At 40.9% G+C, this 144,179-nt stretch overlaps 1 protein-coding gene across 4 annotated transcripts; it reads right to left on the reverse strand.

The window, feature by feature from the left end:
- Positions 1-8,560: 8,560 nt before the first annotated feature.
- Positions 8,561-63,200, reverse strand: Wac (WW domain containing adaptor with coiled-coil). Of its 4 annotated transcripts, none has more exons than XM_055629191.1 (14): positions 62,932-63,200; positions 62,553-62,589; positions 60,839-61,034; positions 31,818-31,924; positions 27,584-27,699; positions 26,906-27,024; positions 22,307-22,615; positions 18,046-18,291; positions 16,952-17,074; positions 15,992-16,140; positions 14,143-14,261; positions 13,218-13,404; positions 12,776-12,903; positions 8,561-9,978 (listed from the first exon to the last, which is right to left on the reverse strand). In XM_055629191.1, the coding sequence occupies exons 1-14, from the start codon at positions 62,970-62,972 to the stop codon at positions 9,909-9,911; spliced, it is 1,947 nt and encodes a 648-aa protein (XP_055485166.1). In that variant the 5' UTR covers positions 62,973-63,200; the 3' UTR covers positions 8,561-9,908. The 4 variants fall into 4 exon arrangements, with proteins under 4 accessions (XP_055485166.1, XP_055485164.1, XP_055485165.1 ...); XM_055629189.1 differs by having other exon boundaries at positions 13,218-13,401; positions 62,932-63,044; XM_055629192.1 differs by lacking the exon at positions 62,932-63,200 and adding an exon at positions 62,685-62,704 and having other exon boundaries at positions 8,993-9,978.
- Positions 63,201-144,179: the final 80,979 nt, after the last annotated feature.

Here is a 144,179-nt window from a genome sequence, read left to right on the forward strand (position 1 = left end):
TGCAGGGCCCAGTGCAGACCACAAGGAATAAAAAGAAGCAAGCAAGTTTATCTCCTCCACCCTTACCAATTTCTAGTAATGGCCATTAATAAAACCACTTAGACATAATCCAGTAGAACATTTATAAATATGTTCAAAGCATTCAAAGAAAACCCAATGAAATGGCTCAGTTGGGAAAATCACATGACCTCCATATGACCATGCCTGCACTAGACACATACGCACCCACAAACACAGAGCGATGCATCATAGAGAAGAATGCACATGAATGATATGTAAAATAATAACAGAAAAGGAATTTAAAGAGAACATGACCTCTTGAATGTACTTATATAGGACAGAAGTAAACTTCTGAATGAATTCTTAGGGAATATAAAAACCAGCTTTAAAAAAAAAGTCAAGATACTATAATAAAATGATAGAAAAACCAAAGAAAAACTAAACTGAAACAGAAGTCAAACTGAACAATTCAATACATCAAGTAATTAGCTCAATGCAAAGGCTTACTGACAAAAAAAACTATGTTTCAGAGCTTCAACATACTGGATTTGTCAACAGAAAAGAAAACATTTCAATATGCATGAAGAGAATATGGATAAATCTATGAATTATGGGCACAGAACGAGAAGAACATACATGACAAAGGCATAGAAAATACTTTCAGTAAAATCATAGATGAAAAACTATCGAAACTGGGGACATTTGCCTGTCTGGATATCAGAGACATCTGTGACGCCAAACAGACATGATAACTAACTCCCCATGTTGTACTATGGTCAAACATTGAATATATAGAAAAAAAGAGAGCAAGGTGAAGGCTGCAGTGGAGAGGAACCGAGTCTCATACAGAGACAAGCCTATCAAATCAACACTTGAGTGTACAACAGAAACTCTAAAAGCAAGAAGGACTTAGAAAGATACAGTACAAGTTCTCAAGGTTTTATAAAAACAACATCAAAGCCCCAAACAGTAGACAGAAGTGACTGAATTCAGGGCATAAATCAATAAAATAAAAATGAAGAAAAACAAAGAATGAATCAAGAGTGCAGTCTTTGAAAACAAACAAACCAAAGAAGATAACCAAGACTGGCATATCCTTAGCCTAATTAACCAGAAGAGACAGAAAACCCAAATTTATTGGAGATGAAAGGAAGACAGCAGGTACCTGTGAAACCCACGTAATCATCCTAAAACCATCATTCTACCTAAAAGGAAATTCTGAGAACTGGGTGTATTTCCATGTGGATATGATCTATGAAGCTTAAGTTAAAACGAGGCAAACGATTTACACAGAGCTATAACACGCAGTGACACAGATGCAGTGCAATTCTCCCAAAGAAAAAGAATCCGGATACAGACGGTGTCATTGCAGAATTGTACCAATGAAAGAAGAACCAAAACCAACTTGAAAAATTATTCTGTCTACCAGAAGAGGAAGAAGGGCTTCTGATCTTTTCCTTCAAGGACAGCATCACACTGGCATCAGAATCAGGTAAGTAAAATGAGTGACAAATCACAGTGATGACCATAGATGTTAAAACTGTCAATAAAGGAATAACTCAAGAGCGCATCAAAAAGATCACTCACCATGATCATGCTGGTTTCATCCTAGTGATACTGAGATGGACCATCACATCTCAAAACAAATGAAATAAATCACAGAAATGGACTTAGTCAGCAATCACATGCATAACTCAGTACATCCAGAAAAGAACTTTGGGAGAAGCCAACAGCTTCCCTTCATCACGTTGGGTTGTTTGAGTCCATTTGGAAAGACCACAGACGTAGGCTCAGTTCGAATATAGATGGAATGAATTTATTCCGACTGCTAGCAGAGAAGCAGCAGCCTTTGAGCCAACAGCATACAATGCCTATGGGGCTAAAGGAAGTGTTTATACGGGCGGATGCCAAAGGAGGACAGCAGTTATGCATGGGATCCACATCCGGCCAAGAAAACTATTTTACTGCCCTCATTTGTTTCTCTTTCCCATTATACAGTAACGACAGACCCCTTCATCCCGGTTCCACACCAATAAGTTTCCTGTATGTGTACAACAGCAAAGAGCAGGCTGCTATTCCTCACAGCAGGAACATCATTATCCCGGTCTCCCATCACTTGCAGGCCACTAGGATCTCACAAGCATTCCAGGCAAAGGTCAACAGCACATAAGAGCTGACTGCTACCACACTGAGTTTCCTCAGCCATCACGGGGGAGTTATGTGTCACATGTTACAGGTCTGAGCAGGCTAGTGGAAGTGTCTCTAGACTGGGATAGAGCAGTTTATTACTGGGCAGGCAACACACAGGGCCCTCAGGTGAGGGCACCGTAATAAAAATCCTGAAGAGAATGGGAATGAAGAAAACATGCCTCGGCCTAATAAAGGTCATCTATGTGAGTGAGAGAGTATCTGTGTGCGCGTTTGTGTGGAAACATACGGGCAACATCATGTTAAGGGGGTTAAAATGAAAACAAATTCCCTTAATATGAAATAAGTGTCCCACTGTAACAGAAGGGAGTACGAGTGTTGCAAATAGGAAAGGAAGTCAAGGTATCCATACTGCAAATGAGGGATCCATAAAGGATGTCAGAACCCTGCTGCTAAGGGCCCAGTCCACCATTACCGGGAGGCTCTGAGTTTGATGCAAAGTGGAGGACTCCCTTTGTCAGAGAGGCTTCCTCCTCTCTGCCTATGGGAGCCGGGATGCCCACACCCTCCGCCTGAGGGGTGCCATGTAGTCCTTAGGGAAATTTCAGGTCCAGCTCCAATTAGAACCTGATCAGCAAGTACCCAAGACTCCTGGAATCTCTCTCCATGCTAATGAGGCCTCTCAGTAACTTAGCCCCTCACCCAATGATGTTCACACACCCTGGGAATCCCCCTACCCAAAGCTCTATATAACCCTCATTCATCCCAAATAAAATCAATGTCTCCCCGCAGCTGGTCCCGGAAGGTTATTATCATTTGTGCTCTGGAGCCACTGAATCCCCAGAGTGTGGCTTCTGCTACCTTGTTCCTGAGGACCTGTGGCCCATGGCCCCACGAAAGAGGGGGAGCCTCAAAAGGAGAGTCTAAATATTTCCAATAGAATAGAAAACTCCCTAGAACTGACAAATTCATCAAAGTAGGAAGATAAAAGTTAATATATAAAAGGCAGTAAAGATCCTTCACTCTCAAGGATTTATAAAATCAACAACAAACCCCCCCCAAAAAAACCGATAGAAATATTTGAGTTCAAGGCATTAATTAATAAAATAGAAATAAAAACACAGAGAATAAATAAAGATTTATTATTTGAAAAGAAATAAACGGTAACCAAATAGGCAAACTGTTAGTCTAATTAAACAGAAAGATGCAAAACCCAAATCACCTGCAGATAAAATGAAGACAACAGGTACCAGTGAATTTTGTATTTTGTCAGTGACAAACATGAGACAGAGGTTGTAGAGGTTGTGGAAAGGTACACGAAACTAAGGATGTGCAGAAAGATTAGAACTGTATAAAAAAAAAAACCTAATTTAAAAAGTTTTAACAGAGGTTTATACTGCGTTCGTCCTGTGGTTCCCTGAAACCATGCCTTTAAATGAAAACTCCACTTCAAAGGAAGGTACACCTCCTCTTGTCACTGAGCCTTGGGCTGCTTCTGAGACAGCACAGAATACTGCCTGGTCACTCCAGAAATGAGAATAATGAGTAGTTTCCTACTGCTGGAAACAGCACTCACTTTGGATGAAGGTTGTGGATCAATCAAGCTGGAACTGAGCTGGACGCTTTCTCCTTTATGCCTGGCATACATCATTGCTGGAAGGTGGTAGGCAGGTTGCTGGGGTTCAGGGGAGCCATGGAGTTCTTTCCTAACTGTACACAGACCTGGTGTTACCTAACTCAAACTGCACTGGTGCAATCATGGGAAAACTGTTTCGTGGTAAATCAACAATTCTGAATTGGAGGCCTGCTCCAGGGGAGGGAATACATTCCTCATACTATAAACGTGTCAAGCCAATAGTGCGGGAGGTCTGGAAGCTCTAGCTGAGCGGACATGTCAACTGTTCAGTACATATCTTTTAACCTACACATTGGTGTCAACTCACAACCTTTGAGACAGAATCTCTTACAGCAGTGAGGAATGGTCAACCAAAGACTCATAATTAATCAAGTGCTCGGAGAAAGGAACTGCTGAGTGCTCAGCCTTAACTAGGACACCCACTCCCATCCGGAGGCTCAGGGCAAGGGAGGGGAAAGACCAGACACAGAGGAGCACTTACGAGGTTGCCTTCTGGATACGGCATGCCAATCGCAATTACAAACAAGAGTTTTCACAAGGCTGGGACACACATGGATCAGGAAAGAGCTGGATTAGTTTGGAAAGGAAGGGGTCAATAGGTGTGGATTAGGAGTAAGAGAAGGCAAGGGGTGGGGGAGACTGTGATTACAACATATTGCACACATCCAGAAGGAAAGAGTGAAAGAGCACACGTCAAGATGGTTCAGCAGGTTCAGCACTGGCTGCCAATTCTGGCAACCTCAGTTGGATGGCTAGGACCCATCCACTCCCCTTATTTGTCCGCTGACCTCTACGTACATACACACATGAATGCAATGAAAATTTAGGATACAAAAATGCTATTAAGCTTAATTGGCAATAAATTGAAAAATATTCAAATTATATTTTTCCCCTCTGTACTGGCAGAGGTCACAGTTTGCAAGGCAGGTTATCTGACTATTGGCATAAAACGTGGAGGGTGAAAAAAAATGTGAGCAGAGGGTACAGGTGCTTGCACCACAAGCCTGATGACCTAAGTTCAAATCCTGATGCCCACACAAAGGGAGAATACAATGGTGTCCTCCACATGTGTGCCAGGGCACATGCATACCCATATGCAACTACTAGAGAATTAAAGGGGGTAACCAGCATGTTGAGACGGCTTAGCCATTCAGGCCAGGCCCACAACCAAACAAAAAGAGGGGAAGTAATGAAATAAGAGCTCTCTTGGTGTGGCTGGGTGGAAATGGGGTGAAATTCCTATGCAGAAGGAGGTAGTCTGGGAGAAAGGAAGAAATGGGCAGGCAAGTGGGGAAGAGCAGTGTTATGAAGTCCTCCTCTACAATGTTAAATCAGAAGCAAACCACCTTAAAACAAATCCCTTCCCTTCTGACGTCGTAGGAACTGTCCTAATGTATGGGGCGCCGTGTGGTGCTGCTTTGAAGAGAACCAGAGGAGAGACACAGACATACTATGATTAAGCAGCAAGATTTCTACTAGGAAGTGGACACGGCCTGCAGCATGTGAGAGAGACACTGAGGAGCTCTTCCCAGACTTAAGTGAAATCCAGATAAAGAGCTTCAGACTTCACTGAGCAAGTTCTATACATAGATGGGGTGTGGTTTGCCTCCCAAGCAGGCAAAGACACAGATTAATGGGCAGTTTCTGTATAGAAGCATAGAATAAGGAGCAACAGAAAGGATAGGGTGTGCCAGAATCATGACTGATGGCAGCTGAGTGGACTATTAGTACTGAGCAGCTTTGAAAGCATTTACATTTTTTTTTTAATTTATTGTAACTTTTTTCATTTTTTCCCAGCTGTGGCCCCCTCCCTCGTCCACTTCCAAACCTACCCTGCCTCCTCCTTCTCCTCCCATGTACCTTCCCCAGTCCACTGATAAGGGAGGTCCACCTCCCTTTCCGTATAATCTTAGCCTATTAGGTCTCATCAGGACTGTCTGCAATGTCCTCCTCCGTAACCTGGTAAGGCTGCTGGACCCCCTCAAGGTGATCAAAGAGCCAGCCACTGAGTTCATGTCAGAGACAGCCCATTCCCCTTAATAGGGCACCCACTTGAGCACTGAGCTGCCATGGGCTATATCTGTACAGGGTGTCTATGTCATCTCCGTACATTGTCCTGGGTTGGATTATCACTCTCAGAAGAGACCCTTGGGCCCAGATTTTGCTCAACAATGTTTGTAGCAGCTTTATTCGTAATAGCCAGAACCTGGAAACCAGCCAGATGTCTCTCAAGTGAAAAACGGATACAGGAATTGTGGTCCATTTACACAATGGAATACTACTCAGCAATTAAAAACAAAGAAATCATGAAATTTGCAGGTAAATGGTGGGAACTAGAAATGACCACTGAGTGAGATATCCCGAAGTAGAAAGACACACATGGTATATGCTCACTTATAAGTGGATATTAGGCACATAATATAGGATAAACATACTAAAATTTGTACACCTAAAGAAGCTATTCCAGAAGGAGGACCCTAGGTAAGATGGCCACTCCTCATTCAGAAAGGCAAAAAGAACAGACATCAGAATTGGGAGAAAACAGGCAACAGGACAGGAGCCTACCACAGAAGGCCTCTGAAAGACTCTGCCCAGCAGGGTGTGGAAGCAGATGCTGAGACTCCTAGCCAAACTTTGGGCAGAGTGCAGGGAATCTTATGAAAGAAGGGGGAGATAGAAAGACCTGGAGGGGACAGGAGGAGAGCAACAGAACCAAACTTTGAATGCATTTTGAAAGGAAAGCAGTGGGCTATGAATGGCAAGAAGCCAAAAATCAGATCTGAGTCTTGAGCAACTAAGAACCTACTCAAAGGACACTGTAGGTACTCACCTCATCAAGGCAAGTATCTACATCGACTGTTGTCAGGAACTCACAAACCCAGGTCAAAGGTCATCTGAGTGGAACTGATTTCTCCACTCAAGGCATAAACAATCCAGACAACCCAAAGCTGGGAGACCTGGAGCAGACAGCAAAGCACAACAGGACCTCTAAATAAAGTCTCCTTCTTGCCCTCCTTTGGGGTAAGCTAGATGTGGGTGGGACTCAAACTCTGGACTCACACACAGTAGGAGCACTGCACTGGGTGGGCCTGCATGCCTACAGCTCCAGAAATTTACAGACTGGATAAAGATCATTTAAACCCAACCACTAACATTCTTAAACTGCTGTCTAGCACACGTGTTTGCCATTTCCTTCAGGAAGACAGAATTTTTTCCCCTGAGGTCTGTTTTCACACAGTTCTGAAATAACTGCACAATAGAGTCAAAACATCTTTATTATTTTTAGGATCATTTTGTACACTTCTGTACAAATACAAGAATATAGCCAATATTCACAGGTATTGAAAAGAACTCTGGATATTTAAACCCAGCACCTAAAAACAGTAGCTTGAAGCAGGAACTTCAAGACTGGCAGGCAGAGTAAACATTCTTTCCTTTGAAGAATTCCCTTAAAGCTAAGGTGTTTATAAACAGAATATAAAATAGGAAAAGCAACCTCACTTGCATATTTTAAGCCCTTCCTCCACAAGATTATTTTACAAGGGTGCAACAAACATAATGCTGTTTATTTGGGGAACAAAAAGTAATTTAAAATATTGAAAAGTGCTCATTTGTTTTGTTTTTAATAGACCCAAGTTTTAAAATGAACTAAGGACGAATAGAGAAATAAAAATAAGCACAGATGCTGGTTCTTTGGGTGGGGAAGACTTTCTAGCAGATGTATCACCATCCCGTGTGGTAAGAGCAGCGAAAGTTTAAACAGACTCTGTTTTTAATAGGCAGAAGGGGGACTAAGGTTTTCTAAAGCTATCCAGAATTTTATTTTCAAATTTCTTTAACCGGGTTACATGTTCAAATTCTCAGCACCGAAGGATAACCTGGATTCTGCCCCTGCGCTATAGATATCTGCCTTAGCCACGTCAGCAGGCCAGGAGACAGACACCACATGTGGACTAAAGCACAGCGTTAAAGTTTTACTACTAAACTGGAATTAGAGCAAATATTACAAAACAGTTCTGCAAGAAACTGAAAATGAAGCATCTTTCTAAAATATTAAACTAACCTACTGAAGCTTGTAAACATTAAAGATGAATACCGTGACACAGAAATGGGGTACTGACGACAAACATGATAGCTGCACCTGACCAGGAAATGCTTGCCTCTTCAAATGACTCATCTGTAGTAATTGCCCAAAAAGACACTGTATAGGATGTAGCTTGACATAGCTTTTCAGGGCACCACTAACAGGTATGAGCACAGTTCAGCAAATGCTAGTAACTCCACGGGCATGAACATTTCATCATAAAACATGACATTTGTCTTTTCTTAACGTTTAAAAAGTACTGTGAGTAACAAGGGGAAGTCAGCTTCCAGGGTAAGGGTATCTATCCCTCCTCTCCATCACACCATCAAATCTGTGTTTCAGAAACACCAGTACTTTCAGATTTGTAGATTAAAGTTAGAGAAAGCATCAATACCACCTTCTGTAGCTTAAATATAATTAAGTATAGTCAAAGCAACGAAGTAACATTCAGATTTCAGTATTTCAGAAAGTTAGCGTTGATTTTTGTGTAAAACAATCAGCCTTTGGTGATGGTAGATCTGGAAGCCTACTTCTGCCCTAACAATGGCAACAAAAGGTGTATGTCAGATGTTACAATTTTCAGGTTAAAGACTTTACAAAACTCTCTATGATTGATTCGCTACAACACTGGCAGTGTCATGCTAAGGCCATGTGACTAATATTTTTCAGCAAATGGGAGGGGGGAAGCCAAGGTAGTTTTATAGTAGCAATAGCTTTTTATTTTAATATACTTTTGGAAACACTATACAAAGCTGAGCTTTCCCACAGCAGGAAACTCCATGACACAAACTGAGTATTCTGTGATGCTAAGAGTAGTCAGCACCAGACTTGAAGAGATAGCTACAACAGCCTTCAAAATGAAGTGTCACAATAGCAAAACAGGTAAACCAGTCTGAACAAATGACACCACTTGGGAAATGACTCCTAATTCTTGTTGGATTTCACATTCATTAAATATCTTTTACACAATTTATTGTTGATATGCTTTAAACAAAGCTTCCCTTTAAGGAATCATTGTAGTAAGACATAAATATTCAACAAGAACAGTTTTGATAAAGAATTCCCATGTTGTTCAAATTCTAGTATGCACTGCCCGAAAGAATAAAAAAAAGTAACAAAATTCGTTTGTTTAAACATGTTTATTACAACAGATACAATTCACATCTGACTAGCTTTGTTTCTCCTTTCCCCTCCCACAACCATGTTCATTGGGCCACTTCCTTATATTTGAGCAGTCAATGTACTTTCAGCACACTCGCCCAGCAGTATCTTTAAGTCCATCCTTAGAGGGTGCAAATGGATTTCAATAATTTATACAAACTGGGTTATGCTCGATCACGGCAACTTCCAGCTACTGTACACAGGAATGAGAAGGTTATAGAAAAGTGCCACAGCAACAGTGCCCTAAGAAAGGAAGGGGGCACCTTTAAAAAATGGATAAAATCAGGCCAAGGACTTCAGAGGGAATGGAACATACAGAAAACGAAAAAAATTTCTTTGCAAAACAAACGGAGCAGCACCGCTCTTGATCAGATGCAAGTGCTGGCCAGCTGTCTCATGATATTTTTACACTGCTCATAAGGTTCAAAATCGTATCCTCAGACACAGACTACCTGGTGCTTGCACTGGATTTTTGAAAATGCAAGATTTCTGAATGATAAATTAACCCCCCAATTTTTTTCTTTTTTTAAAAAAAGCTAATTTTGCAGACAGGTTTCCAGGTAAAAGGCTAGGTATTTAGCCACCTCAGCATTGATTAGTTTCAGATGTCTAAGCTCTGTTACACATGGCTTCCCATGGCTTCACTCTACAAAACATATTTACAACGTGAAGATACATCTACAAGAAATCTACATTTCAAGGGATTTACAAATCAATCTTGTGTCTTTCCCCTGAATTGACTCTCACAGACCCCCGTCCCTGTGTCATTCCATTGCCCAGCTTAACGGTCCACAGTCCACTTAAATGCAGCTCAACATGTTATGACCGGGCAACAGATTTACAGTTCCTGTATGAGATCATGTGCAATTATTCACATCTTCAAACCATGAAGGAATTCTGATTTTTTAGCTTTTCGAGTTCCTTAATTTGTTGTCTCAAAAACAGTATCCTGAAAAATAAAAGCAGAAATTAAGATTTGTATGTTACAAAAAACTATGTAAGTATTATATGAGTCACTAGTTAAACTGAATAATAAAACATCTTAGTTTAAAAATAAAAGCATGTAACAAGTCAAACATTAAAATACTGGAAACCTGAAATTTTTCTTAATTTTGTAGCAATTTTTCAATATTTACATACAGAATGATTTGAAATTTATGTGTAGCATAACCATTAAAAAGAGTTACGTGGTTGCATTGATTCTTGCTTACACTAGAGTTAAGATCGGAATTAAAGAGAGACAAGAGGCCAATGAACTATGAAGTAATCACTGTAGATGTGGATAACATGAAACTGTGCCAAATACAATGTGTTATTTCAAAATTGCGACTTTTGAAAGTGAAAACTAGGTTACTCATCACACACTGGAGACATGCAAAGAAATAGCACAGTGTAAACAGTAAATGCATACAGTTATATAACGTAAAAATAAAAATCAGCACTTTAAGGTGTGACTAATGGTATGGTGAATCCTCAGAATTACTCCTAAGGCATTCTCTCTTCTATACTTTTAAACTGTGGTAAGATATATTAAGAACAACTGAAAGTCAGGTGCCCGTCTATTACGTCGCAATACTGTCTGAGGGCCAGAGCTATTTCCTAACCAAGCCTGGGTGAAAGAATTCCAACAGATATTCGAAAGTAAGAAACATCACCAGATTAACAAAAATAGAAAAGATACCGGGATTCCAAGTTTCAGCTGTACAAATCACAACCATGTACTTATGGTTTGGGGATAAGAATGAACATTTTCTTGAAATTATGATGTATATAGATACGGTATAACACCACTAAAAAGTCTGCTTTCGTTGCATGTGTTTCAAATATACCTGTGCTATCTAATATCCTATCTATGTGAAATGCCAGATAAACAGAATAGGCACAGGGAAGAACACTAAGATTGCAGATGCACTACACCTGGATAGACAATACAGCACTGTCTTTGTTTCCCAGATATCTAAGAGTATAAACAGTAATATAAATTTAATCATGTAATCGTATACATAACTGGAAATCAAAAGGGGCATTTCTAATTCGGTGCCAGGAACATGTCATTTTTAAATGATGTGTCCTCGTGGAGCATGGCTGGCTATAAATCAAAGTGTACAGAGCCACAAACCTAAGCGGAAAAAGCCCAATAAAGCCAACACGGGAAACCAAGCCACCATAACACTCAGTAGGCAGGATAAAGTACAGAAATACTTCTACAGCCTATGAGTACTGATCATGAAGATCTGTTTTGACTCATCATTCCCACAACTGAACCAAAAGCAGGTGAACATCACCTTCCTGAAGTAGACACCCCTATGGTTCTTCCCATAATCTTCCTATTTGCAGGCTTATCTCATTTGAAGTTGCTGACTCATGAGCCGTCCTTTCTATAGGGTTAAAAACCAACAATAACACCCTAATCAAGCAACTGTCACATCAAATCACCCAGCCTTTTGTGTTAATTTTAACCTTACGAAGCTCAGAAAAGGAGCAATTCCAATACTGCAACTGCAGTGTTTTTAGCGAAGCGAGTCTCTTCATACCCCTTTCTTTTGCCCTGCCCGAGTATGAAGCATCATCTTGTACAGTAAAAACAAGCGGCACATGGTTCCCACTTACTGCTCATGTAGTCCCTTTCTTGAATATCAGATTGCCTTTACAAGTATTGAAACACTTGCATTCAAACCACACTTTTATTAAATGATAGCCCTAGCACAGGGACGCTGCTGGCAGTTCCATTACACGTAGAGATTCTGAACCCTTCAACAGAAACTGACCAGTCACAAACTACTTCCTTAAATGAATAAAAAAAATGAGGCTGATCAACTTAAACTAGATACTGTAATCACTAAGCTTTAGAAAGACTGGATTTTCTTCCTGGAAAATTAAGTAGCAGGTAAATAAGGGTCAATATAATTCTTCTGTTAGAACTCAAACAAACTGGAAAAGCTATTAAGTCAGTTAACATCCATCTGGGTAATGCTGAAGGAAGTAAATTAAGGGTTTGCCACTAGCCAATTACAGGTATCTCATGGGGGAATCTTAAAAGGTGCTTCTGACAGGTATGGGTAGGAAAAACACCATACATAATTGTAAAACAACAGAATGTTTCTGAGGCTAGAAGAATGTCAGCAAGGAGGCACTTGCTGCACAAATTAAGAGATCTGAGCTTGCATTCCCAGCATACATGTTAAAAAGGCAGATGGAAGAGCATGTGTCTGTGATCTCCGTAGCCTTGGAGAGGCAGAGACAGGAGGCTCTCTGGGGTTTGCTGGCCAAATCTAGACCCTTCCTCAAAACCACAAGGTGGCAAGCAACTGAGAAGATGCCACACACACAGGTAATACACGTTACATTCGTTGTCATGTGCTACTGAAGCTACCAGAACATTTATTTCATGTCTCCTGAGTCGTCCTTCTCATAAGACAGGCCAGTTCCCACTCATGTGACCAAGAAAATGATTAACAGTTTCAGAAATTCTAGGTGAGCATTCCCAGTACAGGTGATACTGTTTTTCCCATGGTGGGAATGGAAAGCAGGAGCTCACCCAGACTGTACACTGCTATGTCTGAAAAATCCGTCAGGAACTCATCACCTGGTTTGATCTTTTGTTATGATTTACCTGCTGTTCTTTCTTTTTTACTATTGCTTCTGATATGCTTATTAAACTCACCCATTCAAAACCCAAAACTATTAATATTATTATAATACACATATATATTATATGGAAACAATTAATACAGTGAAAAACTTACCTCTGTTCTCGCAAAGTTGCCTGAATTTCACATACTCGAACTAAAGATCTCAAATTTTTTAACTCAGTACATATTTCTGACATGTGAACACTTCCCATATTATGGGCTTCTTCTCGCAATCTTGATGCCTGTAGTTAAAGAATGAAGCTCACATAAAACATGAACATGTTTACATACACTATAAAGAATTTACACTAAAAGTACAGAATAAAACTTGGTTCATGTCTAAACACAAAAGATTCTTCAATGGTGAAGAGTGTTTCAATCAGCCCATACCTGTCATCCCAGCACTCTAGTGGAGGAAGTGGTAAGACGGTAAATTCCACACCAGCTTCACATTTACACAGCAAGTTTCAGATAAGCACCACACAAAAGAAAGAGAGAAGAGAAATAATAGAAAAGAGGGGAGAGGAAGGCAAGGCAGAAGAAGGGAGAGCCATACCTGTTTCTCTGCATGGTCTGCAGGCCACCCTTGCACATGTTTTATGAGGTTATCATTGAAGTGCGCTGCTAGAGTAGGTGTTAGTGAGCATGCAGGGCGAGCAGATGCATTCTGTGGTACCACAGCTGCAGCTGATGTATTACTACTACATGTATGATTTGGACCAGGTGACGGACTTCTCTGGCTGCTGCAAGAGAAACAAGTGAATGCACAGGAGGCTTCAAGGTAATTTCTAGATGGCAGGAGAAAAAATGTGCATTAATTTCAAAATATCTCAATTCTTAGCAAAACAGGGTTTTTCTAAAATTACCAAATAAAACCAGTGATCCAAAGTATATCATGTATTACTCAATGCACTTTTAAGAAGAGTCTTTGGAACATGGGGTTTCTATCAAATTTGAAACTGAAACTCCAAATGAGAGCAGAATGACCTCAGAGCAAAATCAATAGTCAGATATAAGGCACATGTGAATATTTTATAGACATCGAGTTAACAAGAAGTATGTGTTCAGTATCAAACTGTTCTTTAAATAGTGAAATACATTAAGGCAAAACAAAGGCATTTCACTGAGGAATTCTGAGTGAACACATTGATAACATGAGACCAAAAAAGCAACAGATTTTTTCTAAGATTCCTAGAAGCAGGGTTAAGAAGCCTTAAGTTGCTACCTCCTGTAGCCAGGCAGCCCTCCCAGTGGGTAGGAGTGGGGGCACCTTCCCACCCATTAAACTTTCGACCCAACATTTATCTTGCCTACAAAGAGTGTAGGAGTAAACTGTGTGACTTGTTCAGTAAAGTCACCCACAGACCTGTTACATACAACAATGACATTCTTCTGTGAAGTACTATCATGTATATCCTGCTCAAACAGCACAGGATGCCACATTAATAACAACTACATAGTCTCACCACACAGCAACTAACCTTAAGCGCTGAAGATTTCGAGGAGAGACAGGTTCATGCCCCTGCTGCTTGTCAGCAGTTACAGGCTGCTGTGTAGCAGAATGTGACACTGGTCCTTGCTTAACTACTGGAGTACTAACCTAAAACGTCAAAATCTGGTAAGATATCACACAGGCAAATTGCAAGAAAATTAGATAAACAAAAAAACTTGAATACTGATGACATTCTACAGGGACTAACATAATTGTCACAATTCATATACCCACACATTTAGTTAATAAACACAAAATTAGCAGTTTTCACAAAGTCAAATCAGAGTTGCTTTACTTGAGTGTTAGATCCCTTGGAGCTAGTTCTAGGTGTCTGTTGAGCCACCAAAATTGAGTGCTGGGATCCAAACTCCTATCTTGCTTCAGTAATTACTCTTAACAACTTAGCCTTCTCTCTGACCCAAAAAGTTAAAATTTGACCCATCAGCTCTTATAAAACACCCTATAGTGAAAATCATGAAAGCACATTACTAATACCAAAAATAAAAGCTATTATTCAGCAGTTTTCTAATACAGCATTTCTCTTTATGAATTCTGTAACATCAGATATACTGGAACACAGATACTCTTGATTTCAAGCACATATCAACATGAGTTTGCAAGTATGTATAGTATATATATAGTATATGTATTCAATTTGAGAAATCAACAAAAAAATTTTTTTTTGTTACCCTATAGATAAAACAAGAGAGGCCCATGGCTGAAAATGGAGGACAGACATCTGGACACACACACACACAAATCAGATGTCCTAGACAAAGATATATATATATGTACATATATACATATACACATATATATTCAGATGTCCTAGAATTACAATAATTCCTGCTTCCCTTTATCATAAACATAAAACTTTCTTCCCTTTATCATAAAACAAAAAAGGCCACAATTTTTATACAAACTAAGCTGCAAACCTCACTTTAAAAAAATTTTTATTTTTACTTTATGCACGTTGGTATTTTGTCTGCATGTGTGAGGGGGTGGGATCCCCAGGAGCAGGAGTTATAGATAGTTATGAGCTGCCATGTAGGTGCTGGGAATTGAACCCAGGTCCTCTGGGAGAGCAGCCAGTGCTCTAAACCACTAAGCCATTTCTCCAACCCTAAACCTCACTATTAAGAGGTAGAGTATCTTAATTAAAAAGAAAAAAGTGGGGAGATGACTCCATGGAGAACATATACTAGAGATGCCAACCCCAGGATCAAGACCCCCAGAACTTACATAAATGGTAGTCTAGGATGGTAGCCAACCAAACTACAGGAACAGGATTTTCAGACTGAATTAGCTAGCCTGATTAGACTTATTCATGATCTCTGGGTTCAACTGAAAGACACTGCCTCAATAAATAAGGTTGAGAAAAATTGAAGATCCCACACCCACGTACCCATGAGCCTAAACACATAAACATTAAAAAAAAAAAACCCAGTGAATTGTGATCAAGAATCAAATGTGATAGGTGCAAAGTTGATATAACTTAATTCTTAGCAGAGAAGCTGGTTCACTCTTAAAAATAAATTTGTAGAATAAAAAAAAAAAGGCTGTAGGGAAATTTGAAAAATACTAACTTTTCTACAGACTCTGTTTGTACAGAATTGCATGTCATAATCCTAAAAATAATGAGAAATGAATCACAAAGTGTACACAAAAAGGTTCAGATTCAAGCCTGCTGGAAGCTCATCCCTACTGCCTGTCTAGTATCAGTCACCTGGCATTCATTTTACCACTACCTCAAAGCACATTTCCCAAAAATACAGATTCTAAAATGTTAGAATTGCTGAAAGTTAGCCATTTTCACAGTTCTTACAAAAGTGACATACCTTTGGCTGTGCTGAAACAGGTGGAGTACTAATCAAAGGTTTAATAGGGACTGTGTTAGTCTGAGGTGTGCTTATTCTTGGAGACACATAGGATCTTGGGGATGAAGCATCAGATGTAAGAGACATTGGAGACTGATTAGATGGCTGGGCTGTAAAAGAATGATGTCATTAATTTCAAATGACCCCACATGCTTTGTGTATATAGTGAGGTCTGCTATGTCGCTCCACACATTCCAAAGATAAACAGCTGAATCTATCATAAGCTGATGTCCTTACTGAAGTAACAAAGCCCAGCAAGGGCAACTTTCCTTCCTTCTCACACTGGAAAGCTAAGCCGGAACTCATTCTCACACAGTAGCACCCTTACTATCCTTAGTTCGTATTTATTCTCCTCCTAGGTGCAGGAATTGTCCAGTTCCTTGCCACATGAGACTAAACAAAGGGCTATGGCCCTCTACCACTGAACCTCGATTCTGCAACACGCTATGTCTGCTTTGTCTGTGGACTTTCATACCCTTGTACTACTGCACCACCTCTTTTGCATAATGAGAATAGACACAAACTAATGAAGAGGCAAAAGTCACTTCTGCTTCCTCTAGTCAAAAACCATCCAACAATAATCCAAACAAACTTCCACCTCCTCAACTATATGAGTTATTTCAAAAAAGACTGAGAGTATATATATAGTTTGCTTTTTTGCGTTGAGGAAAAATTTATTTTCAGTAATTTATATTCTGATTAAAATATATGTAATAAATTAATGTATTATGAAATACATTAATAAGTCAGGCGAATACCAAAGTCTAAAGCAAAGGAAATAACATACCTGAGAGCATACGAATAGTAAAAGTCAAACAAAATCATTATAACAAATATCTTCTCAAACTGAAAACAAACTTTCCCTTAATTTCAAAGCAAAAGAGAAAGAGAATTTTATAAATAATCCAAGAGGAAGGGTACCTTGTGTAGAAAGCTGGGCAGCTTGAGAAATCAGAGAGGTGATGTTGAACGCAGATGGTCCAGCAGTAAGAAACTTGTGGATGATGGACTGCAGGGAAGCTTGTGTCACAGCTGCTGTAAGAACTTCAAACATCCAAACCCCAATCAAAACAAGCAAGTTCATCTTGCATCACTAACTTGAAATTCAGAGGTAACAATGACAATAGTAAAAAGACAAACTAGTTTTTTTAGAATTTTCAAACTGAAAGCACAGCATACGCAGTAAATTAATCGGCATAAAGACTTGAAATGGGGAGCTGGAGAGATGGCTCAGTGGTTTAAAACACTGTCTGCTCTTCTAAAGGACCTGGGTTCAATTCCCAGCACCCACGTGGCAGGTCACAACTGTCTGTAATGTCAATTCCAAGGGATCTGATAACCTTACACTAATGCACAAAAAAATAAAAATTAAATAAATTATTTTTTAAAGACTTGAAATAGTCAGAGGGAGAGAGCACGTTCACAGCAAAGGTAAACCAATTATCTCCTTGAGTCTGTTATTGGCAATCAATCAAAGAAAAAGCTGCTGTTTCACATTGCAGCTGTTTTCAACAACTTGACCAATAAAGCCCTGTACAGCAGCACTCACCATGGGTTCTAGAGGGATACCAAAACAGCTGGTACTTAGGAATATCATGTATTTTTGATGCCTAAGAATGCTTTTTATAGATGGGTTTAAATTATTACAGTTACCTTCCGGAATAAAATAAAACCACCAAAATGTAGAGAGTAAATAACAAAACCAACCAGTTTCAGAAGGCTCTACCTTTTAGATGAATAAAAATTACTTAACAGTACTATTACAAGGAAATGCATAGAGATGAAATAGAGAAAATGCATGGAGATGATCTTTGTAATAACAGATTTTAAAACTGCATGCAGACACTGCTAAAACATTTGTCTGATCAAGGACATCGGGGATATTAATTCTGAGGCAGGAAACCCCAACACAGATTTGAAAAGAAAACCAAGAATCATTCTAGAATGGAGAATTTTAGAAATAACTTTATACAGAGCAGAATATAATGCTCAAAACTGTAAGGATAGCCATTTACCTTCATTTATTTTGGATATGTCCACATTAGAATTATTAAGCTGTAGTGTGGCTTGCAAAGCAGGAAGCAACTGTCTAAGAAGGTTTGGGTCCTGAAGTAACGGAGGTATTGGTGATTGTGGAACAGGAGAAACAGGTACTGTTGAAGCAGATGTTGGAGGCGCAGACGTAGGGTTCAGGCCAGAGGCGGAAGATGTGGAAGGAGTTGTGCAAGAATGTGATACTGATTTGTCTCCTGAAGCAGATTCTAAATAAAAGGAAGATAAGGCTCAAAAAATGCCTAAACATCAGAAACTAAACCAACAATATCCCAACATTATCCCAGCAGCATAATCCACGTGCTACACACCTAACATAAACTCTATTTGATCCTCAGGAAATACATGTCTGGCTGTAATGCAATGAGGTAGATAATTATACACACCTATCTATCATTGAGAAACTGGAACATTAATCTAGTTGCTTTTAAATACCTGATAAATGATCATACACAATTTGAAAATCACAGTGCTATATGCTAAACACCAAGCACACAATGCAAAAAACTTGATGGAGGCTACAGGACTTTACTTATGTACTGTGATCACATAAGGTCAAAACTGCCTATAAGCCACAGCAATAACCAACAGACAACTGACAGTTATCAGGTAGGCACCATACCAGTCATGACCAAAATGAGCTACAAACATAATGAATGAGAAGACTATGGACAAATTTTGTGGTAGTTAAGTTGCAAAATTTTACAATGAACATTTATATCTATAAATAGGGTCTTTAAAAAAATAGTAAAAATAAAGGAGAATCCCATTTTCTAGTATTTGGGAATAAAAGATGGGTGGCCATGTATGGAAAGCCTTCATACTTTTTTTTAATTTAATTAAATTTATTTTTTATATTAGTTCATTCACTTTGTATCCTAAATGTAGCCCCCCCTTACTCCCTCCCAAACTTATGTGTACATGTGTCTACTTCCTATGTGTATATTCAATGCACCTGACCACAAAGTACCAATAGCTTAATCTTTATTGTATTTGACAAACTAGAATTATAAACCCTGAAGACATTAGCATTCTCTTAAGAAAGAGAGCACAGGTGCCAAGTCATATATCCTGGCAGATTAATAACAAACCAATTTAACTTGTGTGACTGTGTGTGTGTCTTTAAAAATATGAGTTAAGTGTGGCTACATTAGTGAGACCCTGTGTAATAGTAATAGGAAACCAGAATGTTTACAATTTTTTTCTAAAAACAACTAGATTTCAAGAAACTGAAGTGAACAAAAAAAAAATAATAAAAAACAGTAAAAAACAGATTAATCATATTGACAAAATTTATGCCTACCAATATACTAGCTTTTTATATAGTAACAGAAGCATTTACTGAACTTTTCTGAAGGAAACTAAACTCAACAACACTAAATGTAATCCATGCCATCTAGATAAGGTTTATCTGTGTGTATATGTGTACATGTATGTAACTATACATACACATTCAATAACAACTAAGCACTGTTATTTTAGCTCAAAACTGGTAGTAAGTCAAGCTTAGCAAGAATGCAACCTTAACCAAGGAAAGGGTTTTAGAAATATGGGCAGTGAGATAACAGAAGATTAGACAACTGAGAATGTTCAGTTTTCTTACAGTATTAACACTGTTTAGCAGTAACATTTGCTAAAAGCCTCCCTTTCTCTACACACCCATTTAAGAATTATGTGCATATTATGACTGTTAAGGCACAACATATGAAGCCAAGAGTCCCAAGTGTAAGACTCCAAAGTACCACATGGGAATTACATTGTTAACTAACGTAATCATAAACACCGTACTCAACTCTAAGAACTAATCCAGCAACCTTCACAAACATCTGTATTTAACTCTAAGAATTAAACCAGCAACCTTCATGGCCCTAGAGGAGGTGAGAATCACCTCAAACTTGCTGAGTCTTTTCACAATACCACTTCCATGGTCAAACAACTAGGAATAGCACCTTTCTAATGTATAAATCCCAAACCTATCTCAAGTACATTTAGTACTGAAGCATTTTTCAAACCCTGAGACCATCAGATTGCTTATCACCTACTTCCAGCTTTGCTGGTTTGGGTCCATAGACAAATGAAAGAAACATTACTGAAATGATAACAATTTCTCCTCATGAAAATCTGTTATCACCTACAGTGGTTTAACTTGAGTCTGTTATATTTATTTGTATTCATTATTATTTTTTGTACATAAAATTTGTGACTTTCTTTAGCTCTTATCTCTTTAAAGCATGTTTCTTTTACTTTCCTCAGAGACAAAGAAATTTTATTTTATTTATTCCATGAATCATTAATCACTACTTATATTCCTATGGCATCATCTTCTATCAGTGTTAAAACTGTCACCTAATAGGCAGGGTGAAGACAAAAAGATTTTGGTTTTGTTCTGATGCTGCTCAGTGTAATCAAGAACTGTAACAGTGAAATTTACCAGCTTGTAAGCAGTAAACATGCATCTCTGGTATAGTCCTTACTTGTGTTATGAGCAATTACTTTCTAATATTCTTTTTACAAGGCTGTTTCCAATACACCTTTAAAATGCCACAAAAAACATAGGAGAAAGAAGGTAAGCATTTTTTTAAACTTTAGAAACATTTTTTAAGTTGACCAAATGTGAACTACATGTAACATTTACTACATATAAATATATTTATTCAACAATTATTTGTCTCTCTCTTTCTAAATCAACCTCTCAATTTTATAAAAACATTTAGTATCCTTAAAGGTACTTTAAAACAATGAGCAGGTTGCTTTGAGGTTGATCCACTTTGGCCAGTTAATGTCCTTTTTATGTCAGCAACGAAAGGCCATTCCTGCGTAAAGACACAGTTAAGTCCAGGCTCACTCATACTTTACACCGTAAAACAGAATATGGGATTTGAGACTAAGGGACTGACTCACCAGCATATTTCTGAACTGGTCTGTTAACTTGTGCTAAGAGTTCACATGAGATCTATGAGCAGTTCTGCTTCTATAGCTGCTCTGCGTTAGAAAACTAACTTCAAACAAGCCATACCTTTAACTTACTAAATGAAAAACTTAACTTAAATTCACTGGACTCTTCTAACATGGGCTTACTTGACTGCAGTTAGGTAAGGACTCAAATCTACTGCTTGTTTTGTGAAGCTCAACTCTAGAAGGACTTTCAACTAGAAGAGACATGAGAGCAATTAGGAAAAGTCATCAGGTGCTACTTGATAAAGAAACACTTTTGTATTTCTGGTATATCTATATTTGTCTGTTACTTCCTGTTTGTATATTAAGACAGGCTAACCAATGTCCAATGCCAACTCAACAGGTACAAACAAAACAAAACAAAACAAAAAAACCCAAAAACAGCAAAAAACTCCAAGTTGAGTCCTTTGTTTCACCCCGACACCGACATTGTTTCTTAAAAAACTGATGAGGTTCACAGTTCCCCACACTTCTGTCCCTCAAGCAAACACAAACTGCTTTCTCTCAAATGCTACAGCAACATTAAATAGAACTACACCTACTGTGAGATCCTTTAATAACGCTTCTATTACAAGTAGACTTTAAAACAATGGTCAAGGCGGGCTTTTCTCCAACTCTAACACATTTATTACCATTATTCCAGGTGCCTGGTACCACCATGTACAAACAAACCACAAATGCCTTAGACTTTATCAAGGCCTGAGGACGGAGCATCACAGAAACACACAACCAAAGAAGTTACTCATATATCACTTAATTCAGCACTCTACCAGACGAGCAAATCAGCCTGATGTGAGTCACCATTCTCTAATATATATGTAACTGCTACTGTTTTCAGAGTCCCTTCTACTTCCCTGAGATTGAAAACCATTTCCTGAGCTTGAAGCTTGAATTGTGAAAGCCTTACGTGTAGGGACTTTTAATGCTGCTTATGTTGTCTACCACCCCAACCAGCTGTTGCCACGTTTTAATTTTTTGAGCATGCTAAGGTTGTATGAAGGGACTTTGTGTTGCAATGTTTACTCTCAGTTCACAGTCTCACTAGAAGTGAGGGCTGATTGGTTTCAGTGTCAAAACAAAAAAGAAAACAAAATGTTGAGTTCTGAGAATTATAAAATAAAAGAAACCTAAACTAATTTTAGTCTTGAATCTACTTAATAACACTCTAAAAGACTGAAACAGAATTTATAACTGAGTCTTATTTGAGCCAAAGAAAAGAGTATTTTACAACTATAGTTCAACGTGCAGCATCTAGTAGGACCGGCATACCTTTTCTTTCTGTTTTCTGTGCAGGGACAGAAGCTGTGGGTGTAGGCAGTTTTGATAAAGTAGATGCTCCATTAGCATCAAATGATTTCTTTGGCTGGTGATCAGACTGAAGCGTAAATGGACTAGAAGGAACAGTGCTTGGGGTAGCGGTCGGATGAACCACTGGTTTGATGGGGTGCTGGACTGGCGTAGAGCTACTGTGAGTCTCTGCTCTTGGCAGTCTGTAGTCTTTGTCATTGTGTCTGCTTGTTTGAGACAAAATATTCTGTGGGAGCAAACTACTGGCATCGCTGGAATGCTTGTCTTCCACTGTAGTTCACAGTTCGCAAAAGAGATGTTGGAATGACAGAAGGGGGGAGAAAAACAAACGCTGTTAGAATCCCGTGTCATGAACATCAGCTAATTGAGCAACATACCTGTACTTATTTTCCTTTTCATAAAACTGCAAACCCGTTAGTGGCTGCAATTTTAACACTGGCATAGAAATAGCAATACAGCATGAGTTTTAACAACTATAAATATTAATCTCTTCTCAGATTCAATAGGCCAATTTGTTTTAATGGATTCTTTGAAACTAAACTATATTTCAAAAACAAAACTTACTAAATAGTTCTAACATTTTACTTAAAAAAATGTTAAATAACACTCTAAAAATAAAAAGTCAAACATTTGATTCTTTTAAAATAATGATCACAGATTCAAATAATTATCCAGCGGTTCAATTACAAAGGAGCACCGGCTTCATTCATTTCAGTTTTTTTAAAGCTAAAGCAGCTAGCTAATATGGGTTCTAAGTGTTTTATTGTTGGTCTTTCAGTGATACAAGATGGTTTAACATACACTGAATTGTGTGTCACATACAAAACCAATAAAATATTTTAAATTATGCTGACAAAAGTAAAATAATATTTCATATGATATTCTGAAAAGAGAAGTCTAAGATATGTATATGGGCATAAGCATGAAAACATGCTTATCTCCAGCAATTACATCAGAAGCATTTAAACTCAACAACAAAAATAACTATAGAAAATAGCTGAAACTCTGGCAACAATTTAAATTTTGGTACTTGGCTTCTACAAAGTAGTACAAAAAAAGGAGGAAATTTTTAACAATTGTGCAGGCAAAGGTCATTAGTAAAAAAACCTAAAAGACAATATATTCCAAACATAATCTAATACATTCTAATATTCCGAAGTAACATCCAAGAAAATAAACACTCTTAAGAGAGTGTGACGTATCATGACAGTTTTGGAAAGGCTGGCCACTGGTAAGTATGTCTTTTCCTACTACACAGCTCTTCTAAATAAGATCAAGATGGTACAAAAGCAGACTTCTCAATCTGTCAGTTTTCAACTTGTCACTCGAAATCACCAGTGTCCTCAAGACAGTGGCTTACCACCCAAAAGCCCTCAACTGTATCAAAACAAACTCTCCAACTCTACCTAATATATAAATTCAGTATGGTACACACTGTGCCAGTAACAAAAGCAGATTCCACTGCGACCATCGTGTGTATTCAACATCCTGTACAGACACATTAATAAATTTCCACCTTGTGTGGACATAACACTATTATAATCTTTGCCTAGTTTCTTCGTACAAAGAAGATACTACTACAACCAAAACTTTGTAAGACAAGTGCATCAGAAATAACACCATGCCCAACCCTACCACTTAATTACCTCTAACTTGTATTTTCTTAACCTAGAAAATTTTCCTTTAGCTGTATATGATTTAAACGCAAAATGTTCAGATGAAATTATACTTCAAATACTTGTTAAATCCAAGACAGTAGATTGTGGGAACTGGGAAAGACGGAGCTTCAACTGCTTACTACTATCGCCAAACGGAAGGTGTTTAAAGAAAGGGTTTCTATTTGCACCCCTGCTTTCCAGACATTTCTAAATGCCACGGTGGTTGGTGTGTGACTAGCTAATCTAGCAGGTACAGTAACAAGTTATAATACAGGACAGTCAGGGGCTAAAGATGTCTCAATGTTTAAGAGCACTGTCTGCTCTTCCTAAGGACCCAGGTTCAATTCCCAACACCCACAAGACATCTCACAACTGTCTGCAACACCAATTCCAAGGGATCTGACATCTTCACACTAATGCACATGAAATAAAATTAAATAAATTATGAAAAAAAAACCAGTTCAGGACAGTCTCTCCAGTGAATGACTGCCTGATCCAAAACATCACTAGCACTATAAGAAACCCCAATCGAGGTTTCTCTAAGCTTAGAGGAGACAACACTAGTAAGGGGGGGGGGGGGGGGGGGAGGGATGCAGCTAATACCAAAATTTTATCCATACAATTCCGAGTTTCAGACTGTAGTAACATTTCCATTATCTCTTTGTAAGAATCTCCCCACTCCTTTCCTTCCTTGAAGGGGCCACACTCCAAGCATAATTCTACCCAAATGGCAATAAACACCTAACAGTTTTTGACAATATCAAATAATTAAATGGGGTACCAATTTTATTACTACAGCACCTTATAACTTAGTGGAGATATTCAACAGAAAAAAATAAAATCCAATATAGCAAAGTTCTCTCAATCATTACTTAAATATACAACCATGACTCTAGCCACAGACTGATTGACTCATCACTTGAACACAGGGGAATTTAGTTTCAGTAAAGGGACAAACATGAATCATTAAGAGTGTGAAATGGCCGAAAGCCACCCAATATTCAGACAGCAGACTATTTTGAATGCTATAATGAATCAGAATGGTACAGGCAATAATTTAACAGACGCAAAATCATAAACACAGAAGCAAATCCCTGAAACACTACTGAACAAGTGGGCTAAAACAATAAATAATCTCATTTTTGGTTGTAAATATAAACATGTCTGATTTCTACGCACACACATATAGTAAACAAAGCATGTACCTCAAAATGTTCCTGAGTCATAAGAGTGAAAGCTTCACATTCTAAGTTTTTTTATGCAGATCCACCTGTGCTTGCCTCCCTACTATAGTAACTAAAGAATTGTACCACCATATTAGGCTTATAAAATTATATACATGCCTTACTAAGTTGTCAACAGTTTAGACTTTGAAGATATGGCAACATACAAAAGCACACCCAGAAACCTTCCCTTCCTTGTTTACAATTAGATCTTAGCAGTTACCTTTATCAGAAGAATGACTTGAAAAAGATCAGAATAGAAAAACCTCAGAAATTAGAAAACAAAATATGTATAGAACCATGAATCCAGCTACAGGCCGATGGGCTCATTACTTGTACACATAGGAATTCAGTTAAGGGGCAGATATGAATCAGCTGAAATTTATCACCACCCAACACTCCTGGAAACCAGGAGACACAGACTGCCCTTTGGAAGTATTATACTAGCCTAATACTAATGACACCCTCCTGCTCCAATTCAGCACTGTCTAATTCTAGTACACAAGCGCAATAACTTCATTTTTGTTGACTTTAAAAGTTCTATTCATGTCCATGTCGCTTGTCCATGTTCCCTACCCACTAACTGTACTAGTAACAATAAACTGTATGTTATCTAATTGCTTCGAAATTAAAACCTCGGCTCCTTCAGCTCCTATTTGTTTGGTCAAAGGCAGCAGCTAGTTACCGGAGACAAAAGGCAACACAGAATTAAACTCCCACGTTTTATGTCTTAAAATACAGTGTTCTGTAATTCTCTAACTTAATACATTAAAAAAGTCACTAAAAATTAAGTATAATTTTATGCACAATTTGAGGATTTAATGTAGCTGGTCTAAAACTGCACTGTAGATAATTTTTCCCATTAAAGAGTCAACATTCCTTATTGAGCATCACTTGCATACAGCACTAGATAAATCTCACTAAAACACTATGGTATGGCCACAATTTGTCTCAGAGATCAAGGGTCAAGGATTGAAAAATAGTTTCTGAAAGATTTTAATGTTTCTGCAAAGCCTTGAACACAGCTTATACAGATCTCTAAACAGTGAAATAGATGTCTAAGTACAGAAAAATGGGGTTGGAGTCCAAACAATACTATTGTAAATACTATCAAAGATATGTTGAAAACACATTTACCACACAAAAGCTACTGCAAAGAAACAAGAGAAGAGCCTTAGTGTACATTATGTGAGCTTGACACAATCAGGCAAATGATCTACCATGAAATTTATTTTATGCTAATGTAAATATCTGATACGATTTTCTAACATCGTGAAAATGAAAAACAGAAGAGTTGTTTAAATTTTCCCACATCATTGTAATATCAAGCAAAATCCAATTTGCTTCTCATTAGCAAAGAAATGTCAGTAGTACAGTGGTGTCAATGTGTATGACTAGGACTCAGTTATTTCTTCCACCTTAAGATTATAACCTAATCCTCTTTTTAAGAACTTCAATATTTGTGTACCAATTCTGTATTACCACGAGTGCAGAGAACAGGTACACCACCATTCCACTCTGCACCCATTTCTCTGTCCAGGAAAGAAACACAGGGAGCCGAGATGATGTTCAGCATATAGAAATCCCGTATTTTTTCATGGCAATTTACACATGCAGATGGAACTTATGAATTGATAAATGAAAAAAACACTGTTTCAAAGACAACAAAAAACACTTACTTCCACTTCCACTGGTGAACCCACTAGTGGCTGCTGCCTGCATCACCTCTCTTCTGTAATCCCTGTCTTTTGGGAAACTATTAACTGCCAACTTATTTGCTTCTTTTTGTCTCTGTTCTCTAAAAGTAAAAGAGTGAAAAGAAACATTGCTTTATGAATAAAAATTACCTTAAGTACCTAGTCTCTGTAATAGCGGTTCTTGCCAAATGCTGCACAAGACAGTAAATGAAATAAAAGGAACATGATTCCAGTTGAAACTGGTTGGGAAGATGGGATTTGGGCAAACAAAAGACTAAGCCTGTTTTTCATTGAAGAGAAAAAAACTGCCAGCTATTCTCACTACTAAAACCCACAGCCTAAACTCCAAACAACAATTCTACAAATGGTAAAAGTTATCATTATTAAGACTACTATTTAAAAGTAAAATAAAGACTTGTATTGCAATGTCAAATAACAGTTAGTTAAGTATTTTATCAACTATACTGAATGCTCACAGGCCTCCCGCAGATGGTTGCCCTGATATCCAAGAAATACTTTACATGAAAGACAACAAAGAAGTTGGATTACAAAAAAGAAATAAAGGAGTTCACTGTACAGAACCTGAAGATAGTATTTAATGCCGTAGAATGCTGATATGCAGAAGTATGTAGGGAGTATTACTAGGTCTAAAGCAAATACCTTTCGAGCCATTCTTTTGGTTTCTCCCACTGTGAAACTTCTGTGCGACAATTGTAGTAGTACTTTTTCCCAGATGAGCTGATGTGCTCAGACCAGTCATCTGCAGAATCATAAGGCTTAAAAATACATTTAAAAAATTACAAAGTGTCATTTAATCATTTGACATAAAATATTAAAATTCTAATAATTTCTATACTAATCATACATGTATATATCAATTTTGGAGCACTGAGTCTTATGAAAACCTTTGTGTAAGAGTATCTGTGAAAGTTTATAGTATGACTTTATTAGGCATATGAACATGAAATTAAGATCTTGAATTTAAAAAGAATGGAGAAAACAAGTAGCTCCACAACTAATACTTTCTCTTCCAAACTTCTCAGTTGATCCCATGCAGATATGTGATAAAACATATGCATAAAAACATGATGAAATTAGAAAGTTTGAAACGTGGTTACGTGGAACTGGTGTCTAAGATTAAAAAAAAAAAAAAGACAGGTTAAAAAAGTAAGAACCTGTCCAGCAACCCTAAGGTCTCTGCAAGTTTTGAAGTGTTTTTGTTTTGGCTCCTTTACAAACACTCTGTGTCAGAACACTCAGGCCCCACTCTTCTTTTACCCTGAGACTCTGTGGGGAGTGCTGGAGGTGGTGAGCAAAACAAGCAAACAACCCCACCCACCACTGCTTACATTTAGGCAATCTCTGAAAAAACCTGAATGGTCAGAATATGTAATCCCCACAGGCTGTAGAGTAAAGCCATCCTCCCAGCACACAACATCTGTAGCTCTGAGGTATACTGCCACCAAATCTCAGCTTGGATAGTGCACTAGCTCCCTCTATAGAGTAAGCAAGCTGCAAGAAACTTTTCCTGACGGCAAACAAGTGAACTATCACCTCAACCCCATTTCTATTATGCAGTTAATTTAAAGAAGATCTTTCAAGGGCTGGAGAGATGGCTCAGCTGTTAAGAGCACTGACTGCTCTTCCAGAGGACCTGGGTTCAATTCCCAGCAACCACATGGCAGCTCACAACTGTGTAACTCCAAGATCTGACACCCTCACACAGACACATGTGTGAAGCAGGTACAACACCACTGTATATAAATAAAAATGATATTAAAAAAAATCTTTCAAGTAATGGTGTAATTTAATGCCAATATGCAATGGCAAGAGCCAACTTTTCTGACTTTACAAAAACAACGCCTTAACAATTCAAGTCCTACACACACATCACTTCCCTAAGTAAGCTTAACATGTAGCCACGTAAGTAAATCAGTTTTCAGGTATTATCACAAACACTTGAGGAAACCTGAATTTCTTTCACATGATTCAAATACTTCCAAACATTACTAAAATAAGTGTGGCCTTTTCCTCCTTCATCTATCATAAGAAAACAGGTATATACTCAGAAGCCATGCAGGACCTGTGATAACCTGTGAACACACACACACACACAGACACACAGACATATATAAAAATCTATGAAACTTCAACTAAACCATAAGTAGATTTTAATGCCTTTTTTTTTTTCCACTAGAAAGGTTACCTTTTATTAGTAGTTACACATACTAACACATGATGGGCTTGATTGGTGTTTTAAATTAATTAAATTTAAATTAATTAACCTAAGATAAAAACATTTTTATCTTCAATATGATACACAACAAATTCACATGAACTGTCTAAGAAAAGTACACAAGAATGCCTGACTTTGAAAAGGAACCTCTAAGAGGCAGGCAGCTCGCTAAGGCTCTGAGGCCACCACGTTCCAGGCCAGCCAGGGTGACACAGTGAAACCATCTCAAACCTCTCCACAAAAGGGACTTACACCAAAACACCTATCTATTCTCTCCTTAAACTCAAATTTAGATCTCTTACATGAATGTGGTTGTTTCTTCTCCAAAAATATCTCCATTAGTTGTTCACACTACCAACTTCCCTAAAACTACCAAAATGTGTTTAACACCAAAATTATTAACAGCTTATTAAATAATTAGCATGGCTGTCTGTTCAATATTTTCATGAAGTCTCAATAACTCTTAAATTTAATTTCTGTATATTAAGGAGAATGTCTCCAAGCAAAATTGGCTACAGAGGCAGGCAAGGCACCACACAATTTTAAACTCAGGAGGAGGCAAAGGAAAGTAGAACTCTTGAGTTCTAGTCCAGTCTGGTCAACATAATAAGTTGCAGGCCAGGTAGAGCTACACAGTGACCCAGGACACTCCAATGCTCCAAAATAAGAACGGCAACATAGCTGGTAACAAGAGGGCTATTAGAGAAATGCAAAGTCAAGACTGAGTTTATAGCACTTCCCAACCACACAAAATCAGGGTAGGATACATAGAGAGGCAGGGGGACTCAATCATAGTGTTGTGCTTTTGTCTTTCTTACATTTATGTGTACACATACAAGCTTGTGCATGATGGGCAGAGGCAGGAATGCCACGATAAGCATATAGAGGTCAGAGGACACTAGAGTCAATTCCCTTTTCAATTTTCCTTCTTTCCTTTGTGGAACTGAACTCAGATCTTCAGGCTTGCATAGAAAATGCCTTTAACTACTGAGCTATAGTGGCAGCCCTCTGTCATATTTCTAATTAGAATCCCCCTTCCATCTTTTTGGTTGTTAGCCTGGCCTTTAACTACTGAAGCATCTTTATAAGGCTCTACCCACTTTTTTTTTTTTTTTTTAAAGGAGCAAAGTCAGAGCCCTTGTTTAAAGTCCACATATATATGCAGTTAGTTCTTGGTTTAAAAATAACCAGCATGATTTCTTTCCTAACTTGCCCCAACACATTATCTAAAATTACTCCATATTTTATCTTATATTCAACTAGGTATTATTCCTGCTGTCCCAATTTTCTATAGAAATGTACATCCCACCCTACTTGACCAAAGAGGGGTAGAGGAGGATGTGGTTAAATGCCAACTAAAACATGATAATCACCCAGGTAAAATTTATTGAAATTTATTTGAAGTTCTCAAAGAATATTTTAAGATTCCTATTTTGTATGTTTTGTCTGCATGCAAAAATGTACAATATGTGCAGAGGAGTTTCCCAAAGAGCCAAAAGGCAGCATCAGGTTCCCTGGAATTGAGGGACTTGCCTGTTACAATTGCTTGTGAGCTGTCAAAGTGGTGCTGCTAGGATCTGAACCTGGGTAACTCCGGGAGAGAGCAGCAATTGTTCTTAACCTCTGAGCCACCTTTCCAGCTCTTCAAATGCTTTACTTTCTATACTGTTTCCTGTGGTTTCAACAGTCTACTTGTGATAACTTATAAATTTTCAAATCTATAGTTGCTTTATATTATACCCTTCATTGGTTGGTTCTTTACTTGCTTTTGTATGAAATTCACTCTCTTTAGTAACACAGACACTATTTTGTTATTCACATCTGGCTTTTTAACCTGTGGACAGTTCCTATCTTTCCTCCCCATTCCCAAAAATCCTTGTTATGCTTAAAAGAGAGAGAGAGGAAAAAAAAAAAGGGCAAGTTCTTACTAATTACCCCAGTTTTGTCTCCTGCCTCAGCCTCCCAAGTTCTCTGATTATTGTCATGCGCCATCATGTCCATGAATTTCACATATCTACTTTTAAAGTGCTGATTTAATTCTTATGACCAGTATCTTCACCCGGCTATGTTATACTCAACTTCTGAGAGATGGGAGGTCATCTTAAGAATCCCCCAAAATAAAATCCCCCAAAATTTAACTTATAAATTGCTAGCATTTGTCAGCACCACACCAACAAGTTCTACCAAAATGAGATACACTATTTTAGCTGTATGACAACTTAGCATATATATGACTAATGTATTTTTCTGCTAAATGAATGCTTGAGAACTCTCATTTGAAATGATAACACTAAAAAAGTCTCCAACTACGTCATTAATCTAAGCTTGTCTAAGTATTTAAAACTATGGTACTTTTTTTTCCCTGCCTTTGAGAACCAGGTTGTCATCCTCACTGGCTAGTAAAGTACAAAGTACAGAACAGAGAATAAATGAGCAATTTATTTATCACTAAAAGAAAAGAAACCCTACATAATTTTAAAAAGTTCTGGTCTGATATAATTTGTACCTCAGCTATAACAAAGGAAAACAAATGCATTAAGCTCAACTCTAATTCAAACATTTTAAAAATTAAAAGAAAAATTTAAGAACATTTGCAGTATGTTTTATTTTATTTTGACAGCTCCTTTACGAATTGAACGCCAGCATTTTAATACTTACTGCATCTGAAGTTTTGCTTGGATTATTGCTTGGATTAGAAGAATGTGAATTTGAACTATGAAGAGCACTGTGGTTGTGTGAATTTTCTTGTGGAGAGTAACTGGTCCCTTAAATAGAAAGAACAAAGAATAACAAGTTGTAATTCATCCTTTTTTTAAGCCATTCCACTATAAATATTTGAGTATCATAGCCTATGAATGTAACAAAAACATGTATCCCCCATTTAATCCAGACTGGCACTGAATCTGTATGGCTTCAGCAAAGACTGCTGAAATTGTAGGCGTACAATCCATAGGTGTGCACCGTAACAGGGAGCTCAACTCCCGCTTTTCATACTATACAAAATGTCTGATGCTACTACAGATAGACATGGCTTAAAAATAAAAATAAATAAAGACTGCACCTGGCTTTAATGGTGGCACAAGGCTTTACTCCCAGGACTTAGGGAGGTGGAGGCAGGGACAGAGGCAGGCAGATCACTATGAGTTCGAGGCCAGCCTCATCTTCAAAGTAAGTTCAGGACAGCCAAGGCTACATAGAGAAATACTGTCTGAAAAAACGGAGAGGTAGGTAGGTAGGTAAGTAAAAAAAAAAAAGGCTGCACAGTTGGGCATGATGGCACAGGTCTTTAATCCCAAAACTCTATGGGCAGAAGCAGTATGAGCTCTGTAAGTCTGAAGCCATTCTTATGTATGTAAGTAAATTCCAAGACAGCGAGACTTTCTTAAAATAAAACAAAAAGGAAGGAAGGAAGGAAAGGAGGGAACCATACTGTCAAGAAAATGAAAAAGGAGCACGAAAACTCAAATGGTAACGAACAAGAGAACAGAGAACTTGCTGTTTGCAGTATTTTTCAAATATTCTGATTTTTTACAAATACCTAACTTTTTTAATACTCTTGAAAATTTTTAAAGCTAAAATAATGTCAAGTTTTTAAGAGTTTAAAATCCAAGGAAGTAATCTCTTTTCCAGCTGGTAAAGAAGAAATCAGATGTTTCCTCTTGTCAGGGCCAACTCTACCTAGAAGTTCTTAAAAGTAGAGTCTTAGCAATAATCTACTCATTCCAACAAACATACATGAACAGCTTCCCTACTCTTCTTTTAGGAAAGGCCAATGTAGAGAGGTGAGAACGTTGCTGAGTACAGAGGGCTTGTCATTCACACCCAAGGCAACAAACAGATTTAAGTGCTACCACTAGAGAAACAAGAGGCCAAACCACACAAATCTAAATATGAAAAAAACTGATCAGAAGCAGCTGATCTATTCAAAACTAGAACTGAAAAACGGGAAGGAGTACACTGCCAATCTTTCACTGGAGAGCAGAAACAGATAAACTTGGCCTGGAAATTAATATACATACATTGGGCACTAACAAACAGTAGCCAGCAACAGCTATGGCCAAGATTAATTTTTGGATATGGATCCTTGAATAAGTGAGCTATGAAAAGCCTAAAATCTTCAAAAAAGCTACCGATGTCACAAAAGATAGAAATAAGGATTACTGAAGCACTGGTATGATTAACCAAATAAACAAAAAAATAAATTTGCCCACAGGACTCAAAGTAGAGATGCCTGGTGGCTTTTTCATCTACTTATTATATTACACTTACTATCTTAGATGCTGTCAAACCATAAATAAATAAATAAATAAATAAATAAATAAATAAATAAATAAATAAATAAATCCCTCCAACAATACAATAAAATCAGAAACCAATTAAAATTAAGGCCAGAGCCGGAGAGAAGTAGGCAAATCTCTAAATTTCAAGGCAGCTACATAAACAGTACAATCTTGTCTCAACAGAATGTATTCACCAGGGAACTACATTCCTGAAAATTTTCCTAACTCTATCTACTACCAGGTCCTCATCATATCTAAGCTGTGTGCACAAAATACAGCTTGTGGTGAACATCAATTTCCCACTAAAGAGTCTAAATTGTTTATGGGCTAGGCAACAGTACAGGTAAAACTACTCCAATCTAGTTTAACATTTAAATCTAACTTGAGCTTGCAAGAGACAGCATTCCACAACCTACTATCAAAATCTGATGCTGGAAGAATAAAGGGTATTTTTCATGGGTTACTAGGTAGAAGACACTGGGAAGCATAGCCCTGTATTCCTCCACACTGCATCCCATGGCTCTTTCTACTCTAGGAAATCAACATCATGGTTAAGGAGCACAAACTAGATCCTGAGTCTTCAAAACACATCTATTACAATGGGCTGATGTTAAGGGCCCTATAACACTGGTTCTCACCCTTCCTAATGCTGCAGACCCTTCAATATAGTTCTTCACATTGTGGTGACTGCCAACCATAAAATTGTTTTCATTGCTACTTCATAACTAATTTTGTTATTGTTCTGAATCTTTAGGTAAATATCTTGTGTCTTCCAATGGTCTTAGGCGGCCACCCCTGTGAAAGGACTGTTTGACCCCTCCCCAAATGAGTCATAAACCATAGGCTGGGAACCACTGTACTAAGAGATTATTACAATTTTTATTACTAATTAATACACCAAGTTCTTAAGAGACTCTTAGATATATGCTAACATTGGCAGATAAATTACGTATCAGTACATGCCATTGGAATGTCTTCCTGCACTATTCATCAAGTTGTTGCTCCCATGGATTTTCAGACAATAATGGCAAAAACGAAGAAAAAAAACACTGCTATTGTCTGAAATGAACACCAAGGTAGACTAGATGCTCTGACATGTAGATGTTAATTTTCTTAAACAAAAAGCTATGTTTAAATCTACAGAAGGATCAAGTAAGAGGTTTGCTAAAGACACAATGGTTTAAGTCTATGGACACAGTATTTTCCACGTGATGTCTTGTAAAAGTAAAGACCCAAGAATCCATATGCTTTAGTGATTACCAGTGAAAACTCAAATACTGGCAAATATTCCAGTAATTTATAAGCTTACTCACTTAAAATATGTAAGTATTTCATAACTGGCAAGAGATTATCAGTTAGCTTTTAGGTCAAGTAATACTGATCTTTAGATGGCATGTCAAAAATCAAACACCATAAGCATCAATAACACTACACTAAGGATAAACTTAACAAAAGTAACTAATGAAAGCCGAAACTTAGCAAGGCAGTTGGAAGAATCTTAAGATTTTTAAAATTATTATGTATACAATGTTTTGTCTGCATGTACACCTGCATGCCAGAAGAGAACACTAGATCTCATTATAGATGGTTGTGAGCTACCATGTGGTTGCTAGGAATTGAACTCAGGACCTCTAGAAGAGTAACCAGTGCTCTTAACCTCTGAGCCATCTCTCCAGCCCCTGGAAAAAGACTTTTATGTGAGCTTTTCCCTTCTGCATATTGGCCTTTCCAACTCAAGTGATACAATATGCAGAAGAGCAGACTCCGATTCGACTTGAGTCCTACCTGAAAATAGTGCTGAGCACAGTTTTTTTTTTTTTAAATAAAATTCTGTATCTAATGCCATAATTAACTTATAGATCTTCAGGGTGAGAAGGAAAAACATTTTTTTCTTATTGAAACAAAGAATCAAGTGTTTGGGGAAATAACATGACCAAAAGCAAAAACCATACACAAAAGTTCAACTCAATTACAGCCAGAAACCCAGGATCTTTCACATGAAGAATGAGAGATAACATTTATGTGCAGAGATAATTTCAACGTTTCATCCAATTCAGCAAATAGAAATCAAGCTATTTATATGGTCTAGTGCCCTCTCTATGCTTCTAGCATATTACTAATAAAATTTCAGCTTTAAAGAAATATCGCAGGGCTGGAGAGATGGCTGAGTTGAAGAGCACTGGTTGTTCTTCCAAAGGTCCTGAGTTTAATTCCCATCACATGGTGAGCCACAGGGTAGCTCGTAACCTTTTACAATGTGATCTGGTGCCCTCTTCTGGCCTGCAGGCACACATGCAGGCAAAACACTGTATAAATAATAATAATCTTTAAAAAACTAAATATCGCCTCTCCCACTCCACATCTTTAGTAGGTAAGACTGGGTTCTATGTGAATCATACTTAAGCCAATTTAAAAAAAAAAAAATCAAACTAAGAACAGTAAAGCACCTTAAAGATTTCTACACTCTATACAGGGTAATTTTGTGAGTGGAGGTACAACACTTGCTGTTTATAATTTGAGTGAGTTACAGGAAAAGCAAAGTTATACCCTCTTAAATATTTACTCCAAGAAGCATAACATGGATATAACATGAATCTATACTGTTGTCTTGACTGTTCAGCAGCGGATTGACAGCTTTTGCTTTCTGCTATTTAAATGTTATTTAAATACTGATGCTTCATGCTTCTGCCTTGAAAAATTTCGACGCATGAGCCAGACCAACTTTTGGTTACACGGAAATTTACAAAATACTAAGCAGCTAACTAGTACAAACTAGACGCCAAACTGACAATGGACCAGAGGATGTCTTTTAAATGAGAATGGATAGATTAGAAAACAAATGAAGGGCTTCATATCACATCTTCATTAGAAGGTGTCTCTTCAATGAGGAGAACAAACAGATTATTACAAGACAGATTTGATTACCTTTGGGTCACTGGTAACTTTAAGGTAGCCAGCCACCAGTTAGTGAACGCTTGAAACAAAGGTCATGAATTGAACTTTATCATATATATGTGATATATATGTGTATGTATATATGATATGTATATATACACATACATACATATATTTACACTAGAATCAATCAAAAATTGCAAAATATTACACTGTCATTTCTCATCGATATTTTAGATATACTTAACTAAATAACATATGATAAATATATTTTAATTGCATAGCATCTGAATTGTAGATTATACAGATTGAGTGTACAACACATGCAAAAACTATGCCGTTTTTCTAGAAGGGGCAAGGAAGTAACAGAGAATGCTGAAACCAGCTAAAAGTACTGGCTTAGTAAGTGTGGCCACACTCTACAGTTAGCAACTGCTTGTTTCTTTTACTAGTGCTTTCTTTTATACCAACTGACAAACTCTCCACTATAGAGCACATATTAATTTAACCCCAAATATGCTCATTATACAGTTTGTTCTATATTATTACATAGGCACACTTGATTCACTCTGCACACCCCAATTATTTAATCTTTGAACAATTACATGAAGTTTTTTTTTTTTTTTTTTTTTTCAAAACTGGGTTTCTCTGTGTAGCATTGGTTGTCCTGGACTCGGTTTTGTAGACCAGGCTGGCCTTGAAATCACAGAGATCACCCTGCCTCTGCCACCTAAGTGCTGGGATTACAGGCCACAGCGCCCAGTTCATGCTGAAGTTTTGTTTTTTCAAATGTGCACTAGTGTTTTGCCAGCATGTATGTCTGTGTTAGGATGTCAGATCCCCTGCAGGTGGAGTTCCAGACACTTGTGAGCTGCTATGTTGTTGCTGGGAATTGAACCAGAGGCCTGGGGAAGAACAGCCAAGTGCTCTCAACCTCTGAGCCATCTCTCCAGCAATGTTGAAGTTCTTATGACAAACAGAATAAAAGACATCAATCATTTGCACAGCTTTGTCTAATTTCACAACACATGAAGGGGGAGAATTTTTCTAATTCAAGTCTATTGATAATCTGAGGCATTTTTCACATCAGTTTTCAACTGCTTAGCTCATTCTGACAGCCAGCTTTGGGAACTACAGGTCTGCTGTAACTATGAACTATCCTGAGGACCTTTTGAAGTCCTCAAAAGATGCTCAAGGTAGACCAAAGTCTAGAATTGTATTTTATTCTTACTTTTAGGAATCTGCACAGCAATGGTCTAGGCATATACTTTGCTATAAATTCTGACACTGGATTGTCCTCCATTTTGCTTACATTTTATTGTAAAAATAAGTGCAGCAACAAAATGCACCTCTGAGAACAGTAGCTCAAGAGCCTCAGAAGTTAAAAATTTTAAACTGCCATTAATCTATATGCATATACTGTAATTGCTCTATAACACACAACATTATCCAAGAAGAGATTCAGAGCTTTTATAAGCAAAATGAGAAGCAAATGTGGTACACTCAATGTTATTCCACACTAGAAACAAATAATTCTGCTTTAATTAACACACAGTAATGAATTCCTTCCCTTGAAAAATGTTTAAGTATCTGCATAACCTGCAGAACAATCTGATCAGAGAACAAAAACAGCAAAATTATGTCATTAGTAATAATTAACATTTTGATGCTGATAACACTGAGGGTTTTTTGAACACATGCACACGATCAACAAAGACGCCAGTATACAAATATTACAGTGGTTAAATTGCTAATAGAGAAAACCCAGAAGCAATCCATATGGTTGTGTACTGTGAAACTGAATGACAGGTATACAGGAATGCAGAAAGTCTTTGGATGCCAGGCAAATCTACAGGTGCTTCATGCTTAACAGGACAGACAGGCAAGATCCTCAGATCCACATGTGAATTATCCTGACATTTTCACCTTATTATTACACATACACAATAAACGTGAGAAAAAGCAAAGGCTAAGAAGTTGTCTGATCCAAGTAATGGCAACTGAAACCAAGGCTAAAAATCTAGTTCAAGCCACCGGCTCCACATGTTTGAAGGAAACGAGATATGTGATACTTGACATCTGGCCTCACCAAGCTGCTTTTACTCATGGGGTTCTGTCACAGCCTACAGAAGCATGGCTAAGCTAGGAAGCTTTTCCTGCTTCAACTGCAGTTGCCCAGGTGCTGGGAAGACAGGTTTAGACATCTCACTTTAAATAAAAATCTGAGGCCATTGGGATGGCCAGCAGGTAAAGGCAATGATTACCTGACCTTGATCCTCTAAGTAAACAGAATGGAAAGAGAGAATCAAACCCCAACGGGTTGTGTTCTAACCACTACACGAAAGGAAAACCGATGCAATCCACAGACACAAAATAAATATATATATAAAAAAACTTTAACCTCTGCATTTTCCTTATTCCTAAATCCAATAGACTTTTCACTTATACACGGTATCATTAAACAGGGCAAATATGTTGACAGGCCTAAGTTATCAGCTTACACAAAGCTAGGAAATGATGGACATCATTAAAACAAGTTTTTTTTTAATACTTTATGAGAATCTTCACAGGGACTCAAGTACTTATTTTTCACTTAACACACATACACACAGGAAGGGGGGTATCAAAAAGCCAAAGTTCACTCATGCTCCTCTCACTGCAGAACACACACCACAAGCCTCTGAGTTTCCGGCTCTGACACAATCCACTCACTGGCATAGGCTGACCTGCCCACAGTTTTCAGAGTGCTTCCCTCACTGAGCCTCCAAGAGATAATCTTCCTATGCACTCTTCTTGTTCCACCAGTAATGCCTCACTTTCCTGGGCTAATTTCCTTGAACTTAAATTTGAGGGCAAAACCCTAGCCTTCACTTCTTTAGGTACAAATGGTATTGACAAACTCCTTAAATCTGGTCACACCCTTCCTACCCATGGTTGTTTTAAAGAATAAATTCCAGTTCCTCAGCCAGCAGTAGTTTCACAATGGTGTGAAAGCAATATAAATTCAGCCTAGGTTATACTTCAAATACTTTCCTTTCCCAGGGTATGAGTACATGGTAGGATCTCTCATCAATCTGTAGACCCTAGTTAGCTGTATCACAACCCAGTTAGATACACTAAATCCATTTGACTTACCATATTTTACAGGATGATATCGGCAAGACTTACAACAGTAAAATTTAGTATCTGACTTTTAAAAATTCTCTGCTAACCCCTACGTTGTCTAAGCATGTATTTTTGCTGGCACTGGAAATAAATTAAGTCATGGCCAATGGTTTATCTCTCAGTTATATCATGCACTTCCTCCTGTCAGAAAACAGCAAAGATTCCATGCATGCAGAGTCAGAACAAGGTGGTTAGCAGAGGAAATCCAGAAAATAGAACAGAGCACACTGCTACTGGACTGAAGCCTACAGACCAAGAACACCCAGCTCTAGAGTGAGCTATCCTACTTGCTTGGCCCTTGAGAGAACTAGAAAAATGTGGCAGGTGAACCGGGGCCAGTGAACTGTTGGAAGGACGGAAGAGAAACAGTGGGTAAATCAGGCTGAGGGACACTGAAGAAGGCATCTGCCACTGTAAACTGGAATGACCTGGGCTTGACTGATGATGACTGTAGGTATTCTTGAGTTCTGGGAGCTAGAGGGTGTACCCTAAAGGACTAGGAGATGGGGAATGACACAGATAACACAGTGACATAAAAGCCCTATCCAGAGTAGTTAAGAGTGAGTATAAGCTATATATCTGTTTTTTATTTGATTATATAACACATTTCCATGGAAGAACTATGTTTATTAGACAAAGACCATTTCAACTTGAATAATCTTTATACTCCAATCATCCTTTCACAAAAACATAAAATCTTCTAAAATTTGAATGCATCCATAAAACATACCAAACAAACATTTTAAGAAGAAAGCTCCAGTTATCACACTCAATTTTAAAACTATGTAACAAAACTACAGTAATCTAATCAGTATGGCTCTGTTGCTAAGACATGTACAAAACAAACACACAAAAAAATCATGGACAATGCTACTGAGAATACATTAAAAGGAATGAACAATAAACATGAAATCTAAATATACAGAAGCAGAGGAAAGGAAGAAACTTAAGGCATTTTACAACATATACAAATAGGTTAAATACTTAAATGAAACTCCAAACTATTTGACTCTTCTAAAACAAGGTATATGGATGAATCTCACTGGCGTTGGTGCTAATTTTGAGTATGAACTGAGAACACAACAAAAAAATAAAAAATAAGTAGGATCACAGCACAAAAAAGCCTCTGTGCAGAGGAGCAGCAGATGCTGCCCTGCAAAATGGGAAAAATGACTTTGAGCCAAGTACTTGATAAGGTCTAAATATCTAAATCATGTGACAAATGTATTGAGGCCAGTAATGCAGACCAGAAGAACAAACACTGAGTGTTCTGTTTGTGCACTGCACCCTGCAGTATTTATAAGCACATAACCTGACTAACTACTGAAACCAGGAAACCGAGAAGGCCCTGAGGTAGGAGTGGGGTAGTAGGAGCTCTAGAAAGGGGGACGAAAGGAGGGGTTAGGGCAGGAAAAATGACACTAAAGATATTCGAAAAGACATAGGGGAAACGTCCTAAAAAGACACGTTTATGTACATACACAGAAAAAAACTACCCCACTTGTGATAATAGAAAAACCATAGATAGTAATAAAAAACACAGTGCCAGGCAAAGAGAACCTCGCCTAAGTTGTTGGTCAAAGGGTTTGAAGAAACTAGCAAAACAATTTGCCTCTGCCCCTCACCCTTGGTTGCCTCTCAGAAATTGAAGGCAAAAGGCTTTTGCTGAAGACACCACATACTTGTGACACAGCTCTTAAGAGGAATCAAGCTGGGACTGACTGGGGAGCCTCCTATTTTGAGGCCTAGTTCTCACAGTATCCAAAGGTGCTATACATGCTGCCAAGGAGGAAAAGTAAATAGCCCTACCAGTAGTGATGCCTATGAACCACAATCATGACCAGAAAAGTAAGATATTCCAAGGTGCAAAAGCAGCAAGTGTATCTTGGGGCAACCAACAACTGCCTAAGTGAATTTAATTAAGGCTCTCTCCAAAGAAAAATATTTATGCCTGTAAGTCCAGGCTATTACCCAGTGCTCACTTTCCAGACTTCAAGAAATCTTAATACAGAGCCAGTTTCCAAACCACTATACTGTCTATATGCACTCTAAATAGTTTATTCATATACCCAGAGGTAAACATAGATCCCATCCCTCCTCAACCATGGACCACTGCAGAAGAGGGAACAGAAACAAATTTAATTAGCTAGAGCTCCAGGGTTCCACTACAACAAACATGTCTTCTATGTCTGACAGAAAAGCTGCACTCCTCAATAAGACCTGCACAACACTAGATGACACGTCGGTATGGTTGGGAGAAGTCTCGCAAAGACCAATCCTATCTGAAGAGCTCGAAGGAATTTACGGTTCCTGAAAGCCTTCTCCAGGGAGGAGGCCAACAGGCCACACAGGCTATCCAACTGCAAACGAGCAGCCCTAAGCACATCACATACAAACCCCAAATAGATGGAGCATATGTACATGTGTGTCTATATATGTAACAACAAAGAGGTCATGAATTTGAAAGGGAGTCCAAGACATGGGAGTGTTAGAAGGGGGAGAGAAGGGCTGGAAATGAACAGTACTCATGAATAAGTCTCAAAAAGTGAAAAAAAGATGTAAAAAAAAAAAAATGGGAGAGAATGAAATACCTGGGAGGTTCTGAATACCTACAATATCTAAGAACTATCCACTTATATTATGCACTAACATCTAAAGAAAACCAAGTCAAATTATCTACACCTCATGTTCACGGAGGCAAAACGTATGGCCCTAAGTAGTCACTAATAACATGGTGCACATATACAAAGGAGTATTATTCACCTACCCCACAAAGGGAGATCCTGCCATTTGTACCAACACAAATGAACCTGGGGAACATTTTGCTATGTAAAGTAAGATAGAAAAAAAAAAAACAAAACTGTCTGACATACCACTTCTATGTAGAAACTTTAATTGAACTCATAGAACAGAAAAAAATGGAGGTAGGGCCAGGTTGGCAAGAGGGTGGCCAAAGAACACCAACTTTCATTTTGAACATGGTAACAAGCTCTGAGGGTCTAATGTAAGAACACAGTAATGAGTATACAAATTTGTCAACTATACAATTATCATTTATCAAATCATCACACTGGATATTTTCAAAGCATTCCAATTAAATATTCCAATTAAAACTTGGCCAATTGAATATTTAAAAACCGAGAGCTTTACTATAAATCTCTAATCTTTTGAAAAAAGGTAGAAACATTACAAACTTAGGACGTTTCCCACACAAGTTTTAAAAACAAAAAAACCATTATTAATTTAGCAGTCTTTTAAGACCATAAACACAGATTTGCTACAATCGACATGTAGGCAAGAAACAGTGCTAATGGAAAGTAGTTCAAAATCACTGACAAATACACGAAAGCTCCCCGTGAAACCCAAGTACTCAAAAGAGTATTTTCCAGAGAGTGGAGTTTGTGACAATTTTACAATACCATATATATCTGTCATTTGAATCAAAGTGTAACTCCAAGGTTCTCTTATGATTCAAGAGACAAAATGTCACTAAGAATTAAAAGGTAAACGAGCAAAGAACTCCAAATAAGTCCTAATTATATCTCATTAGAATTGCTTACAACAAGGAAAAAGAGAAGGATACAATCAGATCTCGGCATCTAGCGGTTCCCTATCTGAGGAATCGGCCATCAACCAATCAGAGTGCTAAAATATTGGGGGTAAGAGGAGCCTGTAAGATGGCTCAGCAGGTAAAGCTGCTTACCACATAATGTAGGTGCCTGAAATACAAAGTGGAAGGAGCAATCAGTACCCTAAATGCTGTCCTGAATACCACACATATACACCATACCATACTCCAATCATGCACATAAAACAAACATCTTTAAAACTAGGGAGTTACACAGAATACACATGCGGACTCTTCTTGCTACCATTTCCTCAACAGTACAGCACAGCACAGTGACTGCTTGCAGCATATCATACGGGATACCAACATTCTGCAGGTGATATGTATATGGTATCCTAGATACACTTTCTATAAAAGATCCACAGCAAATGTCCACCTGAGAAGGATACAGAACCAAAATCCCCATGAATACTACTTCTCTGGACTTTAACTTAATGTCTATCTCAGATTTCCCACCAATAACCACCACAGGATTAAATTCCTAATTCCTGAACTCTGTAATTCCTAGTCATGTAAGAGTACTAAGTAGTTTGCAAATTTGTGTGGAACATCATCATTACTCTTGGAAGCATGGTAAACCTGCATACATCAAGCGCCTACTTGCTCACAATTCTCCACATGCTTGGTCTTTAAGTAGGGGCATTTCTAGATAGCTAAGCAATCATAAACCAAGCTTTGAAAAAGAACATCACAATGCTACTGGCCACGGCAAAAATTAAAATAGATAGATAGATAGATAGATAGATAGATAGATAGATAGATAGATAGATAGATAGATAGATAGATAAAGTACAGGGCTGTGTCAAAAACACACACTGCAAAACTGACAAACCTAGGTCTCTGACTATATACATTAAATCCTCTGTGGAAAGGGTGACCATTTTTAAGTGCCTTGCAGAGAAAGGCTCTAGGGAAAGCAAGCCCTTGACTGTTCTGTTCCTGTCACAAACACAGTATGTGGTTAACACACCAGCCACTACTTTTCCTGATTACTGCATTCTAACACTCCAACACAGAAGTCTGAAATGACAACATATATCCCAAGTATTTTTTAAGGAACATAAAACACCACTTTAAGGCCAGATTCTGACTTACACTTTCCAAGGTCTACAAGGAGAGTGTGCCTAAAACCCTGGAAGTGAAGAGTAAAACCCCACAGACAGGAGAATCTAACAGGAGAGGGTCAAACAAGCTAAGTCTTGGGTTAGCCATAATAACACCTGGCGGGGAATGGTCTGATCCTTGTGTTTTGATGCCAATTATTCGGCCTTCAAGATCTTTTTACCGCCTGGATACACCTATTCTTGTTGTGTAAACCTGCCTAAGATATTCTACCTGATAGGTGGATTTAAAGGCCTAAAACCTAGGCAGGGCAGAATAGGGTAGGCATGGCTAAGGATCCTGGGCTTTGGGAAGAGAAGAATCTCAGGAGGAAGACAGAGAGGGACACAGGAAGAGAGGAGGAAAGGGGGACCCCACTATGGGTTAGTGTGGAGAAGGAACCATGTGGATCAGTAGGAAGAACTCCAATAATGGTATGGAAAGGCCCAAGTGAAGAATACAAGCAAGTATTTATGAGATTATAGGTGGAAGGTAGCCCAGATAAGGATAAATAAGGCAGATGACACTGGATGGGGGCTGGAGGTGAATGGTGAATTACTGACATAGCGTAAATGGAAACATCTACCCAGCCCAAGGTAAATGGGCAATTATAAAATGTAATAGGTGTTTTTATGTTAGTATTTGTGACAGCAGTTTAAATAATATCACAATAATTATAGGGCTAGTAATAAACATTATATAGTCCAACACCAATTTTATTTTCAACAACAGACAGCGATGAGGGTTTTTGATTTTACACAGTCTCTGGCCACATGTGACTATGCTGCTTCAAACAGGTCAGAGATACTCAGTAGATGCTACGAAGAAAGACAAAAACATCAAAGTCAAGACCTAAATTAGGTGGTGCATAGCTGTATAATCCATGAGGTGGTAGCTCATGGATCAGGCCAACCTCAGCTATACAGCCAGTTTGAGGTCAGCTAAGCAAAAGTATGTGAAGAACAATTCGTTAACCATTCATTCTCCCAAGCTACAGAGGCCTAAAACTTATACTAATCCTAGATATTTAAAAAAGCCATTTCTTAAATCAATGATGAAATTCAGCTTGTAATATTCACACCACATTTGCATTCTATTAAACATGGAAAGTTAACACACCTCTTCACTCAATCCTAAACGACACTTTAAGATGGTAAAATCTTAGGGGGCTTCAAGTAGTCAAAGGATGCAAAGGAAGAACAAGTTAGCATACTAATCTCAATCCTAAGTGATCAGCCCTAAACATATGTAAATAAGGGCAACATAATGGACTGTCTGTGTATAAAGCAAAGACAAACAGAATAAAGCACAAAATTGAAAAGGAAAAACAGAATAGAGATGAAAATAATGCAAATCCAGTGTACTTACTTATAACATGCTCAAACATTTTTTTTTTTCTTGAACTTTAATAAATGTAAAAAGATTTACATTTCTTTTTGGGCCAAAGAGATGATGCAGAACTTAAGACCACTTGCTGTTCTTGAAGAGAACATGTTTTCAATTCCCAACACCAATGTGGTTTGCGGCAGGCTATACCCTCATATACATAAATAAAAATCTAAAAATACATATGAAGACTGAAGGAGCTAGAGGAAGTAGCCACAAAAATGAAACAAGAACAGCCTTCTCATGTAAAAATCCTCAAAATAATTTATAAAAACTGTATGTTTTTAAATAATTTTTATATTACAGTAATTTTTTGTTGTGTACAAATGGATGCCAGAGGACAATTTGTGAGTCAGATACACTCACAATAAACATCCTAGAGTCTGAACTCAGGTCATCAAGCTTGGTGGCAAGTGCCTTCGCCCTCTGAACCATCCCACCATCCTAGTACTTCTGAAAACTCAACAGAAACAAAACTTAGTGTTTGATTAATACCCAGAATTTTTGAGGCTAAAGGTACTCACCTTTAATTAGCATACCAAGTAGTAGGATTCTTTATGATGTTTTTAAAATAAAACTTGTTTTTCAAGACCCACCCCCAAACACACATTCTTACCCTATGCATCTTTCCATCTCCAACAGACTTTTTTCTCCCTTTTCATGTCACAGGTATTCTTTTATGATCCTCCCAATCTCAAGTTTGAAGGCCTATTTTCCCTTTCTCCCTTACAGTTTCATGACCCACCTGTAGCCACCAGTCACTGATACAAATACATACAAAAAATGTTAAGATCTGGGAACTGAGGAGGAGATGGCTCAGCCAGAGAAGCGCTTGCTTTGTAATCCTAGTTCTACTCAAGGATCCATGTGAAAACAAAAAAGATGAGCATGGTATGGTGGTCTGAGTTTGTGGTCACACAGTGAGGAGGAACAAGCAAGCAGATGCTGGCCACCCAAGAAAATCTACTAGAATTCCAGGGAAGTGAGGAAGAAGAAAACATGTAGCATTTTACTTCCCGAGTCTGGGTTACTGTTTAGTGCTTCCACATTTAATCCACTTTCTTCTAAATCCACTTTCTTCCTTTTTTAAATGTCAGAATAAAACTCTACTGTGCACATAAAGCACGTATTTATGTTACCATTCATCAGTTGATCGTACACTGAAGCTGATTCCATTTCCGTATTATTTTAAACATAACATGAATAAACCTGGATGTACAATCTCTGTGGTAATATAAATGTAGTTCTCATCCTTTTTCAAAGTTTCTCTTTGAAGGAGTAAGACCATTACAGATAGCCACAACTAGTAAAAATACAGAGAACAACTGATCATGGGGTGCCAGCCCCAATTGGAATAAGTACAATGCTATCCACAAACTGAAGCTCAAGAAAAATCCAAAGATAGGGCAGAAAAGATTGTGAGAGTAGAACCAGGAAGTCTGCTGTAAGACTGTTTCCTAGAAATGAAAAGGAAACTATACACGTCTCAACAATATGGCTGCCTAACAGGACCTGAAAAATGACAACCCGACAGACATGATGAACTCTCATGGGTCCCACACCTCGAGTAAGTTCTCTCTGCTGCCCTGAACACATGCAAACAAGCAACACCAAATGGACTCAGCAGACTGTAGTTATATATTTATGTGCATGTATGTGTACACGGACAGATAAACATACATATAAATATAACCGTAATACTTAAAAGAAAAAGGACATGAATTTGAGTTGGGGTGACAGGTGGGCAATGTATGAAAGCTTAGAGGAAAAAGAGGGAGAAATGATTTTTTTTTTTTTTTTAACAGTGGAAGAATAAAATCCTTTGGATGCTAGCAGTCCAACAGCTGGATCTAGGTTTTGGAGGCTTTTTGGAGAAACCTCTGTTCTTGAAGATGAGTAGTAAATTTAACAGACAAGACAAATTAAAAGCCACACTAATAGACCTATTTACCGAAGTAATGTTATTCACAAATATTCATCTGTCTCTGCCTCTATAGTGCTGGGATTAGGAGTGCATCCCAAACAGACGATTGTCAGTCTTTCTGAAGTTTATCTGGCACTTAAGAGTAAAAATGAGCTCTGTCTACAACATTCTTAAGACTTTAAGCGTGCCTCAGGTGAAACTTAAAACCAGAGGTGACTGTGTCTATCATTCCCTATTTACCTAGTAAAAACACTAAATGAACATTTCCACAAAAACAAGAGAAACCAAAATATAACCAAGAAAATCACTATACTTCTGGCTGGGAATTATATTTAGCATGTGCTTGTGGGATACACAGAAAAACCCTGCAAAGCATATATTTAAGCAAGCTTCGTTTATCCTATACAACGTTCAAGTCACTGTTTAAAAAGGAGTTTTGTAATTATTAATTTCAATCTGGTTCTCTAGTTTTTAAATAATAATGAAGAGGTTATGTGTTCAGTCAAAATGCTAAAATCTAGCAAAGCTTTAACTTCCTCATTTTAATTAAGACCTGTCTAGTACTCTTTCCACTTGGTAGTCTTCACCTCCATACACACTGCCAAATTCAAGAGATCCTTCTCACAGATGGTAGAATTCTGGCAGTCTGAGTCCCCACTCTCAATACTGTGGACAGAGCATCCTCAGATAAGCATTCTCTCACTGAGTTAGATCTGCAACCCTTCAATGTTTTCTTCTTCACTGGTCATTCCTAACTGTGATAATCAGAGATGTACATTACAGACCCAAAGACTGTCTAATGAAGTCTTGCAAAACCCAAAGAGTATGCCATATGCTTGTCTTCTTCCACTGACACCAACAAAAATGATACTAAACGAAGAGCTAAATAGCTAACATATCAAAGAGGCAGGACTACTATAAAGAAAAACACTCAGCTTTAAAATGCATAATGTTTAGTCCTGATAACTGAATCTTCTAAGAATGTGGAATGTGTTTCATGTTAACATCACAAGAAAGAACTCTCTGCATAGGACACTAGCAGTGCAGATGTTAAAACCAACAACTGATAATCGGGACCCCATGAAACTAAACCCCTTCCATACACAAAAGATACCATCATTTCAGTGAAAAGAAAGCTTACAGAATGGGAGGGTCCAAAGACTTTACCATCTGACAGGAGAATCTAGAGATTGATTTACTAAATGATCCAGAGTTATATCACTCCCGTGAATAATCAAGACTATATACTACTACAGAGATAATATGCTCACTTATGTTCACTGTTCTACTCACAATAGCCAGGAAATGGAAAATACCTAGATGTCCACCAACTGATGAACAATGAAAATATGGTTTACACACACAATGGAGTTATTATTCACCTGGAAGAGAAAAATTAAATTACAAAATTGCCAATGGATGGTATTGAAAATTACCATTCTGAAGGAGGTACCTCAGTGTGAGAAAGACAAACAATGCATATTCTCTCACAGCAGATGCTAGGTAGCCTTCAGTGTTTACCTTTTAATCTGAAGTACCCAGAAGGCAGGGAACTAGAAAGGAATGTGGTGGGCTGAAGGGGATATCATGGAAAGGCAAAGAATGAAAGGGGAAAGACACTAAATACATCTAAAAATACCATATGGAAATCTATAGAAGCTTCCTAAAATATTTACATGTAAGTATACATACATAAATGTTTTATAATTAACATATGTTTACATACACAATGGATTATTCATCTAGCAAAGGAAAAAATCATGAAATTCCAAGTAAATGGGTGGTACTAGAAATTATCACTGAGGGAGGTCACAGAACTAGAAAGACAACACTGCTATGTTTTTGTGGATGTATCATTTGTGGATACCAGCTAGCTTAGTGGGTGGGTTTAATTGTAGACATTACTTTCCTCTCAAAACACAGCTTACCAAATAAAAAGCCCACTGACAAGTTATGAGTTACCTTTTTTGAGTTTTTGGTCAGTGGGGTCCATAAACAACACCATTCCTTGCCCTCCAAATATCACTGCTAAGACCCCCTATTGCTGAAGACACCCATGGCGCTCAGTTTTTAACTCTGTTTTACTGGTATTCCTTATTAAAGCCTCTCCCTTCCAACCCCCCACCCTAGGCAGGTGAGAAAGCTAGCAGGGAGAGGGGGCACAGACCCCTTTACTTCTCCCTCCTGTTTAGGGTCTTTTAGGGGCTGCACCAATCTCTGTCAACATGAGATGCCAACAAGCAGTGTGCTCTAAGCCTCTGCATTTAAATGTTTCTCTCGGGTGGTCTCCATGCCACCACAGTGACCATCACACCATCCTTCTCTGATTTTTCCAAACTACCACACGCCACCACCACACCTTTCTGGGCTCTCATATTTATATCCTCAGAGCCCTAGAACACGCCCTTCTCCATACTGCACAAGGCAGGCTGTCAAAAGCTGACAAAAGCCACACCCTGCAGAAGGCAATTATCAGCTATGGACAAACTAAAAGCACATCTAAATCCCATACTTGGGATTAAGACAAAAACATTGACATAACATGAGTTTTTAGAGAAACCAAAACTTCCACTATAGTCACCACATACTTTGTCATAGGACAGAGTAGTACCATGTGGAATCTTCATACCTACTGGCTAGCTTTCACTCTGTGCTGAAGAGGGGTGGGAAGTCTATTTACTTAACCAGCATGACCCCTATAGGCTACAATAATTACTAACCAGAAAGACACAACCACTGGTGCAATAGTGGCACAAATGTTACAGGAGTAACCAACTGTTTCTTAAAAATGGATTAATGCAGGACAGAACTCATACCTGACACTGTTAAGTTGGCATCCACACCCATAAAGGAAAACAACAACAAAAACCCCACAAAAGCAGTGGCTGCCTAGATCATAGCATCCTAGGATAACCTATTATTGTTTGTCTAAATACACACAGTATATTTAACTGCCACTCTAGGTTATCTTCATACCTATAGGTAAGTGCACTTAGCTCATCAGAAACCTACAACCATAGACAATAAAGAGACTGAAGCAGTCACCTCTACATGGTTTACCTTAATTACAAAACACTGCCACCAACGTTCTGGGATCAACTTGAAAGAGGAACAGAAACACTTCAAAAGTCAAAGGGAGCAGCTATCTATGGTGAAACAGTATTTGCTAGACATGCTATCAACACAGCACAAAAGCACACACGAATCCTCAGTGACTGGGAATGCACACACTAGATAGACCTGAACAAGAGCCAGCAAAATCCCCACATGAATGAGGAAAGAGCTCATGGGGCCCCAGTCCTATCTCAGAAGCTTTTGGCAAAGGATGGCTTCAGGAGAAAGAACTTTCTTTAGGGAAAGAGAGGGTGTGAAAAAGTACACATGCTCCATTTAGGAGATGGTTCTACCCTGCGCGCATACAAGTCAGTATCAAGTAAACTAGGAGTCTCAAATCACCCCATGATGTGGAGAGGAAAAAATAAGAGGCAGGGACACTAAGGGGGGGGGGGGGGGGCAGGTGACAAGGCAGTGTAATTAAGGGGTGGACTTGATCGAGATATATTATCTCCATGTATGATATCCTCAAAAACTAAGGAAGGGAGTAATATAAGGGCAACAAACCAAAACTTAAGTATCCATGAGTCAATAACCCTAAATTTCTCAACACGATTTTGGTCAATTATGAACCTAGGTAAGAGAAAAGCAACATGATATACATACAGCCATAGTATCTATGAATGTTTCTTAAACTTGTAAGACTGCTTTCTTTTTTAAGGTTACACAAGAAAATACTGGAAAAGTCAGTGCGCATATTTTTCAGAAGCGAGCACTGTTACATTAATATTCAAAAAGGAAAGAATGAAGAGCCACAAATACCTTGATGGTAAAGGAGGATGTCACCAGTTCTCCCTTCTCCCAAAAACCCAATTGAGATACAACCTAATTCACTGAAATACAACCTAATTCCTGTCTCATCCTGTCTCACCAAGGACAGGCCTAACTACTGAAACCAGTGAATTCAATGACCATACTGTGTAACAGAAAGCAAGTCAGTTTACCATGTTTCAGGTGAAAACTCAGATTTGACTCAAGGCTTTATCTGCCAAGTGGTTTTGCAACATAAATTAGTGAAATCAATCTGTAAGACTTTTAAACATTAAGCTGTTGCTGAATACAGACAGCTTTCATGCTTTCAATGGGTTTACTTTCAAAAGTCAATTTATTTAAAAAATATGAAAAGGATGAAGCTTGCCAATGTCATACTGGTATTCTCATTTTTCCTGACTCAAAGGGACTTTCAGTTAATATTAGAGGTAGTGGTGCACACTTAAAATCCCAGTACTTTGATATGGAAGAAGGATCAGGAGTTCAAGAAGACACACAGTGAGTTCAAGGTTTGCCTGGGCTGAGAGTCTGTCTCAAAATACTAAACAAACAAACCAACTAAAACCAGCTATAATGTAAAGCAGAGACAGGATCAAAGAAGGTTTCCTACAATGGAAACAGCAAAAACCACTATGGATCTGGAGTAACAGCTCAGCAGTTAAAAGCACTGGTTACTTTTCTAGGGGACCTGGTTTTGATTCCCAGCACCCACACAGCAGCTCACAACCACCTTTAAATCCAGTTGCAGAGAATCAAACATCCTCTACTGGCCTCCTCTTCTATACCACCAGTTATGTGGTACACAGACATACACATAGGCAAAGGAAAACAAACAAACAACAACAAATAGCTACTATCTTCTTAACCAAGTGAGGCAAGAGTTGCAACATGGCAGTTCGGGGTACAGAAAGATAACAGTATAAAAGCATGTACCAGGAGTACATACACAGTTTTACTCAGCTGCATGAGAGACAAAGGGAAGGGTGACAGAAAAGGCAAAAGCATATCAAGCAGTGGGAATGACTTCATGGCCTGACAGAACTGTTAGGACACTGTTGGACTCTTATTATCAGTATCCAGTCTCTTGCTTCCCTCACTGCTAACCGAGGGCCCATCATTCACAGCAAACACCAAGCTGATACTAAACATCAAGCTGGCTAATAGATCTACTGCTGTGACAAACAAGGCACTGAGTTTTCCAACAAGGAGCACAACCTGTTCTCAACGTCCTAAAAGGATACAGTCTAGGACTGTAGGGAAACTCCGTTTGCACTTGTCAGGTCCTTCCTAGTACGCTGCCATTGTTCTAGAAAACTAGTAACAGCCTCACTTAACATAAACACACATAATGTCTAGATATTTTCGTAAGTAAACTGAACTCAAGAACTATAACTTCCAACTGAGAGTGTACCAGTAGGAGACATCCACCCCAATGATTATCTACATTTAATAGCAGATTGTGCATTGCATCAATGCACAATCAATTAATTTAGATGTACAGTAGGAGAGAAAATAACTTGGAGATAAATGCTGTTTTACTGGGCACACACCTACAATCCCAGCACTTGGAAGACAGAAGGATTACCCTAAGTGTAAGAGCAGCCTGGTCTACATAGATGAATTCCAGGAAAGCTACCCAGCTAAACTAGCTCAAAAATATCAACTCATTAATTAAAAAAATTTAAGCCAGAATAAATGTAGTTTAGACAAAGTATTTTTTAGGCTTTGATGACAAAACACTTCCTGATATGCAGTCTCATTACTATCCACAAAAAACTTTTGAGTTTGTTGTTTTATGTATTCTCAAAGATAGAATACACAAAACAAGATATGCCTTAAAAACTGAGAAATGAAATCTAACTGCACAATTATGAGGAAACCTACAAACAAGTAAAAATTAATACAGAAGATCTTAAGCAAAAGATTTGATCTATTTACTGAAATCATAGCAACAAAAAATATTTTCAAACATCAGACAAATTATTTCTAAGGAAGGGTATAGCTCAAAATGGTAGAGCAACTACCTGGCATGAGGCCTTGCCTGGGTTTCATTCCCAACACAAAAAGTATCTAGAAAAATAGGGGATCTATGATATGCAAAGAATCGTAATTGAAAACACCAGTAAAGCACAACAGAAAGAAAATAATGATTTAGAACTAATTTATGTAGACATAGGCATAAAGGGCAAATAAAACTAATTCATGTAGCCATGGGACAAAAAGGAAAAAAACAAACAGAAATCACATAGATCTCAATGGGAAAGATTACTCTTGAACTCTGAATCAAAACCCATACAACATGAACAAAGGAACAACATTTTCACATTTTACATGTTTCGATAAGCTTACGTGGAGAGCCAGACAAGGTCACTGTAGTCCACTAAAGACCGTGTGTCTCTAAATAAGTCAGGCCCAAATGATTTTTGGCAACGTATGTTAATTCTATGTTTTCAAAGTACAGGCAATACTGGCATTTAGTAGTCATATAAAAAAGATTTCAGCCAGGTCCGGTAAGCACACACCTTTAATCCCAGCACTTGGAGGAAGAGGCAAGGGGATCTTTGAGTCTAAAGCCAGCTTGCTCTACAGAGCAAACTCCATGCCAGCCAAGGATATGTATTAAGACTTTTGTCTCCAAAAAACATCTAACTAAATTCATGGCCAGGCCTGGTGGTGTAAGCCTTCATTCCCAGCACTTGGGAGGCAGAGGCAAGAGGATCTGTCTGTGAGTTCAAGGCCAGCCTTGTCTATTATTGCAACTTTGAGGACAGCCAGACTACAAAAAGAGAAACTCTCCCCAAAAGAACAAAACAAAAAGATGTCTCTTATCATTACACCAAAATAGTAACGTTTTTTATCACTCAATCCTCAAGGGTCTTTACAATTCAAGTGTCTCCAAACAGGCACAGCCTTTTATGGCATTGATAAAGACTGAAAATTATTCTTGTAAGTCACAAATATTGAATAAAAATATTTTATGCATCCTTTCCTCATAATAAGCAAAAATCCCGAGATCATACTTTGAAAATACTGCTTATTTTTGCCAGAATAGAGTTCTATGAGAACTTTTCAAAAAACGTTGTCATACAAATTAAGAACTTAAAAAAATTGTAAAAATCTAGGCTTATGTTAATTTATCAACCACACATATCCTAAGTATTCTTTGACTACTAATAATGTTTTTGAAAGTTTATCTGTTTGTATGCTGTGTGTGTGCATGTGTATATGTCTCTGTGTGATGTGAGTGCAGGCACATGCCACACCTTAAGTGTACCAGTCAACGGACACCTTTCAGAACTTGGTTCTCTCTGCCACAGGTCTCTAGGATCAAGCTTGTTGTTGGGCTTACACTCAAGTGTTTGACTTGATGTGTCATCTCAGTGTCGCACAAATACACATAAACAAACTTTATAAAACAATTGCTGGCACCTAAATTAGTGTAAATATACTAACTTGTGTAACTGTTTTTCAAACATAGAACTAACTCAGGTTTACTACTGAACTATCTTAGGTCAACTTCAAGAGTGGGGAGATTTTAGTGTTTAAAATAATTTTATCTAAAGCAACAGTGGCAACAATTACCCAAATTTAGTATATCCACTGGTCTATGAAGTTGCTAACACCATTTAGAAATTCCCTACTGCCAGACACTGTTTGGATCCCTCTGCCACAGACATTATGTGGGCTCCTGAAGATGCATACAAACTTTAATACTATCCATTCACACAGGAAGGTGACCCAGAAGTCCTTAAGATAGAATATGTGTTCTACAAATAACCACTCTGTGCAGATTCCTCCTGATGCCATGAGTTAGAAACTCTAGAATTACAGATTACAAACACATATATTAAACCAGTTTTATTTACAATTTCATTTTCTAGGCTCCATCTCGTAACTGCTGTGATTCAGAGAAATTCAGATGTTATTAAATAAGCTGTAGCAAGCTCTTCTTGCAATCCTGACAAGGAGCCAAATCTGGTTACCATTACTCCACACTCATCTCACTGAGTTTTTATGTTTAAACCCTCTTATCAATCAGGACCCCATATTTGCAAATGGCACACAATAGACGTGAACAATTGCCCTCAGTCTCTGCAGCCTGTTATATAAGCTCTCCATTTACTCAACTACCTAGCACCCTCCTTTTAACTCTAAAAGAAGCAGTACAGCGCTCTTTGTATTTGCACTGACTTGTAACTATTCAGGAGTTCATGGCTTAGAACTCCAGCACAGATGCTGGCAGGAAACCAGCCATGAGAGAGAAGCCAGGTAGGGCATACAAGACCTCGTCTTCAAGAAACAAACAAAATCCAAGAGCCCATTCAGGATAGTAAGAACAGGCCTAAGAATTTCAAGTCACTAAAAACCTCTTAAGCCTCAGAGTGGCAGGAACTAAGTAGCACTTTAACTACATCACTCTACTTCATGTATGGGACATAATAACTACAAAGGAAAAAGAAAAAAGACACCACTCTGAGGTTCTTGTAGAACCACCATAGAAAGTGGCAATGAGCACAAAATATATTCTAGATACTAGGAAGGGCTTCAGCTCAAATATAATCTGAGGGCAGAAATAAAGTTTTATGTACACGGAAGACTGACTTTAGCTTGCTGCCATCAACAGCAGGGCCTGAAGGTTTTGATTAATTTCATCAGTAAACCAGACACACAACAAATTGATTTCAGAGAGTGGCTATGTGATCAGATGAGAATGCAAAAGGTCTCTGCAACTATAAGGTGTCACAGACACCCTTAAGAAGAACTCAACACATGAAATACCATTGCTCTGACATGACAGTGTTACGCCACTTGTTACAGTGTCTGTCTCAAAGGCACACCATCACTTGAGCATCAGTCAACTGGTATGCTACCCCAAAACCATACTGCATACACACACAGAAGAGTTGTTTTCAGCAAATACAACATCATTAACTTTTCTATAACTTAAAAAGCGGAAGCCCTCAGTTTGTTACATCATTTTTTCTTTTCTTTTTTGTCATCCAGCTAAGTAGAAATGTTTAAGACTGTCTTAAATGCTGGGTGTGGTGGTGCATGCATCTAATCTCAGCACTCACAGAGGCAAGCAGATCTCTGTGAGTTCAAGGCTAGTTCTGGTCTACAAAGTTAGTCCCGGACAGCCAAAGAGCTGTTACAAAGAGAAACCCTGTCTCAAACAAACAAACAAAAAACATAAAACAAAACTGTCTTTTAAACAGTCAAAGTGGCCATACAAATGTTTGTATTATAAAATAGAACATGAAAAGAAGCTTTGTGACAATGACTTGTAATAACTGCTTATCAAGATTTACAAGTACACATGCTTAAACTGTGAGCATGCCTGGGTGTTTTCTAAAATTAAGGGAAAAGTAACAGAGTTGAAACATAAAACATTAAGATTACAGCACTCCAGGAGGCATAGGCAATCAGATCTCTCTGAGTTCAAGGTCTGCCTGGTCTATAAAGCGAGATCAGGACATCCAAGGCTACAAAGAAAAACCCTGTCTCAAAAAAAAAAAAAAAAAAATGAAAAAAATTTCGGATTGCCGAGATTCTATACAATTGTGAAAAGTATAGGCAAGAAGATCAAGAATTCAAGGCTAGCACTGGCCAAAGATCAAAAGATAAACGCAGTTAGGGATGAGCTGGTGAAAAAAAATTAGAAAGGTGGAAGGGCTCGCTACTAAGCCTGGACTGAGTTTGGATACCCAGGCTCCATATGATAGGAAAGAAAAAAACTTCAGACTTCCTTATATGCTCCCTACACACATATGTAAATTAAAAAATAAAGAAAAAAAGCATTAGAGATGTTGAGGCAGGATGATCAAGATGGGATTAAAGCCACTATAATGAAACCCTGTGCCACCAAAAACAAAAAACAAAAGTCAGATTGCTCATCTTTCAACCTTACTGTGTTGATCACAAAATATTTCCTGTGTTTTTTTGACTCACCTAGGAGGATTTTTGTCACCTAGAGTATTTTTGTCTACGTTATTATAAAGCAGTTCTTTAAAAAAAAAAAAAATCTACTTGTCTTCATTAACCAAAACTGCCTATCATTCATCAATCAATTTATTAAAATGCAAATATTAGCCTATCAAGTTCTATACTAAGTCACTTTGTAAAAAAGAAAAGTAAGAAGTTTTATTCTTAAGTGGGAGATAGTTTCTTCCTAGAGAAACTTTTGGTATGATATAAAGTGGAAACATCTTTTTAAACAGAAAACACTAGCATGTGACAAATTGTCCTAGAGATATACACATGCGCTGTAGTAGTATTGTGTCCAGCACCAACTTTGATAGTACAAACTAGGTAAAAACTAACCACTCAGGAAAGCTTAAAGAAGGCATCAGGAGGATGAAAGCCAAGTTTTAAGCTAATTCATCCCACATCAAATACTCCTGAGTTTAGAACTTACCAGCACACATATGATTTCCAGACTCACCTATCATTAGTTTTATTTCCTTTTTTGTAGAATTGTAAAAACAGAGATGGTACTTGTGCTACTTTCCAATGTCAACACGAGAGTCAAGAACAACTCAGAACTTTCTATTATCAATGCAAAATCCTGTTTAAAATGTACCCTGATTAACACAGGGCCACTCTGAATACTATATTTTATAAAAATATCTGGACATCATTAAGTTACATCTAGAAAACTGCAATTTATTTCCACTGATCTGTATGATTAATTTTTCAAGATATTAGTGTGTTACCCACAATGTTCAGTACCTTTTGAGGTTTGGGGTGTCTCTTTATAGACTTTAACAGCTGAGCATATATTATCCAAAAGGCTTTTCAAAATTTTGACAGGCTTTCAGACTTTCTGATGAGGTATGCTCAACATACACAGAGAATGTATTATGAGAACATTTCTAGAACTGATGGGATAAAAATCATAGGTAGAGACTTTAAATCCTTAGAAGCAATACTTACTGTCTAAAAAACGCATTTTTCCTTTCTACCAAAACCAATTCCCAACTTTAAGAAGATACGTAATTTACTAAATTCCCACAAATTCAGGAACCAATATAGTCAATTCAGACAATGCTCAAAGTATGTACACACACACTTACATCACATCTAAAGTACTCGAAGGTATGGATGACTACTCTAAAACTGAAGTTCTAAGTTTCATAAAAACCCTACAAAGACACCACACCCTAAGGTATTTGTACCATTCAGTTTTTGTCATTTTGTTTTTTGAGACTATGTTTCTCTGTGTAGCCTTGGCTGTCCTGGAAGCACTTTGTACACCAGGCTGGCCTCGAAATCTGCCTGTCGTTGCCTCCCTAAGTGCTGGGATTATAGGCGTGTGCTATCAAACCAGGCTGAAGTTTTTTGTTTAAATTATTTACAACTCTAAGGATTCTCTCAAGACTTTCTCTTCTCTTGTTTTTAAATACATTGAGAATAATAAACACAATGAGATCCAGAGACTGTAGATTACTTCTCTAATCCCAGAGCACAGGAGGTTGAGGCAACTACAGTAATCACGTAGTAAGGCCTTGACTCAAAGAAGACAAAGAAAAAAGTAGTATTACATACACAGATATAATAAACTCCAAAGATGTACTCTGAACACTAGAATAAAAACTGATTTTTATAAGAAGCAGATGGATCTCTGAGTTTGCAATCAGTCTGGCTTACCATTATCAAATTCTATGCCAGCCGGTGAGAGCCACCTCAAAGAACCAAAAGCTTAATTTAAAACAACAAAAGATTATTTTATGTTATGTTTGGTTCCTGGTGTAAAGGGCTGTGACTATGAAAGAATGGTGTTATAATATCTGTTACACTCTAGGAAAAAACAGAAAAGTGGAAATAAATTACAAAGTGAACTATAATTTAGGAAATAACAGGGAGAAAATTCTGAGTAACTGCTTGCACATGGAACTTAACAACAAGGATACAAATGCCAACAGCATTTGAGTTCATTTCTGAAGGAGAATTAAAAAGCGAAGAGTACAATACAGAGAAACAACTAAAGCACCACTCGGCCCAAGTGTCAAGTGACAACTCTAAGGCCAGCTTCAGGGCAAAGGACCAATCACAACTTGACCTCCAAGACCACACAACTCTTGGCACATGACGTATGCCCGCCACTTGTTGAATGAATAAGCAAAAGGATTTGGTGAGGATCATTTAAACTCTGAAGGAACTCAATGCCTCACTGTAATGACATGAAATCATTTATAGATATTTTCTTGAATGTGTAAAACTAACTTCTTTCTGGATTTCAGAATGGATGACCTAATTGGGTCCAGTTGTTTAAAAAAAGAAAGAAAGAAAAACTTACAATCAAGTACCATGTGTCAACAGCTCAAAATACAGCACACTAAAAGTACAAATTATTGTTGTCCCCCAATTAGATTTTAATGAGCACTGAAGAGTGACTGGTGGATGTTATTATTACCCTAGGATGCATGGAAAACTAAAGAAAATTCACCCATAAAACTGACAAAAATCTCCTTAGTATCCAAGATTTTCCAACACTTGAATAAGCTACCTGCTACTCTTTCACTACAGTATTCTACTATGGGTCTTCTCCGGTTTTCAATTAATACTGTGTAATTAAATATTATCTACTTGAGCAATGCAAAGTCTTACTGTGTGAGAAAAACATAAAACTTTTAATTACCTTAGTGAAATTATTTTGTCCCACAATTTAGGTTTTAGAAGCAAAATGTTACATTCATAAATTGAGCAAAGTCAGTCTGAAAATATACTTATTCCCTATCCCCACCACAGTCTGAGCAGGTAACAAAAAGCTATCAGCACTGTAAAAACAAAACAAAACAAACCCTAAGGCTCACTTAATCTTCCTCAGCTGTACAGCTCATTTGAGGCCAGCCTTGATATTAGGGCCTATTTCAAAAGGCAAAATAAGAATTTTTAAGAAAGGACTATTTTTAAACACCAAAAGGACTCCAGAAAAAAATGAAATATAAAATTTTGAATGGGTCGAATAAAAACTCATTTCCTGAATCCCAAAACAAAAACAAACAAACAAAAAAAAAAACTTTTTAATGGTGATAGTTACCTTGATAAACCTCTTCTTTAAATGTGTAACTCATCATTACAATTAAAATTTGAACATGTTAGGAAATGTTTTGAAGGACCCATGACTTCAAACTAAATAGAAATCCTTAAAAACTCCAAGTTCCTTTCTTGGAAAACTGTTCAGAAACTCTCCCATCATTAGTAAACATTTAGAAGACTATTTGTAACTGCATCATCAAATACTGTCTAGCCTCGTTTTCCCAGTGACTGCTGAATTAAAACAAGCGCGCAAACAAACCTGGATTCAAACTTGGCAACATCAGCACATAGTAACTTCCTTAAATTGAACATGCTAACTGCACTATTTTCTTCAAAAATCCACAGATAGGATAGTTTGGGACAGAAAGCTACTTACCACCTTCCCTTTCTCTAACTCTCTGAGTATGCACATTTTTGGCCTTATTGTGACCTGTGCTGTCACTGTACTTGTTTTCAGGACTATCCGATCTCCGAAACATTTTGTTTGGTGGCGAAGGATCTGCGGCGTCTCGCATCTTTTCATGTCTGTGATCACCACTACTGGGGTGACTTTTTGACGAATACTTAAGTGCCTGTAAGACATCACCCCCCAAAAGGGAGACAGAGAGAAAATTGAAACTTTAAACTCAATTCCCCACTTAAAATTGCAACTTTTGTTAACTTCACTTACATCAAAACTCAGAATTCCCATTTTCAGTACTTCCCTTATTCTGAGAAGATCTAAATGCTTGTGTTATTATGCAACTTTTAGTAAAAAAATGTAACAAAACACCAAAAAAGAAAAACGCCCTATTTTATCATGTAAACTTTAAAAACCAAGTATCTTGGCAGGCTGATCCACCAGAAAAAGATCTTCAAAACTAACATCACTTTTTGAGAGCTTAAACTACAATCCACGAATCCTCTACAACTAATGAATCCATGCACATCTGAAAATAAATATATTTTATAACCTTATTCTTAAAAAACACAAGTTTTTCTAGTTTTTTGATTCAAATAAAGCACTAGCCATAATTTACACACTCTTGCAATACTTTAAGCTCTTTAAATACTTTTAAACTGTAAGATTATGTTATGTGCCCAAACAAACTGATCCAGGAACAATATTTCTTAAGTCATAACTCTAAATGCCCTGAAAATTACGGTTTTACTCCGCAGGTGTCTTAAAAACAAATGTATCAGTCCTTCCCAAGGAGTCAATACTGTGTGACTCATGCAAATATTCTGACATCCGGAAAGCTCCTGCACAGTAGTAACACGAGTTATCGGGTTCGAAGCATGCTTTCTCTCCTGCCAGCCTAGTGGCCTCCCGACTGTAATCCTGCACTCGGAAGACAGGAGTAAAATTGGAAGCCAGCCCGAACCACAGAACCCTGAGGAAGACCAGACCTGATCCTATTCTTTTATTCTTTAAAAGTGGTTAGAGGCATAAGGTATTTACTTCTGTTGTCATCAGAGTTACTGCCCGGCGAACAGCAAATCTTTAAAACTTTACATGCAAAACTTTCAGTAACAATAGTAATCATCTCTATTAGCATTAAGTGCCCAAGCGACCAAAGGTTTAAATTAACTGAAACAAAACCAAAACCCTTCCCTTCAAAGAGAATTGGAACCAAAAAATAAACAGTGGTAAGAGTACGCTTACAACCGTAACTCACTCAGGTACTCTCTAGCCATCGTCTACTTTTAAATCCGTCACATTTATCTTTCGGCTCCCCACTACACTAGGAAGCCAGCGTGCTTTTGAAGTCACCTATCACTACACCGCAGTGACTCCTCAACACTCAAACCCAGCCAGGTCTTCCTGGTTGCAATTTTTCTTAGAAGAAAAAAAAAAAAAAAAAAAAAAAAAAAAAGGACAAAACAAAATCCTGAATTTCCTCCGGTCACCTCTCAAGATGAGTCCCGAGACGACTCTGGAGAATGCTACCGGAACCCAACACCCAATTTTAAGCGGGCCAGTCCGTGCCACTTTCAGATTTGTTGCACCGAAGGGCCTGCAGCGACTTCTGAAGCCTGCGCTCGAGTAGCCGTCCCTCCCTTCCCCCTCCGACCCCTTCCAACCCCTCCGCCCCGGGATCCGCTGGTACCTGGAAAGGCTGCGAGTCCCCCCTCCGGTCGTGACAGCTGAAAGACACAAGGGCCATGGCGTGAGACACCGCGGGAAAGGAAGAAAGCCAATGCCCCGGCCGCCCCTCCCCGCGGGCCGCCGACAAACGTACCGGCGCCGCTTTGCGCGCCGCGGACGCTCCCCGGGCTCCCCGGCCCGGCTCGGGACTACGGCCGCGGCCTCGGCCCGCTCGCCGAGCCCGCCGGGCCCCCCAGGCCGCCCGCCCGGCCCGGCCCGGCCCGCCGCCGCCGGATCAGGGTTAACAACAAAAATGGCGGCGCGGCCAGCTCCCGATAAGGACGCCCGCCCTCCCGCCCGCCCTCCGCCGCGGCCCGGCCCGAAACGAAAAGACGATTTACCCATCACTGAGTCTCTGCTGTTTCCTCGCATACATTACCATCAATGCCCGGCTGTGTGTGTGTGTCGGGGAGGGGGAGAGCGGCCGCGAGGCGGGCGGACGGGCGGGGGGGCGCGCGCGCGGGCGGGAGGGCGGCGGGCGAGCGGCCCCGGCACCAGGGCTCGGCGCAGCCTCGGCGGCTCGCGACACCTCCCCGTTACTGGCGCCGGCGGTCCCGGGCCATCGCCCTCCGTCAGCACCGCTCGGGATCGGCCGGGTCGGCGGCGCCAACTACGCGGCGGCAGCGCGAGCCCGGGGGGAGGGGGCGAGAGGCCGCGTTCGGGGTCCCCGCGGAGAGCGAGCGCCTCCTGCACCTTCCCCTCCTCCTGCTCCGCCGCGCCTGCCCTCCTCCTCCCCCCGCACGCCGCCGCCGGGTCCTCCTCGCCACCTCCTGCCGCTGCCGCTGCTACCGCCGCCGCCGCCGCCGCCGTTCCACCAACTACATCCGGGCAACTCGGCCGCGGCCGCCTTCGGGAGCGCTCGGCAGTTTCCGCCACACCCCCTCCTGCCCGCCCCGCGCGGCTCGAGAACGCCGCCTTCGGCAAACCTCGGCTCGCTCCCGCCCTCCTCTTCCTCCGAGGCCCGGGCCGCCCGCGCCGCGACCCGCCGAGCCCTTTCCGGCCGCTGCTCTGCCTCACGCTCGGATCCGGCCGCTCCCGCTCCCGCTCCCGCTCTAGGGGTAGTCGTGCTCGGGGTTCTGCGGGAGGCGGGCCCCGGGGCCTCCGGGCTGCGCGGAGCGGGGGCCGCCTTCGGGAGGAGAACCGCGGGGCGCGAGGGACGCCATCTCGGACTAAATGCGGAGCGGCGGCGGCGGCTGCGCGTGCGCCCAGAGGCGCAACGGCGGCGGGGGCGGGGTGGCCTCCGCGAGCCGGCCGCGGCCCCCGCCCCTCGGGCCCCGCGCGGGGTCGACGAGCCCCTAATTGGGCGGCCCGGACGGTTTGCCGCGGAGCCTCGGCGGGCCGCGGCGGAAGTCGGCCTCCGCCGGCCACCGGGACCCGGAGCCGCGGGGGCGGCGGCGGCGGCGGGAGCTGGGCCCCCGCCGGCGGGGTGCGCGACTCCGGGACGCAGGCCTCGGCACTGCGGACTGGACGCCCCGGCCGCACGGTGGAACCGAGCCTTCCCGCCGCGACCTCCCGGTTCCCTCGTGGTTCCGCCTCTCCCTTGGAGGGTGAGGGCGCGGAGAAAGCATGCGGCGCACCAAGTGAGGTTCCACGGGGAGGAAACATCGGTGGCAGTCTTCTCTTGGGGATAGTCGAATGGTGTGTTATTCTTTCCCTGAACGTGGATTTAACAGAATTTCAGTAAGCAGAAGAGAGCAAGATAAAACACGTCAGAGGAAGAAAAAATAGTACTTCAAGGAAATAAAGCATGGAGAAGATTCTTTGGTGTCCAGCAAGTTACAACTGTGTTAAGTCTAATTCGTGTACTGCTGGAAGAGACCTGGAAATCACAGCTGAAAAAAATTTAAAAAGAATGATAATGTGCGCTTGCAGATCTACTTGTCAAATGTTAAGATTGTTATGAAAACTAGTAAAAGCCTACTCAATGCCCACGGAAGCTGGCAGTAACTAAAAAAGGTCGGTGCGTGAGATAAGAGAGAAGGGATAGGCGAGGACTAGAGCGAAAAGTCATTTGTAACGTTTTTGTAGCAAAGATTAATACAAAATGCTCTGGATGGGGTTAGTCTCTCTCCCCCGTAAGGGTCCTTCGGTCCACTCCCAAACACCGAGTTGGAAGAAGACAAAAGTAATACAGGTCTTGCATAGAAATTCTAAAGACTGGCATCGTTATTCCTTGTTCCCTTTTGATAAAATAACACAGAACTGAGCTGTGGAGGAAATGTTCCCAGACAGATTCTTCCTACTTGCAAATTTAGTTACACCGTAAAAGTCATTTGTCCCCCTCAGTGTACATAGATCTGGGAATATTAATGTCCCTGAAAACTGTTCTCTGCTTCGTTAGTTGATCTCTCATGCTGTAAACAACCGTCCTTTCCATTATATATGTAGTGTCGCGGTTTCCACAATTCTTGTGCTTTTGTCTTGGTGGCTTTGTTATTTGAATGTCGCCCAGAGCTAACTGCAGCTTTCTAGGATTCTTAAACACAGTAAGGATCTGGTAAGTATCAAGAAAACCTGGGCTAGATTAGTTTTATTCAGGCATATTATTAGTGCTTTTGGATATGAGTGTCCTGTAATGCTTATAATTATTTTCAAAACATGTCTTCAAACAAACACATGAAATTCTCATATGTTGATCAGTTGATGAAAACAAAACCAGAAGCTTACAGGGACTTAACCTTGTTAGTCAAAGAACAGTGTTTATGATTATTTTATTAATATCTACTACATCTAACAAAGGTTTCATTTATTGAGGAGGGGGTAAATCAAAGTATTATCTCATTTTAAAAAAATCTCTTGCCTGTGGCTGGAGATAAATAAAGCTTAGTGGTTGTGCACACTAGCTGTTCTTCCAGAGGGCCTGAACTCACTTCCTAGCACCTGTAAAAGTAAATAAATACCCAGTGCCAGCTGAGATAAATCCATGGTAAATACTCCCAATTCCTTTCCTTCTTTATACCATTTAAATTATCTAATACTTCTACAATAAAGACACAGGAGGTACAAAAACCTGTTCACTCAGAAAGGTACCTTTATTTTCCGAACTATATAGAAAATATCTATAAGCCTGATTCTACAACTTAAACTACTAGCTTCTTAGAAAACTTTTTTCTCCAAACCCAAGAGGGCTCCTTAGCTCTTTTTCTTGTTTTACCTGTATCCTGCCAGCTACTTCTCTTGTTATTCTGCAAGCCCAAAGAGAAAGCTCTATCAAAGGTCCAATTGCTAGCTCCTCTTTACCCTTTCCAGGCTGAATGGTGTCACAATCATGGTGGAGGGCTCCAAGTCAAGTTAGTAGGGGGCATTTCACCTTTAAGGCCACCCAAGTGACTTTGCCTCAAGTCATAAAGACCACAAGATTCCCCCACCCCAAAGCAACTTGTCTTAAAATAGGCAGGAACTTTCCATTCTTTAGCGTTCTTATCCTTGGAGGCACACCCAAACTGTATCCCTTCAGGACACACCTAACTTCATTTTACAAACACAGTATTTAAGCTTTTATATTTTGCTAACAGGTTTTCTATGATGGTGGGTGGTTTTGTGCTAGTTCATGTGCTCAGAGATCTAGTTGCAGTTGGATGTGGGCATTGTCGTTTCTATGAAGAAACTTGTATCAATGTTGTATAAAAAAATGGTTAAGAGCTGATCAGCCTATTACTGGGCAGAGAGGACAGGAAGTAGGACTTGTGATCCCAGTGGAGGGGCCCCAGGTGGAAGGTTGTCTAAGGTAGGGGCCAGAGAAGGAAGAGGAAGGAGGAGATTGCCATGAGGACAGACAAATGGAGCAGAAGCAGCCAAGGCATGACTAAAATGGCAAGAAATGTGGGGCACATGGCTGGGAAGTAGCCTGGCTAGCATATCAAGTTGGAATAAATATCTGCTTAGCTGGTGCTTTAGAGCTTACTAATACATCTAATGGGTCCCTGTGTCATAATTTGGGAGCTGAAACTGGTAGTAGAACATCGACATACTTTATTCAACACTATGTACAATAAACAAATGTCCTGTAACACTCTTAGTGGTCTGTGGCACGGTTCTGTTTAATTTGCTACAGTATATACCTTCAGCAGGACAGCCCCCTTTTCCCAATAACCTTTCTCCCTACCTCTGGTCAGTGGGTTGGTAGAAGTGTGTTTAAGGACTGTAAATAAAGTAGGTTTGTTGAAAAATCTAAGCCTACACGTGGCACCAGCTGAGGCTTAGGCACAATGGATAACTTATTCTAATGTAGTGGAGGAATCATCAGGTTTTGGTGGATTGGCAATGTTTTTTAAGAAGGTAGAGGCTCCTGGTGCTGAGTGGTCTCCTGCCTTGCTCCCAGAGGGGGTTTTCTGGTTTTGCTTCGTAGTCTTAGTATATTCCATTTTGAAAAACATTTTGGGAAAGCTGAAAACTCAGAAGGTTCACTTAATACTCCTGTGTTAGAAAGGATTGCCAGAGCTAGCTATGCACCTAGAGAGTTTGCATATAGAGGTTGAAGTGCTTGGAAAGGAAAAAGAGCCAGTGGGAGAACAGGGTTCAGGCTTGGTGTCTGACTTAGGGAATTTCTCTCACTGTGAAAGAGGGAAGCAAACTAGGCTGGATGGCAGATTGCCACTCGCCTTATTCCATGTACTTTTGCAATCAGGTGCCCAGGGCAAGGGGCGGGGAAGAGCAGGGTGCTGTCCAGGGTGGAAGGGTTAGAGTTGAGCCCAGTGCGAGTGACACCAGAGCCTGCAGCTACACAGGCAGCGTCAGCCTTCCTGGTCTTTGTGCAGTATATGCCTGCAAATGATGGTGGTGAGACTTAGGAGAGGACACAGTGTCCAATAGACATGCTAGATCTAAAGAGTGTTGTTTTTTTTTTTTTTAAGAGTCTATTGTAGTACGGGATGCATTCACCATTTGTTAAACAAGTATTAAGTAACTGGGCTATGCAAAACAGACTTACTCCCCAAGATTGAAAGGGTTTGGTGTCAGCTGTTCTAGAAGCTGGTCAACAGTTGCAAATGGTTATTGTGGTGGAGGGACAAAGCATTGAAAACTGAACAACGTGTAGCTGGAGAGGTTAAGAGCACTGGCTGCTCATCCAGAGGTCCTGAGTTCAATTCCCAGCAACCACATGGTGGCTCACAACCATCTGTAATGAGATCTAGTGTCCTTTTCTGGTGTTTGGGTGTACATGCAGTCAACATTGTATACATAATAAATAAATCTTTAAAAAAAAAAAAAGGAAATGGAACAACGTAATATAGCAAGGGCAATGTGTTAAAAACCTAATGCTTGGGGAAGGGCGTTATGCTGATTGTCGGAGCCCGCTGGGCAAAGTCAAACAGCTCGAGTGAGGATTGAAATAAAACCAACACTACACATGGGATCAGTTTGAGAGGGCTGCCAGCAGAAACACCACAATTCCTTTTTATAATCAGGGCAAAGCACCTCAATACAATGAAGGGGTTCATCGAGAAGTCAAACTTGTTTACCTTGTCCACTTGTCTGTGTGATCCTCACACAAGCAAAAGGAAATGAACTTGGCAAAACATCCTACTTATCCCTGTCTCCAGGTGAAGGCCAGGATGAGAACAAGCAGCTCTCCAGAGCTGATTTACAAGAATAAATCTGGTCTGATAACGTCATGATTGAAAAATGTCATACTGTGGCTTTAAGAGCATAGGGATATGGTTGAGCAACCGGGGAGGGGGAGACACAACACCTTCTTTACTAAGGTAATACAAGGCCCTGGAGAAGCAGCGCTGACTTCCTGCAACAATTGGTTACAGCTGTCAATGGAGCCATATCAGACCAAACAGTCATTGATAGAAATCTTGGCTTTTGAAAATAGAATTCAAGGGAGTAATTAGAGCATTAAAAGCAAGAGCAGACCCAGTAGACAAATGGATAAGAGAGACAACTGATTTTGGCTCTCAGGAACATAATGCCAATTATAGGACAAGCCATAGCTAGAAATCTCAGAAATCAAAATGCCCAGTGTTTTAATTGAGGCAAATTCGGTCATATTGTAAGACTAGAAGCTTCAGAGCTCAAAATAGCAGGCACACTGACTCTGGAGAAAACGTATTTGTGAAAGAGAACAAGCAGTTTCTGGCTGCAATGGAATGCAAAAGTTCCCAGGGTTTTGTAGCTGCTGGGGCAAGGGAAAACATTGGTTTAGGGATTGTAAGTTCAAAAGACACAAGGCAAACTTTTGCCATCAGAAAATGAATGAGGGGGCTTGTCACCTCAAGGCCCCATGTTGGAGGTTAGTCTAAAAATTACTGGCCCGTAAGATCTAGTTACTGCCTGCTAGATATACCCATCCTTGTGTAAATCTGCCTAAGACATACCTGACTGGTTGATTAAACATTCTATACCTGGGTAGGGCAGAATGGGGTAGGTGTGGCTAGGGTTTTTTAAGAGAATCACGAGAAACAGGAAGAAGAAGATGCCACTATGGGTTCACCTGGAGAAGAAACCAGTGGGTCTGGGAAGAAGGACTCCAATAATGGCATGAAAAGGCCCAGATAAAGAATAAACGCAAGTGTTTATAAGATTACAGTTGTAAGATAGGATGGTTAAGGAGGATGGCATTGGCTGGGGCTGGGAGATGGATGGTGAGGATATTCAGACAGTGCAGATAGGAATATCTGCCCAGCCCAATGTGAATGAGGCAATTACAAATCTAACAGCTGTCTATGTCATATTATTTGTTGTAGTGGGTTAGATAATACCATCGTGATAAAACATAGGGTAAAAATATTAAACATTATATAGCACAACAGCCCCACAAGAAACAATGTGAGCTATCCTCCTTCTGTCTGCCAGGAGGAAAATCAAAACTTAAGTATTGATGATCTAATGCATGCTACTGAAGCAATGCATCTTTGGATCTGGCCCCAGATGCACCTCTTACACTATCCTCAAATGTTGAATGTTACAAGAAAACCAGTGGTATTTATGCTCCTTTACCTTCAGGAACAGTAGGAATAATCCTGGGAAGAAATGGATTAACTTCTCAAGGATTTATTGTTCATCCAGCTATCATATATGGGAACTGAAAGGAAGAAATGAAAATTATGTCATATGTGAAAAGGAGATGCAAATTAATGCAGAAAATAGAATTGCTCAGTTGTTACTGTTTCCTTACATCAAGGACAAGGCTACTCCGGTGAAAAGAACAGGAGCTTTGGGAGTTCTGGCAAACAGTGGTTAATGATCACAGACCCATCGATGGTACAAATGAATTGTGTTGAAATAGAAGGTTTAGGAGATACAGAAGCTGATGTCAGTATACTTTTCCAAAAGTCTTGGAATCCTAATTGGCCACTTCAGAAGGTTTATACACAGTTTATAGGAATTGGAAAATTATCTCAAACAAGACAAAGTGTACAGTGGATTAAATGTGTGAGACCAGAAGGGTAAACAGAGAAGTTGAGAGCCTGTGTGGCTGACATACCAATAAATGTATGGGGAAGAGATCTTTTACAACAATTGGGTATTCAAATTAATATTCCTGCAATCCCAGGGACAGATAATAAGGAAATTAGGGGTGATATGGTAGGTGCTCCTGGAAAAGGTATTGATACAAGTGAATAAGAACAAGCACAAGTTGTGCCCATTGTGCAAACACAGGACACCACAGGGATTGAGCTGAAATACCAACAGCCTTGTCCCTAAAATGGTTATTGAACAGACCTGTGTGATAAGAGCAATGGCTAATAACAAAAGAAAAATTACAGGCACTTGAACAGCTGGTACAAGAGCAGCTGGAGACTCAACAGAAGAGTCTACCAGGCAATGGAATTCCCCTGTGTTTGTTGTAAAAAATCAGGAAAGTGGAGGGTGATAAAGGATTTAAGAGCAGTGAACGGAGTCATTCAACCAATGGATCCTTTACAGCCTGGAATTCCTTTACCCTCTTTGTTACCTAGATCATGGCCTATAATAATAATTGACTTTAAAGGTTGCTTTTTCACAATACACTTGCATGAACAGGATAGGGAAAGGCTTGCTTAGTAACTACTCTGAATAACAGTGATCCAATAAAAAGATAGCATTGGAAGTTACTTCCACAGGGACTGTTAAATAGTCTAACTTTCTGTCAATATTTTGTGCAACAACCTTCAGAAATCATTCGTTTCCTCAATCTATCATGTATCATTACATGGATGGTATTTTTTGAAGATTTATTTATTTATTATGCATACAGTGCTCTGCTTGTGTGTACACCTGCACACCAGAGTGAGCTACCATGTTGCTGGGAATTGAACTCAGGACCTCTGGAAGAGCAGTCAGCGCTCTTAACCTCTGAGCCATCTTTCCAGCCCCATGGATGATATTTTGTTGCCTCATTCTAATGCAGATACTTTAGAGAAAATATGTAAGGAAACACAAAGATTTCTGCCATTCTGGGTGTTATAGATTGCTCACAAAAAATACAAAGAGGAGATTAGTTATTTGGGTTATAAAATCAGTCAGCAATAAATTCAACTGTAAGATGTACAGATTTGTAGGGACCAATTTCAAACTCTTTTTTTGGTGTTGTTGTTAAAAGGGAATTGGAGTCTATTACGTATGGTTGTGAACCACCATGTGGTTGCTGGGTATTGAATTCAGGACCTATGAAAAAGCAGCCATTGCTCTTAACCACTGAGCCATCTCTCCAACCTTTTTCTGTTTTTGTTGTTGTTAAGAGGGAATTGGATTCCAATTTCAAACTCTTATCAATTTTCAAAAATTAATGAGTGATTTTAACTGACTGAGGTCTACAATTGGATTAAGTACTTATGAGTTAAGTAATTTCTTTCAAACACTACAAGAAGATTCAAACTTAAACAGTTCAAGATGTCTAGCAGCTGAAGCAATAAAAGAGTTGACTCTGGTAGAAAAATGACTGCAAGGTGCATATGTGGATTGATTGAATTGATCCTAAACTTGATTGTATTTTGGTCATTTTGCATTCAACTCATTTTCCTACTAGGCTCATTATGCAAAGGAAAGAATATCATAGAATGGATTATCTTAGCACATAAAGTAAAAAATTGAAGACATATAGAAAAGATTTCTGAATTAGTTATAAAAGGTAGAATAAGACTACATCAATTGTCAAGAACAGACCCAGCCAAAATTAGTAGTAGTTCTTACTAATGGTCAGATTATGCCATTGCAGGTAATCAATGAAGGTTGGCAAAGAGTTTGTAATAACTTCTTGGGAGAAATTAATAACAAACATCCTAAAAGCAAATGTATACAGTTTAAAAAATCAGACCTAATTGTATTCTTCCATGTATTGCAAAAAGAACACCAATTCCAGAGGCACAGATATTCTATAGTGATTCAAACAAGATGGGCATGGCAGGTAATAAGTCAAACAAGATAAGCAAGGTGATCAAAAGTCCATATACCTCAGTTCAAAAATCGGAATTGTATGTAATCCTTACAGTATTATTATCTTTTCCTGACTCTCTTAATGTAATTACTGATTCTTTATATGCAGAAAGAGTTGTTTTGCATATAGAGATTGCTGAATTTGTTCCTGATACACAGGCGGCTCTTCACTCAGAGGGCATTTGTCAGAAATATTTAAAAGCACATCTATTATGTATTGCCATCTAGACAAGAATTATAGCTGGGATAAAAAATAGACACATCAAAAAAAGGCTCAGAGAAAAATGGTAGCATGAGATATTTTTGAGGGATTGAAGCTTTTAAAGTTCCAATTTTTATATTGAACATGGTGGCATGAGTTGGAACATCAATACTGGCCAGATGGAGACAAAAGGATCAGAAGTTCAAGGTCATCTTTCATTTTGGAGTAAGTTTGAGGCTGCATGAGACCAAAAGTTCCAATTCTAAACCATCACTTCTGCCTAGGATTCGGGCTCACATCAGGAAGTAAAAGTTTAGACGCATTGTGAGCCGTCTACCTGAAACCTGAAGGCATGCTAATTATAGTAAACATTAGTAAACAGAGCCTATGGACAACGACCTTCTCATCTTTTTTTTATTCCAGAGACTGAAGGAAACATCTGTTGAGACATACTAGTTGACCATTAGGCCAACAGAACAGAGACTTCACAGATGCACAATACTGAAAAAAGCCTTCCTAGATGTCTCAAATATATACTATTACTAGAAACTGTGTTAGAACACAGTTTATAAAGGTGGAATATATGTCAGTAGAATTATTAGAAAGCCTAGAGGAGAAAGATTTTATGTACCATGCAAACTAATGCCTTGATTCACCTTGCTTGCTCACACTTTGAGGCAAGCTCTTGTTATGTAGTCCCTGCTGGCCTCAATCTCAACCTTCTCCTGCTTCAGACTCCGGAAGTTGGGGTGACTGTCCTGCTGATTTTAACATGCACATTGATGCTGTTTGCAGTGCCTCCCCACATCTCGGCTCCCTCTTTTACTGTCAAGGGTCATTCCTCAGTTAGATCTGGTTCCTAGTAACTGGCAAGCCCTCAGCTGTCTCAAGTTAATACACCGCACTCTTTCTTACATGTGTTTATGTGGCATGTGTGTAGGTTCAGGGATCAAACTCAGTTTATCAGGCTTGGCACTCTTACCCACTGAGGCATCTTGGCTGCCTGACTCCTACACAGCTTTCTCAAGCCACTCCCTCCTGTATTTCTACTAACTTCCTCCAGACCCTAAGCATTCCTTCCTTTGGGAATTTTGATGTGTTGATTCTATCACTGTCTTACTGTCCCATCTTAAATTCTGGTCAGTCAGTGATCACACCGTTACGTATCTCCTCAATTCCCTCTGCAGATTCCTCATGCATGTAGGCAAAACTGTAATGCTGGTATTTCTCTACCCCATTCTGCTTTTGTGTAACTGAACAGAAGTGGAAGGAAAAATGCACATTAAATTCAGAAGCACAAATCCCATGCAGTTTGAAATACGGCCAGCTGATCAAATTCTCTCCAGTTTATTCATTCTTCCTTCCTAGTTAGCACCAACAGGGTAGTTAATAAACAACAGAAACTTTTTTTTAATTACATTTATTTATTTATCTATTTATTTATTTATGTGTATCTGTCTGTCTGTTTTTAGTTGGTCAGTCTGGGTGAGTCAGTTATCTCATTCTGCCATGTGGATGCTGGGGATTAAATTCAGTTCATTAGTCTTGGTGGCAAATGGATTTATCTAATGATATCTCATTGGCCAAGAAATTTATTTCTTATAGTACAAAATACTTGATCAAAGTATCACTAGATTGGGTTATTGGCAAACTATTTTCAGTAGCAAAGCATGGTGGCACAGGTCTTTAATCCCAACACTTGGGAGGGGGAGACAGAGGCAGGTGAATCTCTGTGCGTTCAAGGTCTGCCTGGACTACAAAGTGAGTTCTCAGACAGCCAAGACTTACTACACAAAGAAAGTCTGTCTTGAAAAAAGAACAACAGAAGGAATCCATTTTCCAGATTCTAGAAGTAAAGGCTCTCAAGACCTTAAAAGGAGCATTTATTAGCATTTAGAAGCATTCATTGTACATAGCACTAGTTGTCATGAGCACATTTTCATAGAAACGTATAATATACTTTGTCCATGTTTCTCTCTATGCTTGTGCTTCCCTTTTTCTGTATTCCTCCTGTCCATTCAAGACCTCTCTTACAAGGCCATTACTCATCAGAATCACGAGGGCTCCATCCTGAGGGCCAAATCATCTCTCAAAGCCCCACCTTAGGAGTTTGGATTCCAACATATGTGTGGGACAAAACTACTCAGACACAGCCCTCACACTGACTCGGGCTATTTAATTTGCTTCTGCAAATAATTAGTACATTTTTGTGTGTTTTCTGTGAGACACAGTCTTAATATATAATCTAGACATTCTGGAACCTACTTTACAACCCTGGCTGAATTCACAATTCTCTCTCTTTAGGTTCCTGAGTGCTGGAGTTAAAATCATATTTTGGGCTACTAAGATGGCTCATCAGATAAAGATGTTCACAGCCAAGCCTGGTAACATGAGTTTGATCCTAAGAGCCCACACGAGCACTACAGTATGTGAGCCTCCCCCAACCCATGAAAATCATGTTTTAAAGACACTGATCAGCATGCCTGTTTATCTAGCCCGTTTAACTCCCATCTTACCCACAATAACTTTTTCCTTATTTCCTAGAGAAAACTGAAGCAAGTAAGAGACTTGCTGTTCATAGACAGCCTTATCAGCATCTGAGACTGGTAACACCGGCCATGAACGCTCTCTGTGTCCTCATCAACAATCTATGGCTTTGCTGGTGTCCTGGTTAGAAACCCGAAAACTGTAGCCTGTGACTTATAATCCTGTTCACCATTTTTCATGGCTAAGAATGAATTTCATCATTTTAAATAGTTGTTTGGAAAAATACGCCACAGAGATGGGATGTAGCTGACAAATTTTAAAATACTGTTTGAACTTTACAGAACAAACAACAAGCAAATCCCTGCTGTTGCCTAGCCCAGATCTTGTCCCCTTTGAGGGCTCAGGACTCAGGTGCAATTCTCCCTCCAACAACGTTTGCCTCCACTGGAGACCACTTCCACCACCAGCATTGATACTTTTCTATCTTTAAAACAAAACAAAACAAGGGTCAGCCCCATCTCAGCAGGCAAAGGCACTTGCTGCCAAGCTTGACTACTTGAGTTCACTTCTTAGGACAAAGGGGCTGGAAGGAGAGGACTGAGTACCAGAAGTTATCCTGTGTCCTACACACACGTTGTAGCATGCACACACACACCCCACATAAATGAAGAAACGTAGTTGTACGAAAGGTCTCAGTGCCTCTTCACTTCTCTCAACTCTTTTACTGTTATCTATTTATTTATTTATCTCGAAACAGGGTTTCTCTGTGTAACATCCCTGGCTGTCCTGGAACTCGCTTTGTAGACCAGGCTGGCCTCGAACTCACCGAGATCCACCTGCCTCTGCCTCCTGAGTGCTAGGTTAAAGGTATGAGCCACCATGCCCGGCTATTCCTCTGTTTCTTTGCAGCCCACACTTTGAAATAACCTGTCCATGCTGTTCTAAAAGCCTTTCCTAAGTTTTGTATCTGAACCCAGTCCAATCAGGTCTTCTTTCATCATTGTTGCATATGCCCTCATGGTAGCCACAAATTGTCCCCACATGCTCATCCTAACAGATGCTCTGTAGGTCTATTATTATTTGACCCTTGGCACGATTTAACAAAATGAGCCGCTTCCTCCCTCTGGATATATGGTTTTCATTTTGTGTTCACCCATCCTTCTTTTTGGAACAAACTAACACCTTCTTTTGCACCATATATCTAATCTAACAGGGCATTCTGCTACTCGTTTCCACCGCTAAGAATTGGACATAGGCTTTATACTATGACCACTGTGCCTCTCTCTCTCTCTCTTCCTCCCTCCGTGTGTGTGTGTGTGGGGGGGAATATGTGGAGTGCAGAGGACAACTTTCTGGAGTTGATTCTCTCTTTCTGCTTTTAATTGGGCTCCAGGTACTAAACCCAGGCCTTCAGGCGTGCATTGTCAGATGGCAGCCGGCTCCACCTGGAGAGCCAACTCTGCAGCCGGCAGGGGTGCTTTGCTGTTTCTTTTTCCTTCTGTTTTTTAGGACAGGGTTTCTCTGTGTAGCCCTGGCTGTCCTGGACTCACTTTCTAGACCAGGCTGGCCTCAAACTCACAGAGGTCCGCCTGCCTCTACCTTCCAAGTGCTAAGATTAAAGGAGTGCACCACCACCACCCAGCTAGCAGTGATGCTTTGAAAATAAAATATAAAGCACACTGTGTCACTCAGTAGTCAACGGCTCCTTATTCTTCACTCAGCAAAAGCTAAAAGTCCTGCATGAACTGTTTCCCTCTACCTTTTTTTTTTTTCTTCATCTCTAGTTATTCCTCCTGGCAACCCTTAGAATACAATATTTTTAAAATTTTTGCAGACCCCCAAATTGCTTATTATTCTGCTCTATGCCCACTTGACCAACTCCCTCAGCCCTGTAAGTCCTTGCTTAAATTCCACCTGGTCAGATGTGGGTCGCCATTTAAGCCCTGAAGTCCCAAATCTACCTGGGTGAGTCTGCTTTTTCTGCTCCCTGTGTGTTTTACCTGTAACATGTGTTGCCTTCTAGCATATTATAAAATTTGCTTTGTAACTGTCTACTTCCCACTTCTACTATAAACTCCAAAGGTCAGGAGTTTTCTCTTTTGCTCTCTAATATATACCAAGCATGTTGCTCTCACTTGATGATTAATCAGCAACTAAGCAAATGAATGATGAACCAAAACTTTTAGCTGGACATCATGGTGTCTGTAAGTCCAGAACTTGGGAAGCTGAAGCGGGAAGCCCGCTGATTTCAAGGCCATCCAGGGTTTCAGAGCGAGACCACCACCTCAAGAAAAAGAAAAGATGGAACAAAACATGACTCATTTTATAACCACTATGAAACAAGTGTGAATGTGGTTGCGTTGAATCCATGTCCTTTCACACGCTAACCACACGCTGTGCCACTGAGCCACCTCCCCTGAGCTGTGCTGCTCAGGAATGATTGGCTCACTGAAGAAAAACAAGTTGAGGTTATAAATAGCAAACACTAGAACACTTTGCATAAAAGTGTATGGGAAAGCCAGATGTAGCACTTTCTGCCTATAATCCCAGCGCCAGAAGGGTTGAGGCAGAATTGTCAAGTGGAATAGAAAACAAGATATTTTCTCAATGCCAGTTGGTCCTTCTTCTTTCCAAGGGGGGGGCCTGGATCTCAGTTGGGGTCCTGGAGCTCAACTTCGGACAGAGAATGGGGTTGGGGGAGAGGGTTTCCATTTCTCTTGGGGGCAGCTAGAGAGCCTTAAGGTGAGGTGTGAGTACCCTAAGCTGGGATATAGAAAAGTTTGTTGTTGTTGTTTTTTAACAGAGTGTTAAAGTTTATCTCTTTTAGCATGAGAACACAGGTGGTGGTGGAGGCTTGGACACTCCAAAGCCTGTGGCAGATACCAAAGTGTCAAGCTGCTGCGCTGAGCTGTTAGAGGTACAGACCAAGGTCCATGCCTGATTGGCTTGTAGCTAAGACACAGGCCTGGTGAAGTCCAGGCCCAGAGAGGCCAGAGGGCAGGCCAGGAGAGACGTGACTCTGAGGAGGATAAATGAGGAAGCTCAGATGGTCTTGACGTGAGAAGGTGGGAACCTTTATTCATGTGAAATCAAGATCAATATAAATCCTGGGCAGAGGGAGAGATTTCAAGGGTGAATTTGTTTGATTTGTGGGCATACCAATCCTGTTGCTGGAAACTGACTGGTTAGAGAAGACAGTATTTCCCATTACTAGGAGAGTTCTCCTAGAATTACTAGGGTAACTCTCATAGATTCCAGTGAGTTTTTGGCTGCACGAGGTTTCCACATCACCCCAAGTGCCCCCAATTCCAGTTGTCTCTCCCAGCACTCTCTCCCTCCATCTCATCCCCATTCCCCACCTTATCCCTCCTGTTTCCATCCCCACCAGCCACCAGAACTTTCCCCTTTTAAGGGAGATCCCTTCTTGATCCCTCCTTGTTTTTTTGTTTGTTTGTTTGTTTGTTTGTTTGTGTTTGGCTTGGTTTGTGTTTTTCAGACAGGGTTTCTCTGTGTGACTGGCGTGGCTGTCCTGGAACTCTCTTTGAAGATCAGGCTCTGGGGCTGTGGATTGTAGCATGATTATCCTATATTATTTGGCTAATATCTACTTATAAGTAAGTAGATGCTGTGTTTATTTTTCTAGGTCTGGGTTACCTCACTCAGGATGATTTTTTCCTAGTTCCATCCACTTGCCTAGGAATTTCATGATTTCCTTGTTTTTAATAGCTGAGTAGTATTCCATTGGGTAAATGTACCCCAATTTCTGGATCCATTCCTCAGTTGAGGGTCATCTGGGTTGTTTCCAGATTCTGGCTATTATGAACAAAGCTGCTATGAACATAGCTGAGCAAACGTCATTGTTGTACGGTTGAGCATATTTCAGATACATACCCAGGAGTGGTATAGCTGGATCTTGAGGTAGTGCTAGTCCAGATTTTCTGAGAAAGCTCCAGATTGATTTCCAAAGTGGTTGTACAAGTTGACATTCCAACCAGCAATGAAGGAGGGTTCCCCTTTCTCTACATCCTCTCCAGCATGTGTTGTCACTTGAGTTTTTGATCATAGCCATTCTCTCTGCCTCTCTCTGAGGTGCCCTGCTTCTCTCTCTCCTCCTCCCCCTTTCCACAATAAATCTTTTTTACACCAGATCTTTATCCCCAGTATAGGCAAATCCCCAAGAGATTTTGCCTCAGGGCTGCTTCTTGTTGCTATACTGCCTTCCTGTGCTTGTCTCATGTGCCTAGCATAATGCAGTTGAGCAGGAATAGACCCTCACTGCCTAGAGCTCAATATTATTCCCCCATAGGGGCTACTCTCTCTGTTGGGCAGATTCCCTGTAGATGATTTTATAATTCCTGATGATGACTCCTAAGTTAATTTAAGTAATTTAAAAACCCTCCTGCAGTACAGCAAAAACTGCCAGGAGCTGGGAACCTCCATATGTCAAGCATTTGATTTACGCCAAGAAGGAAAACAACATTGAAACAAATTAATAATCAAGGAAATACATTCATTTTAGGTTTAGTCCAAGGATAAGGCCCAGGTGTACACCACGATAAGAAAGACTGTGAACATAGAAACAAAGAATAAATGGTGATCTATACATGGCAACACAAGACAGACACCTGTTTCTTAGAAAGATCCTGACACCGTAGCATACCTAACAACAGGTAGGATAGGCTTGATGCCAGGCAGGGACCAGACCTGCCTTTTCAGTCTTCATCCCCAAGCTTGTCCAAACAAAGAGAAAGCCACTCCCAGCAGAACAAGTAAAACAAACCACGGATCCCTCATCCTGAAGGTTTGGTCTGCTGGGAAGCTTGCCAGAGTTCATCTGTTTAGAAGACCTGTGTGACCATGACACACACACACATATACACTCAAACACGTAAACATGCACACGCCCTCACATGCATTCACACACACACACACACACACACACAGAAACACACATGCGGACATATATACACACATACACATACACACACATGCCCACACATGCACTCACATGCTTCCACACAAGCACACAACACTTGAGGGCATATATACACACATGCACAGGTGCACACAAACTTGCTTGCACACACACACACACACACACACACACACACACACACACACACGTACATACCCAGGAACAGGTACATAACCCTGTGCGTTCTTCTTGGTTGAGCTGCTTTGTTTTCACATATGAATGAGCTTCAGTGAGCTCAAGCAAAGGCAACCTCCAGCCCCGTGATCACTGGTCAGGAGGCCTGAGTCTGTGGTGCCTCTTAGTGATTGTTTGCTTCAAAAGTAACAACAAAGCCTATTTTGGTAAAGTTAGAAAGTAGGAGAAAGTGGATAGAAATAATAAGATTATGACAAATTGTTCCTATTCCATATTCTCTCAAAAAAATTTTTTTTTTCTCCTTTTAGGAGTGTCTCAGCTGTGGCCAGGTTTTGCTTTCATGTTATCACTAAATTTCATCCTAAAAAGCAATAATAGAAACTTAAAAAAAAATACCCATGCCATGAATGTTGTCATAACTTTATGGACTAAGGAAAGAAAGAAAGAATCAATTTAGGCTTTGCCTTAGAGCATGGGGGAGGGGTCTGGGGGAGGGGCATGGAACTGTCTAAGATCAAGTCTCTTCCAGTGCTAGGATTCAAGCCCAGGGTCTCCTGGGTGGTATGCTTTACTCTGGAGCCAAAGCCTTTTGCCTTTTGAAATGGGCTCACTCTGTAGCCCAGGCTGAACTCAGACTCAGAATCTTGCCTCTCTCCCTCCCAGGGTATCACAGGTGGGCCAAACCCATGCCCAACCGTTTGGATACATATGTGATGACAATATTTCTGCTTTTAGAAGTGATAAAAATCTCATTTTGTTATTTTTTAATAAGCAGTCTTTATCGTTATTCTTGTATCTGCAGGTGTGTGTCATGTACACGTGTGTGTCACAGCGTGGCTGTGGAGGCCCAACTCCGTGCTCTCCTTCTCTTAAGGGATCCAGGGACCAAACTCAGGCTGTCAGGCTTGAATGAAACCAGTTTGACCAGCAGAACCAAAATTTTAAGAGGGCCTCTGTAAACTTTACAGATTCTATTTGAAAACTAGGAATAGGCGTGGCGATGCACACTGGCGAACGGGTTGGGTGGGCAGAGACTAATGATTGACAGGGAAAGCAGAGGAATCTAGGAAAATACACTGTGAGCTTCCAAGTTATGCGAGGGAATGATGAAAATCAAGAAGACATACCAAAATCTTTTCGATTTTCAGATAAATCATGCTTTGTACCTGGGTGTCAGAGCTCTGAAGCAGGAACAGCTTGAGGAGAAAAGCCTGCTGCTGAAGACTTTCTAGAAGGGAGAACTGTAATTAAGAAAATTTTGAAGGAAAAAAAAAAAGCCTCATTCTTTAACTGGATGGAGGTTTACTTGGCAATCAGTGATGCTTTTTTTTTTTTTTTTTTTTTTAAAAAAACTGGTATTGAGAGGTGAGAGTGAGGGCCTACATGAAAAAATACTCACGGGTTCAAAACAAGGAACCATAGCAGCTGTTTTCCTTATCGGTAGCAGGTGGAGAGTATGGCTAAGCTAACCAATTTAATAAGCCGCTGTAGTCTCCGCCTGGAACTAACCTGGAAGCTGGAAAGCATTTAAAACACAGTCCTGGTTGGCAATGTGACTCCAACAGCTCTGAGCTGTAAATTCAGTGGTGTTCATTGGCTTCCCTTCTGCTTAGCGACTGGCCTGAACTAAACTAGTAGATTCACCCTAAGTAGTGACACTGAAAAAGATCTAGAACAGGAGAGCACAAACAACATGATTCCAGTCATCCCGGGGACAGACTGAATTTCGCAGGTAATTAACTGAGTACAGGGAAAAACTTTGGTAGTAAGTGCCTTAATGCCAGAAGATCCAGAACTTTTTCTCTGAGTCACCCCTGTTCACTGTTCCCTGTCCTTCATCCAGTTTGTAGGTACTCTGCTACCTCATTGGTCATGAAAAACATATAAATTATACGTTCTACTTAGCTGTGAAGAGAGAAAGCATGGCTTATGTACAGGTTTGGCAAGCGTTTGTGAACAAGGACTCACCTTCCTCCTGCTGGGGTCCAAAGAGAATAAAAGAGCCATTGCAGAACTGGGCTGTTTCTGGTGTCGGCCCAGCTCCAAGAAGGCCATCACAGCCAGTCACTCTGACTGCCTCATAAAGAAGGAAAATGAGCTAGTCCAGCTCAACGGCCGAGCAGCCCCTGGCCTCCAAGCAGGAAAAGGATGGGACTGAGAAGCAACGCCCAGCCAGGCAGGGAAGCAACCTCCAAAGAAGCCCCGTGAAGTGCCAGGACTGAAGGGACCACGGAGCCAACCAAAGGGAAGCGACAAAAAGGGCTCCACCAAGACACGGGAAGCTACCACAGCCCCAGGGAGGAAACCGAAGAGCAGACCCAAGAAACTGTAGAAGGAAGAAGAGGAGGGCATCTCCAGGAGTCCTTGGAGGAGGAGTGACCACACACAGTGCCGCCTGCCCCGTGGCTATCAAGGACCATCTCGTTCTGACCTGGCAGCAGCAGGTGTGATCCCTAGAGGATGCTGAGATCCCAGCATGCGCCCCCCACCAAACTGTCACAAGTTAATTTTCCAGCCGCGTCTCCCTCTCCTTACCTAGATCCTGCGCTAGGTTGGGTAAGCTCCTTGAACTATCAGAAACCTTGCCTCACCTAGGACCTAACTGACAGATGGGTGTTACCGCCCACCTCTGAGGTGAGAGCGTATTTCCTGGCTTCTACCTGAGGCGCTCACTTGCCTCTCCTGCTTCCACAGGCTTCAGGCTGGATCCCTTCCTCCAGTGAGCCACCAATAAGGATCTAGCCTTGCCCCCCTCCTCTTCCTTCCCCAAGCCTCCCAAGGTTCTGGTTCTATCTTTTCCTTTGTTCACAAACCACCTCTGGACGGCTGTGTTGGTTTTGCGTTCAGCTTTCATTCTTAGAAAACCACCATTGCAGCTGCCGCCAGTGCCAAACATCTGTCCTTCCCAAGACACTCTAGAGTAAAGACAGGTGGGGGCGCCGCAGGCCGGTTACTGACTACCCCACCCCAGGGAAGGTGGGGTGCTGCAGCAGAGAGAGGAGGGGGGCCCACTTTAATGAGAAAGAGGTACAGGGACCACCCTCCTTGTTCTGTGACGGGGGTGGCCATTATTTGTCCCAACCTGGGACTCTGCTTTTGTTTTCCTATTTGCAGTTACTTGAATTAAAAAAAAAAAAAGCCTTTTCTGGAAAAAAAAAATTTTTTTTTAAAGGAACCATTGCAGCCACTTCAGCTTCCCTAGGTGAGGCCAGTACTCACTCAGCTGACCCCTGTAGAGTGAAGGTGCCCAATCTCCTAAGCTACACAATTATGAGAAAATAATTAGCCATGGCTTTAAGCCCCTACATCTTGCAGGTGATTTTCTACCCAGTAAATTGATGCCGTTGCTCAAGAATAGTCAAACTTCATTGTTCAAACAGAAATTTTTATTATGGGCTCTAGCACACACACATGTGGGGGTTGCTATGGTTTGAATGTGTCTCCTAAGAGACATGAGTTGGAAACTTAATCACCAGTGGGATAGCATTGGGAAATAGAGTCTAATGGGAAGAGTTTTCTGATGGACTAGTTCCTGCTACAGAAAGGCAGCAAACTCCCTCTCCTCCTGTTGTCTTTGCCTTTCTAGCAAGGGCTGACAGAACAAGAAACCCCTCATAAGATACTGGTCACAGCCTACAGAATTGTGAGCCTTTTTTTTTTTTTTTTTTAATTGCCCAGTCTGTCATATTGCTACAGTGTTACAAAATGGCCTAAGACCAGAGGGATTTTTTTTTTTGAAGACTAAAATCAGTATAACTTCTGCTTTATATTAATTCATTGCATGTTTTTAAAGCAAGAGTTAAAATATGACACATAAACACAGTTAAGCAATCTATAAGAACCTGAGTATTTTCAACACCTTAACCCAAGGAGCAGTAAACATTATGTCTGGTCCTGATCCTAGTCAGCTGCATCTATGAGTAAAATCTTGTTGAAGCATACTCTGTTTCTCACTTTACCTGTGGTCCCTCTGTACTACTTTGCCCCGCAACAACAGCCTGAGAAGTTGAGACACAGCGTAGAGGTGGTTTCCACTTACATTGTATTAATGTATGTCTCTGTATATTCCATTGTTAATAGCTGATCTGCAAGGAGCTAAATGTTAACAAATTCCAGTACTGTCGTTACTACTGAAGAATCTCCTGTCTCAATGTTGTGTAACATTTGTTCTCGGTAATCTCTGAGTGGTCAGTAGAGAGCTGACCAGTTTAGAGCAGGCAGGAGAGTTAAGGCAGCACTTACAGTCCTGGTATGTGTGGGAAGGGTGTCCCAGATGGGCAAGGAAGGAGTCTTCATGAGGACAAAGATGGAGCAGGAGCAGCCAGGGTGAGACTAGAGGACAGGTAACAGGTCATGTGCCTGGGAGGTAGCCACACTAGAATAGATGGGTTAGAATAGATGAGAATCTGCCTGGTTATGGTGCTTTAAAGCTTATTATAAATGTAACAGGTCTCTGTCTCATTATTTGGGAGCTAGAATGAATAATAGAAAAAACTATACTATTAATTCAACAACATAGACCATGAGGCTGCATGGAACAAAATATTTACAACCATCCGTTAGTTGTCAGCTCGTGTTCCATACATAGTTACTATATTATACTAAACTAAGTTATCCCCTATGATACATTCTTACTATTACTACCGAAACTGTAGCCCGGAGATTCAAGGGGAAAGTAACTTTCTTTTCTTTTAAGATTCATTTATTTTAATGTTATGTGCAGGAGTGTTTTTCTGTATGTATATGAGTGCACCACAGGCATGCAGTACCTAAAGATGACAGAAGAGGGTGTCATGTACCCCGAAACTGGAGTTATAAGCAGTTGTGAGCATAGGTGCTGAGAATTGAACCCAGGTTCTTTACAAGAATAGCAAATGCTCTTAGTTGATGAGCCATCTCTCAGTCCCCAGTGTAGCAGGGCTCTTGGACCTGCTAGCGGTAAAAATGACAGAGTCTTTTTATATAGTTTAAAGCTTGGTCCCGTCCTTTTAGCTCGGGCGGTCTCCCAACTGACTATCTAGCTTAACCAACTAATCCTGGCACTACGCCCCTCCATGTGGCTAGCACTACCTCTCTGCACACTCTGTTTGCTCTGTTCTGTCTGTCTGTTCACCTTTGTGTCCACTGGTGAATTTCCTGCACCTCTTTTCTTCTCCCAGGTCTCTCTGACTTTTTCTGTCTCTCTTTGTTTCTCTTTGTGTCTCTCTGACTCTCTGTCTCTGTCTCTCTCTCTCTCTCTCTCTGAAGTTCCACCCTCCGCTCCCTGCCCAGCTATTGATGCTCCCTATTACAACCAATAGGCCAAGAGAGGAAGAACGAATATTTACAAAATATAAGACAGGTAATGGGCCATAGAGAACAATACCAAGATCAGCTAGCACTTAGGTCTTTGCGGGTTTAGGAATCAACAACTGAATATACAGAGACACACCTTCACCCAATGTACCCCAACACTCCAGGAACTCTCCTGATGAAAGATTAGATACCTAACAGTGTGTGTGTGTGTGTGTACATATATGTGTGCATATGTGTGGGAATCCAAAGTTTTTTCTCAAGCTGTGAACAGCTGCTTGATTGGCAAGCTGCTTTATTAAAGAGTATTCAGAAAAAGCCTGTTTTCATCCTGGCCTTTACCTTGAAACAGAACTAAAGAGAAGGTTTTACCAAGCTTCTTTAACTTGCCTGTGAGACCTTGGACCCTACAGGAATGTGGACTTAGAAAACAAGTTTGACTGTTCCAGGAACCCCATCCTTGTACTGATGTGAACTGTTTTGCTTTGTCTTTAAAAAGGAGCTGTTGAATAAACTTGCTGCTTTCAGTATTGACTAATAGCCCTCTTGAAACTATCCTGAGTTTTCTTTCTTTTAGCCTGTAATTTCTCAATCCCCACTCTCTCCATCATGTCCCACATTACCTAAGGCCAGATCTGTCACATGTGCAAGTTTCCTTATGACATGTCCTTACATTTTTAGTTTTAGTTTACTACTCCAACCCCTACTTATTCCTTCCATCTTGACCATCCCACTTCAGTCTTCATCGGATGCATACACTAATGCCTTCTCAGTGCTTCTCCCTCCAATCCCATTGCCCCCTTACAGCCCGCTTTCTCGCTTCCTGATCTGAACACACACTCACTTCTGCATAGGTACATCTGCAGAAAGATTAGAAGCCGGAAACCTCATAGGGGAGAGAACACACAGGATTTGTTTTCTTGAGCCTGGACTGTCCACATTTATCTGCAAATTTTATATTCTCATTTTTTACTTATAGCCAAATAAAATTCCATTTTATACAGGAACCATATTTTCATTATCCATTCACCTGTGGGTGGATTTATAGGCTGATTCCATTTTCTGGCTATCGTGCATAAAGCAGCAATGAACAAGACCGAATAAGCACCTCTGTGGTAAGACACACAGTCACTTGAGCCCATGCTCAGAAACGGTCCAGCCGGGCCACTTGGTAGTTCTGTTTTTACATTTTTGGCAAGCCTCCACTCTGGCCTCTATAGTGGCTGTACCTGAGGAATGACGACAGGTCCCCCTTTCCACATCCTCTCTCCATTTGCTGTCATTTCTTTTCTTGATGATAGCCATTCTGACTGAGCAAGATGGAATCTCAAAGTCATTTTAATTTACACTTTTCTGGTGGCTAATGATGTCGAACACTTTTTTTTTTTTTTTCAGTCAGAGAGAACATTGTGTCAACCTCCATTTTTAGGTACACTTTATACTGTTTCTTTAAAACTTAGTCAGTGCAGACCACCTTATACACAATAGGCTTCATTGTGAGGTTTTCACATATACTGTACTTCATATCTGCCATCTAAGGTTACCCTCATTCGCTTCCCTGTCACTCCTGCTCACCTCCTTTCTCTTCCAGCCGGTCCCTTTTGCTTTCGTGTGGCCTTCTTTTCTGATGACCTGCAGAGCTTCATTAGGCCCGAGTGTAGTTCATGAGAAGCTATTTATGGAAGAGTGGACTACTTCCCGGTAGATACACACCCCTGAACAAAGTATGGCAGGCCTGGGCTCAACACAACAGCTTAGCAGGTGAAGGTGCCTTCCTCACGACTAGCCTGGAATACACATATACACACACCACACAAACATACCACACACATACACACACATGCACACACCACACAAACATACCACACACACCACACACATGCACATATACCACATCCACACTCAGTGGTTAAGAGTGTTTGCTGCTCTCGCAGAGGACCCAGGCTCAGTTGCCGGCACTCACATCTGGAGGCCTCCCAGCTCTGGGAGTCTGATGCCTGCTGAGGACTGAGTGATATCTCTGTACTCAAGAGTGCTTGCTGCTCTTGCAGAGGACCCAAGGGAAGACCTGTTCTCACCTCTCAGCCTACCTCAGGAGACTGGGTTATGGTGTAGTTTGATTAGCAGGAGGCATTTGTAGATGGCATGCCAGGGGCTGGCCATACCGCTGCTCAGTATCTGGTGTCTGATCACACAGATCACACATATACTTCAGGTATCTGGTTTCTAGGGGTAGCCCCCTTCATAAGCCTCTTGCTCAGTGAGCTGCTCGAACCTGGCGTTCAAGCTCCTCTGTGGACTCCCACCCAGCTTCCTCCTTGGTGGGTATCTGCTCAAGGACCTCTTCTGGCAGTCTGACAATCTACCTGCCCACCCTGGCCTGGACCTGGACCCATCCCATGTCACTCACTCTGAATCTCCTGAGAGTACGGTGCACTGAGGACCATGGGCTCCCAGACACCCCACAGCAGGCAGCTTTCCTAAACGGCTGCCCACAGCAAGGTCAGCCCCAGGACTCCTGGGCACTGTGAGACCCTGCTTCAGGCTCTGCCGTGCCCCAGCTCTCTCGCTGCCACACCAAGAGCTCTTCACACCGTGCGCCTCACCGCTCCGGGTCGGCATGAGGCTCTCAAGTGGAGTCACACAGCCCTTACAGCGTCAGCGCCGCTTGCCACTGCCAGGATTCTTTCTTTCTCTGCTACAAATTGCTGATGAGGAAAGGGGCAGCCCCACTCTCCCGAGCTCATCTCCAGCTTTTCCCCCGGAAAAATACAAACATGACGCATTGTTGTGATTCTCTACGGAAGCTGGGAGCTGCCCAGACCTCATAGACAGGGTGATTCTAACTGCCTTGTAAAATCCTGTTTTCCTGGGCAGGAGAGATGGCTCAGCGGTAACTTGGGTCCTGAGTTTAATTCCCAGTCACCTTTGTCCAGGTTATTCCCTGGAGGCTCTTTGCTGACTATGCTTGGCTATTTTGGCCCTGTTCTTGCCAAATTTCCCTTGGTTATTGATTTTGTTGGGTATGTAATTGGCCCTGCTGGCCTAGCTGTCACAACTACCATAATTTATTTCATGATTATATGTCAGCTTTGACAAAATATATGACAGTGTTACTTGGGGTACTCAACTCTCTAACATCTGCTTCCTTAAAAGAACAGATTCATGGCTTTTGTTCTAAGAATCATTGGTATATTTTGCAGAGAGTTATAGAGTGAAGTTGGCAGGGCTGTTTTCAGAGCCATTTAGTTAAATCTCTGAAAAACATAAGCATAGCCCACTTTGGTTCCTTATCTATAGACAATATTTCCTAAAACTGTTTCAAGCTCCACAGAGCACACCAGGCCCCTGCTGTACTCCATTGCTGTTTCTATTGTGTAGGGGGAAATGTTGAGCAAAATTTAAAGAAGCACTAAATTTACCATGTAGAGATAAATGTACATTCCTGTAACTAGAAATGCCACTCTGCATGAAACTTGCCAAATAGAATTAAGTCCATTAAAAGAAATAAACTAGGAACATGTCAGTGGGAGTTGGTTCTCTTTTCATCGTGTGGGTGCTGGGAATTATGGGTGGCAGCAAACTCCTCTACCCACTGAACCATTTCCCTGGCTCTGACTTGTACTGCCTTGTAAATACAACCATCCAATTTATCTGAGGTTTTGCTTTCCAAGGTTTTGATCTCTTTCTTGCAGTGAATTGTAATATGAAAAAGCTCCAGAAACAGATGATTCATAACTCTGAAATGTACTCCATTCTGAGTAGCATGCTGAATGAAGGCTTAGACTGCTCTGCTCCATCCCTCCTAGCTGCTCTGCCCTCCTGCTCTGTCACTCATCCGATCTTGATTGCCTAATACCTGGTCATGGATGAGAACAGTCAGGGAGCAGGAAGAGATAAACGCGGGTGTTCAGCTAGTTCTCTCTCTTATGTACTCTGGGGCTGCAGGCAGGGGGTGTGCTGTGAACATCTCAGTTAACCACCTAGATGATCTCTCACAGGTAAGTATCTTGGTGACTATGGAGCTCGTCAATAGTAACTATCCAGGCCAACCTGGTAACCAAATACATCACCTTAAAACCAGTCCTCCACCCTTTATCCCCACAGGCCCACAGCCAGTCTCATAATGCAAAATACATTCAGTATAACCACAAGCCACAATTTCCAGCGAGGCTTCAGAAGAGGCCCTTTCCCCCCTGCTATTCATAAGATTTACCTTCTTCTCATTGGCACTAACCTAGTCTACTTTTTACACTTTATTTATTTACTTTTTGAGGCGGCACACAAACACCTGGGCACATGAGAGGAGATGAGAAGGTAATTTATGGAGGTTGCCTCTTTTCTTCCACATGCTGGATTTCCAGGATCAAATTCAGGCCATGAGTCTTGGCCACAAGCCTCTTGACCTGCTGAGCCACCTTGCCGGCACTACAGCACTATTATTCTAAATACGGATTGTCCCAGGTGGTTCAAAGTATATTGACACACTTTATGACGTTGAAGTTTACGTTGTACTGGATCTGGCTTGTCAAAGCGCTTTGGAGCCATCTCCTGTGTGTCTTTGTGACATGACGCAGGTATTATTGTTGTCGTTTTAAGGAACAGTTCTAACAATACTGTTACTGGGAGAGACTAAAAAAAGAAAAAAAAAGAAAACAATTAAGAAATTTAGTTGTCTGCTGGGCATGGTAGAACAGGCCTCTAATCACAGTACTCTGGAGGCAGAGGCAGGTGAACCTCTGTGACTTTGAGGCCTACAGAGTGAGTCTAGGACAGCCAGGACTATGAGAGACCCTGTTTGAAAAAGGCACACAAACAAAGATAAAAATTTAGTCTCCTAACTTACTTTGGCACTAAAGATTGAATACATGGCTTCATGCAAGCTAAATGCACACTCTCGACAGTGCAGTGTGACCCCACAGAGGTTTCGTCTGCTGGAGTCTTGGAGAAGGTTCCTTTGTGTTGCTAGATTATAGTGTGCAGTCGCTTTCATTTACAAAACTTTCAAAGCTTTGTTTGCATGTGTATTGTGTGTGTGCATGTGTATTGTGTGTCTGTGAATTGTGCGTGTGCATGTGTATTGTTTTTTGTGTGTGCATGTGCACTGTGTGTGCATGTTTATTCTGTGTATATGTGCATGCATGTGCATTCTCATGTGTATTAGGGTAGGCACTCACTTGCATAGCACTCATGGAGGTCACAGACAGCTCAGGTGTTGGTAAGAACCTTTCTTTTTTTTTTTGAGAAAGAATCTATTAAAAATAAATAAAAACCCTATTTATTTTACTATTTTATATGTGTTTTGGCTCCATGAGTGTCTGTGTACTACATGCCCTGTGTTCTTGGAGGTCAGAAGAGGGCATCGGATCATCTAGACTGCAGCTGCAGACAGATGTGAGCCACCGTGTGAGTGCTGGGAATCGAGCCCAGGTCCTAGAGCAACAAGTGCTCTTAACCACCATGCCATCTCTCCATCCCACTCTAAAGTTTCTTATTTTTATTTTATTTTATTTTATTTTATTTTATTTTATTTTTTTTGAGACACAGTATCACTGCATAACCCTGGCTGTCCTGGAACTCACTGTGTAGACCAGGCTGGCCTCGAACTCAGCGATCTGCCTGTTTCTGCCTCCTGGCTTTTTTTTTTTTTTTTTTTGTGGTATGTGAAAATTTCCTGCACTTTCATTATGCATTTTAAATCTGAAATTCTATTCAGGCCAAAGGAGAATAATAGAATTGTACAATATGAGCTTCCTTATGTTAAGGAGTTTATAATATAGTTGTAGACAGAAAAGAAAGTTTCTTTTAATGTTTGAATCAAGGATACAGGCAAGGCAAACAACCAGAAGTTTAATATCTGTCAGTCAACCTGGTGTCCGCTCTGTTTCCTACCTTCTCCCAGATGCTGTTGAAAGTAGGAAATTCCCTCTTCTCAGAGTCCCTGAGAAATAAAGAGTGGGTACAGGACCAGGAGAGGCCGCAGTTCACTCCCCGAGAGCAGGAAGCCGTAGACAGAAAAGACAATAGCAATCTGTCTTTTACTCTATTCTGAAGATACTTCTGAGCTGGAGGGCTGCAGCGGCTGCTGAAATCCCCATCCGCCAGCCCCCATCTTTCTTAAGCAAAGGCTGTAGGAATCAGCTTCTTGCTCAGTTTTTTCTGGTGGCTCCTGCCTTCTTGAGGGCCGCAAAGCATACCTCATCCAGTGTTGTCACTTACACAGCACTCCTGCACACGAGCCTTGAGTCAGGCTTTAGAGATAGCAACAAATTCATCCTCACAATAGCTGTTATGAAGGGTGAAAAGTCCTTTTCCCCTTTTAGGCACGGGATTAAATATGTCCCAAACCCTACTTGGTTCTAGACTCCACACTTTTATTATCACGTTTATGAACACTGTCTGTGAGATTTCACTGATTTGAATGATAAGTGGCTCCCATATTCTTCGGCATATGAATACTTGCTTCCCAGGTGGAGGTGCTGTGTGGGGGTGTGGCCTTCCTGGAGGAAGTGTGTCACTGGGAGGAGGCTGTGGGGTTTTAAATCCTGTGACATTCCCAGTTCACTCTCTGGTTTTTCTCACAGTTGAAGACATGTAGCAGCATCCTTGCTGCGTGCTGCCTCCACACACTGCTGTGGACTCTCATCCTCTGGAGCTCTACGCCAGTCACACACTTTCCTCTATAGGTGGCTGCACTCATGGTGTTTTAGTATAGTAATATAGATGTAACTATCATGGACACTGTATTAGTCTTCTCAGGCTTCGGTAACAAAGCACCCAAGGTCATGTGTATTAAATAAAATGTAACAGTTACTTTTTTTCCTTTTTTCTTTTTGAGACAGAATCATTTTTTGTAGCCCTAATTGTCCTAGAAATTACTCTGTAGATCAGGCTGGACTTGAACTAAGAAATCTTGCCTCTGCCTTTCATGGTCTGGGATTAAAGGTGTGCACCAGCACTGACTGGCTTTAATAATTACTATTTAAAATTTTATTTATTTATTTATTTTATGTATCAGTGTTCTATCTGAAGAGGACATCAGATTTCAGTATAGATGGTTGTGAGCCACCATGTGGTTGCCGGGAATTGAACTTAAGACCTCTGGGGAAGCAGACAGTGCTCTCATCCACTGAGCCATCTCTCCAGCCCCCAATAGTTACTTTTTAGTGAAGGATATTCCATTAAAACCACTGCAGGCAGTAAGAACAAAAAACCATTTTCCCTGAACTTTGAACAAAATACTTGGTTCAAATCTTTTCTCCGTTTCTTTGTACTGTGGGACCGTGCCCAAATCGTGTAATATGGCTGAAGCTTTGTTTTGAACCTTAAAATAATGTCTTTCGGGGGGTTATGAGTATTGAATAACAACACAAAATTTATCATTTAGAACCAGCCACACAGCTGGAACTCAATTCGTCTTTTCTCCCTGACTTGAATTCTACTGAAGGATGGTTAGTGGGTGTGGCCTAGCTAGTCCCCCATCTCATCAGTGTGTGTGGCTGTATGAACTCCTGTTATATTTAGAAATCATCTCTGAGGCAGCAGACTTTTCTTCTTTTTGTTCTGTGTGGCAACATCAGTAACTAAAGCAATGCCTGGACAAAGTCGGTAAATGTATGTCTATGCATGTTTTTGCATGCATGTGTATGTGTGCATGCATGTAGGCATGAGTGCATGTGTATGTGTGCATGCATGTGAAGGCTGGGGGGTGATGTTGGGATTCATCCTCCCCTGATCTTCTGTTTATTCAATGAGGCAGGGTCTTTTAGTCAAACCCCGATCTCATCAGTGTGACCATTCTTCTGGCCAGTTTGCTGTTGCTATTCTGGAGCTGGAGTTACAGATGGGCCTCTGTGACCACCTGGCATTTATGTGGGTTTCTAGACATCTGAACTCCTGTTACATTTAGAAACAAGCGCCAGCGGGCAGACCTTTCCTCTTCTTGTTCCATGAGACAGCATTAATGAGTACAGAAATGCCTGGACAAACTCAGTAACTCAGTACGTGTTAGAGTGTTGACTGACACCGTATGTTAATCTTTGCTTTATTGGTTGTTATTTGTTTCTGCATAATGAATTACCCTAAACCTTATGCCTTAAAACAGTATGTGTTTCCTCTGTTGCCATTTGGGCTGTGATCTCTCCCAAGGTTTTACACACCTCAGGACTGACTCATAGAATGTATCTGTTTGGCTAACAGCCTCACTTCTTCGTTGCATGGGACTCTCAACAGGCTGTCTGGGTGTCTTCAGAACATTTTGACTGGCTGCCTTCTCTTCAGGTCATTCCTCCAAGGAAGCAGGTGACTTTCTCCAGAGTAAGTCATGAGAGACAGAGACCCAGATACACGCAAGATAGAAGCTGAAGTCTTTTTGCCTCAAAAGCTCACGCCCATTACAGTGACCACTATAAAAAACCAGGGAGGGTAATTCCCATGTGCACCAACAGTGGGAATGTAAAGCAGGTCAACCACTGTGCAAACAGTTTGGGAGATCTTAAAAAAGGGGAAACCAATATTGTCATATTATCTTCCAATTCTACCTCTAAGGTTTAACAGAAAGAATTAAAAACAAGATCTTGAAGCCATATCTGTATACCCATGCTCTTGGCAGCAATCATCACAGTAGCTTAAAGGCAGGAATAACTCAAGTTGCCAGACAAATGAATAAACAAAATATGGGGTTGTCTTAGGATTTCTGATGCTGTGATAAAATGCCATGACCAAAAGCAAACTGGGAGGAGAGGTTTACTTCGCCATACTCTTCATCACAGCCCATCACTGAAGGAAGTCAGGGCCGGAACTCAAGACAGAAACTGATACAGAAAGCATGGAAGAGTGCTGCTTACTGGCTTGCTCCTCATGGCTTGCTCAGCCTGCTTACTTATACAGTCTTGCATCACCTGACCAGGAATAGGCCCTCCCATGTCAATTCCTAATTAAGAAAATGTCCCAGAGGCTTGCATATAGGTTGATAATGTGCAGGCCTTTTTGCAGTTGAGAGTCCCCTCTTCCCAAATGGCTGTCATGTGTGTCAACTTGGCAAAATACTAATAGGCACACATATAAAAGAATATTGTTCATCTTTAAAGATTTGGAAGAAAATTCTGACTTTTTCTCCCAGTAGATAAAGTATGAAGACATTTGCTGCTAATGCAGCGGTTCTCAACCTGTGGGTCATGACCACGGGAAAACACCTGTTCCCAATGGTCTTAGGAATGGAGACACCTCTCTGAAGCAAAACTACTGTTATGAAATAGCAATGAAAATCATTTCATGGATGGGAGTCATCACAACATTTGGAATTGTATTAAAGGACTGTAGCATTAGAATGGCTGAGAACTACAGTGCTAAGTAAAATAAACAAGCCACAGATACACCAGTAAAATTCATATGTGTCCCTAAGACTCAGGAAGTAAACCACTCAGCAGTCTCTGGAAGTCTCTGGAACTGACCATTCACAAGGCTCCTCCCTTCCTGTGGTGGCCCAAGCAGTAGGACTGCGTAGGAGACAGAGACTGACCAATGTGCCTGGAAGAAAGAACACTCAAGCTGACTGCAAGAGGCTCAGGCCCACTAAGATGCCCAGAAGGAGTGCTTTCTGCCAGCTCTGCAGGGAACTTCCGGTTGCCAGCTCTGGTGAGTCTTCGCCCATGCAGGGGTGTGCTTTGGTGATGCAGCTGCTTTTGAGCCATCCCTGCTCCTCAGGTAGCCCCAATAAAACTCATGGTTCACCAGTGATACCTAGTCTCCTTGGTTCCCTATCTGAGGCGAATAGACATCTGTTCATGTCTCTCCAGGAAGAGTATTACACAACAGATCCTGTTCTTAAAAAATAAAACAGCCATCAAAGTAGTGAAAGAGAACACAGAGCTAGTATCAGACGGTAAGGTGAGAAAAGGAGACAGGTATCCAGGAAACTGTGAATGCATCTCCAAAGACAAAGAAGAAATAGTCCTTGGGAGGAACCAGGAAGTCCCCTTCATCCTAACGCACCATGTTGAGGACTTGAATTTCTGTTCTGCTGATAAGAGAACAATTGTGTTTCAGAGTTCCTTCTCTGTTTTAAAATGGTTTGACCCCTGCATGCAGAATTTTTGGAGATAAAACACCCTTGCCAAGTGAATATGTGAATGGTGGGTCTCCGTGCGGTGATTTCTGACTTAATACATCAAGGCAGGGAAGTCATACAAGCAAGGGTGTGAGGCAGCTGGATCATCACCCTGTGTTTGTGGTCAGGAAGCAGAACGCTCAGCTTTCTTTTTCCATTTCATTTAGTCTAAGATTTGGGTCATGGTTAGCTTGAATTTCTTATTGGACTCAACCTAGATCACCTGGGTAGGCATGCCAGCTAGGGATTATCTACATCAGGTCAGCCTGTGTCCATGGGATCTCAAGGTAGTTGATGTGAGGAGACACAGCCCACTGTGGGCAGCACCACACCTTAGGCAGGCATCCCCAAAGTGTACAAAAGTAGGTAAATTGAGCTGAGAGGGGATGCAGGTGTAATTTCTCTCTGTTCTTAACTGTGGATGAGATGTGACTGGCAGGATCAAGGGTCTAGCTCCTGCCACTTTGGCTTCTCACATTATCAGATTAGAGCCTGCAATTGTAAGACAAAATAAACCCCTTTCTCTCCTAATTTTCTCTTTGTCAAGATATTTTATCACAGCAACAAAAATGAAGCTAGGATACAGACTCTTCGTTCCTCAGTCTGGAGACAGTAGGGTTGGGTTGGGATGTCAGGAAAGGTACCTTTACTCTCAGTAGGTGGAGGTGTTGGTGTCATTTTTTTAAGGCCAGAACTGAGTTTAAACGTTAGGTGTACGGCACAGCTGAGCTGCACTAGAGCTGAACAAGATCATCAGATCTGACTCATTAATAAGTGACTTAGCAAACTTACTGACAGATCTTGTCAGGGGCTGCACTCACCGACAGAACATTTGCTTAGCATGTGTGACCTTCTGATTCAACCCTCAGTAGCCCCCTCCCCACAAAGCCAAACACGTGTGCAATTCACATTTTAAAAATTTTGAACTTTGGCGTCACTTCAGGGATATGGATAAAGAGAAGCTAAGAGAGCAGAGTAAGTTTTCAGTCCCGCCCCAGAACCGGGCAGGCTGGTTCACCTTTGCCCCCATTCCTGTTTCAAAGCTGTTACTCTCCTGCTTCCTCAGACCCAGCACATAGAGTTCCTTCTCACATGCATAAACTCAACCGCCACAAAATGAGGACACGGTTTTAAGAGACCAGTCCCTTAATAAGTGTCAGGTTGTGTAGTGAAAGTTTTTATTTCTTTTATGCGTTTTTTGTCTTGGTCCCAAAGTTGGGGTGTGGAAATGTTTTTAGTTCATCCTCAGCTGAAAACAAACTCATGAGAGGGCGTGTGATGTTGGTCACCTGAAAGCAGACACGGCTCCTGATGCTTTGCTGGAAGTTGTCCCGTGCAAGGCAAATGGTTTTTGCTAGCTGGACAAACAGCCCTGTGGGGACTCAGGGAATATAAGTAGAAGCTTTTCCACATTGCCACACTGTGTAGTGGTACCCTTTCTTTCCTGCTCTTCTCCTGGCCCTCTGGCTGGGCCTTGGCTCTTTCGCCGACTAGTGGTGATTCTTGGGAGTCTTGCTCTTTCTGCTGAACCGTGCCTTTGCTCTTCATTCCTGCTGCTGCTTGGTGTTTGTTGTTTGACTGAACTGCTGGTAGCTGGACAACAAAGAGTGGAACTCTCCAAGGAATCGTGTCCCCTTTTCCAAGCCCCCTTTTCCTAATAACCTTCTTTCTCCCTTACGTTTGGTCAGTGGGTTGGAAGCATTTAAGAAGCCTAAATAACGTAGGTTTCTGAAAAATCTAAGCATACAAGGCTAACAGAACTAAACACTACTGTTTGCTGACACAGGTTCTCACGTGTCTCAGGCTGGCCCAGGAACACATTAGGTAGCTGACAGTGACCTTGAAACTTTGATCTTCCTGCATCTACCTTCCAAGTTCTGCAGTTATAGGTGTGAGCTACCGTGCCCAGTTAATACAGTACGAGTGGGGACTCCAGGGCTTTCTGCATGCTAGGTAAGTTATTTACAGACTGAGCTACTTCTCCAGTAATGAATACTTCTTACTTTTTATTTAATTTTAAGTTAGCCTAAGGCACTCAGGTATACATAAACAACGCATAGAGGTTTTGGTTTGATTGGGCAGAATAAGACTGGGTCATACTGTAATGACAAATAATCTTAAGATCTCTGTGACTTACTTGCATGTAGCTGCATAGCTATTAGAAATCAATAGGAGTTTTGTTCCACAAGCCACGAGACACCCAGCTTACATGGATTCCACTGTCTTGTTTGCCACCTGCTCGGAGATGTCTCCAAGGGAACCACAAGTGAGGCATGGGATGATGACTCACAAATTAAATCTTCTTCACAGCCCCAAACCAGAGCTGTCAAGAACCCTTCAATGAAGACTTACAAAAGAAAGCCATACAAAATATGGTCATTCTCCAACTTCTACTTCAGCATCTATCTGGAAAAGAATCAATGGTATAACATACCATTTAGCCAATGTTGTAATCACCCTAGAAACACACGGGGTTGTTAAGGAGGAGCATGGTGGGGAGACGGAAAAGATGGCTCAGTGGGTAAGAGCACTAGCCACTTTCCCACTTGTCTGCAGTTCAATTCCCAGCACCCACACGGAGGCTCACAACCTTAACTCAAGTTCCAGAGATATCTGATGTCCTCTTCCCCAGGCTCTGCATAAGCATGGTGCATAGACATAACATGCAGCCGTAACATGTAAAATAAAATAATTTTTAAGTTAAAAAATAGAAAGCATGGTGGGAATAGAGGTGAAATGCCAAGTTATGCAGAATTTAACTTCAGTATAAGAATTCTTGTAAATGATAGAACTCTTTACAATTACATGAGTTTAAGAACCTTCAGGACTCAACAAAGCATGGATATCTGGACTTTATCCCCTAAGGTTTCATTCAAAATTCCTGCAGAGTAGTCTAGAAATGTGAATTTCAGCGAATATAACAGAGTTGTCAAGCAAGTGGTCTTCAAGATTTGTTTGACACATGTTACTTATTTCTGTCTTCTGACATTTATACTTCAAGGTTTTGGCAAGTGTGTTTGTATAAGTGTGTGTTTGTGTGTGTGTGTGTGTGCGCGCGCACAAGCACAATGTTCTGTTTTGATGAACAAATGGCTGATTCCTATTCACATTGATCACTGAGAGATGAAGAGTCTTGGTGGAAATGGATCCCAAGCCACAGACTTGTGTGGTTCAGAACAGCTGGGAATGGCAGGATGCATAAAGGATAGTGCAAGAAGCAGTGTGAGGTGCAAGGACCACAAGAGGATGTACAGGAAGTCATCCGTGAGGACACTGAATCTTCCTGGTAGGACAGTCACATTGCTTGATGCGCACATTAGTTGATGCAGATCACCATAGGGTCTGCTGGAAAGAGACAGTGAAGAGTGTTCCACAGTGCAGCAAGGAAGATGGTAGTCTTTTTTTTTAAGTTTTATTTTTCTCATTAGTTACATTTTGTTAATTCTGTATCCCAGCTGTATCCCTCCTTCCCTCCCCAGTCCCACCCTCCCTCCCTCATCTCCTCCCTGCCCCTTTCCAAGTCCACTGATAGGGGAGGACCTAGATGGTAGTCTTATTTAGTACACTCTAACTGAAAAGCTAAGACAGCATTAAGAAGGGGTAAACTTTAGGGAAAGTGCTGTCATCACTGATAAATACAACTCGCCAAAGAAATGATTATAGATACAGTTAGCTATGAAATAAAGATATATTAGACACATAAGTATATTTAAGCACAAAACTTATTTACTCCATGTGAATGATTTACTTGCATGAGTGCATGCTTAACAAGTACATGCCTTGTCTGAGGAAGGCAGAAGAGGACTGGTCCCTGGAACTGGAGTTACAGTTATAAGCCTCCATGCAGAATTAGAGTTGAATGCTGGCTCCTCTTAGAAAAACAGCTAATGCTCTCAACCCCCCACCGTCTCTCCTTCCACACTCCTAGCATCATAATAACAGCAACAAGCTGAAAATCCCCTAGAGGCCTGCCAGCTGGAAACTGGCTGGACACATCCCACTTTGTCCATTTGGTGGGATGGGGAGGGATCATTGGCAGTGGTGTTGGCACGTGCTGAAATTGGCAGTGTTGTGTTAAACAACCTCTAAAAAGTCCTTTAAAAGACCTATAAAAAGAGGGAATATAGTAATAACATTTACAACAACAATAGTAATAATAATAAGATACACCAAAGAAAATGTCATCTAGCCTGGAGTCTAGGAACTGTTCCCAGCCTCACACCACAGACTCCTTAATACCCAAGTGCAAGACAGTTAGGTTTAAACTGAAACAAGACTCTGTGAACTGATCCACGACTCCCTTCTTGGACCAAGCTTTATCATATAGTGATAAGGGGCTCAATTTCCCAAAAACCCTATTCATACTTTTTTTCTTTGGAGGGATGGGAAATAGATGCCTGAGTTGGCAAGAGAGAAGATCTAGAATGCTCCATGTGAGGCCCTTTCCCCCGCTGTGAAGCCGAACATTAGTCCCAGGACACAGTGGAAGGAAAGAGCCAGAAATCAGTCTCCAATAGCCTGGGCTCTGCAGACCCAGCAGCTGCTGACAGAGCAAGCTGAGAAGAGGAGAGCACAGCATCCAGGCATGCCCTCACGGCCAGACTGCCTCGAGCTATCTGATGAGGGGGGAGACTCAGATCTGAGACCCCCGCCAATCCATGGGACAGAGTGGGTTCTCCATGCACAGGATTGATGGGTAGTCAGAGGTTTCAGACATGTGGACATAAAATGACTGTAACCGAATTTCCTGCTCTGCCGACCCACAAAGCCATGCTGCGCCAAGCCATAGCTAGTGTTCCGTGGGGAAGCTGAGCATCACACTTGTGCAGACAGGCAACAGCAAGAGAGACGGCACATTTAGCCACGCTGCTGCTTTAAATGATCAGCCGAGACAGGCAGCCTGTTGCCTGTGAAATCATTCTGCCTTCTCTACACCTTGCCCCCAGAACAAGGCAGAAGGTGAGAGGAACGCAAAACGTATAAAACAAAGAAAATTGATTCTACAAAGGCAATTGATTGTACAATAAAAAAACATTTTTTTAAAGAGTACAAGCAACATAACTGAATAGAGAAGCTTACATGTGTTGGCAGTCAGCGTTCACAACGCCTGCAGCCATTGGAAGATGCACCTCTGTGTCTCCTTTTAGGAAGGAATTACTAATATTTTATAAAGCTGTGGATTTTTTTTAAGGTTTATTTATTATGTATACAGAGTTCTGCCTACATGTAGGCCTGCAGGCCAGAAGACGGCACCAGATCTCATTCTAAATGTTTGCTGGGAATTGAACTCACAAAATTTGAAAATCTAAGTGAAATGGGCAATTTTCTTGATTGATCCCACTTACCAAAGCTGAATCAAGACCAGGTGAATAAATTAAATAGTCCTATATCCCTGAAGGAAATAGAAGCTGTCAACAAAAGTCTCCCATCCCAAAGAGCCCAGGGCCAGATGGTTTCAGCGCAGAATTCTACCAGACCTTCAAAGAAGAGCTGACACCAATACTCTTCAAACTATTTCACAAAATAGAAACAGAAGGAATGTTACCAAACTCATTCTATGAAGCCTGAGTCACCTTGATACCCAACAAAGAAAGAGAACCTCAGGGCAATTTCCCTAATGAACATTGATTCAAAAATACTCAACAATATACTGACAAACTGAATCCAAGAACACATCAAAGATATCATCCACTATGACCAAGTAGGACTCATCCCAGATATGCAGAGGTGGTTCAATATATGGAAAGCCATCAATGTAATCTACCATATAAACAAACTAAAAGAAAAAAAAAACACATGATAATCTCCTTGGATGCTGAAATAGCATTTGATAATAATCCAACATTCATTTATCTTTAAAGTCCTGGAGAGATCAGGGATACAAGGCACTTGCCTAAACATAGTAAAGGCAATATACAGCAAGCCTATAGCCAACGTTAAACTAAACAGAGAGAAACTTAAATCATCCCACTGAAATCAGGGACAAGGCAAGGCTGCTCTCTCTCCATATCTCTTCAACATAGCTCTTGAAGTCCTTGCTAGAGCAATAAGAAAAATAAAGGGAGATTAAGGGGATTCAGTTTGGAAAGGAAGAAGTCAAAGTATCACCTTTTGCAGATGATATGATAGTATACGTGAGTGAGGCCTAAAATTCTACCAGAGAACTCTTACAGCTGATAAAAATCTTCAGCTAAGTGGCTGGATACAAAATTAATTCAAAAACATCAGTAGCCCTCCTGTATACAGAAGACATATGGAATAACAAAAAATCCAGAATCACTAAAACAATCCTCTACAATAAAAGATCTTCTAGAGGTATCTCCATCCCTGATCTCATGCTGTACTATAGAGCAACAGTGAACTGCATGGTCCTGGCATAGAAACAAGCTGGTGGATCAATGGAATCGAATAGAAGGCCCAGAAATAAACATACACTTATGTAAACCTGATTTTTGACAAAGATGCCAAAACATACAATGGAAGAAAGATAGCATCTTCAAAAAACTGGTCTAACTGGATGTGTACACGTAGAAAAATGCAAATAGATCCATACTTATCAACATGCACAAAACTAAAATCCAAGTGGATCAAAGACCTCAACATAAAGCCAGCTACACTAAACCTGTTAGAAGAAAAAGTGGAGAAGAGCCTTGAGCTCCTGGCACAGGAGACAACTTCCTGAACAGAACATCAAGGGCACAGACTCTAAGATCAACAATCAATAAATGGGACCTCATGAAACTGAAAAGCTTCTGTAAAGCAAAGGATACTGTCTTCAAAACAAAACAACAGGCTACAGACTGTGAAAGAACCTTTACCAACTCTATATCTGAGAGAGGGCTAATATCCAGAATATATAAAGAACTCAAGAAGTTAAACAGCAACAAATCAAGTAATCCGATTAAAAAATTGGGTACAAAGCTAAACAGAGAATTCTCAACAGAGGAATACTGAATGGCAGAGAAACACTTAAAGAAATGCTCAACATCCTTAATCATCAGGAAAATGTAAATCAAAACTACCCTGAGATTTCACCTTACACCCATCAGAATGGCTAAGATCAAAAACTCAAGTGGCAACACATGCTGGAGAGGATGTGGAGAAAGGGGAACCTTCCTCCATTGCTATCGGGAATATAAACTTGTACAACTACTTTGGAAACCAATCTGGCACTTTCTCGGACAATTTAAGAATAGTGCTACCTCAAGATCCAGCTATACCACTCCTAGGCATATATTCAAAATATGTTCAAGTATACAACAAGGACATTTGCTCAACCATGTAATAGCCAGAATATTCGTAATACCCAGGCTCTGGAAACAACCCAGATGTCCTTCAACTGAGGAAAGGATACAGAAATTGTGGTACATTTACACAATGGAATATCAGTCAGCAATTAAAAGCAAGGAAATCATGAAATTTGCAGGCAAATGGTGGGATCTAGAAAAGATCACCCTGAGTGAAATATCCCAGAAGCAGAAAGATACACATGGTATATACTTACTTATAAGTAGATATTAGACTTATAATATTGGCTAATCACACTAAAATCTGTACACCTAAAGAATCTAATCAAGAAGGAGGACCCTGGTTAAGATGCTCAATCCTCATTCAAAAAGGCAAACGGGATAGACATCGAAAGAAGGTGAAAACAAGGAACAAGATGGGAACCTACCACAGAGGGCCTCTGAAAGACCCTACCCAGCAGGGTATTAAAGCAGATGCTAAGATTCATAGCCAAACTTTGGGCAAAGTGCACATATTCTTATTAAAGAAGAGGGAGATAGAAAGACCTGAAAGTGTCTAGAGCTCCACAAGGAGAGCAACAGAACCAAAAAAAAAAAAAAAAAAAAAAATCTGTGCCCAGGAGTCTTTTCTGAGACTGATACTCGAACTGAGGACCATTCATGGAGATAACCTAGAACCCCTACACAGGTGTAGCCCGTGGCAGCTCAGTCTCCAAATGGGCCACCTAATTAGGGGAACAGGGGCTGTGTGTGACATGAACTCAGTGGCTGGCTCTTTGATCATCTCCCTCTGAGACAGGTGGCAGCCTTACCAGGCCATAGAAGAAGACTATGAAAGACAGTCCTGATGAGACCTGATAGGCTAGGGTCACATGGAAGGGAAGGAGGTCCTCTGCTATCAGTGCACCGGGGGAGGGGCGTGGGAGGAGATGAGGGAGGGATTGAGGGTGATATTGGAAGGGGATGAGGGTGGGGGCTACAGCTGGGATACAAAGTGAATAAATTGTAATACATAAAAATATATTTAAAAAAAATATTGGCTGGGTATGATGGCACACACCTTAAATCCCAGAACTCACAAGGCAGAGGCAGATGGTTTTCTGTGAGTTACAGGAGAGTCTAGTGTATATATTGAGTTCCAGAGACCCTGTATCAAAAGAAGAGGAGAGAAAGAAAAGAAAAAAGTATGACAAAGTGATATAGCTCTATTTTCACCTTAAATCATGAGACTATAATCCATCTCTTTCTCAGTTTGGTGAATTTTTTTCCAGATATTTGCCTTAGCATTTCTTCAAAAAGCTTGTAAAAACTAGTATAAACACTTTTGTATGTTTGTGAGGTGTGTGTGCATGTTCATGTTTGTGTGTGTTTTATGCCATCTACATTTTTCTCTACCTATTTTTTTTCAAGTTATGTCCTGAGGGTTTTTCTTGCTTTTGAACTATTTAGACTGACACACAACTTAGAAATCCATTGTCTCTTATTCCAGAATGTAGACACTGCTGTGTGACGATTCTATTGACCGGCAAGGTATTTCCAGTTCTTCAGTAGCACAGACCACATAACTGAAAATACTTACCTTCCTTTCAGTGTGCATGAGAACTGATCCTCTGAGATGCTGCAAAATACAATACTAGGTGAGTTCAGGAACTTACTTACGTTGACCATCAAGCTTGACACCTTCTCCCTGCTAAGTGCAGGCTCTCCCCTGAATCCAGCCCTTTTTATTTTATTTTCTTATACACTATGGAAATGCCTTCCCTGAGGTCCAGAACTTCCCTATGTGCAGATACCTCTGTGTGTATTATGGGATGCCAAGGAGTACTAGAAACGAAATGTTTCAATTTATTTCTTGTTTTGCTCTGTGTATGTGGTTTACATGCCTGTACGTATGCATGCTCGTGTATGGAAATTGCACGGGAAGGGGCTTACCGTTATGTCAGCCTCAGCCTTGATCACTTTCTACTTTATTTACTGAGCCTGGTCTCCTGCTGAATGCAGAGCCTGCCAATTCTGGATAGTCCACATAGCCTGCTTGTCCTGGGGCTCCCCGGCCTCTGCCCCCTGAGTGCTGGGATTACAGGTGTCCACCACCCTTGCTCAACTTTTACATAGCTTCTGGGGATCAAAACGCCACAGTTCCTTGTGTGGCAGATCTTCCCAGCCTCCGAGGCAGCGCTGTTAAAGATTACATTTTTGTTTAAAATCAAGAAGTAGCCTACCTCTAGAACCCGAAACCGTAGGCAGGTGCTTGAGATGTGACACTGCTCGATACACCATTTCATTTTTCGTCAAGGCCCACGATGCTTGTACCTGAGCCAGTTGCAGTTATGTAGGGGCGTTTCGGTGAATTCTGTTCATTGCACCCCTGAGGGCTGGATGGTTGAGTTGGAAGACAAAGGGGTGCTGGTAGGGAATGGGGTGAGGCTTTGTTTCTCTTGTAGTCCTCTACTCTTACGAGTCCTGCAGGGCCTGTGCTCTCCCATCTGGTCCTTGTTGGCCTGTGCACAGCTCTTGGGCACGGCCTTGCCAGGCTTGGCTCTGCCTCAGCTAGCGCTGACCCTTTAGAGGCAGAGAGAACATTTGGCTGTTCTTCCGCGACAGGTTGCTGTGTAGGACATTGCATCAAGCTCCTTCCTCCCCCATGGTGCAGCCAGACATTGCAGACACTGCTACCCCAAGACGGTCAGGGAACCAGGGAGACTTTGCACAGCTCAGGCTTGATACAGGCCTGGAGGGACCCACACACTCCTCTCAGATGCCCCAGGCATGCCAAACCCTCAGTTGCACTTGTCCTTGGGCAAGGTGTAGGAATGTGGAACAGGCGTTATTTCGGAGCATTCTGCATTAGAGCTGATCTTCGGGGGCTGTCCTCCGACAGTGGCCCCAGCATAGCTACACATGCTTCTTCTTCCTCTCTGAGTGTTCCGTCAGCCAGTGACCCACGTGCCACAGAATCAAATTTATTTCCTCTCTAACTCTTCTTTTCCAGCCTTGAGAATTTCTGTTTCACCTTGGGTTAGACAGCGTAGCTTTTACCATTAGAGCCTGGTTTTTCTAATTCAGAATCTGTGGCACAAAAGTTAATGCTATGACTTGTTCAAGGCCAAGCTCTTGATACTAATGACTCTAAATGTTTGAAACTCCATATACTAGGCTGTGGAGATGGCTCAGTGGCCATAGGAGTCTTCTGCCATGTAGAAAAATTTAGTTCAGAACATGGCTGTTCCCTGATGGCCTGAGTTAGATCTCTAGCTCAGTTGGAGGTGAGAACTGTCTCCTGCCAGCTCCTCTCTCTCTTGCCCTCCCCCTCAGCCTCTCTCGCTCCTGCATCCCCATCCCCACTTGTAGAACTGACAGAACAGTTTGCAATAGTTTGTTCTTCTCTTCCACCATGTGGGCTCCATGGCTAGAACTCAGGACCTCAGGACTGGCCAACACTGCCTTTACCTGCTGAACAGGTGAACCAGAAAAGGAAGACATGAAGGAAAAGAAAGGATTTAAAATCTCTCTTCTAAGTTCCTGAATGAACAGTGCTTCAGGCTAGAAGGGGAAAGCTATGCAGCCCATACCCCACCTTGATCTCCATGTAGAGGGACCCAGGACTCTCCTGTCTGGCTTATCCTCACCCTTCGCCAAGTGGTTGTGCTTTGGAGATAGGGTCAGTAGAGTCAAATCTGGCTCAATCAATGTTTTTTGTTGTGTTGTGTTGTGTTTGTTTGTTTGTTTGTTTTTACAGGATATCCTAGTTGGTGACTGTTGAATGACTGTCTCCAGGTGAAAGGTGGTTCTTCTGTGTACTAACATTCCCCAGTGGAATTTTGGGTAAGGAGACAAATTATTTCATTAGGTTAGTCTGCACAATTTTGAGACATTCTCCATGCACCGCCTCTTCCATCCCTTAGCAAAGGGAGAAGGCACAGCACACCGAAGAACACGAGATGGTATGACTGCAAGGGTCTTGACAGCTGGGACAGGAAATCCTCTCTTTTCCCATGCTACCTGCCTGTGGTGGTAAGATCAGCACCAGCCCACTTACTTACATTTTCACTATAAAATGGGTTCTTTCATGTAAAGTAATACTCTGTGGGAGACCATGAGAGCATATAAGCTATCTAATGAGTCCACAGGGAGACTGCTAGCAGCAGAGTGATGGCAGATAAAGAAACCAGTTCCAGCTGTGGAATAAGAGGCTGCTCCAAGAGGAACAACACATTCCCCACCCCTGTGGAAGCTGGCTAGTGTAAGCAATCAGCTACCTGGCAGCTGACTTCTTGCCCAGCTTCTTTATGCCACTGAATCTCACACTCAGTCACTCTATTGCTTAAGTCTAGTTCAAAGGCCATTTCTTCTTCCTCATTCCCAATATTCCTACCCAGGAAGTGCTTGCTGTTCTTTAGGATAGATCCCAAACTTCCTTTGTCACAATAATCAAAGCCACTGTCATCTCACCCAGAGCACTGATATTGACCTTCACTGGTCAGCCTGATTTTATGATGCTTCATAGATAGGTAGGTAGGTAGATAGATAGATAGAGATAGATAGATAGATAGATAGATATAGATAGATAGAGATAGATAGATAGATAGATAGATAGATAGATAGATAGATAGATAGGACAAAAAGTTTCAAAAACAGAAAACCTACAAATTCATAGAAACCAAACAACTCTCTATTGAATGATTGTTGGGTCAAGATAGAATTAAAGACAGAAATGAAAGAGTTTTTTTAATTTAATGAAAATGAATGCACAACGTGCCCAAACTTATGGGGCACAGTGAAAGCAGTGTTAAGGGAAAGTTCATAGCCCTGAGTACCCTCATAAAGAAATCAGAGAGATCTCATGCTGACAACGTAACAGCTCACTTAAGAGCTTAGAACAGAAAGAATACTTGCCTAAGAGGAGTGGATGGCAGGAAATGATAAAACTCAGGGCTGAAATTAATAAAATAGAAACAAAGAGAGCAAAATAAAGAATGAATGAAACAAAAAGTTGGTGAAAGGATAGTTATCATCTCAGGACCCCCAGGACCAAATTCTCAGCAAAAAGGAGATTTATTTGCCCCAGAGGGCTAAAGGGCAAGAAATAATAGACAGAGACAGGAGATAGAGGATGAGGGATAGGAAAAAGGGAACAAGGGAAAGGGAGCAGGGATGGTTGTCCCACAGGACAAAGGACTATCTCTGGAAAGAGAGGGGACAGATGTGGTTCATAGGAAAATGGCTGTTTATAAAGGTACCGGGAAAACTCCTTGTTAGGATGAAGTGACTAATTTTATTTGGGCATGTTAATTAGGTGAGCCAAAGGGGGATTTTTATTGCTATCCTTCAATTCTTTGATAGCTTGGTAGTCAGCCTCAGAGCGAGGAAGTGGACAAATAAGGGAATAGACCCTGTCGCTAGCTTTAGCAATATAATCTAACAGTTTTTCAACAAGGCAGAGGACTGGGGAGAAGGGCAAAGCCTCCAGAGCCACATGCTCGAGTGAGCTAGTATCCCTTCTTTGAAAAAATTAACAAGACAGACAAACTGTTATTCAAACCAGCTAAAAGATGGAGAGACGATATCTAATTAACAAAATCAAAGGGGGACATAACAACAGACAGTGAGGAAATCCAAAGAATCATTAGGTTATTATTTAAAAATCTATACCACAAAATCAGAAAAATCTAAAATAAATGGACCATTTTCTCAGTAGATACCATTTACTGAAGTTAAATTGAGATCAGATAAGCAATTTAAATAGACTTACAAGCCCTAAAGAAATGGAAGCAATCATTAAAAGTCTCCCAACCCAAAAAGCCTAGGGCCAGATGGCTTTAGTGCAGAATTATGCCAGATTTTCAAAGAAGAGCTAACAGCAACACTCCTCAAATTATTCCACAAACTAGAAACAGAAAAAGTACTGCCAAATTCATTTCTGAGACCACAGTCACCCTGATGCACAAACCACACAGAGGCCCAACAAAGAAATAGAATTACAGAGCAATTTCCGTCATGAACATTAATGCACAAATACTAAATAAAATACACACAAACTGAAACCAAGAACACATGAAAAAGATCATCTACCAGGATCAAGTAGGCTTCATCCTAGAGATGCAGGGGGTGGCTCAACATACAAAATCAGTCGATGAAATCTACCATCTAAACAAGCTGAAAGAAAACCAAAATCACATGATAATCTCATTAGATGCCAAAAAAAAGCCTTTCACAAAATCCGACACTCCTCCGTGATAAAAATCTTGGAGAGATCAGGGTCACTAGGGACATACTTAATACAATAAAGGTTATTTACAGCAAGTGTCTGGCCAACATCAAATATAATTCAAAGCAGTTCCACTAAAATCAGAAACAAGACAAGGTTGTTCACTCTCTCCATATCTATTTATTACCGTACTTGGAGTCCTAGCTAGAGCAATAAGACAACTGAAAGAAATCAAGGGGATACAAACTGGAAGAGAGAAGTCAAAGCATCACTATTCACAAGACGATATGATACCACATAACTGACCCCAAATATTCTACCAGGGATCTCTGAGAACTGATAAACACCTGCAGCAAAGTGGCTGAATACAAGATTAACTAAAAAAAAAAAAAAAAAAAAAAAAGGCATTAGCCCTCTTTTATACAAACAAAAGCCCAAGAAAGAAATCAGGGAAGCAACAATGTTCACAATAGCCACAAATAATATAAAATATCTTGGGGTAACTCTAACAAAGCAAGTGAAAGACATGCATGACAAAAACTTCAAGTTTATGGAGAAAAGAAATTGGAGAAGATATCAGAAGATGGAAAGATCAGTAGGATTAACATAGTAAAAATGCCTATCTCATCAAAAGCAATCTACAGATTCAATACAATCTCCATCAGAATTCTAACACAATTCTTTACAGACCTTGAAAGAATAATACTCAGCCTCAGATGGAAAAAAAAAAATAAAACAGGATCACTAAAACAATCTTGCACAATAAAAGAACTTCTGGAGGTATCACCATCCCTGATCTTAAGCAATATTCTAGAGTAATAGCAATAAAAAAGCATGATATTGGCATAAAAATAGACAGGTTGATCAATGGGCTTAAATCAAAGGCCCAGACATGAATCCATACACCAATGGACACCTGAATTTTTTTCTACGGAAACCAGAAATACACCATAAAACAGCTTGCTCAACCATGTTAATAGAAACTTTATTCATAGTAGCCAGAAACTGGAAACAACCAGGATGATGTCTCTCAACTAAAGAATGGCTAAAGAAATTGTGGTATATTTACACAATGGAGTATTACTGAGGCGTTAGAGGAAAAAAAAAAAGAACAAAACAACATCACGAAATCACGAACATCAGCAAATGACTAGAACTAGAACTAGAACTAGAACTAGAACTAGAACTAGAACTAGAAAAAAAATCATCCTGAGTGAGGCAACCCAGACCCAGAAAGACAAGCATGGCATGTACTCATGTATAAGTGGATATTAGATGTTATATAAGGGGTAATCATGCTACCATCCACAGACCCAGACAGGCTAGGTAGGAAACAAGGCTCTAGGGAGTTGCATGGGTCACCCTAAGAAAGGGAAACAGAGTAGATCCTGCAGATGGACTGGGGCCTGGCACAGATGGGAACAGGAGGGATTAGGTGAGGGAGGGAGGAGCAGAGAGAGTACAGGAGAGGTGACTGGAATAGGGGGGAAGTTAAGGTGTACAGTGGAAACTTCATGACACCTATGAGGGTGGCCCTAGTAATGGAAGATTCAGGGCTTGAACGAGGCATCCTGTGTTGACAGGAGCATAAGCCCCATAGAAGCGGCCAAGCCTTTACCAAGTGAAACTCAGAGGTTTGATGAAGCCTTCCTCAGGTGTTCAAGGGCAAATATTGGTGTGAAGTCCAGAAACTGTCCACCAGAGCCCCCTGCTCCCCAACAGAGACTGCTTCTACTGAGATTAACTAAGCCTGGCTCCTTGTTTATCTGTATGTAATGACCCTGCCTTCTTGCCCAGCTCTATATAATACACATGCTTCCTGGGCGCTGGGCTCTCTGCATCAGGGAGGCCAGCTGCCTGATCAGAGCCTTTTCTGTGTCTGAGTGTCTGTCTTTTCCTCACCCCTTTGCTGCCTAGTCAGGTCAAGTCCCTTGAGCTGTACTAGTAAGCACTGTGGCCTGCAAGACGCAACAGTACTCTTGCTTTCACCCCACAGTGCTGGGATTCCAGGCGTGGCGGCTCTTGTTTTCACATGGGTGCTGAGGATTTGAACTTGTACACAAGCACTCTTTTTTCAGCATATTAATGAAGAAATTTTATTTTCTAATTCTGGTGGAAAGGAGAAACATAATTTTTGAAGATTTTTCTCTTTTATTAATCAATTTATTTAATCGTTTTTTATAGGCGGATCGTAGACCACTCCCTCCTCTCCTCCCAGTCTCTTCCCTTGTCAATGAAGGCTGTCATGGGTACCAGCTTACCCTAGCACATCAAGTTGCAGCAGGACTGAGTGGAAACTTTTTGTTTTGTTTGAGACAGCGTTTCTCTGTGTAGCCCTGGCTGTCCTGGAATTAGCTCTGTAGACCAGGCTGGCCTCAATCCCAGAAATCTGCCTGCCTCTGTCTCCCCAAGTGCTGGGATTAAAGGTGCACACTGCCACCATCCACCTGTGCATAAGCACTCATACTTCCTGTGCTGGGTAGTTTTATGTTATTTTGACACAAGCTGACGTCATCTAAGATGAAGCAACCTCAATTAAGAAAAGCCTCCTAAGATAGGACTTTATAAAAGACAGTAGGGCATTTTCTTAGTTAGCAGTTGGTGGGTGAGGGCCCAGCCCACTGTCGGCGGTGCCACCTCTAAGCTGGTGGTCCTGGGTTCTATGAGAAAGCAGGCTGAGCAACCCTTGTGGAGCAACCCTGTGGAGCAAGCCAGGAAGTTGCAACCTCCTGGCCTCTCACTGGCTCCTGTTCTGACTTCCTTTGATGATGAACTGTGATGTGGAAGTGTGAGCTGAAAAACAACAACAACAAAAAACCCTTTCCTCTCCAAGTCTCTTTGCTCATGGTGTGTCATCACAGCACCAGTAACCCTGAATAAAAACACTTGCTAAGCCATTTCTCCAGCCCTACTTTTATTTCTTGTCTGCATACTTCTTCAAATAGGAGTGATAATGATTTTTAAAATTTTGAAACTGTGATAAAATACATGTGAAATTGTGTTTCACCAATTGTCAGAGGTTGTTCTGTTGCTTGTATATTGATGCTAATTACTGGCCCTCAAGATCTGGTTATTGCCTGGATACACCTGTCCTTGGAGTGTAAACCTGCCTGAGACATCACACCTGAGTAGTGGATTAAATGCCTAAGACCTGGGCAGGGCAGAATGGGTTCCCAGGCTTTGGGTTCAAGAGAATCACAAAAAACAGACGGACAGAAGAGAGGCGGCAGGAGGACACCATGCTGGGTTAGCATGGAGAAGGGGACCACGTAGGCTGGGAGGAAGGACTCCAAGGACGGCGTGGAATGGAGGAAACACCAAGATGAAAAATATGAGCAAGTGTCTTGGGATGATTGATGGAAGGCAGCCCAGATGGAAGTGGTTAAGGTGGGTGGCTTTGATGGGGGCTGGGAGATGGATGGTGAGGTTCTAGTAACAAGGTAGGTAGAAGATCTGCCTGGCCCAAGGTAGATAAGGCAATTATAAAACCTAACAGGTGTCTGTGTCTTATTAATTGTGATAATGGCTTAAATAATACCGCTGTGATAATTATAGCTAATTATAAACATTTGTTAGGCTATACCTTTTAAATTTGAGACAACCAGTCTTAACTATATTTAACTTTTCAGTTCAGACAGTATCACATTGTTCAACCAATCTTAAACTCTCTTTTATCTTGCTAAACTCGAACTCTAAATTCACCAAAACCTCCCTGTTTACCCCTACATAGTGATGTTCTAGCAAGCCAAGGCTGCACAGTGAGATGCTGTCTAGAAAACAAACAAACAAAACTCTTAAAGTGTTGCGTGAGCATGGTGGCTCATCCCTGTAGTCTTAGCACTCAGGAGACAAAGGCAGGGATTCCTGCAAGTTCAAAGGCAGCCTGAACTTAACAGTGAGTTCCAGACTAGCCTTGTAGTTCCTGAGTAGAGTATGTGCTTGGCAGTGGGTCAATCCCCAGAATCACATATGCATATATGTATGCGTATGTATACAAACATGCTTATATACACACAGACAGGTGGCACGGGAAAAGGGCTTCCATGTTAGCAGTTAGGGAACTGGAAGGGAAAAGCAAAGGGGTTAGATATCAGCAAGATGGTGGATAGGAAGTCCCTCACTCTCCTTACCCCATGAGACACTGATTCTATCGTAACAGGGGCATTTCCTCCTGAGAAGTCTAGGAGCCAATGTGGATACACACTGCAGGCCAGCTTCATGGAAGCCTGGTGGGAGATTTGTGGCACCGACTCTCTCCTGGCTTAGCATGTGGTGATCAGGAGAAAACTCCGAGATCCCACATCTCCCTGGGGAGGGAGATGACTGAAACATGTGTCCAGTGCTCAGAGATTCCAGGGGGCTGTGATGGGACTGTTGGCTGTGAAGAGGCACCAGCTAAAGGATGCTGAGAACTAAGGCAAAGCTTGGGAATCACTCCCTTGCCCATGGTCAATGTGATCCGGAGGAAAACCTTGAACTTGGCAGTGTAACACTTGCCAAGCACGGCTGAAGTCACAGGCTATGGGTCCAAGACTGAGGGGGGAAAAAAGGGAAAAATCCCGGTGAAATTAACGAACTGTGTACACTGTGATCTGGAACGGAAATTAAGGGGAGAAAAATCTCATTTATGACTATTAAGAAGGAGAAACCCAGTGGGAGACTGGAGCAGACCAAGAGGGAATAAGAGTTTGGGGTGAATATGATCAACCACATGATTTACACACACAAAAATGTCACAGTGGAACCCACTCCCCGGCTACAGGTGGAACACAAGCTCTGGGTTCCATCCCTAGTGACACACACCTACACAAAACCCTTTTTTTGTAAAATTAACATATGCTACTGAAAATAAAACAAAATCTTTTACAATAGCAAGGGGAAAAAAAAGAGTATAAGACAGCCTCTTGAACAAACAGTGGTGAGAAAATTGATTATGTACATATAACAGAAGAGCAGCACTAGCCCTTGTCTCTCACCTTACTCAAAAATTAAATCAAATAGAAACTGATCAAAGCCCTTAACATAAGACCCAGAATTGCTAGAAGATGTGGAATAGAAAACAGTAAGATCAAGGGGTTGGCAAACCTTGTACAAGACTCCAGTAGCACAGGAAATAACCCAAGAGTTGACAGATGGGATTACAGGAAGTTAGAACTTTCTGCTCAACCAGGGAAATCATCAGCAGTGTGAAAACACAGCCCACAGGGTGAGGAGGACACTGTTGCCAACTGCACATCAACCAGGTCCTTACTAACATCCAGATATTTACGGGATTACAAAAGTTAAATACCAGCCCCACAAACCATCCAGTCAACGAATGGGCTCACCAACAAAATAAATAATTCTCTAAGAGGTACAAATGGCCAGTAAACATTTAATAGTGTGCTCACTATCATTATCCTTCCTTCAATGCAAATCAAAACATCAAGAAAACAACAGATGCTGGTCAGGGTGTGAGGGAAGATAAATCCTTGTACCCCGTTCAGCCGACATGGAAGTCACTGGGTAGGTTCCTCATAAAAGTATGAATAGGGGGCCAGTGACAGTGCTCAGTGCAGAAAGGCCAGTGATAGCGCTCAGTGGAGAAAGGCCCTTGGGCCAACCCTGACATAGTGAGTTCAGTCCACAGGATCCACGTGGTGGACGAGAGAACTGACTCCCACAAGTGGTCCCCTGACCTCAATGCACATGCTAACATGGACACATGTCCACAGGGAGAGAACAAATAAATGTGACTTTAAAACATCTAAAAGTAGAATTGCCACGTGACCCAGCTACCTCACTCCGGCATACATACCCAAAGCACTCCTAAGTCAGCTTACCACCGAGACACGTTCAACCGTGCTCTGAAACCCTGTTCACGGCAGCAGTGTGACTATTTTCAGCCTTAGGTAAAAAGGAAATCGTGACATTTGCCCCAAAATGAATGGAATCAGAGATCATTACGTTGGGTGAAATAAGTCAGACTCAGAAAGAAAAAGACCATATTTTTCCTTATTTGCAATCTTAAGTTCTCTCTCTCTCTCTCTCTCTCTCTCTCTCTGTGTGTGTGTGTGTGTGTGTGTGTGTGTGTGTGTGAAGTGGTGGTGGGTTGGAAAAGAGGATAATGTCATTCGTGTGACAAGGAAACAGCTGATGGACTATTAGAAGGACAGAGACCAGCAAAGGGGCAGCATGTGAAATGGGGAAGGACTATGGGAAAGCAGATGAATAAGAACAAAGAGTAATGAAATGCTACAATGAATTAATTTTAAAATTAATTGAAATTTTGCTGAAGAATATGATATTGAGAGAAAAATTTAAAGAGGAAAACAACTTATACATGGAAAACCATGAAACATCATTGAAATAAGTTACCAACAAAACAAATGAATGGAAGAATATTTCATGTTCATGGATGGGCAGACTTTGCATTGCTAAGACATCTATTTTAACACAACTCTTCCAGACTCACAATTACATCTTTGAAGGAAAATAAAAATCACTGCATTTCGTATTTAACCACAATAGATCCTGAATATAATTGAAATTTCTCTCTCCTCTCCCATTTATTTATTTATATATCTATTTATTTATTTATTTATTTATTTATACAAAATACCCTAATTCTTAAAACAACCAACCATAAAAATGTTTGATGAAGATGGAGCAGAGATTGAGGAACTGGCCCAACCATGACTGGCCCAACCTGAGACCCACTCAGAGTCAGCTCCTGACACTAGTAATGACACTTTGCTATGTTTGCAGACAGGAGCCTAGCAGACTTGTTCTTGAGAGGCTCCACCCAGCACTGGATAGAAACAGATACTGAGACCCACAGCCAAATATTGGGTGCAGCAACGGGAGTCTTGTGGAAGAGTGGAGGGAACTGTAGAATGACCCGCAGGGGACAAGAACTCTACAAGACCATCACAGTCAACTAACTTGGGCCCATATGCACACATGTAGCATATGTGCAGCTTGGTCTTCATGTGGATCCCCTAGCAAGTGGAGCAGGGATTGTCTCTGGCATGGACTCTGCTCCCCCTAGCTGGGCTGCCTCAGTGGAAGAAGATGCACTTATTTCTGATGCGACTTGTTGTGCTGGAGTGAGTTTCTAGGGGGTGGGGAGGCTCCCCTTTCTGAGTAGAAGGGGAGGGTGTTAGCGGGAAGAGGAGGGTCGGACCTGATGGAGAGGAGGGAGGGGGCTGCAGTTGACTCAAAATGAACCAAAGCTATAACATGAGGTGTGCTGCCGTGAGACTCTTAGAAGCGCTGGGAAAACCATGGAACATTATCTTGACTATTTATTAGTCATGACACCAGAAGCGCAAGGGAGGAAGCAAGAGTGAACCAGTGGAATTACACCGAGCTAAAAAGCTTCTCTGACCCACGGAAATAATCTGTAAAAGGCAGCTCAAAGAATTAAAAAAAAAAATAGCCTGATTTTAAAATGGGTGCTAGACTAGAACAGCGATTTTTTTTCCCAAGGAAGACATGTTGGTCCAACATCACTAATCATCAAGGACATTTTTAAATGTGTGATTATTGTATGTTTCAGTGATGCTTGTACTCCAAGAGAAGGCAGAGATTTTTATTATTTTAATGTAAAAACTGCACTATATAAAACCACTCTAAACATTTATTATATTATCTGTTTAGGTAAGTGTGGAGATGATTATGAATATTATAGATGTTTATTGTATAAAGCAGGCATCCAGACAGAGGAATAGTAATGCCAGAATAAAAGTTTAGTACTTAGAATACTTTTCTAAGTATTAGAAACCAATTTGAGAGTTGTCTTTTACTTTGTGCTTGCTGTGATGCTGGCACGGAACTCAGAGCCTTGGAGCTTGCTAACCATACATTCTGTAGCTGAGCCACACTCCCAGCCCCATGATGGCTTTGCAAGACAAACTTACTTTGCCTACCAAAATGGTCTATGTGTGTGGACATCTATCTGGTTCTAATTGGACGAGGAAGGATGAATATGATTATTGTAAGGAACATATCTGAATAGAAAGGAGAAAAATTTGAACTTGAAGCTAAAACAGTGAGTGGCCAAAATTGTACACGCCCTGAGAGTCAGTCGGAGGAATTAGTCATCCACTGATAAAGTACACTGCTCCTGTTCCCATCTCATCGCTGCCATCTCCTAGTGCGTATCTAGACTTCACGTCACTGGGCGTGTTCTCGTACTTAGAAAAGCGGAAGAGGATTTGCCCACAGATTGGGATGGCTCTCTTGGATAGAAAATGTAAACAACTCACTATTAAGATGTCCCAGGCTCTCTGGAATAGAAAGTGTAAACACACAGTGAAGGTGCTTGGAGTTCATTTGGGGATTGGGACTGTTGGAATTGAGCAGACAGTCTGTGGTTTGGGGGTTTGAATCAAAGAAAGATAGATGTGTCACACTTGTGAGCAGGTGAGAGGCAACGGAAGACTGAAGGCAAGAAATGCAGAGAATCACCCACCTCACTGCTCTCTGCCAACTTTTATTTTTATATGATTGGTTTTCAACTGTAATCTAATTTTTAATTTTTTTGAAATTATAATATAGTTATATCATTTCTGTCTTTTTTTTTTCCATTCAACCCCTCCCATATACTCCCTTTTCACTCTTGAATTCATGGCCTCTTTTCCTTTAATTGTTGTAAATATATATATGTACATGTATATACTCTTGATATTCTTGATACATACACCAAGATTTATATAGATAGCTATAGATATATTCCTAATGTGTAAATGCAAGTGTCCCAGTTAATATAATTTGTATTATTATAATATAATTTGTAATATTATTTGTATGCATATGACTTCAGGGCTGACCGCTGGATCCTGGTTAACCCACTGGGAGGCTCTTCCACGGAAATACTGTTTCTCCGGCTCAGCATTCCCTAGTTGACTGTAGTTCTTTGCCTAGGTAGGCCTCCTAAGCACCCCCATCCCGATGTTATCGTTGATGCCATCATTGATCAGGTCTTATTAGCCAGCCATGTTGATGAAACTCCATGGGCGTGACTTCTCTGATACTTCTTGCGGATACAATCTCACTGCTCTTCACACAATCTCTTCCTTCCCTTTGGCACTTACACTCTTTTAGCTGCCTTTTCTGGAATGATCCCTGAGTCCTGGGTGCAGAAGTTGTGTGAGTCTGTAAATCTGGACTGGGCCCGCACAATCTCTCATTCTCTGCACTTTTATCAGCTGTGGTTTTCTATAAAGGTGTTTGTTGCAAACAGAAGTTTCCCTGACGAGGGGCAAGAACTACACTTACCTGAGGGTGTTAAATACAAATGCTTAGAATACAGTTAGTTATGCTATGTTAGTGGAGTGGCAGTTATGGCTTCTCCTTCAGTAGCCATGACTTCTCTAGGTTTGGTAGGCACGATTTTCTGTTTGTTGAGCAAGCCTTAGACCCAATTAGAGAGCTGTGCCATTACGGTTCTAGGTTCATAGAACCTACCCAATCATATCTGGGTAGAATGATTGGTTGCTCTTCTCAGATGGAAGTTTGCATGGTGCCTTCCAGTACTATGAGAGCTGGTCCTCAGGGATGAAAGTTTTAAGTCCATTACAGTTCAGGTCCCCTGTGTCTGAAGTACATGTTGTCCTCAGCAATAGAGACTTACCTTACATCTCTGTGGGGCAGCCTAGAGTAACAAGCAATAAACTATAAGGTTTTTGTGGTCTCTTGGACAACCCTGACCTACAGTTAAAAAGGATGCTTCTTATTTGGGCATTGGGGTTTTAGTTAGACATGCCTTGGAAAATTTCTGTTTAAACTATGTATACACATGATGTATATTATATGTAATATTAGATGGATACATAATAATATGATTCATATGACTTTCTCAGACACAGTTGCTGTTCTTTTTCTCTCTTCTTTCCTCCTGTACTTATATCCCTCCCCTTCCCCCAAGTTAAGTCTCATTTTACAATTGGCCCCTTTAAATCACTCGTACCCTGCTGATATGTCTCTCTCCTTAGCAGTCCCCTTTTGCTTCTCTTCTTTCTGATTATTGTACTCACGTCTGAAGTTTCAGAGTTAGGAACTTCAGATGACCGAGAAGGTGTGTTTGTCTTCCTGGGTCTGCTTTACCTCACTCAACACCATCTTTTCTCATTCCATCAATTCATCCACAAGGTTCAGGATTTCCTTTTTTCTTTACAGTTGACTAGAGTTCCGTAGTGAGCACGTGCCACGTTTTCATTCGCCAGCTGAAACGCACGCATTTAGGTTGTTTGCATTTCTTAGCCATTGTGAACAGAGTGACAATGAGCACAGCTGAACAGGGATCTGTGAGAAGGATGTCCAGCCCTTTCGGCATGTGTGAAGGAGTGGTACAGATGGTAGAATTTAAGCTCCAAGGGTCTACCAGTCTCTGCCTTCTTCCACAGTGGTAGAAGCCATGTGCCATTGTACCCAGATTTCTACGTGGATTCTGGGGGTTTGAATTCTGGTCCCTATGCTTGTATAGCAAGAACTTTACTGGCTGAGGCATCTCCCCAACCACTGATGCTCATGTTTGTGAACGCTGGTGTTTTTACAGACCAAAGAGAGAATAAGCAAGCACGTAGGATGACCAGTTTAACTTGTGATAAACGTTGCCGAACTGCTTTCCGAAAGTTGTACCAGCTTACTCTCCAGCCATTGTCCTACACAATGACTCATTTTTGTGCTCCTACATAAAATAAATAATTTGAATTTTTTCCATTGACTTAGTTTATAGACCCTATCTCTGACCTACTGAACTATAGTATAAAAAAAGGCTTTATCCAGAGGGGCCCTTCAGTCAACCAAACTGCATGGATGCCAAGATTATTCATTTCTAAATTTTAATGAAAATTTCTCATTCTTTTCATAACACTGAGGTTTACAACAGTGTCATTTTTCATCTCCACAGTGCTACTTTGTGCCTTTATTTTGAACTGAGGGTGTATGAGAAAATACATTTGACCTCCCTTGATTTTCTTCTGACTACATTCTGCAGCCTTTGGGAATACTTCCTTGCTGAGAGGAGTCAGGAACTGGCTGTGAGGGGTACAGAAGCCTAACTGGTACAATGTGAGCTGTGTTCTTTCCTCTGTGTGTCTCCCACCTCTATTCAGAACACCTTGTAAGGTCCACATTGTAAGGGCTTGAACCTGTACCACAGACTGAACCTGACAGCAGTAATGCCAGGGTTAAGATAAATCAGCATATGCAGCCACATTGCTCACGCCCAAGCTCTCAGATTGCCATTTGGCCTGAGGAGTAGAAGCTCTAACCAGCCAGCCGGCACCACTTGTGTCCCTGATAACCATGCTCGCCCTCTGCTGGTTTTTCAAAAGAAGAACATGAAAGATAGGAATGACTCTCTTTCCATTGAGATTGTCTTTCTGTTTTGGGAAATAGTCAATCAAGCCCTTTGTTATAAAAGTATTAAATGACTTACTGTGAGTTTTGATAAATCATATTAGTTTGATTTACTGTTGTTGCCCAGATATGGGTCATGGAGATGGAAGAAAACCTTCGCTTAACTTCCTTTTGCCTGTTTGTTCCTGTTTTCCCACTGTCTGTGTCTCCTGTGTTACTCTTGTACTCTTGTTTTCCTCTTATGTCTCCCTGTTCTCTTCTCCTGTGAGTTTTCTCAAATGTTGTTGCAGAATGCTTCCAAACACTTTTCCTACTAACCAGAGCCAGCTCAGAGCCGGAAGCAACTAGAAGCTAAAAGAGAACTCAGGAAAAGAATCTGTGATAACAGCTCTGCTACTTCCTGTAACTGGGTATTTTCAGGCCCTAAGATATCCTCAGGACAGAGTTTCTTTGTATAGCCCTGGCTGTCCTGGGCTTGCTTTGTCGACCAGGCTGGCCTCAAACTCACAGAGATTCGCCTGCCTCTGCCTCCCTAGTTTCATATTTTCTTGACCCTACAGGTGATATTAATTCTATGTGTCAACATGGTTGGGCAATGGGGTGCCAGCTGCTTGGCTATGATTGTCCGTAAGTTTTTTTCGTTACCACTGTGCCAGTTAGATCTCGTAAAGTGGGTTACTGAACAAGGAAGAATTCCCTGCTCTGCCGCACTGCCCTTAGGCCAAAAACACTGTTTTCTGTTGTCACTGGTTTTGAAGGGAACCTACACCAGCAGCTCTCCTGGGTCTCGGAGAGTCTAGAATCACACCATCAGTGCTCCTGCACCTAGACTCCTGAGTCTGCACATTTGCAGGAGTCGATTAGTTTTAATCTTTCTTTAGATGATAGACAGACAGACAGTATTTCCTGATAGACTAGATATTTCCTGTTGGCTCTATTTCTGTAGGGAATCATACTCCCTGGAGCAATGTAAACACATTTTATTTTTTTCAAAAGCTGACATATACAACAGAGATCAGTTCTTCTTTTTCTTGACATACATAGTGTTGATTCCCTAACATTGACCTCATGGACAACAGCATTGTAACTAATGCCTGAATGGAGCTCACATGACCCTTGTGAATTCTCTGCAAGCCTATCATAACACTCTTGTACCCAAGAACAATAGACAGCCTGACATCTCTCTGTTTGGGTACCACTATAAGTAGCAAAATCAACAAAGAACACAGAAATGTCAATAAACATAAGGCTACATAGGCCACAAATGATGCTTATTATAGTATTTGATCTGGAACAAGGGAGTAGAGTATTACCTATTCAGCCTGAGCTAGAAATGTGTACACAGGATACCTAAAATTGTTTTTTTTTTTTTACCATCCTGCACGTGTCCTTAAGTAAGGATGCAAGTGCTATCAGTACTGATTTTAGAATTACAGCATATTTTATCAAATAGATAACTTTTCAAATGCAAATGATGAAGGCTATGTTTTGGCATTGGGAATGCCAGTTTATATACATATAAGCTATCTTTTCTTTGTATATCTGTGGAGGAATTGAATAGGGATTAAAGTGAAATAACCACTTCTACACCTTTCAAGGCTTTGGCAAATGTAACAATTCCTATAGAGTTTCAGAAACATCCCATTGTTCTTAGAAATCTTTTACTAGAGAGAAAGGACTCACAGGGTTTTCACTTGGTCCTTCTCCAGGCATCCTTCCTCCACAGGTTGGAGGGCGATGGGGAATTTTTCCTATTGCTGACGGTAAGACTAAAGGAGAGGTTTGTTATGAGCCATGCCTACCGGTCTCTTTCATTCAGAAGGCAGGAACATGTGTAGGCACTTTCTAGCATGTGTTTCCACCACAAAGGAAACTAGGAAATGGATTATTCAGCATCATCGGCGTCTCTAGCAGTGGGCACAGGAGGAAGTTCTGTGCAATGAGATGGTACTTGGACCTTCACTGTCACGGCTCCATGTCTGTTCATCTCTGGCTTGTGTAAACATTCTAGTTTGTGTGTGTGGTACTGCATTCTAAAAGCATAGAGTGCAGTGGGTAAAATAGGCACTTCAGGGGAAAGTATTGCTATTAAGTCATGTTTTTCTCTTCTTTTACTCTATTATCTTCCCATCAGTAAAAATGTTACACGTTGTTCCTGGAGGAAGGGTGTTCACAATTTAGCACAAGCCGTTGTCACTCAGCGTTGCGTTTCAAAATGAGTTTTATAACTCCAGAGCTAATGCATGCTCTCAAAGTTGAGTGCTTTTGGTTTTCGAGGAACAGACATGGCTGAGAAAGAAAATGCTCACCTTACAAAGCCACAGACTTAGAAGCTAGAGGAAGGGACCATAGGTTCTTATTGAAATCAGCTCAACAAGGATAGGAATTAACAGTTCTTCTGAAACTTGGTGCGATCAACTTAAAGAGAAGAAAGGAAATTTGAGGAAGCTAGGGGCCCAGACACATCTTTCTAAGCTGCAGGCTAAACCCACCCTTCTCCTATCACAAACCTGGAAGGCACAATATCAATCTTCCAAGAGGTTTAGGAGATCCTCAGTGGGGAGTCTAGGCTCTGCCTTCCAGTCGTTGACAAGCCTGGGGCTGCCTTACACTGAGTCAGCGAAATAATAACAAAAGAGAGCTTCCATGTTGTCTCAGTAGCTGGACCTTGGGGCAGCCAATCAAGCCCAGCATCCTCATTGTGGACGAAGAAAGCAGGAAATTATGGAAGAGTAACCGCTGAGAGGATGATGTGGAGGTACACAGCAAGGGTGATGGGGTGGAGATACGGAATGAGTTGGCTGGGGCTTGGATGTAGCTCAGCTGGTAGAGTGGTTGGCGAGCATATACAAAGCAAATTTGGTGCCCCAAAATGAAAAGAACTACATCTGGTGTCACACATGTGTAATCTCAGCATTAAGGGGTAGAGGCTGGGTGATTAGAAATTCAAGATTATCCTCAGCTATATCAAGAGTTCCAGCCAGCCTGGGATATACATGACCCTGTCAGAAACAACAGCACACACACAAAAATCCAAAAATGAGTGGACACAGTGGGATTGCTAGAGGCCATGTGGCTAATGATGTTTATTCACAACTGATGTCAGCCCTATAATGCCTCAAGTCAGGTGGGAATGCCCTTCTTTTAAAAAGCTAGCAAGAACTGGAGGAACACACATGCACCTCACACTTCAGCCTCCAAGGCTGGCTGCCACTGAACTCATCCAGAAACACAGATTATAGGGAGATGGTGTGCTGGCTAGTCTTATGGCAACTTGACACAAGCTGGACTTACCTTTATGGAGGGAACCTCAGTTGAGAAAATGCTTCCTTAAGAGCAAGCTCTAAGGCGTTTTCCTAATTAGTGATTGATGGGTAGGGCCCAGCCCATTGTGGGTGGTACCATCCCTGGTCTGGTGGTCCTGGGTTCTACGAGAAAGCAGGCTGAACAAGCCATGAGGAGCAAGGCAGTGAGCAGCACCCCTCCATGGCCTCTTCCTCAGCTCCTGCCTCCAGGTCACTGCACTGCTTGAATACTGTCTTGACTTCCTTTGGCAATGAACCGCAATGTGGAGGTCTAAGTCAATAAATCCTTCCCTCCCCAATTTGCTATTTGGTGATGAGTTTCCGTGCAGTATTAAAAACCCTAACTAAGACAGAAAGTGGTAGAAAAAAAATGAATAGGGTCTTCAGCTTGCCTGTGTGGTTATTTTTAAAAAGCTGCTACTCAGAAACACAGGTAAATCAGTCAGTCTGTGCCTCCTGATATGTGCAGATACTGTGGCTAGGTGTGGATTCTGTGGGTCAGTGGCTAGGTGTGAGTGGTATTTAGTTCTTGTTGTTTGCTTTGCAAATGCTGAACAATACTCTGCCTCTCCAGCATAGTTAAATGTTATCACAAGTAGTACGGAAGTTTCCATGCCACTGCATTACTTGTTGTGATGATTAATCTTATGCCTTCATCGCAGACACGTGAACTGATAACTACAATACAGGGAGAATACAGGGATATTCTAGTTAATTATATTTAAATACAATTATATTTAAGCTACAGAAGATAATATTGATGCTTTCTCTAATTTTAATCTACAAATCTGAAAGTATTGGTGTCTGCTGAAACACAGAGTTGATGGTGTGATGGAGAGGAGGGATAGATACCCTTACCCTGGAAGCTGACTTCCCCTTGTTACTCACAGTACTTTTTAAACGTTAAGAAAAGACAAATGTCATGTTTTATGATGAAATGTTCATAACCGTGGAGTTACTAGCATTTGCTGAACTGTGCTCATGCCTGTTAGTGGTGCCCTGAAAAGCTATGTCAAGCTACATCCTATACAGTGTCTTTTTGGGCAATTACTACAGATGAGTCATTTGAAGAGGCAAGCATTTCCTGGTCAGGTGCAGCTATCATGTTTGTCGTCAGTACCCCATTTCTGTGTCACTCTATTCATCTTTAATGTTTACAAGCTTCAGTAGGTTAGTTTAATATTTTAGAAAGATGCTTCATTTTCAGTTTCTTGCAGAACTGTTTTGTAATATTTGCTCTAATTCCAGTTTAGTAGTAAAACTTTAACGCTGTGCTTTAGTCCACATGTGGTGTCTGTCTCCTGGCCTGCTGACGTGGCTAAGGCAGATATCTATAGCGCAGGGGCAGAATCCAGGTTATCCTTCGGTGCTGAGAATTTGAACATGTAACCCAGTTAAAGAAATTTGAAAATAAAATTCTGGATAGCTTTAGAAAACCTTAGTCCCCCTTCTGCCTATTTAAAAACAGAGTCTGTTTAAACTTTCGCTGCTCTTACCACACGGGGTGGTGATACATCTGCTAGAAAGTCTTCCCCACCCCAAAGAACCAGCATCTGTGCCTATTTTTCTTTCTCTATTCGTCCTTAGTTCATTTTAAAACTTGGGGCTATGGGCTGGAGAGATGGCTCAGAGGTTAAGAGCACTGATTGCTCTTCCTAAAGGTTCTCAGTTCAATCCCTAGTAACCACATGGTGGCTCATAGCCATCTATAATGAGGTCTTGTGTATACATAATAAAAAAAAAAATTAAAAAAAACTTGGGTCTATTAAAAACAAAACAAATGAGCACTTTTCAATATTTTAAATTACTTTTTGTTCCCCAAATAAACAGCATTATGTTTGTTGCACCCTTGTAAAATAATCTTGTGGAGGAAGGGCTTAAAATATGCAAGTGAGGTTGCTTTTCCTATTTTATATTCTGTTTATAAACACCTTAGCTTTAAGGGAATTCTTCAAAGGAAAGAATGTTTACTCTGCCTGCCAGTCTTGAAGTTCCTGCTTCAAGCTACTGTTTTTAGGTGCTGGGTTTAAATATCCAGAGTTCTTTTCAATACCTGTGAATATTGGCTATATTCTTGTATTTGTACAGAAGTGTACAAAATGATCCTAAAAATAATAAAGATGTTTTGACTCTATTGTGCAGTTATTTCAGAACTGTGTGAAAACAGACCTCAGGGGAAAAAATTCTGTCTTCCTGAAGGAAATGGCAAACACGTGTGCTAGACAGCAGTTTAAGAATGTTAGTGGTTGGGTTTAAATGATCTTTATCCAGTCTGTAAATTTCTGGAGCTGTAGGCATGCAGGCCCACCCAGTGCAGTGCTCCTACTGTGTGTGAGTCCAGAGTTTGAGTCCCACCCACATCTAGCTTACCCCAAAGGAGGGCAAGAAGGAGACTTTATTTAGAGGTCCTGTTGTGCTTTGCTGTCTGCTCCAGGTCTCCCAGCTTTGGGTTGTCTGGATTGTTTATGCCTTGAGTGGAGAAATCAGTTCCACTCAGATGACCTTTGACCTGGGTTTGTGAGTTCCTGACAACAGTCGATGTAGATACTTGCCTTGATGAGGTGAGTACCTACAGTGTCCTTTGAGTAGGTTCTTAGTTGCTCAAGACTCAGATCTGATTTTTGGCTTCTTGCCATTCATAGCCCACTGCTTTCCTTTCAAAATGCATTCAAAGTTTGGTTCTGTTGCTCTCCTCCTGTCCCCTCCAGGTCTTTCTATCTCCCCCTTCTTTCATAAGATTCCCTGCACTCTGCCCAAAGTTTGGCTATGAGTCTCAGCATCTGCTTCCACACCCTGCTGGGCAGAGTCTTTCAGAGGCCTTCTGTGGTAGGCTCCTGTCCTGTTGCCTGTTTTCTCCCTCTTCTGATGTCTGTTCTTTTTGCCTTTCTAAATGAGGAGTGGCCATTTTACCCAGGGTCCTCCTTCTGGAATAGCTTCTTTAGGTGTACAAATTTTAGTATGGTTATCCTATATTATGTGCCTAATATCCACTTATAAGTGAGCATATACCATGTGTGTCTTTCTGCTTCAGGATATCTCACTCAGTGGTCATTTCTAGTTCCCACCATTTACCTGCAAATTTCATGATTTCTTTGTTTTTAATTGCTGAATAGTGTTCCATTGTGTAAATGGACCACAATTCCTGTATCCGTTTTTCACTTGAGGGACATCTGGCTGGTTTCCAGGTTCTGGCTATTACAAATAAAGCTGCTACAAACATTGTTGAGCAAAATCTGGGCCCAAGGGTCTCTTCTGAGAGTGATAATCCAACCCAGGACAATGTACGGAGATGACATAGACACCCTGTACAGATATAGCCCATGGCAGCTCAGTGCTCAAGTGGGTGCCCTATTAAGGGGAATGGGCTGTCTCTGACATGAACTCAGTGGCTGGCTCTTTGATCACCTCCCCTTGAGGGGGTCCAGCAGCCTTACCAGGTTACGGAGGAGGACATTGCAGACAGTCCTGATGAGACCTAATAGGCTAAGATTATATGGAAAGGGAGGTGGACCTCCCTTATCAGTGGACTGGGGAAGGTACATGGGAGGAGAAGGAGGAGGCAGGGTAGGTTTGAAAGTGGACGAGGGAGGGGGCCACAGCTGGGAAAAAAATGAAAAAAAAAGTTACAATAAATTAAAAAAATGTAAATGCTTTCAAAGCTGCTCAGTACTAATAGTCCACTCAGCTGCCATCAGTCATGATTCTGGCACACCCTATCCTTTCTGTTGCTCCTTATTCTATGCTTCTATACAGAAACTGCCCATTAATCTGTGTCTTTGCCTGCTTGGGAGACAAACCACACCCTGTTTGTGTAGAGAATCTGCTCAGTGAAGTCTGAAGCTCTTTGTCTGGATTTCACTTCAAGTCTGGGAAGAGCTCCTCAGTGTCTCTCTCACATGCTGCAGGCCGTGTCCACTTCCTAGTAGAAATCTTGCTGCTTAATCATAGTATGTCTGTGTCTCCCCTCTGGTTCTCTTCAAAGCAGCACCACATGGCGCCCCATACACGAGGACAGTTCCTATGACATCAGAAGGGAAGGGATTTGTTTTAAGGTGGTTTGCTTCTGATTTAACATTGTAGAGGAGGACTTCATAACACTGCTCTTCCCCACTTGCCTGCCCATTTCTTCCTTTCTCCCAGAGTACCTCCTTCTGCATAGGGATTTCACCCCATTTCCACCCAGCCACACCAAGAGAGCTCTTATTTCATTACTTCCCCTCTTTTTGTTTGGTTGTGGGCCTAGCCTTTAATGGCTAAGCCGTCTCAACATGCTGGTTACCCCCTTTAATTCTCTATTTAGTAGTTGCATATGGGTATGCATGTGCCCTGGCACACATGTGGAGGACACCATTGTATTCTCCCTTTGTGTGGGCATCAGGATTTGAACTTAGGTCATCAGGCTTGTGGTGCAAGCACCTGTACCCTCTGCTCACATTTTTTTTCACCCTCCACGTTTTATGCCAATAGTCAGATAACCTGCCTTGCAAACTGTGACCTCTGCCAGTACAGAGGGGAAAAATATAATTTGAATATTTTTCAATTTATTGCCAATTAAGCTTAATAGCATTTTTGTATCCTAAATTTTCATTGCATTCATGTGTGTATGTACGTAGAGGTCAGCGGACAAATAAGGGGAGTGGATGGGTCCTAGCCATCCAACTGAGGTTGCCAGAATTGGCAGCCAGTGCCGTTACCTGCTGAACCATCTTGATGTGTGCTCTTTCACTCTTTCCTTCTGGATGTGTGCAATATGTTGTAATCACAGTCTCCCCCACCCCTTGCCTTCTCTTACTCCTAATCCACACCTATTGACCCCTTCCTTTCCAAACTAATCCAGCTCTTTCCTGATCCATGTGTGTCCCAGCCTTGTGAAAACTCTTGTTTGTAATTGCGATTGGCATGCCGTATCCAGAAGGCAACCTCGTAAGTGCTCCTCTGTGTCTGGTCTTTCCCCTCCCTTGCCCTGAGCCTCCGGATGGGAGTGGGTGTCCTAGTTAAGGCTGAGCACTCAGCAGTTCCTTTCTCCGAGCACTTGATTAATTATGAGTCTTTGGTTGACCATTCCTCACTGCTGTAAGAGATTCTGTCTCAAAGGTTGTGAGTTGACACCAATGTGTAGGTTAAAAGATATGTACTGAACAGTTGACATGTCCGCTCAGCTAGAGCTTCCAGACCTCCCGCACTATTGGCTTGACACGTTTATAGTATGAGGAATGTATTCCCTCCCCTGGAGCAGGCCTCCAATTCAGAATTGTTGATTTACCACGAAACAGTTTTCCCATGATTGCACCAGTGCAGTTTGAGTTAGGTAACACCAGGTCTGTGTACAGTTAGGAAAGAACTCCATGGCTCCCCTGAACCCCAGCAGCCTGCCTACCACCTTCCAGCAATGATGTATGCCAGGCATAAAGGAGAAAGCGTCCAGCTCAGTTCCAGCTTGATTGATCCACAACCATCATCCACAGTGAGTGCTATTTCCAGCAGTAGGAAACTACTCATTATTCTCATTTCTGGAGTGACCAGGCAGTATTCTGTGCTGTCTCAGAAGCAGCCCAAGGCTCAGCGACAAGAAGCACCTAGAGGAGGTGTACCTTCCTTTGAAAGGGAGTTTTCATTTAAAGGCATGGTTTCAGGGAACCACAGGACGAACACAATATAAACCTCTGTTAAAACTTTTTAAATTAGGTTTTTTTATTTATACAGTTCTAGTCTTTCTGCACATCCTTAGTTTCGTGAACCTTTCCACAACCTCTAAAACCTCTGTCTCATGTTTGTCACTGAAAAAATACAAAATTCACTGGTACCTGTTGTCTTCATTTTATCTGCAATTAATTTGGGTTTTGCATCTTTCTGGTTAATTAGACTAACGGTTTGCCAGTCTTGGTTATTTTTGTTTGTTTGTTTTCAAAACTATTTTTATGCATCTTCTGTTTTTATTTCTATTTTATTAATTAATGCCTTGAACTCAAACATTTCTGCCTGTTTTGGGGGTTTTGTTGGTGTTGTTTTTATAAATCCTTGAGAGTGAAGGACCTTTACTGCCTTTTATATGTTAACTTTTATCTTCCTACTTTGATGAATTTGTCAGTTCTAGGGAGTTTTCTATTGGGAATAGAATAGTCTATTTAGACTCTCCTTTTGAGGCTCCCCCTCTTTCCTGAGGCCATGGGCCACAGGTCCTCAGGAACAAGGTAGCAGAAGCCACACACTGAGGATTCAATGGTTCCAGAGCACAAATGATAATAACCTTCCAGGACCAGCTGTGGGGAGACATTGATTTTATTTGGGATGAATGAGGGTTTTATATAGAGCTTTGGGTAGGGGGATTCCCAGGGTGTGTGAACATCATTGGGTGAGGGGCTAAGTTACTGAGAGGCCTCATTAGCATGGAGAGAGATTCCAGGAGTCTCGGGTACTTGCTGATCAGGTTCTAATTGGAGCTGGACCTGAAATTTCCCTAAGGACTACATGGCACCCCTCAGGCGGAGTTGTGGGAATCCTGGCTCCCATAGGCAGAGAGGAGGAAGCCTCTCTGACAAAGGGAGTCCTCCACTTTGCATCAAACTCAGAGCCTCCCGGTAATGGTGGACTGGGCCCTTAGCAGCAGGGTTCTGACATCCTTTATGGATCCCTCATTTGCAGTATGGATACCTTGACTTCCTTTCCTATTTGCAACACTCGTACTCCCTTCTGTTACAGTGGGACACTTATTTCATATTAAGGGAATTTGTTTTCATTTTAACCCCCTTAACATGATGTTGCCCGTATGTTTCCACACAAACGCGCACACAGATACTCTCTCACTCACATAGATGACCTTTATTAGGCCGAGGCATGTTTTCTTCATTCCCAGTCTCTTCAGGATTTTTATTACGGTGCCCTCACCTGAGGGCCCTGTGTGTTGCCTACCCAGTAATAAACTGCTCTATCCCAGTCTAGAGACACTTCCACTAGCCTGCTCAGACCTGTAACATGTGACACATAACTCCCCCGTGATGGCTGAGGAAACTCAGTGTGGTAGCAGTCAGCTCTTATGTGCTGTTGACCTTTGCCTGGAATGCTTGTGAGATCCTAGTGGCCTGCAAGTGATGGGAGACCGGGATAATGATGTTCCTGCTGTGAGGAATAGCAGCCTGCTCTTTGCTGTTGTACACATACAGGAAACTTATTGGTGTGGAACCGGGATGAAGGGTTCTGTCGTTACTGTATAATGGGAAAGAGAAACAAATGAGGGCAGTAAAATAGTTTTCTTGGCCGGATGTGGATCCCATGCATAACTGCTGTCCTCCTTTGGCATCCGCCCGTATAAACACTTCCTTTAGCCCCATAGGCATTGTATGCTGTTGGCTCAAAGGCTGCTGCTTCTCTGCTAGCTGTCGGAATAAATTCATTCCATCTATATTCAAACTGAGCCTACATCTGTGGTCTTTTCAAATGGACTCAAAGAACCCAACGTGATGAAGGGAAGCTGTTGGCTTCTCCCAAAGTCCTTTTCTGGATGTACTGAGTTATGCATGTGATTGCTGACTAAGTCCATTTCTGTGATTTATTTCATTTGTTTTGAGATGTGATGGTTCATCTCAGTATCACTAGGATGAAACCAGCATGATCATGGCGAGTGATCTTTTTGATGCGCTCTTGAATTACTCCTTTATTGACAGTTTTAACATCTATGGTCATCACTGTGATTTGTCACTCATTTTACTTACCTGATTCTGACGCCAGTGTGATGCTGTCCTTGAAGGAAAAGATCAGAAGCCCTTCTTCCTCTTCTGTTAGACAGAATAATTTTTCAAGTTGGTTTTGGTTCTTCTTTCATTGGTAAAATTCTGCAATGACACCGTCTGTATCCGGATTCTTTTTCTTTGGGAGAATTGCACTGCATCCGTGTCACTGCGTGTTATAGCTCTGTGTAAATCGTTTACCTGGTTTTAACTTAAGCTTCATAGATCATATACACATAGAAATACACCCAGTTCTCAGAATTTCCTTTTAGGTAGAATGATGGTTTTTAGGGTGATTATGTGGGTTTCACAGGTACCTGCTGTCTTCATTTCATCTCCAATAAATTTGGGTTTTCTGTCTCTTCTGGTTAATTAGGCTAAGGATATGCCAGTCTTGGTTATCTTCTTTGGTTTGTTTGTTTTCAAAGACTGCACTCTTGATTCATTCTTTGTTTTTCTTCATTTTTATTTTATTGATTTATGCCCTGAATTCAGTCACTTCTGTCTACTGTTTGGGGCTTTGATGTTGTTTTTATAAAACCTTGAGAACTTGTACTGTATCTTTCTAAGTCCTTCTTGCTTTTAGAGTTTCTGTTGTACACGCAAGTGTTGATTTGATAGTGTTGTCTCTGTATGAGACTCGGTTCCTCTCCACTGCAGCCTTCACCTTGCTCTCTTTTTTTCTATATATTCAATGTTTGACCATAGTACGACATGGGGAGTTAGTTATCATGTCTGTTTGGCGTCACAGATGTCTCTGATATCCAGACAGGCAAATGTCCCGAGTTTCGATAGTTTTTCATCTATGATTTTACTGAAAGTATTTTCTATGCCTTTGTCATGTATGTTCTTCTCGTTCTGTGCCCATAATTCATAGATTTATCCATATTCTCTTCATGCATATTGAAATGTTTTCTTTTCTGTTGACAAATCCAGTATGTTGAAGCTCTGAAACATGGTCTTTTTTGTCAGTAAGCCTTTGCATTGAGCTGATTACTTGATGTATTGAATTGTTCAGTTCGACTTGTTTCAGTTTAGTTTTTCTTTGTTTTTTCTATCACTTTATTATAGTATCTTGACTTTTTTTTAAAGCTGGTTTTTATATTCCCTAAGAATTCATTCAGAAGTTTACTTCTGTCCTATATAAGTACATTCAAGAGGTCATGTTCTCTTTAAATTCCTTTTCTGTTATTATTTTACATATCATTCATGTGCATTCTTCTCTATGATGCATCGCTCTGTGTTTGTGGGTGCGTATGTGTCTAGTGCAGGCATGGTCATATGGAGGTCATGTGATTTTCCCAACTGAGCCATTTCATTGGGTTTTCTTTGAATGCTTTGAACATATTTATAAATGTTTGTTTGGATTATGTCTAAGTGGTTTTATTAATGGCCATTACTAGAAATTGGTAAGGGTGGAGGAGATAAACTTGCTTGCTTCTTTTTATTCCTTGTGGTCTGCACTGAGCCCTGCACAGTGGAGTTATTCTAAAGTTGTGTCCTTCTGGTACACATGAATGACAAGACCAGCGATTGATGTTTTCTTAGCATTGCTCTTCTTGGCCTAGCTACATGATGTTTGGAGTTTGGTCATGAGGATGATCAGTACTCATGAGTAGAAACACTGAAGTGATCCTCACTTTCCAAGGGGAGTGCAGCCTCTAGCCTCTGGAAAGGGGTCTGTCTCTAGGGTACTGAGGGCTGGGACCACAGTTTTGTGTTGCTTCTGACCTGAGTAGCCCTATGTTCATCTGAGCTGTGTGTGTGTAGACACATGGGTCCTGAGGCTGCATACAGTTGGGCTGTGGTGTAACATGGAATCGAGCCTGTATGGATCCCAGCATGAACCTGGAGATGTGCAAGTGGATAGAGTCATAGGTCATAGTTTTCTTTCTTTTTCCTTAGGTCATAGTTTTCTGATCTTGCATTGAATCATCTGGAGTCCCCATATATCCTAGCGAGACCCTCAAGATCTTGTTCAAGATGTATAAATCACCACAGATACTTTGAGATCCTGTGTGCAATGCCTATGCCAGGGAATCTTGGTCACTCACAGCATTTTATATCCCTCCTTTCCATATTGCAGTTTTCCCAGTCTTTTCACTCCCTTGCAATGTTTTCTGAGCCCAAGAGGTTGTGGCATAGTTAAGGGGTGAGCACTCAACTATATTTTTTCTAAACATGAGCAACTGTTAGTCGATGTTCTCTGCTACTTGCAAGTGGTGGCTTCTGGGGGAAGAGGCATTTTCTTTGGAATGTGGCTACTGTTAGGCTGTCTATGCTCCAATAGATGGCTCCACATCCTCGTGCATGAGAGCAGCAGTAAGTACATACATATTTCACACACACTCGTGAGGGTAAAAGGGGGAATTGGTTAGAGTCTGGGAAAGAATTGGAGAGGAGAGTTCAGAATCAATATGATCAAGACACATTATGTACATGGGAAACTGTCGAAAAATAAAAAAATATATATTCCCAGAGAAGATTTCAAGAATCAAAGTAAAAACAAAAATATTTTTCCCAGACAATGCTGTTGCAGATATTAAAAGCCACATATAATTAATTTCTTAATTCTGCCTCTTACCTATTAGGAAAGACATTAAGAACAATTAATTCATGTTATAGTTGGTATTAACAACTTGTCCTTTCGATGGGAGCATTCTCACTTTGCCTTTAGTGTCTGGAGTAAGGATACAAAGAATAGTGCTATGAGAAGTCTTACCTGGATTGCTCTCCTGTAAACTTTGCACTGCTTCTACTCATACTCAAAAAGTATTATCTTCCTGACATGTTGAAAAGGGGGCAGTATGTACAATGATCTTCCTTTTGACATAAATCTATTGAATGCATTTAATTCTTGAGTATTTAACAGCAACAACATCCCTCAGTTGTTAAAGAAAAATCAAAGCTCAGAAATGTGTTGAGTGCATCATTGGTCCAGTGGGCTGCATGTTTTCACATTCACCTGATGAGATTGTCTTGGTGGAATGGGTAGGAATCTGAGACCAGCAGAGCTTAGGGTCAGCCAAACCAGGGCCTGTTTCATACTCCTGATTCTCGTGTGATTCCTGCCCATGTGGACCCAGTCTGCTCTCCTGGGGGCCCATGGTTGCAGTGGATGGCTGTCCTGCTTTCCTCAGTGCCCTTGACTTCACCTGCGTAAGCTGCTCAAGCCCCAGCATGCCAGCTTCTGTCTTCAGCGCTGCTGTTGCTTTGGGGCCCCCAGGTCTTCTGAGTCAGATTAAGAGAAAGTCTAGGAGGGGACTGTGGGGAAAAGCATCTGTGTGGGAATTGCTGGGGCGTGTCTGTGAGGGGATTTCCTGGGGTGTGTCTGAGGCTGAGGCTGCTGGAGGTCTGTCTGGGAGGGGCTTGCTATACCCTACGTTTAGGAGAGGATTCCTGTACCAAATGCTTGGTGGGCTAGGGCAGCAGATGGGGGGCTGGCACCTGTGCCTATACAGTGCTGGCCCTATTGGTATGCTTGGCTTTCCCTTCAGGGAGGCTGAACACCCAAGGTGTCGGTCATCTTTCCTTTCTCTTCTGAGCCTCACCCTCAGGACCACCTGTCTTGGTGATGTGGAGTAATGATGTGTCAGCATACCTGGAGCTGCACAGGGCCTGGTGATCCCTGAATCTAGCTGCACAGGGACGCTGCTAGAACTGAAGATGGATCTCAGAGACATGGAGGCCATGCTGCTGCCTCTGCAGCTGAAGGAGGGGAAGGATGTGGGGAACTTCCTGGGGGCAGCCAACCTTGGCCATACAGGTGAACAATGGAACAGAGCTGAGGGACAGTTTGATAACCAGCTGCTGGCTTCAAGAACCTTCTCCAGACCTGGCAGCCTTCCAGACCCTTCCCTTTGCCCACCTGTCATCTGAACCCTTCTGCAAGTCTTGCTTCCTTTGCAGGAGCGCTGACATGTTTCTGGGACAGGCTGGCTAGTCTTCCCAGGTAAGGTCCTTGCTAAAGCTGATGCAGTATTGAGAGGTGTACTTCTGTTGTTTTGTGAGCACTTTCCTGGGGTAAAGAGAGTAATTATAATGGCTCTTACCAGAGTCATGCGGGCTGTTCTTGGTGCTAACATTAGATACTGTTTCCATAGATGTTGGGTTACCTGTCAATGTTGGAGTAATTGCCACTATGCTTATTTCTAGATTGGTTTATATAAGCAACAGTTGTACTGAATATGATAGTTAAACTGTCTGCTGCAATGATGGTTTAATGAATTAGGAGACATATTAGCATGGGAAGATAGACACCAATTTATCCATGGTATGGGCTGACAGCTTATTTAGCTGAACCAGCTAACAGAACATGCTATAATATGTAGCTCAAAAGCTTTTGTTTCCTTTTTCTTTTTAATTTAAATTTATTACTTTGCAATTTATTCACTTTACAATCAGGTTGTAGCCCCCTCCCTCATCTCATCCAGGTCGCACCTTCTCTCCCTGTTTCCCCCCTGTCTCCCTCCTTCAGGCCTCAGAAAGGGAGAGCCATTCTCCTCTTCCAACTGACTCTAGCCTATCAAGTCTCATCAGGACTGGCTGCATCCTCTTCCTCTTTGTCTTGGCAAAATCGCCCCTCCAAGGGGAAGTGATTTAGGAGCAGGCAACAGAGTCCATGTCAGAAGCAGCCCCTGCTCCCCTTACTAGGAGACCCACATGGAGACTGGGCTGCCTATCGGCTACATCCGAGCAAGGGGATAGGTCCTCTCCATATATGGTCCTTGGTGTCTCCTTCTCTGTGGGCCCTCTGGGCCCAGATTAGTTGGCTCTGTTGGTCTCCTTGTGGAGCTCCTGCCCTGCCCTGGGTCTTCCTATCTCTCCAGTCTTCCATAAGACTCCCTGTGCTCTGTCCAAAGTTTGGGTGTGTCAGCATCTGCTTCCATCCCTTGCTGGATGGAGTCTTTTAGAGGACATCTATGGTAGGCTCCCATCCTGTTCCCTCTCTTTAACACTTTCAGTGTCTATTCTATTTGCTTTTGTGAATGAGAATTAATCATCCTTTTTAGGGTGCTCCTTCTTGCTTAGCTTCTTTAGGAGTGTGGATTGTAGTATGGTATTCCTGTTTTACATAGCTAATATCCATGTGTGAGTCTATACCTTGCTTGTTTTTCCGGGTTTGTGTTATCTCACTCAGGTTGATCTTTTCCAGGTCCATCAACTTGCCTGTCAATTTCATGATGTCCTTGTTTTTAATAGCTGAATAGTATTCATTCCATTGTGTAAATGTACCACAATTTTTAATCCATTCTTCCACTGAGGAACGTCTGCATTGTTTCCAGTTTCTGGCTATCAAGAATAAAACCGCCATGAGCACAGTTGAGCAAGTGTCCCATACAGGTGGAACACCTTTTGGGTATACGCCGAGGAGTGGTATAGCTGGGTTTTGAGGTAGGGCTGTTCCCAATTTTCTAAGAAAGTGTCAGATTGTTTTCCAAAGTTGTTGTATAAGTTTGCACTCCCAGCAGATATGAAGGAGTGTTTCCCTTTCTCCACAGCCTCACCAGCATGCGCTGTCACTTGTTTTTTATTTTCGCCATTCTGATAGGTGTAAGATGGAATCTCAGAGTCATTTTGATTTGCATTTTCTCTGATGACTAATGACACTGGGCATTTCTTTAAGTGCTTCTCGGCCATTCAGTTTTCCTCTGTTGAGAATTCTTTTCTTCGCTCTGTACCCCATTTGTAAATTGGGTTATTTAGTTTATTGGGTTTTGTTTCCTGAGTTCTTTATATATTTTGGATATTATCATTCTGTCAGATACAGGGTTGGTAAAGATGTTTTCCCAGTCTGTAGACTGTTGTTTTGTTCTATTGACTGTGTCCTTTGCTTTACAGAATCTTTTAAGATTCATGAGATGCCATTTATTAAGTGTTGATCTTACAGTTTAGGCTATTGGTGTTCTGTTTAGGAAGTTGTCTCCTGAGTCAATGAGTTCAAGGTTCTTCCCCACCTTTTTTTCTAATAGATTCCATGTGTCTAGCTTTATGTTAGGGTCTTTGATCCACTTGGACTTTAGTTGTTTTTTTTTTTTTCCAGGAAGATATATATGGATCTATTTGCATTTTTCTACATACAGACATCCAAGACCAAGACCATTTATTGAAGATGCTATCTGCTTTCCACTGTATGGGTTATTTCAATCATACATCCACATTGCAATTATCAGAGGAAGTTAGGACAGGACCTCAAACAGGGCAGTACCTGGAGGCAGGCTCCAGTGCCGAGGTGTTGGGGGGGGGTGCTTCTTACTGGATCGCTCTTCATTACTTTCTCAGCCTGTTTTTTTTATTATTTTAATTTTAATATTAATTGCAGTTTATTCACTTTGTATTCCAGCTGTAGTCCCCTCTCTCATTCACTCCCAATCCCACCCTCCCTCCATTGTCATCTTCTTCCATGCCCCTTTCCAAGTCCACTGTAGGGGAGGTCCTCCTCATCCTCCATCTGACCCTAGCCTATCAGGTCTGAGCAGGATTGCTTTGTCATCCTCTGTGGCCTGGTAAGGCTGATTCCCTCCCTCAGGGGGAGGTGATCAAAGAGCCAGCCACTGAGTACATGTCAAAGACAGCCCCTGTTCCCTTTACTCAGGTACCCACTTAGAGACTGAGTTTTCATGGGCTATATCTGTGCAGAGGTTCTAGCTTATCTCCCTGCGTGGTTCTTGGTTGGAGTATCAATCTCGGAAAAGACTCCTGGGGATAGATTTTTTTGGTTCTGTTGCTCTCCTTATGGAGATCCTTTCCCTTCTAGATCATTCTATCTTTCCCTTCTTTCATAAGGTTCCCTACACTCTGCTCAATGTTTGGTTATGGGCCTCACCCTCTGCTTTGTTACATTGCTGGGTAGAGTCTCTCAGAAGCCCTCTGTGGTAGGCTCCTGTCCTGTTCCCTGTTTTCTCCCTCTTCCAATGGCCGTCCCATTTGCCTTTCTGAGTGAAGACTGATCATCTTAACCAGGGTCCTCCTTCTTGTTTAGCTTCTTTAGGTGTACAGATTTTAGTATGTGTATCCTATATTATACGTCTAATATCCACCTATAAGTGAGTATATACCATGAATGTCTTTCTGATGCTGGAATACCTCATTCAGGATCTTTTCTAGATCCCACAATTTGCCTGCAAATTTCATGATTTCCTTGTTTTTAATTGCTGAGTAATATTCCATGTATAAATGTACCACAATTTCTGGATCTATTCCTCAGCTGAGGTACATCTGGGTGGTTTCCAGGTTCTGGCTATTATGAACAAATCTGCTACTAACATGGTTGAGCAAATGTTCTTGTTGTATATGTGATCATATTTTGGATATATGCCTAGTAGTAGTATAGCTGTATCTTGAGGTAGCACTATTCCTAATTGTCTGTGAAAATGCCAGAATGATTTCCAAAGTGGTTGTCCAATTTTACATTCCCACCAGCAATGGAGGAGGGTCCCCCTTTCACCACATCCTCTCTAGCATGTGTTGTTACTTGAGTTTTTAATTTTAGCCATTCTGATGGGTGTAAGGTGAAATCTCAGGGTCATTTTGATTAGCATTTCTTTGATGATGAAGGACATCGAACATTTCTTTAAGTGTTTCTCTGCCATTCAATATTCTACTAGACAGAATTCTCAGTTTAGCTCTATACCCCATTTTTTAAATTGGATTGCTTGATTTGTTGCTTTTTAACTTCTTGAGTTCTTAATATATTCTGGATATTAGTCCTCTGTCACATATAGGGTTGGTGAAGATCCTTTCCCAGTCTGTAGGCTGTCATTTTGTTCTGATGACAGTGTCCTTTGCTTTACAGAAGCTTTCCAGTTTCATGAGGTCCCATTTGTTGATTGTTGATCTTAGAGTGTGTACTGTTAATGTTCTGTTCAGGAAGTTGTCTCCTGTGCCAATGAGTTCTAGGCTGTTCCCCACTTTTTCTTCTAACAGATTTATTGTGTCTGGTTTTATGTTGAGGTCTTTGGTCCACTTGGACTTTAGTTTTGTGCAGGGTGATAAGTATGGATCTATTTGCATGTTTCTACATGTAGACATCCAGTTAGACCAGCACCATTTGTTGAAGATGCTGTCTTTTTCCATTGTGTGGTTTTGGCTTCTTTGTCAAAAATCAAGTATCCAGAGGTGTGTGTGTTTATTTCTGGGTCTTCTATTCGATTCCATTGATCTACCATTCTGTTTCTATGCCAGCACCATGGAGTTTTTATTACTACTGCTCTGTAGTACAGCTTGAGATCAGGGATGAAGGTCAGATGATCTATTTTTGTACAGGGTCGTTTTGGCCATTCTGGTTTTTTTTGTTTTTCCATAGGAAGTTGAAAATTGTTCTTTCAAGGTCTGTAAAGAATTGTGTTGATATTTTGATGGGAGTTGCATTAAATCTGTTGATTGCTTTTTTACAGCATGGCCATATTCACTATGTTAATCCTACTGATCCATGAGCATGGGAGATCTTTCCATCTTCTGATGTCTTCTTCAATTTCTTTCTTCAGAGACTTGAAGTTGTTTTAGAACAGTACTTTCACTTGCTTGGTTAGAGTCACACCAAGGTAGTTTATGTTATTAGTGGCTATTGTGAAGGCTGTTGTTTCCCTAATTTCTCTCTCAGCCCTTTTGTCTTTCATATACAGGAGGGCTACTAATTTTTTTGCATTAATTTAGTATCCAGCCACTTTGCTGAAGGTGATTATCAACTGAAGGTGTACCCTGGTTGAATTTTGGGGTCGCTCATGCATACTATCATATCATCTGCAAATAGTGATACTTTGACTTCTTCCTTTCTGAATTGTATCCCCTTGATCTCCTTTAGTTGTCTTATTGTTCTAGCTAGGACTTCAAATGAACCAAAAACCACCTGCCCAAGGAGGGCAACACCCACAATGCTCTGGGCCCTCCCCCATCAATCACTAATTAAGGAGATGCCCCACAGAAAGAACTTAGAGGGACATTTTCTCAATTAAGGCTTTCTCCTTTCAGATGACTTTAGCTTGTGTCAATTTGACATAAACAAGTCAGCATACCTATCCAGTGTTTTCCTTATTAATTACCATTACTCAGACTACTCTAGTCAGTTCCTCAGGCATTCAGAATATTTTCCAGTTCCACCTCAGAGGGGAAAACAGAGCAGAATTCTCTGAACATAAGTTATGCTAACCATTTTTTAAAGATTTATTTAGCATTTATACAACATTCTGCTTGCACTCCAGATATTACTATAGATAATTATGAGCCACCGTGTGGTTGCTGGGAATTGACTCAGAACCTTTGGAAGAACAGTGAGTATTCTTAATCTCTGAGCCATCTTTCCAGCCCATGCTAACCATTTTTTAGAGCTAAGTCCCTTCACATCTCATCAGTATGCTTATGCATGTATGAAATGTGACTTTGTCTTCGGTGTCAATTGGGGATGGGCATAGAGATTCAGGATCATTATGATAAAACTCTGCTAGCTAAGCATGTCTTTGTTGGATAAAACAACAGCAATAGACCAGCCCTTTTCTTGTAATTCATTAAGAGTCTTTCTTTTTTGTTTTTAATAAATGTATTTTCCATAGCCCATTTTTTAGGAGATACTTACATCCTCCTAATCCTTTATACCAAACTCCTGCTTATGAGAAACTTAACAGCTAAAATCTACACATACACAAATACATACTATAATTGTGTTTTGGGAATTTAGTTATGTCAGTCAAGGTGATTTTGGGGCTGGAGAGATGGCTCAGAAGTTAAGAGTTCTGGATGCTCTTCAAAGGTCCTGAGTTCCATTCCTAGGAACCACATTGTGGCTCACAACCATCTGTAAAGAGATCTGGTCCCCTCTTATGGTGTGTAGGCCTACACGCAGGCAGAACACTGTTACATAATAAATAAATAAATATTCTTAAAAGATGATTTTTTTTAACAAGCTGAGTAATATTCTGTTGTGTGAATGTATCACATTTTGTCTATTGAAAAGTAACTTGGTTGATTTTGATTTGTGTCTATTTTGAATTGAGTAGCAATGAACTCAGGTGAAGAAGTGTCTCTATGGTACTATGAATCATCCTTTGCTATATGCCCAAAAGTTGTACAGCTGAGTCTTGAGGTAGATTGACTCCTAGATTCCTGAGGAAACACCACATTGTTTTCTATACTGATTGTACAAGTTTGTACTCCAACATACAATGGGTAAGTGTCCCTCTTACCCCACATTTTTAGCATGAGCTATTATTGGTTTTGTTTTGTTCTTTTGGTATTCTGGGTATTCTGGCAGGCTCAAGATGAAATCTGGAAGTTGTTTTGGTTTGCATACTCTGATAACTACAGATGTTGAACATTTGTTTAAGTATTTCACAGATCCTTGACTTTCTTCCTATGCGAATCTTATATTTTGATCTATAGTGCATTTTTAGTTGGGTAGCATGGTAAGTAGTATATTTTATAATCATATAATACACATATGAGATGTAATGTAAGGTAACTTTTGAACATGTTGCAGCACACAAAGAGATTACAGAATAAATATCTGGCTGAAAGAACACAAAGCTGGGAATAATACCCATTTGTCACCCAGTTGGAACAATTGAAAAACTGAGATGATCAAAGAATGAGCTACATTAAGAGTCTCTTTGAACTGAGAGAGTGAGAAAGTTAACAGGGAGAAGAATACTGAGACACTTGCCAAAAAAGAACAGAAAAGGGGGGAACTGTCTTTCCTATACTTTTTTTAAATTTATTGCAATTTATTCACTTTGTATCCCAGCTGTAGCCCCCTCTCTCATCTACTCCTGTGTCACCGGCCAACAGTGATACCTGAATACCACCTGAGAGAGGGCTGGGAGAGAGACAGACAGGGCGACACAGAGAAGGACACCAAGTCTACATGCTGATCCAGGTGTCGATTTAATGGACAACAGGTTAACACTTAAGTAGGCAAAAAAGTACAAGCAGTTTCTCATGTAGGAGCTTTACTTGGTCAAAACATAGGAGAGTTCACTCAAGGTTACCCAGAGCCTGCTGTCTGGTTACTATGGTTGCACAGAGTTTCTCAGGGTTAGAGCAGTCTGCTGTAGGGCCACCAAGGTCAGTTTATGAGAAACTGGACTTTGGAAAATAGCCAAAGCCAAGAGGCCGAATTCCACTGCTCAGATGCCATTAACTCCAAGTTTGCCATTAACTCCAAAAAGACTGCCATACTCCTGGACCCACCCTCCCTCCATTTTCTCCTCCCATGCCCCTCCCCTAGTCCACTGATAGCTGAGGTCCTTCTCCCCTACTATCTGACCCTAGCCTATCAGGTCTCATCAGGACTGTCTGCCACAGGGAAGGTGATCAAAGAGCAGGCAATCGAGTTTATGGCAGGGATTGCCCCTGCTCCCCTTACTAGGGAACCCCAATGTAGACTGAGCTGTCCATGGGGAGGACCTAGACACCCTGCTCAGATGTAACCAACAAAACTTATAAAGATTAAATTTAACCAGGAAAGAACTCCTACTAGTTGAGACTTGAGTGTCTTTCCGTGGTAAATCAATCTTGTTGGCTACCTGGTTCTCATAATGTAGAAATGTACCTATATTACCTTTTTTAAAAAGTTCATTTCTTTTCAGAGCCAAAGGCCAGATAACAGTGAAGATAAAGCAAGTAGCCCAGGTGATTTCAGCCTCACAGACTGCCTCAGTTACTGTTTCCCCAAGAATCTATACCCAGATCAACTTCAAAAGGGCTAACCCAAATGATCGCTACCACAGAGACTGGACAGAAAACATGCAGACTAGACAGAAAACACAGAGACTGGACAGAAGCCACAGAGACTGGCCAGAACAGATACAACTAACTTTCCCAGCACTTGGCCAATATCCTAATTTTTTGACAGTACCCAAAAAGATGTTTTCCCTAGCCAACAAAAATAATTTTAAGAACACAATGCCCCTACTTCCAAAAGGTGGGTTGGGTGTACTGGTCATTTGGTGGGTTATGGATTGGTCAGGGTAAGGGAAAAAGCAAAGTAAAGGTTAAAATCAGGAATCTCTTTCCTTTTCCCCTTTCTTTTTCTTTTTCTCTTATCTCTCTCTTAGCTAGTATTAGGGGATAAGAGAAAAAGGGAATGATTTAAAAGGGGGAATATAGGATTACAGGATAAAAGTTAGATTACTGAATCTACTAAAGTCAAACATTATGCATTGGTATGGATTTTTGTATATTGGTCAAAATTTAAGATTGTTTTGTTCAGCATTTGCTTAATGTATTGTACATATGCAGTTCATTTGAAAATGTGGTGTAAAACTTGTCTTAGAAAAGCTAACTATTGCAAAATGTTCAGGACGATTGGAAATGCAAATTAGTAGTTAGTAACCTATAATCTTACTTGTTGCCTTGTTAGATACTAGTTTAGTTGATTACAGAAATAAGCTTTATTACTCTCTTGTATATGTTTTTCAAGGTTCAGTAGATAGTACATAGTTAGACACATGCAACATTGCTCTATAGATAGCTGATAGATGAGAGGTGATAGATAGATGGATGGATATGATTATGCACTATATAATGGCAGATAAATAGGTTGTCTTCAGAGGTCTACAGAATACGGCATTTGAAAATATTTTAATAATAAAAGGCTCTTCTGACAGAGACACATCTGCTCCTGGCAGCACCTCTAATCTACCTCAAAGAAGAGAATGGGCATCAAAAAAAAAAATGTGTCAAGATAGCCACTAGGGGGGAAAAACTGTCCTTCAACTGCTTGTAGCAGGCTGAACAAACTGTAAACAAGCAGGACACTGGAAAATTGACTGTCTGTCCAATTTAGCAGAGACTAAGTGGTCAGTCCTTCAAAAATTCCTATTTCACAGAAAAGCCTGTCAGATATTCTAGACCAGTAGGCTGAAGATTTCATGCCCCAATGACAGAGAAACCTCTGTTGATTGTCCAGGCAGCCAACTGTCTCTGTCATTTCTATATTTCTGGAAGCTTTTTGCTCCATGTTTCCTATTTCCTTCTAAGGTCTTTGATGAGGCTGAAGACTAGATAGTCAAAATCTTACTAAAATTAAGCTTAAGACAGTGGTTTATGTTAAAAAGCTGTTTTAAAGGTTAGATACATGTTTTTAGGTTGATAGATATAAAATATAAGACAGTGATTTAGGTACAGAACTTAAGACTCACCAGGATAGAATAGATAGTGGAATACTTTTTCTAAGATTGCCAAATATAAGTGGACTGGATATTG

Source organism: Psammomys obesus, unplaced genomic scaffold, assembly GCF_907164565.1.
Source record: "Psammomys obesus unplaced genomic scaffold, mPsaObe1.curated_primary_1811, whole genome shotgun sequence".
Taxonomy (NCBI): domain Eukaryota; kingdom Metazoa; phylum Chordata; class Mammalia; order Rodentia; family Muridae; genus Psammomys; species Psammomys obesus.

Excerpts from the sequence above, each read along its gene's own strand:
- Wac (XM_055629191.1), bottom strand. The coding sequence starts at position 62,972 with ATGGTAATGTATGCGAGGAAACAGCAGAGACTCAGTGATGG. Across the intron at positions 13,405-14,142 it reads CGAAATCTTCAGCGCTTAAG|CAGCCAGAGAAGTCCGTCAC; the intron begins GTTAGTTGCTGT and ends TTTCTCTTGCAG. Across the intron at positions 9,979-12,775 it reads GCAACTTTGCGAGAACAGAG|GATACTGTTTTTGAGACAAC; the intron begins GTAAGTTTTTCA and ends TTTATTTTTCAG.